The sequence below is a fragment of the Oncorhynchus tshawytscha genome, linkage group LG27, assembly GCF_018296145.1.
Source record: "Oncorhynchus tshawytscha isolate Ot180627B linkage group LG27, Otsh_v2.0, whole genome shotgun sequence".
Taxonomy (NCBI): domain Eukaryota; kingdom Metazoa; phylum Chordata; class Actinopteri; order Salmoniformes; family Salmonidae; genus Oncorhynchus; species Oncorhynchus tshawytscha.
The window spans coordinates 13,561,655-13,705,833 of record NC_056455.1 but is presented as its reverse complement, the minus strand read 5'-3'; the positions used below and the strand labels follow the sequence as shown (position 1 = coordinate 13,705,833).

General features: G+C 44.0%; 5 protein-coding genes across 16 annotated transcripts in view; 1 reads left to right on the top strand and 4 right to left on the bottom strand.

Annotated features, from left to right (window-relative positions):
* Positions 1-43,574, top strand: part of LOC112226144 (protein shisa-8) — an 85,245-nt gene extending 41,671 nt beyond the window's left edge. Inside the window, exons 3-5 of one of the 2 annotated variants that reach the window (XM_042307532.1) lie at positions 26,398-26,514; positions 37,515-37,592; positions 37,785-43,574. In XM_042307532.1, the coding sequence (XP_042163466.1) occupies positions 26,398-26,514; positions 37,515-37,592; positions 37,785-38,326 (737 nt within the window). In that variant the 3' untranslated portion in view covers positions 38,327-43,574. Of the gene's footprint in view, positions 1-26,397; positions 26,515-37,514; positions 37,593-37,781 lie in introns of both variants that reach the window. The other variant, XM_042307531.1, reaches the window with a different exon arrangement.
* Positions 43,575-48,502: 4,928 nt separating this feature from the next.
* On the bottom strand, positions 48,503-102,993 carry LOC112225755 (myocardin-related transcription factor B). 7 transcript variants are annotated; one of them, XM_042307144.1, is made up of 18 exons: positions 102,774-102,993; positions 100,051-100,104; positions 91,956-92,152; positions 80,647-80,712; positions 63,558-63,613; positions 63,333-63,408; positions 62,892-63,107; positions 59,339-59,616; positions 58,946-59,199; positions 58,670-58,835; positions 58,117-58,569; positions 57,166-57,999; positions 56,811-57,020; positions 56,588-56,704; positions 50,960-51,109; positions 50,764-50,853; positions 50,563-50,620; positions 48,503-50,462 (listed from the first exon to the last, which is right to left on the bottom strand). In XM_042307144.1, exons 3-18 carry the CDS (start codon positions 92,113-92,115, stop codon positions 49,867-49,869), a joined length of 3,780 nt encoding a protein of 1,259 aa, XP_042163078.1. In that variant the 5' UTR covers positions 92,116-92,152; positions 100,051-100,104; positions 102,774-102,993; the 3' UTR covers positions 48,503-49,866. The 7 variants fall into 7 exon arrangements, with proteins under 7 accessions (XP_042163078.1, XP_042163077.1, XP_042163081.1 ...); XM_042307143.1 differs by having other exon boundaries at positions 100,051-100,101; XM_042307147.1 differs by having other exon boundaries at positions 62,892-63,053; positions 100,051-100,101; positions 102,774-102,992.
* A 5,651-nt stretch (positions 102,994-108,644) lies between these two features.
* On the bottom strand, positions 108,645-111,518 carry LOC112226152 (slit homolog 2 protein-like). Of its 2 annotated transcripts, none has more exons than XM_024390446.2 (3): positions 111,151-111,518; positions 110,319-110,692; positions 108,645-110,091 (listed from the first exon to the last, which is right to left on the bottom strand). In XM_024390446.2, exons 2-3 carry the CDS (start codon positions 110,589-110,591, stop codon positions 109,312-109,314), a joined length of 1,053 nt encoding a protein of 350 aa, XP_024246214.1. In that variant the 5' UTR covers positions 110,592-110,692; positions 111,151-111,518; the 3' UTR covers positions 108,645-109,311. The 2 variants fall into 2 exon arrangements, with proteins under 2 accessions (XP_024246214.1, XP_024246213.1); XM_024390445.2 differs by having other exon boundaries at positions 111,155-111,518.
* A 3,391-nt stretch (positions 111,519-114,909) lies between these two features.
* On the bottom strand, positions 114,910-126,740 carry LOC112226157 (protein LSM12 homolog A). The gene is made up of 5 exons (XM_024390454.2): positions 126,581-126,740; positions 118,016-118,149; positions 117,352-117,461; positions 116,646-116,772; positions 114,910-116,540 (listed from the first exon to the last, which is right to left on the bottom strand). Exons 1-5 carry the CDS (start codon positions 126,705-126,707, stop codon positions 116,448-116,450), a joined length of 591 nt encoding a protein of 196 aa, XP_024246222.1. The 5' UTR covers positions 126,708-126,740; the 3' UTR covers positions 114,910-116,447.
* Positions 126,741-127,355: 615 nt separating this feature from the next.
* On the bottom strand, positions 127,356-142,775 carry LOC121841082 (histone deacetylase 5-like). Of its 4 annotated transcripts, XR_006080110.1 has the most exons (15): positions 141,633-142,775; positions 140,307-140,440; positions 138,364-138,484; positions 136,433-136,482; positions 136,085-136,192; positions 135,799-135,854; positions 135,491-135,578; positions 135,142-135,359; positions 134,858-134,976; positions 134,409-134,542; positions 134,146-134,230; positions 133,841-134,006; positions 133,423-133,625; positions 128,777-128,855; positions 127,356-128,704 (listed from the first exon to the last, which is right to left on the bottom strand). XR_006080110.1 is itself a non-coding variant. In XM_042307283.1 (13 exons), the coding sequence occupies exons 1-13, from the start codon at positions 141,733-141,735 to the stop codon at positions 133,586-133,588; spliced, it is 1,422 nt and encodes a 473-aa protein (XP_042163217.1). In that variant the 5' UTR covers positions 141,736-142,775; the 3' UTR covers positions 131,344-133,585. The 4 variants fall into 4 exon arrangements, 1 of the variants encoding a protein (XP_042163217.1); XR_006080109.1 differs by having other exon boundaries at positions 127,356-128,855; XR_006080111.1 differs by lacking the exons at positions 127,356-128,704; positions 128,777-128,855 and adding an exon at positions 131,344-132,744.
* Between the last annotated feature and the right edge of the window lie 1,404 nt (positions 142,776-144,179).

Here is a 144,179-nt window from a genome sequence, read left to right as displayed (position 1 = left end):
AGGTAGGTGATTTGAAGGTCAAAAGACTGGGCTGTCTGTTAATGCGTCTGCAGTACATCAATCACAGTTTGCAATGGTGCGTGGTCGTGCAAACAGAGTGCATACGCCTTGCACATGCTTGAGGGCTTTGCCTCAAATCAGACTGTGTGTGTGTGTGCGTGCATGTGTGTGCATGTGTGTCAGTGTCAGTGTGGTGCAATATAGAACAAAGAAAAGTCCCAATGTTGAATCTACTGGTTAACACAGGATGGGTTTGAACACCAACTCTCGTACCAGAGCTGATGTATACTGAACAAAAATACAAGCGCAACATAGAAAATGTTGGTCCCATGTTTCATGAGCTGAAATAAAAGATTCCAGAAATGTTTCAAAAGCACAAAAGCTTATTTTTCTCAAATTTTGTTCACTAATGTGTTCACAAATTTACAAAGCATTTCAACCTTGCCAAGATAATCGATCCAACTGACAAGTGTGGTATATCAAGAAGCTAATTAAACAAAGCTGATTAAACAGCATGATCATTACACAGGTTTACCTTGTGCTGGCCCCTCTAAAATGTGCAGTAACACAACACAGTGCCACAGATGTCTGAAATTTTGAGGGAGCGTGCAATTGGCATGCTGACTGCAGGAATGTCTACCTTAGTTGTTTCAAGGGAATAAGTCACCTTTTTTAGAGAATTTGGCAGTACATCCTACCAGCTTCCCAACCACAGATGACGTGAATGGCGTGGTCGAGTGGTTTTCTGATGTCAACATTGTGAACAGAGTGCCCCATTCCATGGTGGCGGTGGAGTTATGGTATGGGCAGTCATAAGCAACAGACAATGATAAAATGCAATTGTGTTCAATGGAAATTTGAATGCAGAGACACTGTGATGAGATCCTGAGGCCCATTGTCGTGCCATTCATCCGACGCCATCACCTCATGTTTCAGCATGATATTGCATGGCCCCATTTCCCAAGGATCTGTACACAATTCGTGGAAGCTGAAAATGTCCTAGTTCTTCCATGGCCTGCATGCTCACCAGAATTCACCCATTGAGCATGTTTGGGATGTGCTGGATCGATGTGTACGACAGCGGGTTCCAGTTTCTGCCAATATCAAGCAACTTCGCACAGCCATTGAAGAGGAGTGGGACAACATTCCACAGGCCACAATCAACAGCCTGATCAACTCTATGCAAAGGAGATGTGTCGCGCTGCATGAGGCTAATGGTGGTCACACCAGATACTGACAGGTTATCTAAGCCACGGCCCTACCTTTTTTTAAGATACAGCTGAAGTATCTACAGTTGAAGTCGGAAGTTTACATACACCTTAGCCAAATACATTTAAACTCAGTTTCACGATTCCTGACATTTAATCCTAGTAACAATTCCCTGTCTTAGGTCAGTTAGGATCACCACTTTATTTTAAGAATGTGAAATGTCAGAATAATAGTAGAGAGAATTATTTATTTCAGTTTTAATTTCTTTCATCACATTCCCAGTGTGTCAGAAGTTTACATACACTCAATTAGTATTTGGTAGCACTGCCTTTAAATTGTTTAACTTGGGTCAAACGTTTTGGGTAGTCTTCCACAAGCTTCCCACAATAAGTTGGGTACATTTTGGACCATTCCTCCTAACAGAGCTGGTGTAACTGAGTCAGGTTTGTAGGCCTCCTTGCTCCCACACGCTTTTTCAGTTCTGCCCACAAATATTCTATAGGTTTGAGGTTAGGGCTTTGTGATGGCCACTCCAATACCTTGACTGTGATGTCCTTAAGCCATTTTGCCAAACCTTTGGAAGTATGCTTGAGGTCATTGTCCATTTGGAAAACCCATTTGCGACCAAGCTTTAACTGATGTCTTGAGATGTTGCTTCAATATATCCCACATAATTTTCCTTCCTCATGTTGCCATCTATTTTGTGAAGTGCACCAATCCCTCCCACAGCAAAGCACCACCACAACATGATGCTGCCACCCCCATGCTTCACGGTTGGGATGGGGTTCTTTGACTTGCAAGCCTCCCCCTTTCTCCTCCAAACATAATGATAGTCATTATGGCCAAACAGTTCTATTTTTGTTTCATCAGACCAGAGGACATTTAATATAATCTTTGAAATTGTTGCATGTTGCGTTTATATTTTACTTAAGTGTAGTTAATGTATGAGGCGTCAGATTGAGCGAAAACGGATGACCTAATCCTCTGATGGGCTAATCCTCTGATGGGCTCTGGCGACACACACACACACATTCTGGGGATAGCATGATGTAGAGCTTGTGTCTTCCACTTCATGGAAAAAGCTGTAGCTTTAGCTCTGCACATTTGCCCATACACTCACATCAGGCCTACAATTATCCAGAACACGTCTGTGAAGCTCACAGCTCAAAGTACGGTAGCATGTTCCAGTCATGGCGACAGCATGAAAGGTTAACAACGGCACTATCAAACATCCATGACCTTACATAGACAGACGCACCCACACACAGTGACATGGATACACGGCATCATTTCACCAGGGACTGTATGAGAATTACAAGTCAAATCAAATAAATGTATTAGTCACATGCGCCGAATACAACAGGTGTAGACCTTACAGTGAAATGCTTACTTACGAGCCCCTAACTGAAAGTGCAGTTTAAAAAAATACAGATAAGAATAAGCGATAAAAGTAACAAGTAATTAAAGAGGAGCAATAAAAAATAACATATACAGGGGGGTGCCGATACAGAGTCAATGTGAGAGGGGCACCGGTTAGTTGAGGTAGTATGTACATGTAGGTAGAGTTAATTAAAGTGATTATGCATAGATTACAACAGAGAGTGGCAGTGGTGTGGAGAGGGGAGGGGGGGCAATGTGAATAGTCTGGGTAGCCATTTGACTAGATGTTCAGGAGTATTATGGCTTGGGGGTAGAAGCTGTTTAGAAGCCTCTTAGACCTAGACTTGGCTCTCTGGTACCGCTTTCCGTGTGGTAGCAGAGAGAACACTCTATGACTAGGGTGGCTGGAGTCTTTGACAATTTTCAGGGCCTTCCTCTGACACCGCCTGGTATAGAGTTCCTGGATGGCAGGAAGCTTGGCCCCAGTGACGTACTGGGCCATTCGCACTACCCTCTGTAGTGCCTTGCGGTCGGAGGCCGAGCAGTTGCCATACCAGGCAGTGATGCAACCAGTCAGAATGCTCTCGAAGGAGGACCCATGCCAAATCTTTGCAGTCTCCTGAGGGGGAAATAGGTTTTGTCGTGCCCACTTCACGACTGTCCTGGTGTGCTTGGACCATGTTAGTTTGTTGGTGATGTGGACACCAAGGAACTTGAAGCTCTCAACCTACACCACTGCAGCCCCGTCGATGAGTATGGGGGCATGCTCGGTCCTCTTTTTCTTGTAGTCCACAATTGTCTCCTTTGTCTTGATCACATTGAGTGAGAGGTTGTTGTCCTGGCACCACATGTCCAGGTTTCTGACCAACTCCCTATAGGCTGTCTCGTTGTTGTCGGTGATCAGGCCTACCACTGTCGTGTCATCGGCAAATTTAATGATGGTGTTGGAGTCGTGCCTGGCCGTGCAGTCATGAGTGAACAGGGAGTAGAGGAGGGGACTGAGCACGCACCCCTGAGGGGCCTCTGTGTTGAGGATCAGCATGGCAGATGTGTTGTGTTGTTACCTGCCCTTACCAACAGAATTACAAGTGGTAGTGGAATGACATTGTCAACAATTGTATTACTAAATGTAATATTAGGCTTATCTATTTTGTTCAGCAAACAAACATAGCTTCATCTATGACTGTCAAATTGTATTCTACATAAATGAGTTTGATTTGTGTACAGACTTTGTGAGATCTAGTGATCTTTCGGAAACCATGACACTGTCATTCTTTTTAGATGTGTGTGTTTGTGTGTGTGTTCTTTCTCTATGGTGTTGTGTGTGTGAATGTGGCTATGAGAGGCTGGATGTGTGTGACAGTGACATAATTGTTACTATGGAGAAGCAATTGCCAGCAGCGGGAAAGGCCCTCACTAACAAGCAGGGGGCAATAGGAGGAAACAAAAACTACTCGACTGAGGGTTACCCCACACACAGACACCACATATCACTGTCATCTACCATTAAGCATCAAATTACATCACAACAAAACCTTTCCAACTCACCGCCAATGAGACGAGCCAAAAGGCAAAGGAGAGCTGACAGCTCTTATATAATAATATACCACGTTCACAATTTACACTGTGACCACTAGACAGCCCATTTGAACAATTTGTGGAGTAGAAAACCACCATCACCACCAACAAGCTGTGTAGTAGGCCCTACATAGGGTACTGCAAAGCTCTCTCTAATCCACTTCACACCTCCCCACCCCGAGTACTTTCCTTTGCCTTCAACGATCTGGCTAGTAATATTTAATAGAAACATTAATATGCATACTGACTGCTCTTTCTTCTTGTGTGAAACCATGAATAATGAATTAACAGCTCAATGTTTCTTGCTTGTAGAACTTCTAGAAGATTAGGAGGAAGCATGTCCTCTGAGCCTTTTTGCCCTGAAATGACTCTCTCATTATCCTCAATTAAAATATCTGTCACCAAATGATGCTGGCATGACATCAAGTAGACATTTGACATTCATCTAAAATGATAGATTATTTCTGTCTGAAACGGACTGCATTACCCTTAGGACACTGTGCTCCTTTGGCTAGCTAGCCTACTTGTAGGTATAAACAGGGTTAGCCCAAGGGCGTAGGACTTTTGCACTCTAGTGCCTATGAAAAGTTGTGTTCTTCATCAATAATTGATTAATACCCTGCAGTTACCTACCTGCCTTGGCCTTGCGACATACATCCTGCGTAGACTAAACGGCCGGCAGATGGCGCTATTACGTCGTTTGTCATCTGCGTTCAACTGGAATGTGTGCAGCCGGCTATACACTCATGTCCCCTGGCGACCGGCTCGTACATAAAACATCCTCAATTCATGCTGCAAGGGCGTCAGTTATCTCCTTAACTATCTGGAAAAATATGCGTACTAAAAAAAATTAACTCTTTGCCACCATCATACTAACTTTAGAGTGGCTAATGATACTTGCACATGGCATTCAGCCGGTGGTAAACAACAGACTGCCTCTACCTGATTGGCTGAACATCAGGAAGTAGCATAAGACACTCTAGCATCGTGGTGGAAAATTGTGTTTTATTAAGACAGTACACATATTTTTCATTTTGTTTTTGAGAGTCTCCACTTTCCATAAAGAGGAATAATAATTTAGGCCAAACCGTTCGGACGCTACTGTAAGGGTTCTCGTCCTCCTCTTCTGAGGAGGAGTAGCGAGAAGGATCGGAGGACCAATGCGCAGCGTGGTAAGTGTCCATAATGTTTTTTAATAAAGGCAGTAGAACACTCGAACAAAACAACAAATGATGACGTGAATATACAATACCGAAAACAATACCGTATGGCACAAACACTCACTCGGAAAACAAACACCCACAACCCAAAAGTGAAACCCAGGCTACCTAAGTAGGATTCTCAATCAGGGACAACAATTGACAGCTGCCTCTGATTGAGAACCATACTAGGCCGAACTCAAAAACCAACATAGAAAAACTAACATAGACTGCCCACCCAACTCACGCCCTGACCATACTAAAACAAAGATATAATAACAGAACTAAGGTCAGAACGTGACAGCTACAGACGTTTTTGTGAGAAGACTGACTTTTGGGATGTCTCATGGTCTGACAAACACCACTGTAGCTCGGCCACCTTCCACCGCAGATGTGAACAGTCGACATAGATGGATGTGGCGGGATGAGACGCAACCCATACAAAAAAAAAATGTATCTCAAAATTAAACTGATGGATTTTGATGGGGATTTAAAAAATGTTTTTACTCAGATTGAAGCACAGGTGCGTCAATAGACTCTTAATTAAGGATCTTAAATATTGTAATGTATAGCCTGGGCTACTTCTGGCAATCGCTAAACTAAGTCCCTGTTGTTGTTGGAATAATTGTCAAAAAAAACATTGAAAGGCTAAAACATTAAAATAACAATACTAGGCCCTCTTTGGCATCTCTTGCCAATTAATCCCAAAATTAAAAGGTGTTTCTAAAATGTCCATAAAATATTTATCGGGCCAAAAGAAGGGAACCTAATACGAGGCTGTTGCTTAACTGGGGTTTTTAAGTTCTCCGTGGTATAAACTGTCTGTAAGGGAAGCTTGAGATGATTGTGCAATTCAATGACTTATTTTAAATGATTAAGTCCTTTGAACCTAGAAGGGAGCACCCGGAGGTTCTGTGTGTTGTTACTTTCAGGGTGAATTATCCATCTCGATCGATCGATCGTATTAGGTTCCCTTCCCGATCGATCGATCGATAGATGGCAGACTCACTTATTACAAAGGGAAATCTATCTGGGAGAGATTCCCTGGAAAATCTGGTTGAATCAACTGTGTTTCCATGTCATTTCAACAACAAATATCTATGTCTATGACATCTAATATCTATATCTATGTCTATATGTTTGTTTGTCTATTTGTTGTTTGTTTGTCTGTTTGTCTATGTCTATGTCTATATCTATGACGTTGAATAAACTTGAAAAACTGATTGGATTTGCAAAAAGTCATCAAAGTAAGGGAATTTAATATTTTTTCACCCAACTTTTAACCTAAATTCAATGTCGTAGAGAAATGTTTTGCTGATTTCATGTTGAATTCACATTAGTTGACAACTGACGTCTGTGCCCAGTGGGAAACCCTCAAACACGTCATGTATTCAGATAAGCACATTATCTTACTCACAGTGATAGGATCTTAGGAAGTTATTGATTAAACTCTGTGGCCAGTTTATTAGGTACACCCAAATAGTACCGGCCCCTTTGCCTCCAGAACAGCTTGAATTCGTCGGGGCATGGAAACGTTGCTCAGTTGGTATCAAGGGACCTAACTGGTGTCAGCAAAACATTCCCCAAACCATTACACCACTGCTACCAGCCTGTACCGTTGACACCATGCAGGATGGGGACAAGGACTCATGCTACTTATGCCAAAACCTGACACCGAGATGCCACTCTGAGTACCACTATTGTACTGTGCCGTTATTTGCCTGTTTGTGGCCCACCTGTTAGATAGGAGAATGGCAAGAATCGTCCTTTGATTTCTCATTTTTGCCCACAGGTCGCTTAGGTCGTTTTGCCCATTTTAACATTCAATCAAACAGTAACTGAATACCTGTATGCTTGTTTTTTATAGCAAACCATGTCCACGTGACTCACAGTCTTTAGAAGCGAACTATTTTCATGAACGGGGTGTTGTACATAATAAACTGAATGTATGTATCAGAGGTACCAATGTAAAATGAATTGGTTGATTTGTAGGCCTACACATGAGAATAGCTTTGCAACTATACATGTGTGTGTGTGTGTGTGTGTGTGTGTGTGTGTCTGTGTGTGTGTGTGTGTGTTGTGTATATTGATAACTGTAGCACAGAAAGATGTCTCAGCACAGCCCTGATGACTTTTGACTCGCGATAGTGCACTGAGGGGGAATTGACCTTAATGGGCTATAATTCAGCACGGCGTGTGTTTGTGTGTACAAGACAGAAGGTAGGTAGAGGGGCCTTTTAAATCACTAAGCTGGGCTGGACTGTGCTGACCGCAGCAAACCCATTGTCCTGGCTAAGCCTTCAATTCAGTCCTCCTCTCAGGTGGAGGGACAGAAAGGAACTGAGAGAAAGAAGAGATATAGAGTAAGCTAAAGAGAAGGAAGTGGCAAATATATGGCAAATAGAAATCCAAAATGGATGGTGTTAAGAGATAGATGGGAGGGGTTGACTAATAGCAACAAGATAACCAATGTAAAACAGGGTCTGTAAAATGTAGATAGGAACTTTCGTGAAATAGCACAGTTACAAATAGAAATCAAATTGGATGGACATCAAAAATAAATGAAGAACAGGACGAAAAACGAACAAAATATAACTATTGTAAAATTGATTGTGTCTGTAAAATGTGTATAAGCTGGAAGTAGAAGACTGAGTGTTATTATTTATTAGTTTACTCCAATTGGGGGAGGGTTTCTTTTTAACCTTTATTTAACTAGGTAAGTCAGTTAAGAACAAATTCTTATTTACAATGACGGCCTACCGGGAACAGCAGGTTAACTGCCTTGTTCAGGGGCAACATGACAGATTTTTACATTAGGGATTTGATCCAGTAACCTTTTGTTTACTGGCCCAATGCTCTAACCACCAGGCTACTTGCCGGGAATAATAAATGAAGGTATATAAAAAAAAGTGTGTATATGTACAGTTGAAGTCAGAAGTTTACATACACTTAGGTTGGAGTCATTAAAACTTGTTTTTCAACCACTCCACACATTTCTTGTTAACAAACTATAGATTTGGCAAGTCGATTAGAACATCTACTTTGTGCATGACACAAGTAATTGTTTCCAACAATTGTTTACAGACAGATTATTTCACAAAAATCCATTGTATCACAATTCCAGTGGGTCAGAAGTTTACATACACTAAGTTGAATGTGCCTTTAAACAGCTTGGAAAATTCCAGAAAATTATGTCATGACTTTAGAAGCTTCTGATAGGCTAATTGACATCATTTGAGTCAATTGGAGGTGTACCTGGGGATGTATTTCAAGGCCTACCTTCAAACTCAGTGCCTCTTTGCTTAACATCATAGGAAAATCAAAAGAAATCAGCCAAGATCTCAGAAAAAATTGTAGACCTGTCTGGTTCATCCTTGGGAGCAATTTCCAAACGGCTGAAGGTACCATGTTCATCTGTACAAACAATAGTACGCAAGTATAAACACCATGGGACCACGCAGCCATCATACCGCTCAGGAAGTAGACGCGCTCTGTCTCCTAGAGATGAACGTACTTTGGTGTGAAAAGTGCAAATCAATCCCAGAACAACAGGAAAGGACCTTGTGAAGATGCTGGAGGAAACAGGTACAAAGGTATCTATATCCACAGTAAAACGAGTCCTATATCGACATAACCTGAAACGCCGCTCAGCAAGGAAGAAGCCACTGCTCCAAAACCACCATAGAAAAGCCAGACTACGGTTTGCAACTGCACATGTGGGCAAAGATTGTACTTTTTGGAGAAATGTCCTCTGGTCTGATGAAACAAAAATAGAACTGTTTGTCCATAATGACCATTGTTATGTTTGGAGGAGAAAGGGGGAGGCTTGCAAGCCAAAGAACACCATCCCAGCCGTGAAGCATGGGGGTGGCAGCATCATGTGGGGGTGCTTTGCTGCAGGGGGGACTGGTGCACTTCACAAAATAGAGGGCAACATGAGGAAGGGAAATTATGTGGATATATTGAAGCAACATCTCAAGACATCAGTCATGAAGTTAAAGCTTGGTCGCAAATGGGTCTTCCAAATGAACAAAGACCTCAAGCATACTTCCAAAGTTGTGGCAAAATGGCATAAGGACAATAAAGTAAAGGTATTGGAGTGGCCATCACAAAGCCCTAACCTCAATTCTATAGAACATTTGTGGGCAGAACTGAAAAAGTGTGTGGGAGCAAGGAGGCCTACAAACCTGACTCAGTTACACCAGCTCTGTCAGGAGGAATGGGCCAAAATTCACCCAACTTATTGTGGGAAGCTTGTGGAAGGCTATGCAAATCATTTGACCCAAGTTAAACAATTTAAAGGCAGTGCTACCAAATACTAATTTAGTGTATGTAAACTTCTGACCCACTGGGAATGTGATGAATGAAATTAGAGCTGAAATAAATCGTTCTCTACTATTATTCTGACATTTCACATTCTTAAAATAAAGTGGTGATCCTAACTGACCTAAGACAGGGAATATTTACAGGATTAAATGTCAGGAATTTTCAAAATGTTTAGTTTAAATGTATTTGGCTAAGGTGTATGTAAACTTCCGACTTCAAGTCTAGATACTTTTGTACCGGTTTCCTCCAGCATCTTCACAAGGTCCTTTGCTGTTGTTATGGGATTGAGTTGCACTTTTCACACCAAAGTGCATTAATCTCTAGGAGACAGAACGCGTCTCCTTCCTGAGCGGTATGATGGCTGCGTGGTCCCATGGTGTTTATACTTGCATACTATTGTTTCTACTGATGAACGTGGTACCTTCAGGCATTTGGAAATTGCTCCCAAGGATGAACCAGACTTGTGGAGGTCTACAATTTTTTTTCTGAGGTCTTGGCTGATTTATTTTGATTTTCACATGATGTCAAGCAAAGAGGCACTGAGTTTGAAGGTAGGCCTTGAAATACATCCACAGGTACACCTCCAATTGACTCAAATGATGTCAATTAGCCTTTCAGAAGCATCTAAAGCCATAACATATTTTCTGGAATTTTCCAAGCTGTTTAAAGGCACAGTCAACTTAGTGTATGTAAACTTCTGACCCACTGGAATTGTGATACAGTGAATTACAAGTGAAATAATCTGTCTGTAAACAATTGTTGGAAAAATTACTTGTGTCATGCACAAAGTAGATGTCCTAACCGACTTGCCAAAACTATAGTTTGTTAACAAGAAATGTGTGGAGTGGTCGAAAAACGAGTTTTAATGACTACAACCTAAGTGTATGTAAACTTCCGACTTCAACTGTATATAGATATATTTACCACAAAAATATAGGAGATTGGAAATGATGCAGAAAATTACATCGATGGAAGCAACAATCTATCCACAATTTTAAAGCTGATCCACACCTTAAAAAAAAGAAAGAAAAAAGAAAGAGACAAAGAAAAAAAGAAAAAAAGAACAACAAAAAATATAGAAGAAAGTGGGGACTGGTAGAGAGAGTGATAAAGAGAGAGAGAGAGTGTGATGAGACAGTGTGATGTGGAAAGAGGATAGAGTGAGAAAGAGTGATAAAGAGAGAGAGAGAGAGTGGGATGAGACAGTGTGATGTGGAAAGAGGATAGAGTGAGAGAGAGTGATAAAGAGAGAGAGAGAGAGTGGGATGAGACAGTGTGATGTGGAAAGAGGATAGAGTGAGAGAGAGTGATAAAGAGAGAGAGAGAGTGGGATGAGACAGTGTGATGTGGAAAGAGGATAGAGTGAGAGAGAGTGATAAAGAGAGAGAGAGAGTGGGATGAGACAGTGTGATGTGGAAAGAGGATAGAGAGAGAGAGTGATAAAAGAGAGAGAGAGAGTGGGATGAGACAGTGTGATGTGGAAAGAGGATAGAGTGAGAGAGAGTGATAAAGAGAGAGAGAGAGAGTGGGATGAGACAGTGTGATGTGGAAAGAGGATAGAGTGAGAGAGAGTGATAAAGAGAGAGAGAGAGAGTGGGATGAGACAGTGTGATGTGGAAAGAGGATAGAGTGAGAGAGAGTGATAAAGAGAGAGAAAGAGAGTGGGATGAGACAGTGTGATGTGGAAAGAGGATAGAGTGAGAGAGTGATAAAGAGAGAGAGAGAGTGGGATGAGACAGTGTGATGTGGAAAGAGGATAGAGTGAGAGAGTGATAAAGAGAGAGAGAGAGTGGGATGAGACAGTGTGATGTGGAAAGAGGATAGAGTGAGAGAGTGATAAAGAGAGAGAGAGAGTGGGATGAGACAGTGTGATGTGGAAAGAGGATAGAGTGAGAGAGTGATAAAGAGAGAGAGAGAGAGTGGGATGAGACAGTGTGATGTGGAAAGAGGATAGAGTGAGAGAGTGATAAAGAGAGAGAGAGAGAGTGGGATGAGACAGTGTGATGTGGAAAGAGGATAGAGTGAGAGAGTGATAAAAGAGAGAGAGAGTGGGATGAGACAGTGTGATGTGGAAAGAGGATAGAGTGAGAGAGTGATAAAAGAGAGAGAGAGAGTGGGATGAGACAGTGTGATGTGGAAAGAGGATAGAGTGAGAGAGTGATAAAAAGAGAGAGAGAGAGTGGGATGAGACAGTGTGATGTGGAAAGAGCGAGAGAGTGAGAGAGTGAGAATGAGAGAGAGAGAGTGGGATGAGACAGTGTGATGTGGAAAGAGGATAGAGTGAGAGAGAGTGATAAAGAGAGAGAGAGAGTGGGATGAGACAGTGTGATGTGGAAAGAGGATAGAGTGAGAGAGGAGCGAGTTGGATGAGACAGTGTGATGTGAAAAGAGCTAGAGAGTGAGAGAGTGAGAATGAGAGAGAGAGAGAGAGTGGGATGAGACAGTGTGATGTGGAAAGAGCTAGAGAGCTAGAGAGTGAGAGAGTGAGAATGAGCAGCAGAAAGCTGATCTCCCAAACACATCCCTTTAAATCTTTTCACGTGAGCACAACAGATGGCCCAATGCACGCTCCATCACAAGTACAGGCAGGCAGGGTACTTAGCGCTCTGGAAATTAGAATCTTCTCATGTTTAAATAGGGAGGGCTTACTTCAGCTGCCAAACCCAAGCCACATTTGTGTGAGTTTAAATTGAGTAATTTCAGTATACAGAAAGGGAGAGTCTAATGATAGTAACATATGTCTGTGTGAGAAAGAGAGTGATTTCATTTCTTGAGTTTTAGTTGTTAGATTCGAGAACTAGGCACGTGTGTGTGCTTGAGAGAAAGAGAATGTGTCTGTGTGAGAGAGAGACAAAGTGTGTACAGTATGTATGTGAGTGTGCGCACACATGCGTGTGTGAGTGTGAGAAACTGTGATTTCAGTGCCCCAGTTGTAGTTGAGAGGAGAGGCAGGGTCATTTTGTCACAGCACAGGAGTTTATTGCTAGGTGTCTTAATCTGCAGTGTAAGGGCATGCGAACGCTTTTCAGGGCTAATCAGCTTACTGCACCAAACTGCACTAGACGGAGAGCTATAGGGGGAAAGAGATCTGTGAAGCTGAACAAGAGAGGCAGGGAGTGAGAGAGAGAGATGGAGAGCTATAGGGGGAAAGAGATCTGTGAAGCTGAACAAGAGAGGCAGGGAGTGAGAGAGAGAGATGGAGAGGTATAGAGGGAAAGAGATCTATGAAGCTGAACAAGAGAGGCAGGGAGTGAGAGAGAGAGATGGAGAGGTATAGAGGGAAAGAGATCTGTGAAGCTGAACAAGAGAGGCAGGGAGTGAGAGAGAGAGATGGAGAGCTATAGGGGGAAAGAGATCTGTGAAGCTGAACAAGAGAGGCAGGGAGTGAGAGAGAGAGATGGAGAGCTATAGAGGGAAAGAGATCTGTGAAGCTGAACAAGAGAGGCAGGGAGTGAGAGAGAGAGATGGAGAGGTATAGAGGGAAAGAGATCTGTGAAGCTGAACAAGAGAGGCAGGGAGTGAGAGAGAGAGAGATGGAGAGCTATAGGGGGAAAGAGATCTGTGAAGCTGAACAAGAGAGGCAGGGAGTGAGAGAGAGAGATGGAGAGGTATAGAGGGAAAGAGATCTGTGAAGCTGAACAAGAGAGGCAGGGAGTGAGAGACAGAGATGGAGAGGTATAGAGGGGGTAGATGAAAAGAAAGATAGGGAGAGGGAGAGATGGCGAGTGGGGTAGACTGAGGAAGAGAGATGGAGAGTGGGGTAGACTGAGGAAGAGAGATGGAGAGTGGGGTAGACTGAGGAAGAGAGATGGAGAGTGGGGTAGACTGAGGAAGAGAGATGGAGAGTGGGGTAGACTGAGGAAAAGAGATGGAGAGTGGGGTAGTGGAAGAGAGATGGAGAGTGGGGTAGACTGAGGAAGAGAGATGGAGAGTGGGGTAGAGGAAGAGAGATGGAGAGTGGGGTAGACTGAGGAAGAGAGATGGAGAGTGGGGTAGAGGAAGAGAGGGTAGACTGAGGAAGAGAGATGGAGAGTGGGGTAGAGGAAGAGAGATGGCGAGTGGGGTAGACTGAGGAAGAGAGATGGAGAGTGGGGTAGACTGAGGAAGAGAGATGGAGAGTGGGGTAGACTGAGGAAGAGAGATGGAGAGTGGGCTAGACTGAGGAAGAGAGATGGAGAGTGGGGTAGACTGAGGAAGAGAGATGGAGAGTGGGGTAGACTGAGGAAGAGAGATGGAGAGTGGGCTAGACTGAGGAAGAGAGATGGAGAGTGGGGTAGACTGAGGAAGAGAGATGGAGAGTGGGGTAGAGGAAGAGAGATGGAGAGTGGGGTAGACTGAGGAAAAGAGATAGAGAGTGGGGTAGTGGAAGAGAGATGGAGAGTGGGGTAGACTGAGGAAGAGAGATGGAGAGTGGGGTAGAGGAAGAGAGATGGAGAGTAGGGGTAGACTGAGGAAGAGAGATGGAGAGTGGGGTAGAGGAAGAGAGATGGAGAGTGGGGTAGACTGAGGAAGAGAGATGGAGAGTGGGGTAGTCTGAGGAAGAGAGATGGAGAGTGGGCTAGACTGAGGAAGAGAGATGGAGAGTGGGGTAGACTGAGGAAGAGAGATAGAGAGTGGGGTAGTGGAAAGAGATGGAGAGTGGGGTAGACTGAGGAAGAGAGATGGAGAGTGGGGTAGAGGAAGAGAGATGGAGAGTGGGGTAGACTGAGGAAGAGAGATGGAGAGTGGGGTAGAGGAAGAGAGATGGAGAGTGGGGTAGACTGAGGAAAAGAGATGGAGAGTGGGGTAGTGGAAGAGAGATGGAGAGTGGGGTAGACTGAGGAAGAGAGATTGAGAGTGGGGTAGAGGAAGAGAGATGGAGAGTGGGGTAGACTGAGGAAAAGAGATGGAGAGTGGGGTAGACTGAGGAAGAGAGATGGAGAGTGGGGTAGACTGAGGAAGAGAGATGGAGAGTGGGGTAGAGGAAGAGAGAGAGGGAGAGTGGGGTAGAGGAAGAGAGATGGAGAGTGGGGTAGAGGAAGAGAGAGGGAGAGTGGGGTAGAGGAAGAGAGAGGGAGAGTGGGGTAGTGTAAGAGAGGATGGAGAGTGGGGTAGAGGAAGAGAGGATGGAGAGGGGGTAGACTGAGGAAGAGAGATGGAGAGTGGGGTAGACTGAGGAAGAGAGATGGAGAGTGGGCTAGACTGAGGAAGAGAGATGGAGAGTGGGGTAGACTGAGGAAGAGAGATGGAGAGTGGGGTAGACTGAGGAAGAGAGATGGAGAGTGGGCTAGACTGAGGAAGAGAGATGGAGAGTGGGGTAGACTGAGGAAGAGAGATGGAGAGTGGGGTAGAGGAAGAGAGATGGAGAGTGGGGTAGACTGAGGAAAAGAGATAGAGAGTGGGGTAGTGGAAGAGAGATGGAGAGTGGGGTAGACTGAGGAAGAGAGATGGAGAGTGGGGTGAGGAAGAGAGATGGAGAGTGGGGTAGACTGAGGAAGAGAGATGGAGAGTGGGGTAGTAGAGGAAGAGAGATGGAGAGTGGGGTAGTCTGAGGAAGAGAGATGGAGAGTGGGCTAGACTGAGGAAGAGAGATGGAGAGTGGGGTAGACTGAGGAAGAGAGATAGAGAGTGGGGTAGTGGAAGAGAGATGGAGAGTGGGGTAGACTGAGGAAGAGAGATGGAGAGTGGGGTAGAGGAAGAGAGATGGAGAGTGGGGTAGACTGAGGAAGAGAGATGGAGAGTGGGGTAGAGGAAGAGAGATGGAGAGTGGGGTAGACTGAGGAAAAGAGATGGAGAGTGGGGTAGTGGAAGAGAGATGGAGAGTGGGGTAGACTGAGGAAGAGAGATTGAGAGTGGGGTAGAGGAAGAGAGATGGAGAGTGGGGTAGACTGAGGAAAAGAGATGGAGAGTGGGGTAGACTGAGGAAGAGAGATGGAGAGTGGGGTAGACTGAGGAAGAGAGATGGCGAGTGGGGTAGAGGAAGAGAGAGGGAGAGTGGGGTAGAGGAAGAGAGATGGAGAGTGGGGTAGAGGAAGAGAGAGGGAGAGTGGGGTAGAGGAAGAGAGAGGGAGAGTGGGGTAGTGGAAGAGAGGATGGAGAGTGGGGTAGAGGAAGAGAGGATGGAGAGTGGGGTAGACTGAGGAAGAGAGAGGGAGAGGGATGTGTTTAAATTAAGTGAAGCATATTTTCTGTTTATTGGGGGGGGGTGCAACATGGCAGAACAGATGTCTCTCTTACCCCCACTTTCTCTGTCTTTTTAACATCTCCCTGTGGAGTTCTCAATTCTCTCTCTCTCTCTCCCTCTCATGCTCTCCCTCTCATGCTCTCCCACTCATGCTCTCCCTTTCACTTGCTTGTCTGCTCAATCTCTCATATTTTCTCATGAAGTGTAAAACGCCTCTTGCTCTGCGCTATCAGTATTTAATCTATTGATGGTGTTGTGCACAGTCTCTCGCCCCCTACTCTGTCTCTGTGTTTCAGAGCCATGTCAGTGGCAGCTCTGCTGAAGCCCTTGCAGCACTAGAGTCCTTTGAAGTTCAGCCCTGCTGAATTAGGCCATCACCCAGCAGTGTACTGCACACCAGCTCCGACTCATTCACAATGTGTACACACACACACACACAAATCCAAATCTCTCCCTTGCACTCACTCTCTTTTACTCTCTGTCTTTTCTCTCTCCCCCTCTATCTCGCTCTCTGTCACACACACACACACACACACACACACACACACACACACACACACACACACACACACACACACACACAAACACACACAGAATTTGAAATTCATATCAACATACAAATCCTTATTTGCAGAGGCACTCGCACTCATACCCACTTCAAAACCGTACACTCTCTTTAAACCTTGTTGTGTGCGCACAGACTCAAGGAACCTACGCACAAACTTCGTTAAAAAAAAGACACTCATATCCGTGGATATTCAACCCCATCATTGCAGCACAGATGGCCATCACACACAGTGTGGACACAGTGTCCAGCCCCATCCACACCACGACTACCACCACCACCACCCACCACCCCATGTCACCAGCACATAACCCTGTGGTCAAACTGGACAGAAGCCAAGGCTTTTTTTTTTTTTAAATCAATTCAATTTGTTGATTTTTTTCTCTCTAGTTGTGTCTCCCTTCACCTCTCTCTCTTGGCCTCTCCTCTTTCCACTGATGATTAGTCAGTTAGAGTTGGATTATTTAACAGCATAACGGCAGAGTCATGTCTTAAGTGTAAAACTAAGAATGACTCGATAATTCATGCCTTCTGTGAATGAAGTCCTGAAGTTATGGGCGGAGTTAGAAAGTTAGTTGTCAGTAGGATTACAATGTAAATGTACTTTTAACCTGTCAAAAAACAAAAAAAGATACAAACAAAAGAATAATGAAAAAGAGTTGGATTTAACAAGCACCAAGCTGGGAAGACTCCAAGTGGGGCAGCCAGACAGTCGAAGTGCATTCCAGAGTTCTCAGTCAGAGGGGAAAGGGATTCCGAGGGAATCTTTGTGAGAGACAGAGCTCATTGGGGTGCCAGCTCAGATGACCGCTGGGATTGCAGCGAGACGGGCCCCTCTTCAGAGGGAGAACTGGTGGGAAATGTCCTGCTCGCCAGAATCAAACGCTTCACAGCTCATCAGCCAGGGAGCGAGTGAGCCTTGGTGGCCGGCGCCAGTCTCACTATTCTCCTTGGGGTGGAGTGGAGTGTAGAGCAGTGGTGCATTGGGGCACGAAACACAGTCAATTTTCCGCATGGCTCCCTCAGTGTGTGTCATAATCACATATCAATTGCACGGGGATGTGAAGATTAATTTCTAATTCAATCAGTCAATTTCAGTGTCATCCTTCCCTCGCCACTGTTTTCTACCGCTCCTTTAGTCTCCTTGCATGGTTTCCATTGATGCGATACGTAACATGGCTCGGACGATTCAGACCCCATCCAGGGCGACGGTATTGCTTTGTGTTTGGTAACTTTTCGTGCCACTAAGTGACCCAGACATAACAATGGCTTCCAAACATGTTGTACATTGTTACATAATGACCTGGAAGCTTACATAATGACCTGGAAGCACACATGGTCCACTTACAAAAAGTTATCATTCTATCTATTCACTAAAATGTGAAACATATTTAGTGACTATTTTAAAATGTCCTCACCAGGGACACACACAACAGCCATGTACAGTAACTATATAGCTTTATATAACTTAAATGAATATCCAATGACTAGTAACCTTTCAGAGAGTCTGACAATAATGTGTGAATCAATTATATTCTGAGTTGCAAAGATGCATCTAAAACGGCACACACATTTAACCTTTTGTCACCCTCTGGTGCTTACATTTGGGCAACTGTCAGTCATCTCCGGTCAGGTTGCTGTTGTTGTCACGCTAGCTAGCTTCCTCTCTTGTCATTGGCCTGAACACCAGCATCACCTCACTGGATTGGTGAGCCTGCTAGAACTTGAGGACTGCAGGGTTTCATTTGCTGTGAAAATAGGAGAGAACAAGCCTCTCTGCCTGTCACATTTGTTCAGTGTAAACTTTCGAGTCAAAAGGTTTAGAACATTCTTGGGTTTTTCTTTAGTTTTAGTGAAACTGTGAAGTAACACATATGGAATCATGTAGTATCCAAAAAAGTGTTAAACGATTCAAAATATATGTTATATTTGAGATCAACATCCACGGAAGTAGCTAGCAAGTTTACTAGATGCAGTTGAAGTCGGAAGATTACATACACATTTAAACTCAGTTTCACAATTCCTGACATTTAATCCTAGTAAAAAATTCCCTGTCTTAGGTCAGTTAGGATCACCACCATTTTTAAATTTTATTTTGTAAAACTTTTACCCCTTTTTATCCCCAATTTCGTGGAATCCAATTGTTGTAGTAGCTACTATCTTGTCTCATCGCTACAACTCCCGTATGGGCTCGGGAGAGACAAAGGTTGAAAGTCATGCGTCCTCCGATACACAACCCAACCAACCCGCACCAATGTGTCGGAGGAAACACCGTGCACCTGGCAACCTTGGTTAGTGCGCACTGAGCCCGGCCCGCCACAGGAGTCGCTGGTGCACGAGAGGACAAGGATATCCCTACCGGCCAACCCCTCCCTAACCCGGACGACGCTGGGCCAATTGTGTGTCGCCCCACGGACCTCCCGGTCGCAGCCTGTTACGACAGAGCCTGGGCGCGAACCCAGAGTCTCTGGTGGCACAGCTAGTGCTGCAGTACAGTGCCCTTAAATACTGCGCCACCTGGGAGGCCCCTCCACTTTATTTTAAGAATGTGAAATGTCAGAATAATAGTAGAGAGAATTATTTATTTAAGATTGATTCAGAATGTATCATCACATTCCCCATGGGTCAGAAGTTTACATACACTCAATTAATATTTGGTAGCATTGTCTTTAAATTGTTTAACTTGGGTCAAACGTTTCAGATAACCTTCCACAAGCTTCCCTCAATAAGTTGGGTGAATTTTGGCCCATTCCTCCCGACAGAGCTGGTGTAACTGAGTCAGGTTTGTAGGCCTCTTTGCTCGCACACACTTTCTATGTTCTATAGGATTGAGGTCAGGGCTTTGTGATGGCCACTCCAATACCTTAACTTCGTTAAGCCATTTTGCCACAACTTTGGAAGAATGCTTGGGGTCATTGTCCATTTGGAAGACCCATTTGCGACCAAGTTTTAACTTCCTGACTGATGTCTTGAGATGTTGCTTCAATTTATCCACATCATTTTCCTGCCTCATGTTGCCATCTATTTTGTGAAGGGCACCAGTCCCTCCTGCAGCAAAGCACCCCCACAACATGATGCTGCCACCCCCATGCTTCACGGCTTGCAAGCCTCCCCCTTTTTCCTCCAAATATAACGATGGTCATTATGGCCAAACAGTTCTATTTTTGTTTCATCAGACCAGAGGACATTTCTCCAAAAAGTATGATCTTTGTCCCCATGTGCAGTTGCAAACCGTAGTCTGGCTTTTTTATGGTGGTTTTGGAGCAGTGGTTTCTTCCTTCCTGAGCGGCCTATCAGGTTATGTCGATATTGGACTTGTTTAACTGTGGATATAGATACTTTGGTACCGGTTTCCTCCAGCATCTTCACAAGGTCCTTTGCTGTTGTTCTGGGATTGATTTGCACTTTTTGAACCAAAGTACGTTCATCTCTAGGAGACAGAACGCGTCTCCTTCCTGAGCGGTATGACGGCTGCGTCATTTGTTCAGATGAACGTGGTACCTTCAGGCATTTGGAAATTGCTCCCAAGTATGAACCAGACTTGTGGAGGTCTAAAAAAAAAATTCTGAGGTCTTGGCTGATTTCTTTTGATTTTCCCATGATGTCAAGCAAAGAGGCAGAGTTTGAAGGTAGGCCTTGAAATACATCCACAGGTACACCTCCAATTGACTCAAATGATGTCAATTAGCCTATCAGAAGCTTCATAAGCCATGACATAATTTTCTGGAATTTTCCAAGCTGTTTAAAGGCACAGTCAACTTAGTGTATGTAAACTTCTCACCCACTGGAATTGTGAATATTAAGTGAAATAATCTGTCTGTAAACATTTTTTGGAAAAATCACTTCGTTAACAAAACATTTGTGGAGTGGTTGAAAAACGAGTTTTAATGACTCCAACCTAAGTGTATGTAAACTTCTGACTTCAACTGTAACAACAGTACTATGGTAACCAAACAATACAGACTTGCAAGTTTAGCTAACAAAACCGTAAGTTCTAGCTTGTAATTATGAACATCGAATTCAACAATGCCAATAATGTTTTCAATTCGACTTTTGCTTTCATAAGCAGCTCAAACATAGAATGTAAGTATTAACTATTGAATTCTACCGTGCGTTATAGGGTATTATAAACTGGGTGGTTCGAGCCCTGAATGCTGATTGGCTGACAGCCATGGTATATGAGAACGTATACCATGGGTTTGACAAAAAGTTTATTTTTACTGCTCTAATTACATAGGTAACCAGTTTATAATAGCAATAAGGCACCTCTGGGGTTTGTGATATATGGACAATATATCACAGCCTCTGTCTATTTGTTAAAATGCCTATTTATTTACTGTTCCATCTGACTGCTCAATCCACTGTCTCATCAGCCCAGCCAGGCAATTTATAAACTTGATAAAAATACATTATCTCACATTTCTTTTGGACTAACATTTTGTTATCAACAGAGGAGATTTGTATAAACCTTGCTGTCTGTCTCTCTGACATTTGCAACATTGTTTCAATATTTAAATTTGATCTCCAGCTGTCCCATAGTAATGAACGTGTCAGGAGTCGGGATGAGACAGACAGGCATGCAGCTTTTCTCAGCAAGTCGAAATCATGAATCAGCATAATTTTTATTGATATATACAAAGAACTATCAATAAAAAACAGGTCAAACAAAATTAAGTGCAGCTACTTTGGTGTCTTTCCATCTTCAGTTTGAAGTTATTGCGTTAGTTGTGTTGTTGGCTAGCTCCTCTGAGCAACAGTGTACTGATGAAAGAGCACGTTTTCTATGCCAGACAAAATTGTGCATCATTAGCTCATTGTTGTGGATGTATCCAAAGAAATGTCACTAGAAAACTGCTTAAACAAACGCAAATGCAGCTAAATGGGCTCTCCTATCACCTCCACCTTACCGGCCACCCTAGATCCACTTCAATTTGCTTACTGCCCCAATAAGTCCACAGACGATGCAATCGCCATCACACTGCACACTGCACACTACCCTATCCCATCTGGACAAGAGGAATACCTATGTAAAAATGCTGTTAATTGACAATAGCTCCGCATTCAACACCATAGTACCCTCCAAGCTCATCATTTAGCTTGAGGCCCTGGGACTCAACCCCGCCCTTTGCAATTGGGTCCTGGACTTCCTGATGGGCCGCCCCCCAGGTGGTGAAGGTAGGAAACAACATCTCCACTTCGCTGATCCCCAACACTGTGGCCCCACAAGGGTGCGTGCTCAGCCCCTCCTGTACTCCCTGTTGACCCATGACTGCGTGGCCATGCATGCCTCCAACTCAGTCATCAAGTAGGCAGACAACCCAACAATAGTAGGCTTGACTTCCAACAACGACGAGACAGCCTACAGGGAGGAGTTGAGGGCCTTCAGCGTGTGGTGTCAGGAAAACAACCTCTCACTCAACACCAACAAAACAAAGGAGAGGATCGTGGACTTCAGGAAACAGCAAAGGGAGCACCCCCTCATCCACATTGACAGGACAGCAGTGGAGAAGGTGGAAAGTTTTAAGTTCTTCGGTGTACACATCACAGACAAACTGAAACGGTCCACCCACACAGACAGTGTGGTGAAGAAGGTGCAATAGTGTGTCGGGAGTCGGGAAGCTGAAGAAATTAGGCTTGTCACCTAAAACCCTCACAAACTTTTACAGATGCACAATTGAGAGCATCCTGTCGGGCTGTATCACCGCCTGGTATGGCAACTGCACCGCACACAACCACAACGCTCTCCAGAGGGCGATGCGGTCTGCACTACGCATCACTGGGAGCAAACTACCTGCCCTCCAGGACACCTACTGCACCCGATGTCACAGGAAGGCCAAAAAGATCATCAAGGACAACAACCACCCGAGCCACTGCCTGTTTACCCCACTATCATCCCGAAGGTGAGGTCAGTACAGGTGCGTCAAAGCTGGGACAAAGAGACTGAAAAACAGCTTATATCTCAAGGCAGTCAGACTGTTAAACAGCCATCACTAACACAGAGATGCTGCTGCCTACATACAGACTTGAAATCATTGGCCACTCATCTCTTATGTATATACTGTATTTTATACCATCTATTGCATCTTGCCTATTCCGCTCTGTCATTGCTCATCCATATATTTATATGTATATATTCTTATTCCATTCCTTTACTTAGATTTGTGTGTATTAGGTAGTTGTTGTGGAATTGTTAGATTACATGTAAGATATTGCTGCACTGTTGGAACTAGAAACACTAGCATTTTGCTACACTCGCAATAACATTTGCTTACCATGTGTACGTGACCAATGCAATTTGATTTGATTTGATTTCATGTCCTGTTATTCTGGCTGTACTTTTTGACGTGACTGTAAATTAGCCTTAGTTGGCTAGCTAGCAAGCAAGGAAAAATAGCATTGCCAGCCAATATTGCAATGGAACATTTAGAACGAACAACTGGGTCATGTCCATAGATACAGAACAAAAAGGCTGAACGACTGGGCCGATAGAATGAATGACCAGCTGGCTTGGGTAGCAACCCTAGATTTGTGTCGGGATTATGTCCTGTGGAAGGATGAAATAGTATGAATAAATTGATCAAAATAATGTTTTGAATGAAAATATGTCAATCATTATTTGAATATGTTGGTAACCCGTTGTATAAAAGTGATAATGCCCTCGAAGCTGGTGTTTGGAGGATACAGTGCCTTGCGAAAGTATTCGGCCCCCTTGAACTTTGCGACCTTTTGCCACATTTCAGGCTTCAAACATAAAGATATAAAACTGTATTTTTTTGTGAAGAATCAACAACAAGTGGGACACAATCATGAAGTGGAACGACATGTATTGGATATTTCAAACTTTTTTAACAAATCAAAAACTGAAAAATTGGGCGTGCAAAATTATTCAGCCCCTTTACTTTCAGTGCAGCAAACTCTCTCCAGAAGTTCAGTGAGGATCTCTGAATGATCCAATGTTGACCTAAATGACTAATGATGATAAATACAATCCACCTGTGTGTAATCAAGTCTCCGTATAAATGCACCTGCACTGTGATAGTCTCAGAGGTCCGTTAAAAGCGCAGAGAGCATCATGAAGAACAAGGAACACACCAGGCAGGTCCGAGATACTGTTGTGAAGAAGTTTAAAGCCGGATTTGGATACAAAAAGATTTCCCAAGCTTTAAACATCCCAAGGAGCACTGTGCAAGCGATACTATTGAAATGGAAGGAGTATCAGACCACTGCAAATCTACCAAGACCTGGCCGTCCCTCTAAACATTCAGCTCATACAAGGAGAAGACTGATAAGAGATGCAGCCAAGAGGCCCATGATCACTCTGGATGAACTGCAGAGATCTACAGCTGAGGTGGGAGACTCTGTCCATAGGACAACAATCAGTCGTATATTGCACAAATCTGGCCTTTATGGAAGAGTGGCAAGAAGAAAGCCATTTCTTAAAGATATCCATAAAAAGTGTCGTTTAAAGTTTGCCACAAGCCACCTGGGAGACACACCAAACATGTGGAAGAAGGTGCTCTGGTCAGATGAAACCAAAATTGAACTTTTTGGCAACAATGCAAAACGTTATGTTTGGCGTAAAAGCAACACAGCTCATCACCCTGAACCTTCTATCCCCACTGTCAAACATGGTGGTGGCAGCATCATGGTTTGGGCCTGCTTTTCTTCAGCAGGGACAGGGAAGATGGTTAAAATTGATGGGAAGATGGATGGAGCCAAATACAGGACCATTCTGGAAGAAAACCTGATGGAGTCTGCAAAAGACCTGAGACTGGGATGGAGATTTGTCTTCCAACAAGACAATGATCCAAAACATAAAGCAAAATCTACAATGGAATGGTTCAAAAATAAACATATCCAGGTGTTAGAATGGCCAAGTCAAAGTCCAGACCTGAATCCAATCGAGAATCTGTGGAAAGAACTGAAAACTGCTGTTCACAAATGCTCTCCATCCAACCTCACTGAGCTCGAGCTGTTTTGCAAGGAGGAATGGGAACAAATTTCAGTCTCTCGATGTGCAAAACTGATAGAGACATACCCCAAGCGACTTACAGCTGTAATCGTAGCAAAAGGTGGCGCTACAAAGTATTAACTTAAGGGGGCTGAATAATTTTGCACGCCCAATTTTTCAGTTTTTGATTTGTTAAAAAAGTTTGAAATATCCAATAAATGTCGTTCCACTTCATGATTGTGTCCCACTTGTTTCCAATTCTTCACAAAAAAATACAGTTTTATATCTTTATGTTTGAAGCCTGAAATGTGGCAAAAGGTCGCAAAGTTCAAGGGGGCCGAATACTTTCGCAAGGCACTGTATATTGGCATTGTTTACCTAACAACACCTGTGCCAATATATCCTCCAAACACTGGCTTTTCGGGCATTATCACTTAAATAATGCACACTCTAGAATGCCCTTCAAGCCAATCAGAAAGGAGTATTCAACAATGCCATGGTATTAATAATAATAATAATATTGATTTAATATAGGGTTTTTCATTCCAGGTAGAATCTCAAAGTTGCTTTAAAAACAACAAAAAATAAAAAAGATTTAACAAAACAAATGTAGGGATCTGGCAGTTCTTTAGTTTAGTTTTGTAGGATCTCCATTATCTACTGCACATGCAGCAGCTACTCTTCCTGGGGTCCACATAAAAAGGAAAAATACATGACAGTACAGAACAGTGATAGACAAGAACAACATAAGATATTACATTAAATAAACACAAATAAAATTGTCTTCCATAGCTTTAGATGAAAGGCAGTTTGGAAAAGGAAGTATCTTAAGAGGAGGGAGCATAGTTGGTACAGCCGGGCAGGGAGATAGAGACATCTGACAGACAGGCCACAGAGCTCTTCATCGGGAACCTAGTCGTCTTTGTTAGTCATAGCTTCTCCTCCGTAGATAGACTAGATCGTCCAATACTGAAATGTAGCACCCACCTGGGTGATGCTTCAGCGACTGTAAAAGCTCCAGTAAGACTGTGTTGATCTGGTGTTGCTGCATCAGTCAAATCATATGAGCAAGCTAGCTAGACGTGACATAATCAGTCCTGCAACTCCGTGGGTCACCACCAGATATTACAGTTAATCTATCAACAAGTTATTAAAAACAAAAAAATATGTACAATCTAAATATATCATAGGGAATATTTAAACAATGCTTTGTAACTGAATGTCTAGAATTATAACAATATTCTAAAATTCTAAAAGTTGGCATAACTCTCTGAAAGTATGGCTCCTGGCAGAGTTTCCATCTGTATGTCGATGCTCTGCATGTGTGTACCACAACAAACCATCCGGCCTCACACCGCCACGGGGCAGATAGAGAGGCGGTGCTCATGCACGCCAATGAGCGCCACATCCGGGACTGCAACCACTGGGCCACATTAGCGTCCTTAAACTGTTCTACCTGGAACCAAAAGTGGTTCTCCAAAGGGTTCTCCTATGGGAACAGCCGAAGAACCATTTAAGTTCTAGATAGCACATTTTTTTCTAGTGTAGGGGAGGATATTTGACCGCCTCAATATTACAAAGGACAGTGTGGTCACATGTTTTTCTCAGCATGCATCCTTATCTTCACCAGCCCCCTCTATGCACAGAGTAGATGCATAAATATACAGGTCATTAAGCATTACTCACACATGGTGGTACACATGAGGGTACACATGGTGGTACACATGATGGTACACATGATGGTACACATGATGGTACACATGATGGTACACATGATGGTACACATGGTGGTACACATGATGGTACACATGATGGTACACATGATGGTACACATGGTGGTACACATGGTGGTACACATGGTGGTACACATGATGGTACACATGATGGTACACATGGTGGTACACATGATGGTACACATGGTGGTACACATGGTGGTACACATAGACTAAGGGTGTAACAGCAGTTCATTCTCTCTTCTTCTCTTGCTTTCTTTATCTCTCTCACTCTCTCTCTCTCTGTCTTTCAGATCACAACCACCTGAATAACGCTGCCCTCTCACCCCTGGGTCCAGCGATGGCACTCTCCCACCCTCACAACAACCTTGGTCTGGGCTTTAACAAGTGCGCCTCCCTCAAGGCTGTGGGTAAGCAACTCACCACTCACTACAGACATCCTTTCACATGCACTGTCTATCAACAGACCAGTTCACATAGACATCAATGCACTAAAACCTATCCACTCACTTGAATAATATAAACATATTTTATGCATTTGAATATTTCTACACATGTGCATTTGAGAACTGCCGTCAGTATTACGTGAGACACAGTGCCTGTGATACTCCAGCACTGAACAGTGTTTGTTATATGTTATATAATGTTAATGTATGTTAATGTATATTATAAACTGTGTAGCTGGTGCCCTATATGCCTCTACAGTATTTCACTTATTATTTTCTCATAAATGGAGTAGACAGCCGTATGGTCCTGCGGACACACACATGTGTACGCACAAATACACACACACACACACACACACACACACACACACACACACACACACACACACACACACACACACACACACACACACACACACACACACACACACACACAAATACTTGGCTGATTGGCCACGGGTATGACAAAACATTTATTTTTACTCTCCTAATTACGTTGGTAACCTGTTTATAATAGCAGTCACGCACCTCATGGTTTTGTGGTATATGGCCAATATACCATGGCTGGCTGTATCAGGCCATATTGTATTGGCCATATACCACACCCCCTTGGGCGTTATTGCTTAATTATAACATGCCTATACTTTGCTCTCGAAAACATGGGTGACATGGGTGACGTGTGAAACGTGAGAAAAATATCTGTGACTGTGTGAAACGTGAGAAAAACATCTGTGACTGTGTGAAAGGTGTGAAAAACGTGACTGTGTGAAACGTGAGAAAAACACGTGTGAGTAATCAAGTAGAGCAGGGCTGCCCAACCCTCTTCCTGGAGATCTACCGTCCTGTGGGTCTTCAGCCCAACCCTCTTCCTGGAGATCTACCTTCCTGTGGGTCTTCAGTCCAACCTACAGGACAGTAGATATCCAGGAAGAGGGTTGGGCAGCCCTGAAGTAGAGGATGTATGTTGTATATGAACAACAATGACGTTACTCCCACACATCATCAACTGCCCTCCTCTATCATGACTAACTCATTAACACACAAACTGATGCTACTACATATCCCCCAAAACACATATGGAACACAGACACATGTGGAACACAAACACATGTGGAACACAGACACATGGTGCAGTAACCCTGCCTGTAGCTCAATCACAGGCAGTCAGGATAGTGAGTGACATGACTCCCTGTTGAGTGGCTGACAGTATGGGTCTGGATGGGTCAGAGCCGTACCCTTTGGCTGGCCCCATGGCCTCACACACATAAGCACACATTCACACATTCTTACAGTACACTGACCCCAACACACACACACACACACAAACACACACACATGCATTCTGACCCCAGCATACACACATGCATACTGACACCACACACTCATACACACACACACACACACACACACACACACACACACACACACACACACACACACACACACACACACACACACACACACACACACACACACACACACACACACACACACACACACACACACACACACACACACACACACACACACACACACACACACAACCATACGTGATTGTATCTGATCCCTCTGGAGATACAAGGACACACTGATGCTTATTTGGAAAGACAGCACGACACAGACATGCTTGCGCCATGAGATCATTGCATGTCATTAGAACTGCTCACTAGCCCTTCCTATTCTAAAACCACTAATGGCAGGGATGGAGGAGTCCACTTCATTATGCTGCTCACTGAGTGAATAAGTGTGATTGCACCAAAGGACCGTCAATAGAAAAGACAATAGATTCATATAACGTTGTCATTGACATTTGCAGTAAAATACTTAAATTAACATTTTCATCCGATTGTGATGCAACACACTTTTTCTCCATATTCCTTTCTGCTTGATGAAAGCACATTTTATAATCCCCAACCCTGTCACCAGGAGGACCCCAAACAGAATACGGTCCGCTCTTTAATGTAGTCACTTTTAAACTGCATTCATTTTTTTAGACACTGTGCACACCACACACACACTCACACACGCATAGCTGTATGTTGTACAGACAATGGCGTGGCTGCCATCCGTGGTGCCAGCCGGGGCACGGGTCCTGTGGCACAGCAGGTTGGCATGCCGGCTCATCGGGCCCTTGAGAAGGGCCCACCTCACGGCTGGTGCATTACCACGGGCAGTTGCTTCGTATTTACATCTCTGCATCTCATTTGAATCCATTGATTTTAAGAGAGGGGAGTCTCTCTACACCTTTAGGGTATTTCACTTGTTATTTCCTCATGAATGGAGCAGACAGCCGTATGGTCTTGCGGACACACACATGCGTACCCACAAATACACACTCACAAGCACACACACTCACAAGCACACACACTCACAAACACACACACACACACACACAAACGCGAGCTTGCAGATGGCCGGAAAAGCAGGTTGACACATGAGATTCTAAACAATGGTAATGACACATGGAAAGGCATTGAGGTACAGGGACACATACAAACGCACACACACAGACACACTCATAAGGGCACACACAGACACACTCATAAGGGCACACACAGACACACTCACAAGCGCACACACAGACACACTCACAAGAGCACACACAGACACACTCATAAGGGCACACACAGACACACTCATAAGGGCACACACAGACACACTCACAAGGGCACACACAGACACACTCATAAGGGCACACACAGACACACTCACAAGCGCACACACAGACACACTCACAAGAGCACACACAGACACACTCACAAGGGCACACACAGACACACTCACAAGGGCACACACAGACACACTCATAAGGGCACACACAGACACACTCACAAGGGCACACACAGACACACTCACAAGGGCACACACAGACACACTCATAAAGGCACACACAGACACACTCACAAGCGCACACACAGACACACTCACAAGGGCACACACAGACACACTCATAAGGGCACACACAGCACAAACACACCCATAAGGGCACACACAGACACACTCACAAGCACACACACAGACACACTCACAAGGCTACACACAGACACACTCATACGGGCACACACAGACACACTCATAAGGGCAGACACAGACACACTCACAAGGGCACACACAGACACACTCATAAGGGCACACACAGACACACTCACAAGGGCACACACAGACACACTCATAAGGGCACACACAGACACACTCACAAGGGCACACACAGACACACTCATAAGGGCACACACAGACACACTCATAAGGGCACACACAGACACACTCACAAGCGCACACACAGACACACTCATAAGGGCACACACAGACACTCATAAGGGCACACACAGACACTCATAAGGGCACACACAGACACACATAAGTGCACACACAGACACACTGATAGGGGCACACATAGACACTCACAAGGGCACACATAGACACTCATAAGGGCACACACAGACACACTCACAAGGGCACACACAGACACACTCACAAGGGCACATGCAGACACACTCATAAGGGCACACACAGACACACTCACAATGGCAGACACAGACACACTCACAAGGGCACACACAGACACACTCATAAGGGCACATACAGACACACTCACAAGGGCACACACAGACACACTCATAAGGGCACACACAGACACACTCACAAGTGCACACACAGACACACTCACAAGCGCACACACAGACACACTCATAAGGGCACACACAGACACTCATAAGGGCACACACAGACACACATAAGTGCACACACAGACACACTGATAGGGGCACACACAGACACACTCATAAGGGCACACACAGACACACTCACAAGGGCACACACAGACACACTCATAAGGGCACACACAGACACACTCATAAGGGCACACACAGCAGCTCATTTGAGATATAGGCTTAGCACTCTCATCTCTTCACACGTGATTGTAACCCCCAGCAAGCCAATAAACAACACGGCACGTCGTCACTCACTGTGTTGGCAAAGTCATTGAGAGGACAGAGTGTAGTTCAGGGGCTTTGGCTCAGGCGTCAGCCAACTTCTGCCAGGTGTACCAGCAGGTCCTTGGACCAGGATGTAGTTGTAGCCCTGTATCTTAATTAAACACTAACGACCTGAGAATTTCTGATAGGGCACAAAGGGATAGTGCGAAAAGTGATGGAGAAGGCGAGAAATGGACGGAGAGGGCAGCAAGGCCTCGTTGCTGGTCCCCCGCCTTCAGTGCATATGCTCTCTCACCGTGCACTTCCTGTGCAGTCTGCTGAGAACGTCAGTGATTCCCCGTGACAAAACGCATGCTGCTGCAACCCTGAGGTCACTTTCGTGCAAATCTTTCTTTGCAAGCATAGTAGTAGTTGGGTAGAACGGGTTTCGAGCATCACTAGTAAGAATAAAGAGTAGTAGTTGGGTAGCATTGGTTTCGAGCATCACTAGTAAGGATAAAGAGTAGTATTCGAGTAGAACGGGTTTCGAGCATCACTAGTAAGGATAAAGAGATAAAATGTCAGTCTAGTCTGGTGCAATATTGTTTGTTTTTTCCTTTGGCTAATTACAGCACACCCCTACTTGGCCTCAAAATGGCTGTGGTGTGGGGATCAATGGAAGTCTTCAGAATGAATGACTTGGCACCTGCTAGACTTCTATTCTTTAGAGAAGCCATGTGACAGTGTAAACCCTGTCACATGGTCTGCTGGAATCAAGGTGCTTATCCTTTAGAATATTTAGAATGTATAAACACATGCCTGTATACAGCTGCGTTGGCAACATAGCCATTTAATCCTCCCATGACTTGCCAAACGTGTCACATGCCACAACATGAAAGCAGGCCTTTTAAGAGCACTGTCATTATCAGCATAATAGCCGTTTAATGCCTTGCGTTAAAATAATTTCCTGAAATTGCAGTGATTAGGCCATTTAAAGCATCTGTAGTTTTTCTCCTTTGGAAGAAGTGAGAACTCTCCTTAACAACACAGAGTAAGTGTTATAATGTTCTGTATTGAAGAACAATTTCCACTTTTTGATCGTTTTTCAAGGTAATGAATGTTTTATCTTCAAGAAATCCAGCTTTTCTAGAAGACTGGTCTGTGGTTTGATGATATTGAGTTTCAGGAGCAATATACAGGTAACTGCCAAAATAAAGAACCTAATTGGGCTTTGGGCTCCCACCAGCTTCCAGAACAGCTTCAATATGCATAGATTCTAGAAGTGTCTGGAACTCTATTAGTGGGATGCAACACCGTTCATCCACGAGAAATTCCATCATTTTTTGTTTTTGATTTTAAGGGGTGGATCAGCTTAATATTGCGGAAAGATTGTTGCTTCCATCAATGCAATTGTCTGCATCATTTCCAATCCCCCATTTATTTTTGGGGTAAATACAGTGGGGCAAAAAAGTATTTAGTCAGCCACCAATTGTGCAAGTTCTCCCACTTAAAAAGATGAGAGAGGCCTGTAATTTTCATCATAGGTACACTTCAACTATGACAGACAAAATGAGAGAAAAAAATCCAGAAAATCACATGGTAGGATTTTTAATTAATTTATTTGCATATAATTTAAAAAGCAGGTCACTAGGTGTAGGCAAAACCATAATCAAATAGGTAAACTGTGATATGACTAAAGAGATAATCAGGGCTATTTTTCCACAAATAGACAGGTATTTTCCTTTCCATGGTAGCAAGATCTTATCTATTTTTGCTAACTTTCTATAAAAATGTATTGGAGTGAGATCATTTCTTTCTTTTGGGATTTGTATACCGAGTATGTCCACATCCCCGTCAGACCATTTAATTGGTAAACTACATGGTAATGTAAAATTGGCTTTTTTTAGTGATCCAATACGTATTATCATAATTTGGTTTTAATCCAGAGAGGATAGCAAAAGTATCTAGATCCTCTATGAGGCTCTGGAGAGACTCTAATTGTGGTTTTAAAAGAAACCATGAATCATCAGTGTACAATGACACCTTAGTTTTTAAGCCACGGATATCTAATCCCTTAATATTATTATTTGATCTAATTTTAATAGCTAACATTTCGATGGCAATAATAAATAGATATGCCGATAGTGGACAACCTTGTTTTGACTCCTCTAGATAGTTTTAAACTTTCTGAGATGTAGCCATTATTTACTATTTTACACCTAGGGTTACTATACATAACTTTAACTCATTTTATAAGAGATTAACCAACATTTAAATATTCTAAGCATTTATATATAAACTCCAGTCATACTTTATCAAAAGCCTTTTCAAAATCATCTATGAAAACCAGGCCTGGTGTCCCCGATATTTCATAATATTCTATTGTTTCCAGTACTTGTCTTATATTATCTCCAATGTATCGTCCATGTAAAAAACCTGTCTGATGAGGATGAATAATATCTGACAATACTTTTTAAATTCTATGCGCCAAGCATTTTGCTAGGATTTTTGCATCACAACACTGAAATGTAAGAGGTCTCCAATTTTTTAAATGGACTGGATCTTTATACACTGCTCAAAAAAATAAAGGGAACACTTAAACAACACAATGTAACTCCAAGTCAATCACACTTCTGTGAAATCAAACTGTCTACTTAGGAGGCAACACTGATTGACAATACATTTCACATGCTGTTGTGCAAATGGAATAGACAACAGGTGGAAATTATAGGCAATTAGCAAGACACCCCCAATAAAGGAGTGGTTCTGCAGGTGGGGACCACAGACCACTTCTCAGTTCCTATGCTTCCTGGCTGATGTTTTGGTCACTTTTGAATGCTGGCAGTGCTTTCACTCTAGTGGTAGCATGAGACGGAGTCTACAACCCACACAAGTGTCTCAGGTAGTGCAGCTCATCCAGGATGGCACATAAATGCGAGCTGTGGCAAGAAGGTTTGCTGTGTCTGTCAGCGTAGTGTCCAGAGCATGGAGGCGCTACCAGGAGACAGGCCAGTACATCAGGAGACGTGGAGGAGGCCGTAGGAGGGCAACAACCCAGCAGCAGGACCGCTACCTCCGCCTTTGTGCAAGGAGGAGCAGGATGAGCACTGCCAGAGCCCTGCAAAATGACCTCCAGCAGGCCACAAATGTGCATGTGTCTGCTCAAACGGTTAGAAACAGACGCCATGAGGGTGGTATGAGGGCCCGACGTCCACAGGTGGGGGTTGTGCTTACAGCTCAACACTGTGCAGGACATTTGGCATTTGCCAGAGAACACCAAGTTTGGCAAATTCGCCACTGGCGCCCTGTGCTCTTCACAGATGAAAGCAGGTTCACACTGAGCACATGTGACAGATGTGACAGAGTCTGGAGACGCCGCAGAGAACGTTCTGCTGCCTGCAACATCCTCCAGCATGACCGGTTTGGCGGTGGGTCAGTCATGGTGTGGGGTGGCATTTCTTTGGGGGGCCGCACAGCCCTCCATGTGCTCGCCAGAGGTAGCCTGACTGCCATTAGGTACCGAGATAAGATCCTCAGACCCCTTTTGAGACCATATGCTGGTGCGGTTGGCCCTAGTTCCTCCTAATGCAAGACAATGCTAGACCTCATGTGGCTAGAGTGTGTCAGCAGTTCCTGCAAGAGGAAGGCATTGATGCTATGGACTGGCCCGCCCGTTCCCCAGACCTGAATCCAATTGAGCACATCTGGGACATCATCGCTCCATCCACCAACTCCACGTTGCACCACAGACTGTCCAGGAGTTGGCGGATGCTTTAGTCCAGGTCTGGGAGGAGATCCCTCAGGAGACCATCTGCCAACTTATCAGGAGCATGCCCAGGCATTGTAGGGAGGTCATACAGGCACATGGAGGCCACACACACTACTGAGCCTCATTTTGACTTGTTTTAAGGACATTACATCAAAGTTGGATCAGACTGTAGTGTGGTTTTCCACTTTAATTTTGAGTGTGACTCCAAATCCAGACCTCCATGAATATTTCATTCATTCAGATCTAGGATGTGTTATTTTAGTGTTCTCTTTATTTTTTGAGCAGTGTATATACCACTTGGGTCCTGTTTCAATAATAATGATATCAGACCTTCTTGTTACATGTCTGATAATCTACCGTTTGTATAGGAGTGGTTAAAACATGCTAATAATGGTCCTCTGAGTATATCAAAAGAAGTGTGGTATACTACCACTGGTATGCCATCCAGCCCTGGAGTTTTCCCAGCCTTAAAGGCCCCAATGCATCAAGATGTTCATCCTCTGTAATTTGGCCTTCACATGAGTCTTACTGTACATATGTCAATTTTACATTATTATTAGGAAAAAATCCATACAATTAGTTTCAGTTAGTGGAGATGGAGGAGACTGAAACTAAAACATATTTTTCATGTACTTTACTTTCTCTTTCAAAATATCATTCTGTGTATCATGCATGACTCCATAATTTGTAACAAGTTTAAAAAAAAAAGTTTTTGGTACACACACAAACACGGGCCGTATCCAAATACTCATACTTGTGTCCGAAATAGTAGGCCGTTTGAGTATTTGAAAAAATCAGTTTTATAGTATCTCAAAGTGCATCAAAAGCAAATGAGTAGTCTATCTATAGCTGGCTAGATCAACCAATAGAGGCCAAGTCTTTGAGTGCATGCATCCTCTAAAGATGGAGAGTGAGGGCTACAGGCGATGCTTTCCGGTTCATATGTGAAGCCGTAACTGATGGTGCATTGAAGACAACAATTCCCCCAAAAACTCAGAATTTACAAGTCAGAAACTCTGGTGTCATCCTAGAGCTCTGACTTCAACATGAAGATCATAAAAGTCATGATTTTTCCCAGTGTGAGCTAATTTTGTTTCCGAATCACCAGTTGTCTTGAACGTAACAAAAGTAATATGTTTTGGCCATGGCATACTTCATTTTTACTATACAGTATGTGCTAAATAGTATGTAGTGCAATTAGTACACAACCTTCCCACAATAAGTTGGGTGAATTTTGGCCCATTCCTCCTGACAGAGCTGGTGTAACTGAGGCAGGTTTGTAAGCCTCCTTGCTCACACACACTTTTTCAGTTCTGCCCACAAATAGTCTATAAGGTTGAGGTCAGGGCTTTGTAATGGCCACTCCAATACCTTGACTTTGTTGTCCTTAAGCCATTCTGCCACAACTTTGGAAGTATGCTTGAGGTCATTGTCCATTTGGAAGACACTTTTGCGACCAAGCCGTAACTTCCTTACTGATGTCTTGAGATGTTGCTTCAATATATCCACATCATTTTCCTCTTCGTGATACCATCAATTTTGTGAAGTGCACCAGTCCCTCCTGCAGCAAAGCACGCCCACAACAGGATGCTGCCACTCCTGTGCTTCACGGTTGGGATGGTGTTCTCCAAAAAGTACGATCTTTGTCCCCCATGTGCAGATGCAAACCGTAGTCTGGCTTTTTTATGTTGGTTTTGGAGCAGTGGTTTCTTCCTTGCTGAGCGGCCTTTCAGGTTGTGCCAATATAGGACTCGTTTTACTGTGGATATAGATACTTTTCTACCGGTTTCCTCCAGCATCTTCACACGGTACTTTGCTGTTGTTCTGGGACTGATTTGCACTTTTCGCACCAAAGTACGTTCATCTCTAGGAGACAGAACGCATCTCCTTCTTAAGAGGTATGACAGCTGCGTGGTCCCATGGTGTTTACACTTGCATACTATTGTTTGTACAGATGAACGTGGTACCTTCAGGGGTTTGGCTCCCAAGGATGAACCAGACTTGTGGAGGTCTACAATTTTTTATATGAGGTCTTGGCTGATTTCTTTTGATTTTCCCATGATGTCAAGCAAAAAGGCACTGAGTTTGAAGGTAGGCATTGAAATACATCCACAGGTACACCTCTAATTGACTCAAATGATGTCAATTAGCCTATCAGAAGCTTCTAAAGCCATGATATAATTTTCGGGAATTTTCTAAGCTGTTTAAAGGCACAGTCAACTTAGTGTATGTCAACTTCTGACCCACTGAAATTGTGCTACAGTGAATTACGAGTGACACACACACACACACACACACACACACACACACACACACACACACACACACACACACACACACACACACACACACACACACACACACACACACACACACACACACACCCACACACACACACTCAGAGGCTGAGGGGGAAAAGAAACAACAACAACCAGGATCATTTTTTCCAAAAAAATAGGGGAAGAAAAAACCTAAATGACACAACAGTGAGGTGAACAAGGTTGTTAGTGTCTGAGGGCTGAGGGGTTTGCGGCTGTGACCTCATGAAGCAGCACTCAGGGCTCCCTCACTAATACGACACGACACACTAAACCCGCTCTATTTTTACTCCCCTCAAAACTCCAGCTTATCCGCCAGTTGCTGTTGCTTTTTTTTCTTATTTGTTTTCATTCAACGTTAACGTTACTGGGCTTCAGGCTTTTTAACCCCCCTCTCAAGCACACACTCATACACAGACACACACAGCACCAAGCCCCTGTGGGTGTAAGCCGCTGTACACTCTGTGCAGCTCTACCTCCATGTCATTGTAGGTTTACCTGACAGGTTGGCTGGTTTAGGGATGATGGTGTAAAGCTACTGGTTCCTTTCATGGTATATAATACACAGCCAACGGCACAGGGATTAACACAGGGGGAGAGGTGCCTCACCTTAATTCTTCCCTTGGCAGCAGAATAGCATACAAGTGACTCCAGAAAGGGACACAATGTCTTGTATAACTTGCCTAAATGTGTACATTTAATTAAAACAGAGAGGTTGGGCGAGGTTATTGAAGTGATATGAGTGGGGTAACTCAGCGCATTCTATTCATCTGTGCTCTTCTATTCCAGCATATTTTACAGCCACATTATGATGAGGTCTATTACACTGCTATTACAATGTGTACAATGTAATTACCTGGAATCACACTTGTCTTTACAGCATGATAAAGTAGGGAGGAGATGCTTGTGCAGCAGATCCTTACAGATTTTCATTGTTGTTTTGTTTGTTTTAACTTGGTTTAGGGGTTTGGCCACTGGATAACAGAGCTCTTACTGTATCTGAACAAAGGAGGACATTGTTGAGGTCTCTGGGGGTACCAGGTAGATATTCTGACCCATATAACTCATTGTGGACCTACAGGTTGAGTGGATACCATGTCAAAGGAAAAGATTAAAGGTATTTGTAAGGTATTTTGACCTCTATACCACTAACCGCATTCTTCTCTCTCTCTCTCTCTCTCTCTCTCTTTCTCTCTCTCTCCCACCTTTGTCTCCTCCCCCTTCTCGCAGCAGATACGGCAGCAAGAGACTACTACAAGGGCTACCCCATGGTGGACTACTCCCGCCATCACTCCTCGCCCCCCACCTTCCAGCCCATCGCCTTTCACAAGGACAAGCCCTTCCTGCCCCCTCCAGACATCCACGCCCCACTGGCCATAACCATCACCGCCGCCCAGCTCCCCAAGCCCAAGGTCTCCAAGACTAACACCCACCCGCTTACCTCCAGCTCAGCCTTCAAAGTCTGGGACCCTAGTAAGGGCCATGTCCAGCATCCAACGGCCTCCCACATCGGGCAGGCACAGCAGCAGCATCCGCAGCATTCGCAGCATCCTCAGCATCAGCAGCATCAGCAGCATCCGCAACATCAACAACATCAACAGCAGTTACACCAACAGCCCAACAGCCGCCGGCAGGCCTACTCCAACAAGCGGCAGTTCAGCATTGAGACACTCCCGGAACTCTTCTCCCAGCCCCTGGGCTATGGACAGTCGCCCCACATGCACCCCAAAAACAAAGGGCTGCCCACCAACAGCAAGACAGAGGTCACAGTCTGAGCATGAAACGTTTGGGGAGTAGGAAAGCAAGAAACGAGTCTATAGCACTGGGAGTAAGGCCTGGGAGCGAGAGCTTTTTGTACGAATCAATGTCGTGTTGATGGCTGGGGGGATGAACAGGGACAGGCAATCTTCTATTGCTATTTTAATTGCAGGTTTTCTTTGTTATTGATAATGTAACACCAAAAGGGAAGGTAATGATCGCATGAAGTGACTCGCTCTCTCTAAACCTGGTTCCTTTAAATTCCCTCTCTGTCCCAGCGTCCTCCCTGTTGTGTTTTGGTCAATCTCCTCTTTGCTCCTCCTGGCACCACTACTCTACAAATCCCTACCCCCCCACACACTTACACACTCTCCTACTGTTTGCAGCCTGTCAGAGTGGTACACATGGGTAAAGCACCTCAAGGACCCTGAACAACAGCAGTGACAATGCCATTGTCTTGTCAGCTCTCATCACCCTCTATCCAGAACAGAGTGAGATACCATTCTGGCAAATCTGTACCAGCGAGAGAGAGAGAGAGGGAGAGGAAGAGAGAGAAACAGCGGGAAAGGAGGGGCTTGTTTATTCATCCTGAAGCGTAAGGGATGAGGAACTAAGCCGGACAGAGGTTTGGTGCAGCAAGCACCTCCTGTTCGTCACCTGCTGGAGAAGAGCCCCGAAGCTTCAGGCCCCCTGGTTGTCAAAACTGGGGAATCTCACACAGTGGTTGTGTCTGGAGACTCCCTGGGGTTCGTCAGCGTCCACGTCTCTCAGCGTTGTGTTGTTTGCTGTTGTCTTAATCGGTGACGCATGCATCGGAAAGGGCAAACAGCACAGGTATCAGCAAGGTCACCACAGTCGTGTTGAATGGAACCGTCTGTGTTAGTGAAGCTTCAGCAGAGACCCGATGCAAATCGCAAGGGACAATAGGCGCCTGCAAGAGGGCAGGACAGGTCACCGTGTCTGTCCTGGGTAATATGGTGCCAAAGGCAATACAAGGGTGGGAAGTTGTAGTTGTGAAGTAAAGGTCATTGCTTTTTTATTTTATCTTAGCTTTGGCTTGCTGTTGAAGAATTTATCCAAACATGAATGCACGAAGGTCAGGAAGGAAGGAAAATCATACAGAGTATATTATTAAAGTATGTCTTCCAGACTGGCAGCAATTCATGTGATGCATGCATATATTATTGTAATATTAAAATAGGCTTTAATATGATAATTTTGTTGAATGCAGTTGTATGGTTCATCTATGTGTATAATGAGTCACTGTAAATGCAGCTGGGTTGAAGCTAGTGGCTAAACATAGACATTACAGTAAGTTTTTCCCAAACCACAAGGATTATTTCCAGCTACAGGAGAGCAAGCAACTCCTCTTGGCTCATTATCATTTTACACTTGACCGCAAGGTACAATATTTGCATGGAAATCTGATACGTCTAAGTTCACACAAGCGCCGTCCTTCACCGTACGTGTCAGTGGACTCTCCTGCAATTTAGCCCAAGCCTCAAGCTTCATTTATTATCATAAGTAAACAGGTTACGCCGCAGTGTATACCTACGCCCAGGGTATTCCAGACAGGTGGAACCGTATCAACGGATGGCAGCCAGTCAGTCGTGTTTACTAGAGTCATTCACCATATGCTGCTACTGTTGCTCCTCCCCACCAACCAGATTCCAGCCTGTTCCTGAGCTCCACCAGACCCCCTTTCCTCTGCTCTTCCTTTCCCCAGTGGGCTTGACTTATGGTGGGAGCCTCCAGCATCCAACCCCTGCATGGTCTTCCAAGCTGTTCCCAGCCAGGGGACACCATGCCTCCTCACGGGGGGTGCAGCCATAACTAATGATCCCTTATCGCCAGCATGGCAGGCCCTCACACACTCTCACACACTAGGCATGCATGGAGTGGAGCAGGGCTTTCACAGTGTTAAATGATTTGGAGATTCATTCGGCTGCTATTGTTGAGCCACTCTGTGTTATGGACAGACACCGAGTGGTTTCACTGTAGCCTATGCAGCAGCATGATATGGAATATAGGACATTTGAATTGATTTAAACTACGTGCAGCCGATGGAGTCATTCGTGTTGGAATTGGAGACAATTCTGGGTTAATGCTTATGTTACATTTCATTGGGGATTTGATTGATCTGTCCATGGTTCATACTTCAGGATTTCTAAAGCTGTTATGTAATCTACATAAGACCCATTTGGAGTTGTTGTTGTTTTTATGATATGGTTGAATAAAAGTAAATCAGAAATAGAGAAGTGTTGGGAAATGCACAGTACATGTATAAATATGCATCATGCACATCTGCACTCATAGCTGCCGTATGCAGCATGCACGGTTACCATTTAGCTTTCTCCAACTTCAATTCATAAAAGTGGGAGTTTAGACACAATGATTCTTAGCTTAACAGCCCAGCCATATAAAGCATTCTATGGAGTCTCTCCTTTATCGTTCAGGATGCATTAGTGGTTGTGAACAAGCAATGGATGTGTGCAAGTAACAAGCAATATGTTCTGTCTGCAAAGCAATACGTACCCATCTATCTGCAAACCCTCTCTCTGGAGTCTGACTTTGGACCATTCCGGAGTCCTTTGGGGAGCTGAGGTGGAAGCAGAGTTACATAGGCCAAGATTTTTCAGGCTCTTCTGAAAGGTATTTTGGACTATTTTCTCAGAAACCAGACCACAGAGCTTTTCACAGAGCTTATTTTAATTTTCTCTTCTCTCTCCTCGTGCGCTTCTCCGGCAGAGGAAGTTGCATTAGCGAATCAGAGCTCTGAGAACCCTTTCCACTCAGAAAAAAAAGCTTGATTAGCTCTCCATGACCTTTTACTATTGAACAGATTCAAATGTTATTTTACAGACACAATTCCAGCAAGGCCATACTAAAGAAAACACAAACCTACAAGCAGTTATCAGGGCTGGCCTGCAAGAGTGGACACCTCTGAAACCTCAGCTGAGCTCTACAGGCTGCAGGCACTAGGATAGTTTTGCTAATGCTAGCTGAACGATGCTGACGTTGTGACACATGGATCCTTCAGGCTCCAGGGAGTCTCCATGAGGAGGGTGAGTCTCTGTGAGGCCTCAAGGACAAACACAGCCTGGGGCCAAGCTGACAGCTAGCGAGGCACCAGGATGTCGCCAGGCTAGCGCCTTGGCTTGCCTCCTATAGTAGAACGAAGCACTGTAATTGGCTGAGATTCCACCTTAATGTCCCTCTTCTTCCCATCCTAGTGCTGAGCGAATGTTGACCCGCAGGTATATCTGACCCACGGGAGACAAACACTGCTGTTCTAAATAGTGACACCCTCGTGAGTATCATTTACCCGGTGAAGGGCCTTTTTGGCCCACAGGTATGCCAGAGTCTTTTTGCCGCAGGCCTCCGTACAGTGAATCCTACACCAATACTGTCACAGTAAGCCCGCTGGTTTTGGATTGCCTCAGTCTGTGTTGGACAGTCAAAAGTGAATTAAAGCTGTCGAAGGCTTACTGGCCCAAAGTTTTGCCTCAGTTTCTCAACACTGGACGAGGAGCAGGACAGAGGGGCCATGTATATCTCACAGTCGTCCATTCTGTGGTTCTAGGTGCTGGACCAAAATAATTCTTATCAGGAGAAATTGAGTACACGTAACTGATAGCACACAGTGGGAATGTCAGACTGTGGACCATCAGCTTAGTGTGCATACTCAATCTCTATGATTACACTGTATATACGGCAGCCTAAAAGAGCTGAATGACTGTTCTTTGTAAAACTTCCTTAAACGCAACTATTCTACAACAGGTTATCCGAATGCAACCTGGTAGACATACTTGGGTTTCATCCGTAGCAATATATTGTGTATGATTTTTTTGTACTGTATTTGGATTGGAAGTTCTTTCGAAAAAAGTAGCGTTTGACTGACGAGAGATGAAGTGCTTTCAGATTCAAAACTGGCCACGCACAGAAAACGTCCTGTGTTTGAAGCTTGTGCTTTTTCGGATACTATGTATGGTACATACACTCATGTATTCATGTCAAAAATGCATTGTATTCAAGTGCTTTGGCAACACATTAGTTAACAATGACGATTGAAGATTTGTGATTCCTGTGCAACTTATATCTGCAAATCATGTGTTCCATACTTTTGGTAGTCGACTACCTTTGATTGTTACGTACTTGTGTATATATATTGTACCACTTGTCTTCTGTAAAAATGGTTAATACTTGGTTTATATAAGGGCTTTTTATAGACTTAAACAAGAAAAACACATCTTTCTCTTGTTTTGCGTTGAGTGGAGAGCTACCAGTGTTTGGGTCACCCAGATTGCGGTGTCCAAATTAATTTGTTCTGACATCTCCGATTTGGCTGAATCTGTTTCTTTGGGTTGTTAGCTGGCAGAAGCATTTCAAACCCCTGGTGTATGTGAAGTTATCTGACAACATGCGAGGCTAAGGAGGGGAGTCCCCCCTTCCCCCTACTCCACTCTGTAAAGCAGGGCAAATACTGGTACTCTTTTTAATCTTAACCTTACGAGGGGGCCCAGTATCAGCATGATTTCTTTACCATTAAGCCGCCATACCCACCTCTTCCACAGCACCATGAAACAGTATCCGTGGGTGCGTAAACCCTAAGACAACAAGGAAGAAACCATAGGGAGGATTTTAATTGACGTCCTTAACCAAGCATCTATCAAGTACCTTTGCAATGCCTGTAGACTTGGTCAATAAAATAGCCCAATTATAAATGTACAATTGGATTGTTTTAAATGAAATTGTCATCTAATTTGATTTATATTCAAGGTCCATGGCTTTTAAATGAATCCCAAAATTGGTTTGGACACCTCTTAATATGCCCAGGCTGTCTAGATAGAATGGAGATACAAGGTAATTAAGGTATTGGACCATTGCATGTTTTGACCAGAAATTATATTAATTTAGCTGACGGGCCTGTACTAATTATACTGCCCTGACATCTAAAAATAATCTTTGTTGTTGCAGGTGTTCTTATGTTCTCTGTTTACATGTGGTTTTGATTATGCAGTTCTTTATTCATAGTTAAAGGCCACGAGAAATGGAGCTAAAAATGTATATTTAATGTTTAGAAAAATGTGTAGGCCTACATGATATGTGAATAAATGTGTACACACAAACACACATGCACTCAGTGCAGTACACACAGTACACAGTAAATACAATTCCAGAAGAACAGGCAAGACAAATGAAAAGCATATTTTATGTTCATTTGGAGGCTATCATTCACATTGTATAAGGAAGACAGGCACTGTCAACAGAAGAAAAAAAATTGAAGTCCAACCCTTTGGTCTGCTGGGCATGTTCTCCATGAGTTCAGCATTTATCTGGGCATCCCTTTCTCCTAGTGCCCTGCATTTGTTTTGTTCTGCCACCCCATCCCAAACGGAGACCCAGGCGAGCTGTCACTGATGTTTGACTTCATTTAAATGTCTCCAGGGTCTGGACTGACTCCATCAGAGAGAGCAAAGAGCCAAACGCCACAAACCACATCCTCCCACTCCAGTAGTGGACAACCTGAGGCAATGTCCTGAATTAGGAATGTTAAATGTTCAGGTTAAAAGACTCTGAAATACATAGCAGCACACTCCTATTATAGAGCGTTAATATAACTACACTAAAGGTTTACAGGATGTTGCATTTGGGCAGCAGATCAGTTGATTGGAACACTCCTATGAGCTCCTTCCACAAAGACAGAGGACATTGATATGAGGGGAATTAAAAAACCCTCCCACCCAACCTTAACACTTCAGTCCTATGCAGATTCAATCGGTCTCATAAAGACACCCTCATAGCCTCAATAGGGTCCTTTCATTCCCTAGCTGTTTACTTACATTTTAAAAGAGGTTATCATTGAGGATGATGATAATGACAACAATGATGAAGATTGTTTCCATTTTTACAGCACTAATTACAATAATGTTTGAGGAAGAGTCGAGGTCAAAGTTATTGTCTGGCTTTTTAACCATCTCTTTTTAGAGGAAACCTTACTAAGTGTTCTTTGTATGAACTTGATAAAAAATTAAAATGGTCAGAGAAACCTTGTGTCTTGGCATGTTTGTGTGAGTGTGTCAGATAGGGAGTAAAAAAAGAGAAAAAGGCTTTCTTATAGTTATTCCTAAACCAATACTGTGGTATAGTCCAAACGGTACAAAGTACATTTCTGCTTCCTGCTCTCAATAAATTTTACTAGCAGCTGACATGGTGTAGACCAACCTGGTCTCGGAGCATTTCATATTATTCTGTATGTTAATCCGAGACACTCCATTTAGTATAATCATACAATACATTTCGTATAGTATGTATTAATTTGTGGATGTCCATCATCCATTTCATATGAAATTTGACAAATTACAATATGTTCCGAATTTGCAAAACATATGATATGTTACCGATTCCACTTTGTTGTGGCTAACGTTAGCTAGCTAGCTAAAGTTCGCTAGATTAGGTGTTCAAATCAAACCAAATTTGATTTGCCATATGCACCGAATACAACACATATCTTACAGTGAAATGCTTACTTACAAGCTCTTCACCAACCATGCAGTTCAGAAAAATACATGTTAAGTAAAATAGATAAGTTAAAAAAATACTAAATAAAAGTAACAAATAATTAAAGAGCAGCAGTAAAATAACAATAGCGAGGCTATATACAGGGGGGTACCGGTACAGAGTCAATGTGCGGGGGCACCGGTTAGTCAGGGTAATTGAGGTAATATGTACATGTAGGTAGAGTTAAAGCGACTATGCATAGATAGTAAACAGAGAATAGCAGCAGTGTAACGGTGGGGGGCAACACAAATAGTCTGGGTTAGGGTTAAGGTTAGAAGTTAGGTTAAAGTTATGGGAAGGGTTAGCTAACATGCTAAATAGTGGCAAAGTATCTCAAAAGTAGTAAGTAGTTGCAAATGAGCTAAAATGCTAAAGTTGTCCATGATGAGATTCGAACACGTAACCTTTGGGTTGCTAGACGGTCGCATTATACTCCCACCCATCCACCTGGATTGACCATTCACCCTTCCTCCTTTTGTTTCTTGTCTTATGTAAACATAACAAACGCCACATATCATACTAATTTCAGTCTCCAGGCTTTACATTTACTATGTTACCCATAGCTGTGTAGATAAGGGAGACCATGAACACTAAAAGGGAAGGAAATGAATAAATCATAACGCTATGGGAGAGGAAAAGAAAAAGAACAAGACAGCATGGGACAATGAAAGAAGAAGCAGGACGAACGGAAGTGGGGAAAAAAGGAATGTGACATTTCCAGAAGGAAAGAGGGAAGCAGAACCGAGGGAATTGAACAGGAGAGACAAAGACAGACAGCACTAGATTAAGAAACAGAGACAAGAGCGACAGCAAAACCGGAGAGAGCTGACTGAGAGATAAGCCCACCACATGAGGAACCAGCATTGTGATTGTAATACTGCTGATTGATTGTTAACTGTGCGGCAAGAATGGGGGGCCTTGAGGGGCGGCTGGGCCTGAGGGGAGGGAGCAGAATAAGGGGTTTGAGACAGGCAACAGTCTGGCACAACAGTAAGGGGTGCTTGGACTGCAGTCGGAGGATATCGAGCCTTTCAAACCTCCCTCTCCACACATATGCTCTCGCACACACACACTCATGCCATACACTCTGGCACTCAAACACACACACACATGCCCAAACTCTGCAGGCTAGCGACAGCTCCATCAATCTCATTGGCTCAGTGTCTGCACACAGCAGCTGTCAGTGCACAGGCAGGAAGGTCCCAGGCTGCAACGACAGGCTTAAAAAAAGGGAGCGAGAGGGAAGTGTGTGGATGGAAAACATGGAGGACAAAGAGAAATAGATAAGAGCAGACACGGGTCAAGCAGCTGACATATGCAGGCGCCGTGCTCTGAGTGGTGTGGTGGTCCTGTAATGGTCAGTCACTCGGGCCGTAATAGTGTGTGGACGGCTGGACACCCTGTCTGTCTGCAGAGGGGCATCTACAGCGACCTCAGTATATTAGATGGATGGGCTCCATCGATCTTCCCATCCACCGTTTCATAAACTCAATTAAATTTGAGCACTCCTGAAGAGCTGCATAGACCCCCTGCATTGCTATTCTCCCATTTGGATGGAAATCAGGCACCCTTTACTTGAAGGTCACATCACACCCTGTTGACCAGAAGAGGTAACACAGGAAAGAAAAAAGGATTTTGTTCCTTTCCAAGTCTGTACTGTACTTCTGTCAATCAACTCAATTTGCAGCTCTACCTCTACAGGACTCCCCAATAATGTCATCCGGAGGATTGTCATTTGTCAAATTAATTCCAGAGAGAGATTGCTTCAATACCCCAACAATGGCAGGTAGGTACCCCCACCACTTCATAAAACACTAGTGACCCTAATCAATACGTATGGTTTAAGAGGGGTGATCTGTGATGGAGTAGTGGGTGGGGTTGGGCAGCCCATAAAACCTGATGGACTATTTCAGTGTAGAACATGAATTAAATGCGGAGGAATTCATTGCGATTGGATGCATCCGGAACGACTTAAGCGGGATGGAAGGGGGCATGTGGGTGGATGGGGCGGCGGGGGGTCTCGAGTGACGTTTTCAATTAGTTGGCAGAAATAAAGTACCCTGCTCAATACTCAGAGACCTGCACACAATTGTTTCAGCTTCAATTACAGTCAGGAATAAAGTAGCAAGAGGAATTGAACTGAAAAGACGGGACACTTTTTCACTGACAAAATAAAAGCTTAAAACTGAATAACTTTGCTAATTGGCTGGAAAATTAATTGGGGTTCCAGATTGGTTAATTAAATTAAAGGGACAATATGGGAGGGGCTAGAGGAGAGCTAGAGCTTTCAAATAATCCTTTAGGGGGGAGATATTAACCGCTTATTGAAAGAGTTCAGTTTTGACAAGTGTCCAGAAGCCCCTTGGATCTTCATTGAAGAGGTAAGGGAAGAGGACGATGGCTGCTGTGACTGAGTCCTGTAAGGTTTTTGAGAAAGCATTAAATAAAACAATGTATACAAAGATGTTACATGTGATCTACATAACATGTGGAAAACCAATACCAATAAATATACACCTTTGTGTTCCTCCTCATCAGTATACCTGCAGACACACAGACAAAAAAAAGTGAGCACATGAGTGGGCAGTTGCAAAGCAGGGTCTATATCTATTGGCCAGTTGTAATACAGTAGTTTGGTCATTCTAGGGCAGGGATCATCAACTAGATTCAGCTGCAGACCAATTTTTTTATTGAGTAGATGGTCAGGGGACTGGAACATATTTACAAATATATGACAAAACAGATGTAATCATTTCAAACCTTGCATACATTTGTATATGAACACATACTGGATATCTCTTATGCATGGGAATTCTTTGGAACAGACTTCCAAAATTAAAATAACGAAGCAGATTTGCTCATGTCTTTAGTTTTTTTATGTCCCAAAAAATATTGTATTTTATTTTGCTCAGAAAAGTTGGGGGGCCAAATAAAATCACCCACTAGCCACATTCGGGACACGGGCCACCAGTTGGAGAAAACTGCTCTAGGGGGATTCTGGTGCTAAATGATGACGTCACAGTATCCGCTTTTTCAAAATGTTCATCTCCAACCCTCATTCCATGCTGTGGCCCCCAAACATCCACGCTGTAAACCACAAGTTATCAAATTGAACCAGTTTCCCTCCCCAGAGCAATCCCCAAATCCCTCAAGTGTTGACAACTTAAAATTGAGCATTTCAGAATCCCTAATACAGCAGATCGGGGCTGACTGGTCTACAATCCCTCTACCATGGAGGGTTTTCCATTCAACAGCACCAGTCAGGCCACCATTAGGGCAAAAAGAGGAGGATATACTGGACAGGAACTGCCTGTCCGCCCCCACCACAAACACACAAACAGGAGAAGTGAGAGAGAAGCAAAACTTGAATGTATGTTTGTGGTGATATGCAACAAACCATGAAAAGGATAATACATTCAAACAAGCAAGCGATGCTCAAAATAGAGCATGTGCACATGTGTGGGTGCAGTGTTGTGCGAGTCTGAGGCCGTGCAAATGCAGACTATCACATCCAGCCGTGATTGGGAGTCCCATAGGGCGGCACACAATTGGCCCAGCGTCGTCCGGGTTTGGCCCGGGAAACAATTTGTTCTTAAATGACTTGCCTAGTTAAATAAGGTTCAATAAAATACAAAATGGGTTTTCTAACTCCGGATACAGAGTTCACACTGTTGACAGAATGTCACAGTAAACCATGTACTTCGTAGTGCTCCGTTGCCTAAAATGGAAAAACAGTCAAGTCAAAAAAATAACTGCATTACATTTTCAGTGTCTAAATTGGTATATTACAGCAAGAATTTATAGGCAGGACTTTATTAAAAAATTGTTTGGCAAAGGTACTGATACAGTACATATGAATAATAATACAGTCACGATGTTAAGGGGCACCCAAAATGATAACACAACATTCGTGATTCACCAATGCGGCTCCTGGTTCTGTAGGCATCACTATAATTGATGGAGTGGACTACAGTATACACGTCATCTCTGCATACTTAATTGCTTATATAGGTTCAAATGAAACAAACATTCCCATCTTTGCAATCTCTTAACCATAACTTACGTTAGCTACAGTACTGGCTGACATATAGTTTTGTGTGTCTATGAAAATGAACCTACGTCCAAGGGAGATCAAGTAGACTACGTAGCAGCAATACCTCTGTTAAAAAAAAGCAGGTTCTCATTTTTATCAAATATATCAAATCCTATCACGCCTGTCATAATGTTCTATAGCAATATCATTAAAGCTAAGAGGGTAAGACCACGTGTTCTAAAACATGAAATCATGTTTCCTGGCATTTTCAAATATATTCCAAAATACACCCCATATTATGGGAAAAAATATATCATAGTCAAATGTCACTGTCTGTGTGTCTCTCCTCTGTACCGGGCTCCTCCTGCAGTTCTCCTACTCAGTCAGAGCTGCGGTCACCAGACTGCTACACTGGAGCCACGGTCTGACTCCTGCATGCATTCATGCTAACAAATAGCTACTTGATTCTCCTTCACCTTGGCTTCCCTGATCATCTCCTCTAAAGTTCTCATGAAAATAAGTTGTGTTTTTTTTTTTTTAACCCTAAAGCTGCTAGACAGATGTGATTATTGTCTTGTTCTCACATTACTGGTTCAACATTGTTACAATATCGCCATACTATTACTAATACTACTAAGGGCAATAATAAACGTAGACAATAGTCTAGATCGGTAGCTACGGTAAGCTGTTGACTGGCTCAGATGAAGGAGCATCATCAACTACAGTCCGCAGGGTTTGTTAACAAAGGTATTACTGTATAAGCTACGCGTGTAAGAGGGCCTTGCCTTATAGAATGTAAGGGTTTGCACATAATAAATCTATCAAAGTGTTATTCAGTAAGAGGGACTGAGTTCAGAGTGCAGTAGAGCCCGTGTGTTTTTGAGTCGTTGAGAAAAGAGAGAAAGAGTTTGACAACGTAACATCCGCATCCAACCGTGTGGATGACACTAAGACTGTCCAGGGCTATAAGCAGGAGTCCCAGTGGAGCTGCAGGTCTGAACTGTCCAGAAAGTCTGCTGAGAAGACGCTGGGGGGAGTGTGGGGGCCCAGGGGACCCAGTGGGGCGAGCCCTGCAATCTCGTTGCTCGCCCCTCCCATGGTGATATCCAGCCAATCCATGCTGTCCAGGGCATGGTCTCCGAAGTCCAGGCCAGGGGGGTTGGCCGGGTAGCCTGACAGCTCATAGGTGTCCATGGGCGAGGATGTGTGGTCCAGGATGCTGGGGGTGCTTAGCATTTGATTGTGAAGGTCGTCAATCAGGGTCAGGGGCCCACCAGGCTCCACACCCAGGAGGGGTTTGCCCGTGGTGCTCTCCAAGAAGTCCTCCAGACGTCCACTTCCTGTGTTGCTTACGTCCTGATCATCGGTGGCCGGCGCCTGCAGCTCCTCCTCCTCCCCTTGGTCTGGCTGGTGGGTCTCGGGTTCGGGAGGGGTGGAGGGCGAGAAGTGGAGTTGCAGCTGGAGAGGGGAGGGGGCCTGAGAGTGGGAAGGGGAAGGGGTGTTGGGGCGCAATCGCGCCAGGGAAGGGTCAGGCGCCGGTTTGAAGGTGGCGGAGATTTCTGGGAGAGGAGGAGAGAGAAGAAATGTCAACCAGTAGGAGACAAATATTGAATCAGGAAACCAGGAGGAGCTCTTCTTCTATCGCCATTCAACACTCACCTCCTGTCTGAATCAGGATGTCGAAGAGGTCGTCCATATGCTGGGTGGATCCATTATCCTGGGAGCAAGACACAGGGAGAAGAGTAAGTCCTGACACAGCCACTGAGTTGAGAGGTGAATACAGAAGAGCAAGAGTCTTGGCATGGTTGTCCATAATGAGACACAAACATAGAAACAGAGAGACAACCAGGCGTGGGTTACCTTGTCATCCGGTGGGTTAGGGGAGGGCGTCTGTTTGGGAGAAGGAGGGCTGAACAGGGGTTCATGGTCAAGACCTGGACTCAAATCCTCCTGATGGAAATAGAACAATGTTCTCATGTCTTAAATATGTATACTATTAACTTGTCCCTTTAGAGAACCACAATAATAGTACAAGTTTTAACAAGGTCACAATTACCGTTTGAGCTGGAGGAGAGGGGGAGGTGTCTTTTTCCGAAGGGGAGGAGTCATCATTGGGGAAGAAAGGCTGGAGATTGGGCGGGGCAGAGAAGGAGAGCGCGACCCCTGGGGAGTGATTGGTTGACATCTGCAGCCCCGCCTTCTGTCCCTAAGCAAAATGGGAGATAAATCTTAATTAGCTGAGATGCAAATGAGCTGAAATCTTCATTCTGAGCTTAAAACATAAATCACAAAGATGAGGAATATCATTACAGCAATTACCAGAATAATAATCACTATTACATTGCATTAGTTATCAGCCAATCCATGCTGTCCAGGGCATGGCGCCGACAGAGATGGCCGCCTCGCTTCGCGTTCCTAGGAAACTATGCAGTTTTTTGTTTTTTTTACGTGTTATTTCTTACATTAGTTCCCCAGGTCATCTTAGGTTTCATTACATACAGTCGAGAAGAACTACTGAATATAAGAGCAGCGTCAACTCACCATCAGTACGACCAAGAATATGACTTTCGTGAAGCGGATCCTGTGTTCTGCCTTTCACCCAGGACAACGGAATGGATCCCAGGCGGCGACCCATAAAAACGACTTCGTAAAAGAGGGAAAACGTAGCGGTCTTCTGGTCAGACTCCGGAGACTGGCTCATCGTGCACCACTCCCCAGTATACTTCTCGCCAATGTCCAGTCTCTTGACAACAAGGTTGATGAAATCCGAGCAAGGGTAGCATTCCAGAGGGACATCAGAGACTAACGTTCTTTGCTTCACGGAAACATGGCTCACTGGAGAGACGCTATCGGAGTCGGTGCAGCCAGCTGGTTTCTCCACGCATCGCGCCGACAGAAACAAACATCTTTCTGGTAAGAAGAGGGGCGGGGGCGTATGCCTTATGGCTAATGAGACGTGGTGTGGTCACAAAAGCATACAGGAACTCAAGTCCTTCTGTTCACCTGATTTAGAATTCCTCACAATCAAATGTCGACCGCATTATCTACCAAGGGAATTCTCTTCGATTATAATCACAGCCGTATATATTCCCCCCAAAGCAGACACATCGATGGCTCTGAACGAACTTTATTTGACTCTTTGCAAACTGGAATCCATACATCCTGAGGCTGCATTCATTGTAGCTGGGGATTTTAACAAGGCTAATCTGAAAACAAGACTCCCTAAATTGTATCAGCATATCGATTGCGCAACCAGGGCTGGCAAAACCTTGGATCACTGCTATTCTAACTTCCGCGACGCATATAAGGCCCCGCCCCGCCCTCCTTTCGGAAAAGCTGACCACGACTCCATTTTGTTGATCCCTGCCTACAGACAGAAACTAAAACAAGAAGCTCCCATGCTGAGGTCTGTTCAACGCTGGTCCGACCAATCTGATTCCACACTCCAAGACTGCTTCCATCACGGGGACTGGGATATGTTTCGTATTGCGTCAGACAACAACATTGACGAATACGCTGATTCGGTGTGCGAGTTCATTAGAACGTGCGTTGAAGATGTCGTTCCCAAAGCAACGATTAAAACATTCCCAAACCAGAAAATGTGGATTGATGGCAGCATTCGCGTGAAACTGAAAGCACAAACCACTGCTTTTAATCAGGGCAAGGTGACTGGAAATATGACCAAATACAAACAGTGTAGCTATTCCCTCCGCAAGGCAATCAAACAAGCTAAGCGTCAGTATAGAGACAAAGTAGAATCTCAATTCAACGGCTCAGACACAAGAGGTACAGTGCCTTGCGAAAGTATTCGGCCCCCTTGAACTTTGCGACCTTTTGCCACATTTCAGGCTTCAAACATAAAGTTATAAAACTGTATTTTGTTGTGAAGAATCAACAACAAGTGGGACACAATCATGAAGTGGAACAACATTTATTGGATATTTCAAACTTTTTTAACAAATCAAAAACTGAAAAATTGGGCGTGCAAAATTATTCAGCCCCCTTAAGTTAATACTTTGTAGCGCCACCTTTTGCTGCGATTACAGCTGTAAGTCGCTTGGGGTATGTCTATCAGTTTTGCACATCGAGAGACTGACATTTTTTCCCATTCCTCCTTGCAAAACAGCTCGAGCTCAGTGAGGTTGGATGGAGAGCATTTGTGAACAGCAGTTTTCAGTTCTTTCCACAGATTCTCGATTGGATTCAGGTCTGGACTTTGACTTGGCCATTCTAACACCTGGATATGTTTATTTTTGAACCATTCCATTGTAGATTTTGCTTTATGTTTTGGATCATTGTCTTGTTGGAAGACAAATCTCTGTCCCAGTCTCAGGTCTTTTGCAGACTCCATCAGGTTTTCTTCCAGAATGGTCCTGTATTTGGCTCCATCCATCTTCCCATCAATTTTAACCATCTTCCCTGTCCCCGCTGAAGAAAAGCAGGCCCAAACCATGATGCTGCCACCACCATGTTTGACAGTGGGGATGGTGTGTTCAGGGTGATGAGCTGTGTTGCTTTTACGCCAAACATAACGTTTTGCATTGTTGCCAAAAAGTTCAATTTTGGTTTCATCTGACCAGAGCACCTTCTTCCACATGTTTGGTGTGTCTCCCAGGTGGCTTGTGGCAAACTTTAAACGACACTTTTTATGGATATCTTTAAGAAATGGCTTTCTTCTTGCCACTCGTCCATAAAAGGCCAGATTTGTGCAATATACGACTGATTGTTGTCCTATGGACAGAGTCTCCCACCTCAGCTGTAGATCTCTGCAGTTCATCCAGAGTGATCATGGGCCTCTTGGCTGCATCTCTGATCAGTCTTCTCCTTGTATGAGCTGAAAGTTTAGAGGGACGGCCAGGTCTTGGTAGATTTGCAGTGGTCTGATACTCCTTCCATTTCAATATTATCGCTTGCACAGTGCTCCTTGGGATGTTTAAAGCTTGGGAAATCTTTTTGTATCCAAATCCGGCTTTAAACTTCTTCACAACAGTATCTCGGACCTGCCTGGTGTGTTCCTTGTTCTTCATGATGCTCTCTGTGCTTTTAACGGACCTCTGAGACTATCACAGTGCAGGTGCATTTATACGGAGACTTGATTACACACAGGTGGATTGTATTTATCATCATTAGTCATTTAGGTCAACATTGGATCATTCAGAGATCCTCACTGAACTTCTGGAGAGAGTTTGCTGCACTGAAAGTAAAGGGACTGAATCATTTTGCACGCCCAATTTTTCAGTTTTTGATTTGTTAAAAAAGTTTGAAATATCCAATAAATGTCGTTCCACTTCATGACTGTGTCCCACTTGTTGTTGATTCTTCACAAAAAAATACATATATATATATGTTTTATATCTTTATGTTTGAAGCCTGAAATGTGGCAAAAGGTCGCAAAGTTCAAGGGGGCCGAATACTTTCGCAAGGCACTGTATGTGGCAGGGTCTACAGTCAATCACGGATTACAAAAAGAAAACCAGCCCGTCACGGACCCGGATGTCTTGCTCCCAGGCAGACTAAATAACTTTTTTGCCCGCTTTGAGGACAATACAGTGCCACTGACACGGCCTGCAACCAAAACATGCAGCCTCTCCTTCACTGCAGCCGAGGTGAGTAAAACATTTAAACGTGTTAACCCTCGCAAGGCTGCAGGCCCAGACGACATCTCCAGCCGCGCCCTCAGAGCATGCGCAGACCAGCTGGCTGGTGTGTTTACGGACATATTCAATCAATCCCTATCCTAGTCTGCTGTTCCCACATGCTTCAAGAGGGCCACCATTGTTCTTGTTCCCAAGAAAGCTAAGGTAACTGAGCTAAATGACTACCGCCCCGTAGCACTCACTTCCGTCATCATGAAGTGCTTTGAGAGACTAGTCAAGGACCATATCACCTCCACCCTACCTGACACCCTAGACCCACTCCAATTTGCTTACCGCCCAAATAGGTCCACAGACAATGCAATCTCAACCACACTGCACACTGCCCTAACCCACCTGGACAAGAGGAATACCTATGTGAGAATGCTGTTCATCGACTACAGCTCGGCATTTAACACCATAGTACCCTTCAAGCTCGTCATCAAGCTCGAGACCCTGGGTCTCGACCCCGCCCTGTGCAACTGGGTACTGGACTTCCTGACGGGCCGCCCCCAGGTGGTGAGGGTAGGCAACAACATCTCCACCCCGCTGATCCTCAACACTAGGGCCCCACAAGGGTGCGTTCTGAGCCCTCTCCTGTACTCCCTGTTCACCCACGACTGCGTGGCCACGCACGCCTCCAACTCAATCATCAAGTTTGCGGACGACACAACAGTGGTAGGCTTGATTACCAACAACGACGAGACGACCTACAGGGAGGAGGTGAGGGCCCTCGGAGTGTGGTGTCAGGAAAATAACCTCACACTCAACGTCAACAAAACTAAGGAGATGATTGTGGACTTCAGGAAACAGCAGAGGGAACACCCCCCTATCCACATCGATGGAACAGTAGTGGAGAGGGTAGCAAGTTTTAAGTTCCTCGGCATACACATCACAGACAAACTGAATTGGTCCACCCACACGGACAGCATCGTGAAGAAGGTGCAGCAGCGCCTCTTCAACCTCAGGAGGCTGAAGAAATTCGGCTTGTCACCAAAAGCACTCACAAACTTCTATAGATGCACAATCGAGAGCATCCTGGCAGGCTGTATCACCGCCTGGTACGGCAACTGCTCCGCCCACAACCGTAAGGCTCTCCAGAGGGTAGTGAGGTCTGCACAACGCATCACCGGGGGCAAACTACCTGCCCTCCAGGACACCTACACCACCCGATGTTACAGGAAGGCCATAAAGATCATCAAGGACAACAACCACCCGAGCCACTGCCTGTTCACCCCGCTATCATCCAGAAGGCGAGGTCAGTACAGGTGCATCAAAGCTGGGACCGAGAGACTGGAAAAACAGCTTCTATCTCAAGGCCATCAGACTGTTAAACAGCCACCACTAACATTGAGTGGCTGCTGCCAACACACTGACTCAACTCCAGCCACTTTAATAATGGGAATTGATGGGAAATGATGTAAAATATATCACTAGACACTTTAAACAATGCTACCTAATATAATGTTTACATACCCTACATTATTATTATTATTTACATACCCTCATATGTATACGTATATACTGTACTCTATATCATCTACTGCATCTTTATGTAATACATGTATCACTAGCCACTTTAACTATGCCACTTTGTTTACATAATCATCTCATATGTATATACTGTACTTGATACCATCTACTGTATCTTGCCTATGCCGCTCTGTACCATCACTCATTCATATATCTTTATGTACATATTCTTTATCCCCTTACACTTGTGTGTATAAGACAGTAGTTTTGGAATTGTTAGTTAGATTGGTTATTACTGCATTGTCGGAACTAGAAGCACAAGCATTTCACTACACTAGCATTAACATCTGCTAACCATGTGTATGTGACAAATAAAATTTGATTTGATATACATCAAGGATTCTGTCAGCATATTACAGGGTTTACATCATTAATTCACATAACACAGCCGATTATTGGAGTCACCGAGGCATTTCTGAATGACTCTCTCACTTAATGGGACATTAGCAACAAGCCAGTCAGTTGACTGCTGTTCAATGGACATCCTACATATCAGGCTTTTAGAAACTTTCCCTTACCTTTCTGGTTGGCTGTTTCACGAGGCCTGGTTGAGTTTTCGGTTTTGATTGGGTGTCACTGCTGGACAACTGAAGAGGGGATTGGCTGGGCAGCTTGGTGGGAGTTGACTGCAGTCTCTGGTTAGACCAAGGAGAGAAATAGCGTGAGAAGAAAAGTAAGCAGCACAAGGAGTCCTTAAACAAAAACATTAGGTTTGAGTGAAAGTGGGATTTAAATGTTTACCTGCAGTATGATGCGATTGGATGCTTTGCCCTGTGGAGTGCCTTGTGGCATATCACTCCCTTGGCTCTCGGCACAGTGATTGGTTAGTGCGATGAGGAAATGGTTGCCATTGCTGTCTGTCACCAGGGTAGGTGTGGAGTGTGTCTTGAGGAGATCCAAGGGGAAGGAAGTGGTGGAGCGCGACTGCTGATTGAGGAACATCTGAGACACCTGGAAGAGACCAAAGGCATTAGTCAGTGAGAGACTAACACAAGGTGACACACTGACTATTTTGACTGGGATCACAATTGTTTTGCTGTCACTGTCTGCAGCTCTTGTTGTGACAAGCCGTTGAGCTGTTTTGACTGCCACTGACCTGTTGTGACTTCAGCTGCTGTGGTTGTTGTTGTGCCTGGAATATCTGCTGCTGCTGTTGTTGTTGTGCCTGTAATATCTGCTGTTGTTGATGCTTTGACTGTAACAGCTGTTGGTTCTTTGATTGTATCTGCTGTTGTTGTTGGGACAGTAGCTGCTGCTGCTGCTTGAGCTGTTGCTTGTGGGACTTCTTCTTCCTCTGCTGTGAGCGGTGTTTCTGCAGATTCTGCTGGTTCTGCTGTAGGAGCAGCTGCTGCAGGGCCTGCTGCTGTGCCAGCTGCAGCGCGTTGATCTGCTGCGTCTGCTGCACCTTCAGCTGCTCCAGCTGCTGTGCCTGGATCTTCTCCAGCTGCACCTGCTGAGGTGGGGCTTCCAAGGACGGCTCCAAGGCCTCTTCCACATCCCTGACCTCCTGTTTGATGGTCATCTTGGTGACCTCCATGTGGCACTGGGAAGGAGTCGGAGAGCGGACAATGGGGCAAAATGTGGAGGGGATGCTGGGGATGTCTGGGGGCTCTTCCTTCACCCTGACAAGGCCCAGGGGTTCTGGGGGGGCGTCCCGGCCCCCTCTCTTGCCCTGTTCCAGCTGGACGCGCAGGGTCTCCACCAGCCGCTGTTTCTGTCTTAGCATGCACGTCAGCGCCTCGATCTGCTTGTCCTTCTCCTGCAGCATCTGGTCCTTGTTCACAGACGGGGGTGCTACTTGCAGGCGTTTCTGCAGAGCAGCCATGGAGAATTGGCAGGCTGTTGGGGCCGAGCCACTCAACTCCTCTTTGATAGTGCCACGGTGCTGTGGGGAGGGATGGAGGCTTAGCTGGGTGAGGGGAGAGCTTACCTATTTGGAAAGAGAAAAGTAGTCTCAAGATTCAAACCATACAACCTGATATCTGGGCACTATAAAAACATATTTTTTTAAAAGCAAGGACACATCTGATATAGAAAGGAGACCTACCATCTCCCCAAATGAGTCTCCATTACAGCTCGTCTCATCTGGACTCATCCCAGCTAGCGAGCGGTCCGAGGGGGCAGGAGAGACTGGTGGGGAGGAGCTAGTGCTGCCAAAGTGCATGATCTGCTGTGGAGCAGTGGTCATGAACGGGAAGGTTGCCAAGGTTACCACACCTGCATCTCCTGATTGGTGGACCACCGACGAAAGGGCCTGGTGTTGGGAAAGTTGTTGTTGCTGCTGTTTTAGTAGTTGTTTTTGTTGTTGTTGTGTTGGGTGGTTGGTTTTGGAAGCTCCGGCCCCTGACCCTGTGGCACCCCCTGCTGTTGTAGTTGTTGCACTACCACCACCCCGACTGTTCTGCTGAGCCTGGTAGTTCCTCAACCGCTCGATGAGGTCATTCTTGGTGCCTGATACAGGCAAGCTCCGCAGTTTGAGCTCATGCTTCAGTTCAGCCACCTGGAGGACAAAAGAAGGTGTCAGAATGTGAAATGTTTAGACACACAGTTGGTTTTGTCAACACAGTCAACTCTTGATAAATGCAACGGCTTTTACTGACCTTCAGGTCGTCCAGGTTAGGAGGCAAAGAACCTGGTGTGGCCCCTCCCACATGTGTGACATTCTGCCGGCTTGGTGCACTTTGACTGGAGGAGGATGTCGAGGGGGCGGGCACGGCCGGAGAAGGAGAGGGGCCATTGGTGGGAGGTGGTTGATCTGTTAGTGGTCTGGAGAAAAAAAAACGAGAGTCAAAACGATGATAGGATAAAGGCTGGAGTTGATGGGTATGTGAAGCAGTTGTATACACACACACGCAAACACACACACACACACTCACTTGGGTGGTGCAGGAAGGATGGTGTGGTAGTTGTAGTGTTGCTGCTGCTGGTTGAGGATCTGCAGCTGGAGGAAGAGCTGCTGCTGGTGGAGGATCTTGGCGTAGGTGGAGTCCAGCTGAGGGGGCGGCTCGTGGTCGGCCTTCTGGTCCGGGGGGATGTACTGGTGGTACTTCAGCTTCCTCACCTTGGGCTTGTTGTCCTTGGGCTTCTTGGATCGCTGAGGGGGGCGCTCTGAGGTGGGCTTTGGCTGGGACTGCAGGGGGAAGAATCATTGAAACGTAGTGGATTAAACACGGGACTAGTCTACTGTTAACAACAGAAGTAATGCTAAACTAATAATACAATGGACTTTGGGACAATACTCAGAATTAGCTGTGACAGCTGCCACTAACCTTGATCAGTGCAGGGCCGGTTCTCAGAACTGCTGTCCCATTGCTCAACTTCACTGGTTGGCAGGGCCCATAGAAGGGAGGAAGAGGAGGGGGTGGCGGAGGAACCTGAGTGAGAAACTGTGTGGGGGTGCTGTTGCAAGCTAGGACGTCGGGGGGAGAGGGCAGAGGGCCGTGGCCCAGCGGAGACTCCTGACCAATGGGCTGCTCAGGGGAGAGAGTATCACTACTGTCCTCATCAAAGGAGGATATCTCCCCAGCAACCTTGGGGAAGTCTGTCTCTGAGGGAGAGAAAGAGGGATGAAGAGAAGACGGAACAAAAGAGTGAAGAGAGAAGGGGGGGAAAGAGGGAGATAAACAGTGAGAGAAAGTAGAATAACGACAGTTCAGTCATCGTTGTTGTGATGTAGTGAGAGAGAGCCATGTAAAATTTTAAAAAGCCAGGCTTTGTGTCAAAATTAGCCCTGCCATCATTCCTCTCAGCAGCCAGTCAGTCAGTCAGCAAGCATCAACAGAGATTCCTGCAGTGGCAGCAGGCAGGCAGCAGGAGGAGATGGAGGCCTGCTGGGCCCAGGGTTTTATCATCACATTGTATATGGCTGGTACATCCCCACGCCTTTGATAAAGACCATTATGGATCTTTTATTTACAGGAGGCAGGCAGTTGGAGCGCTCAGCGAGCACCGTTGGCTATTCATTTCCCATCAGTGGGAGATGATGAATAACCAATATGGGGTTTGATTCATTCTCTTCCTGAACCATGTGATGGCTTCCCCTTTGCACCACCGCGTGTGTGTGTGTGTGTGTGGCTAAGCGTGTGGAAAGCAGCACAGGTTGAGGTCATGTCCCTGTTCTGGATGGTTGTGGATACGACTGCCTGTAATTTGATTGTTGTTATTAAGAACCACTGACAGCCGGGGTAATCCCCTGAGATTGAACCATGCTCATTCATCTCATTTATCTCACGGTTTAACAGCACAGTAGAGACTACCTGTTATGTGAAGTCTGGTGTGGCAATACATTTACTAATAATAATCCAACCAACTGTGCCAAGTCATGTCTTGATGCGTGCACACACACAGCCACACACCCACACAAACTGACACTCTCACATTTTATAGTGTCGTGTGAAACTGAAATCAACATGTTTCTGTGAAGCGTGAACACATAAATGCGAACAAACATTAGTTTAATAATATTAATATAATTTGCGCCCATGAGGGGCCCGCAGTAGGGAGGTGGGCAAAGAGGTTAGCCCCTGCTCATCAGAGTCATGAATGTACAGTATGTGTGTAAATACATATCTAAGGTTAAGAATGATATCTCCATGCTTGGCAGCAGCTTAGAAGCATCTGAAGACAGGCAATGCCCTTATAGATGGGCATGGTGGGAGAACACAAACTTGAACATCAATATGCTTATTTTGACTGGAGGAGGAGATGGCCAGGAGGGACGAGCAGAGGTTCTCACGTTTTAACACGCATACAGTGCATTCACAGTGTATTCGAGAAGTACTTTTCCCACATTTTGTTACGTTAACAGCCTTATACTAAAATGGATTCCATTTTTTTTTATCTCAGCAATGTACACACAATACCCCATAATGACAAAGCAAAAACAGTTTTTTTTAGAAATGTTTGCAAATGTATTAAACTTATGTAATAAGGTATTTTTGTTTAAGTATTCAGTGGACGGCTAGTCCACTGTTCATCCTTGAGATGTTTCTACAACTTGATTGTAGTCCACCTGTGGTATATTCAATTGATTGGACATGATTTGGAAAGGTACACACCTGTCTATATAAGGCCCCACAGTTGACAGTGCATGTCAGAGCAAAAACCAAGGCATGAGGTCGAAGGAATAGTCTGTAGAGCTCAGAGACAGAATTGTGTAGATCCACAGATCTGGGGAAGGGTACCAAAATATTTCTGGTCCCTAAAAACACAGTGGCCTCCATCACTCTTAAATGGAACATTTTTGGAATCACCAAGACTCTTCCTATAGCTGGCCGCCCAGCCAAATCAGGGGAGAGGGGCCTTGGTCAGGGAGGTGACCAAGTACCCAATAGTTACTCTGACAGAGCTCCAGAGTTCCTCTGTGGAGATGGGATAACTTTCCAGAAGGACAACCATGTTCGCAGCACTCCACCAAATCAGGTCTTTATGGTAGAGTGGACAGACTGAAGCCACTCCTCAGTAAAAGGCACATGACAGCCCGCTTGGAGTTTGCCAAAAGGTACCCAAAGACTCTCAGACCATGAAAAACAAGGTTCTCTGGTCTGATGAAACCAAGATTGAACTCTTTGGCCAGAATGCCAAGCGTTCTGTCTGGAAGAAACCTGGCACCATCCCTAAGGTGAAGCATGGTGGTGGCAGCATAATGCTGTAGGGATGTTTTTCAGCGGCAGGGGTTGGGAGACTAGTCAGGATTGAGGGAAAGATGAACGGAGCAAAGCACAAAGAGATCTTTGATGAAAACCTGCTCCAGGGCGCTCAGGATCTCAGATTGGGGCGAAGGTTCACCTTCCAACAGGACAACGACCTAAGCACACAGCCAAGACAAGGCAGGAGGGGCTTTGGGAAGTCTCTGAATGTCCTTGAGCGGCCCAGCAAGAGCCCAGATTGAACCCGATCGAACATCTATGGAGAAACCTGAAAATAGCTGTGCAGCGATGCTCCCCATCCAACCTGACAGCGCTTGAGAGGATCTGCAGAGAAGAATAGGAGAAACTCCCCAAATATAGGAGTGCCAAGTTTGTAGCATCATACCCAAGAAGACTTGAAGCTGTAATCACTGCCAAAGGTGCTTCAACAAAGTACTGAGCAAAGGGTCTGAATACTTATATAAATGTGATATTGCAGTTTATTTTTAATTAATTAGCAAACATTTCTAAAAACCTGTTTTTGCTGTCATTATGGGCCATTGTGTGTAGATTGAGGGGGGGGCGACTATTGAATCCATTTTAGAATAAGGCTGTAACGTAACAAAATGTCAAGGGGTCTGAATACGTTCCGAACGCACTGTACACTGAGACACACACAGATGCACAGTATTTATATGACGTGTGACTGGGTCCGGTGTGAGCAGAGTTCATATGAGATTTTATTCAGTACCGGTTCCTGATGACCTTCATATAGTGTGTCACTGGGTGAACTATTTTTGCTTATTCAGCAGATGTTCACGTCACACTAGTGAGCGAATTTGTGAATTGTGGCAATTGGAAACATTGGGCTTGTGGAATGGAGGACTTGTTACAATAACATGTTTGATGCTGTTGAAATTATAGAATAGTGTAGTGATCATGAGAGCTCATTTTCTAGTGTGGCTACATAATATGGAGTGGTACTGTGCCTGCTTGATACTGCTGCTTTAGTTACCTATGATGGTCTGTTTGATGCTGCTGCTTTAGTTACCTACGATGGCCTGTTTGATGCTGCTGCTTTAGTTACCTACGATGGCCTGTTTGATGCTGCTGCTTTAGTTACCTACGATGGCCTGTTTGATGCTGCTGCTTTAGTTACCTACGATGGCCTGTTTGATGCTGCTGCTTTAGTTACCTATGATGGCTTGTTTGATGCTGCTGTGCACAGGCAGGATGTTCTTGTGAATGAGCTCCATGGGGCCGGGCCGGTGGGAGATCTTGTCGTTGAGGTCGTCAGCCAGACGGGCCCTCTTCAGCTGCAGTTGTTTGGCCTGGAGGGAGGGTTCCACCGACGTCTCTGAACACACAGCACACAGCGGGTTAGCCAGCCAACAACCATCAGGCACGTGATCTTTATCAGGGAACCAGGAAATCAAAGCTGTGAGTTTCAACATCAATGCTTATGTAATGATGCAGATACGAAGGTACAAGCACACAGCACAGATACCAGTTATGGCACTCAATATCAGCTAATGGAATGGAAGAGCAAACAATTGAGGGAATTTATTTTGTAGCCTACATTTTTCAGGTGCAGCACCCTGTGGCTCAGGGAGGGGGCGCTGTCTGAGAAACTCACCCTCCAGAATGTGCATCCTGACCAGCTCCGACCTCTCCGGCCGACTTCGGATCTTCCTCTTTAGGTAGTCTTCAGTCTGGGAGAGGGGAGAAGAGGAAGAGAAAAGAGGAAGAGAGAAGGGGAGAAATGATTAACTTTTTAACCAGTTCACCGTTGAGGGTCAGTTTAAAAGTGTTCATCTGACAGACACCACAAAGAGTGAGAGGAGTATGAAGAGAAACTCACCCGCGCTCGCTCTAAACTTCGTCTCTGTTCGTGGAAGGCAGCTGGACTTTTCAGCGCTGGAGAGAGAGAGAGAAAGAGGACATTAACAGGGCAAAGTGTATGTTCATGCTGATGTTAAAAAAACAAGTGGCTAGAAACTTATGTACCAGACAATGACTTCATAATGTACTTTACATTTTACACTTGACTACTCAAAACCAATAGCACATCAGTATGCCTCTAGTCATGCATGAGTCAAATAGCAGGTTTCTATTTTCATGGTCTGACATCGTCACAAGGTGGGAATGGAATGGAGACATCAAAGAGTTCTCCCTGAATGTGATTTTCCACTGTTTGAGAATTACTCCAGCCAATAGAGGTTGCGTCCTGGTCTATAGAGTAATGCATGTATTGTATATTGAGCTATCATATAGGTACCTGCAGTACCTTGTTTCTGTGGGGAGAAGTGACATGTAACCTGCTTCTGCGGTCAGAGCAAACACGAGACAGCAATAAAGAGAGTGCTAGCTAGATTGTCAGTCACGCATTAGCCCCCCCCTCTCACTCCCTCCCTGCAATGCACAGTGTGTGTTCTGACCGGGCGGGTCAGGTCAGTTGGCCGCAGGTCAGCCTCATAGTACCGACACAAGCCTCAGTTCACCCCGTTGAGCATGGGCACATCACTGTTACCCCCACACCCCTAGGACTCGACCCCGTGCCCCCTAGCCTCCTGGACGAGTACATGACCTCCTCGGGCGGTGCAGTTCCAGCGCGCCTGTCTGTCAGTGAGGAGAGAGGAGCAGGAGGGCGATGAGGTCAGAGCCAAAAGCCCCATTTATCTGCGTGAGCGCCCGCATCACCGGCCTCCAACCCCCTCGCTGCTGACACACTGCCCTGCTGTTAGGGTACAAGAGGGACCGTTACGTAGCAGTTATAACATGTAACGGCCCTGCTACGCTACAGCCATCTCAAATGTTTGTTTATTCTTCCTCGGGGGTTGATTTGAAAATCCAACTATTGTAATGGAAGGGGGCGGCTCTCGGGGGCTGTGGGTGTTTAAGTGAGAAAGACACAGAGGAGAGCAAACCAGTAAAAAGCACAGCCCCCTTCATTATCGAGGCATTGTGCTGACAACATCAAAGAGCCATTCCAGGATCTGAAGTCAGGAGGCCTTTGAGAGTTAGGTGTTATCCTGAGTAGTTCACATCTGGTTGAAGTCTGCTGTTGTGTTTTTATAGTGGAGTTGAACGTGTTTAGCCTGATGCTGGGTGTTTGTCTGTGCAACTAACTGTACATGAACCCCACTTTCACTCTCTTTTTTCACTTCCTGTCTGGCTTCCTCCCTGGCTTCCTCCCCTTCCTTCTAGTCACAACACCCCATTATGTAACCAAGACGTATGGGCTGAACAAAATGACCCTCATTACACCTTCTAATTGAATTTATGAAAGATAATAAAACAATAATTGCTGTTGCTCTCACATTCTCATAGCATAGCACCCTAATCTTCTTCAATGCAATGTTAATTAGGTATTCATTGTTGAAAGTGTTTCCTGAACCTTCCTTCACCAAATAGTAAAGAAAAATATACCTGGCTATACCTGGATATCACCAGGTCTGCTTATTATAGCCCAGTTTCACACAGTGTGACACAAACACACCCTTACACCACAGCCGGCTAACCATGCAAGCAGTCGCACAAGTATTGTTATATGATTTCAACCATGAGAAACATGGTTGTTATTTAATTCAATACACAGTATGTGATTTCACTAGCTATAACAGCCATCTAATAAAAACAGCTCATGTCAAATCATATAAAACAATAATCAACTGTCATTAAACTGTCCAAAATGGACAATAAAGTATCTATTCTATTTTAAAGGTCATTTTGATTCCTGTAATTGAAGGCTTGACAAAGTTTCATTGTAATCTTGAAATAGACAAATGCTTCAAATTGCAAAAATCTAAATGTCTCTCCACAGAGACATGAGTGTGCGCGTCCTGATAATGCCTCACTGTTTTCTACTTTAGTGCGTACAGTATACACTATGGAAAATCCCATTACCTTGACTTAGTAATTAATTTACATACACTCGTAACAATGTGCGTAAGCAAACATATGACTGTTAGCCAATGTCCTAGAATGTTATGTTATCCACCCAACAGTGCACATTCAGGCTAATGTTGGTCTGGACAAAGAGCCATTTGGCTGACCACTATTTATACAAAAGTATGTGGACACTCCAAATTAGTGGACTATTTCAGCCACACCCGTTGCTGATAGGTGTATAAAATCTCCAAAGAGAAAAATTGGCAGCAGAATAGATTTACTGAAGAGCTCAATGACTTTCAACGTGGCGCCGTCATAGGCTTCCTGCCCCAATGCATAGTGCCAACTGTAAAGTTTGGTGGAGGGTGAATAATGGCCGGGGGCTGTTTTTCATGGTTCGGGCTAGGCCCCTTAGTTCCAGTGAAGGGAAATCTTACCGCTATAGTATACAATGACATTCCAGCCGATTCTGTGCTTCGAACTTTGTGGCCCTTTCCTGTTTCAGCAAGCCCACATGCACAAAGAGTTCCATACAGAAATGGTTTATCGAGCTTGGTGTGGAAGAACATGACTGGCCTGCACAGAGCCCTGACCTCAACCCCATTTAACACCTTTGGGATTAAATGGAACGCCGACTGCGAGCCAGGCCTAATTGCCCAACATCAGTGCCCGACATCACTAATGCTCGTGGCTGATTAGACGCAAGTCCCCACATTAATTGTCCAATTATTTGTGGAAAATCTTCCCAGAAGATTGGAGGCTGTTACAGCAGCAAAAGGTGGACCAACTCCATATTAATGCCCATGATTTTGGAAGGAGATGCTCAACAAGCAGGTGTCCACATACTTTTGGTCATATAGTGTACGCATCTCTGAGGCGGTGAGTAGAAAATATTGCAGGCCTCCAATTGAACCAGTCCTCCGGTCAGCAGTGATCACTAACACTCATTTAGCTCTTCTCTTTTTCTGTGGTTCAAACAAAAACATTGGTTTTACATGAGACCACTTCCTCACTGCTCTCTGATTGGATGGAGTGGTGCCACCCTGGGATTGCATAAGACAGAGAGTGTGTCCCAAATGGCACCCTATTCCATTCAAAGTACACTACACCAAAAATGTAAGAGGGAATGGGGGGAAAGAGAAGTGGCTGTCTGCACACTGACAGTACCAGCAAGGAGGACCTATTTTGCAGTATGGTCTGATACTCAGACCTAGGAGGTTAAATATGTATTCAGGAGGGAAGCGAGAGAACGAGGGGGAGCGAAGGAAGTAGTCAGGGGACATGATGACTCACCTGCCGTCAGTGGTCGTTTAGCAGACCAATGCCTTTCTTGTGACTGCTACTCTTTCCCTCTCCTATTCTCTACTCTCCTCACACCCTCTCCTCTGCCATCTCCTCACTCCCTCTCCTCTGCCCTCTCCTCAAACCCTCTGCTCTGCCATCTCCTCACACCCTCTCCACTCCTCTACTGTTCTCTGCCATCTCCTCACACCCTCTCCTCTCCTGTTCTCTGCCATCTCCTCTCACCCTCTCCTGCTCTCTACCATCTCATCTACTGTTCTCTACCATCTCATCTACTGTTCTCTGCCATCTCCTCACACCCTCTCCTCTACCATCTCCTCACACCCTCTCCTCTACTGTTCTCTGCCATCTCCTCAAACCCTCTCCTCTACTGTTCTCTGCCATCTCCTCAAACCCTCTCCTCTACTGTTCTCTGCCATCTCCTCACACCCTCTCCTCCACTGTTCTCTGCCATCTCCTCAAACCCTCTCCTCTACTGTTCTCTGCCATCTCCTCTCACCCTCTCCTGCTCTCCTGGTCTCAAATCAAAATCAAATCAAATGGTCTCTACCATCTCCTCACACATCTCCTCTCCTCTACTGTTCTCTGCCATCTCCTCTCACCCTCTCCTGCTCTCTACCATCTCCTCTACTGTTCTCTGCCATCTCCTCACACCCTATCCTCCACTGTTCTCTGCCATCTCCTCACTCTCTCCTCCCCTGTTCTCTGCCATCTCCTCACCCTCTCCTCTACTGTTCTCTGCCATCTCCTCACACCTTCTCCTCTACTGTTCTCTGCCACCTCCTCTACTGTTCTCTGACATCCCCTCTACTGTTCTCTGACATCCCCTCTACTGTTCTCTGCCATCCCCTCTACTGTTCTCTGCCATCCCCTCTACTGTTCTCTGCCATCCCCTCTACTGTTCTCTGCCATCCCTCTACTGTTCTCTGCCATCCCCTCTACTGTTCTCTGCCATCCCCTCTACTGTTCTCTGCCATCCCCTCTACTGTTCTCTGCCATCCCCTCTACTGTTCTCTGCCATCCCCTCTACTGTTCTCTGCCATCCCCTCTACTGTTCTCTGCCATCCCCTCTACTGTTCTCTGCCATCCCCTCTACTGTTCTCTGCCATCCCCTCTACTGTTCTCTGCCATCCCCTCTACTGTTCTCTACCATATCCTCTACTGTTCTCTACCATATCCTCTACTGTTCTCTACCATATCCTCTACTGTTCTCTGCCATATCCTCTACTGTTCTCTGCCATATCCTCTACTGTTCTCTGCCATATCCTCTACTGTTCTCTGCCATATCCTCTACTGTTCTCTGCCATATCCTCTACTGTTCTCTGCCACTATCCTCTACTGTTCTCTGCCATATCCTCTACTGTTCTCTACCATATCCTCTACTGTTCTCTACCATATCCTCTACTGTTCTCTACCATATCCTCTACTGTTCTCTACCATATCCTCTACTGTTCTCTGCCATATCCTCTACTGTTCTCTGCCATATCCTCTACTGTTCTCTGCCATATCCTCTACTGTTCTCTGCCATATCCTCTACTGTTCTCTGCCATATCCTCTACTGTTCTCTGCCATATCCTCTACTGTTCTCTACCATATCCTCTACTGTTCTCTGTATCCTCTACTGTTCTCTACCATGTCCTCTACTGTTCTCTACCATATCCTCTACTGTTCTCTACCATATCCTCTACTGTTCTCTGCCATCCCCTCTACTGTTCTCTGCCATCCCCTCTACTGTTCTCTACCGTTCTCTACCATATCCTCACCGTTCTCTACCATATCCTGTTCTCTACCATATCCTCTCCCGTTCTCTACCATATCCTCTACCGTTTCTACCATATCCTCTACTGTTCTCTACCATATCCTCTACTGTTCTCTACCATCTCCTCTACTGTTCTCTGCCATCCATATCCTCTACTGTTCTCTACCATCTCCTCTACTGTTCTCTACCATATCCTCTACTGTTCTCTACCATATCCTCTACTGTTCTCTACCATATCCTCTACTGTTCTCTACCATATCCTCTACTGTTCTCTACCATATCCTCTACTGTTCTCTACCATATCCTCTACTGTTCTCTACCATATCCTCTACTGTTCTCTACCATATCCTCTACTGTTCTCTACCATATCCTCTACTGTTCTCTACCATATCCTCTACTGTTCTCTACCATATCCTCTACTGTTCTCTACCATATCCTCTACTGTTCTCTACCATATCCTCTACTGTTCTCTGCCATCCCCTCTACTGTTCTCTGCCATCCCCTCACAGCCTCTCCTCACACCCTCTCCTATTCTCTGCCCTCTCCTCTACTGTTCTCTGCACTCTCCTCTACCATCTTCTCACAGTCTCCTCTCCTGTTCTCTGCCATCTCCTCTCACCCTCTCCTCTCCTGTTCTCTGCCATCTCCTCTCACACTCTCCTCTACCATCTCCTCACACAGTCTCCTCTCCTGTTCTCTGCCATCTCCTCTCACCCTCTCCTCTCCTGTTCTCTGCCATCTCCTCACACCCTCTCCTCTCCTGTTCTCTGCCATCTCCTCACACCCTCTCCTCTCCTGTTCTCTGCCATCTCCTCTCACCCTCTCCTCTCCTGTTCTCTGCCATCTCCTCTCACCCTCTCCTCTCCTGTTCTCTGCCATCTCCTCACACCCTCTCCTCTCCTGTTCTCTGCCATCTCCTCACACCCTCTCCTCTCCTGTTCTCTGCCATCTCCTCACACCCTCTCCTCTCCTGTTCTCTGCCATCTCCTCACACCCTCTCCTCTCCTCCACTGTTCTCTGCCATCTCCTCACACCCTCTCCTCTCCTGTTCTCTGCCATCTCCTCACACCCTCTCCTCTCCTCCACTGTTCTCTGCCATCTCCTCATACCCTCTGCACTCTCTCCAACATCCTCCCTCTCTTATGTTGAATGAGACCCTGGCCTTGTTGCTTAGTCTGGCCCCATGCAGACTGGGGTCTCTTCTGATCAACGTAAGAAAGGAGAAGTAAACATAACAGAGAAGCAGCAATAGCAGATATAATAAGGTTGAGCAATACAGCCCAACAAAGCTGCTACTGTGACTGTCTAACACTGTTGCATTTTAACCACTCAGAATATTTCTTTACTGTGCTTTCCAATGTATCAGGGCTGTTAGTAGTAGAAGGAAATGCAAGCCTTTTTTGTGTTGGCCGCACATAGAATTCAATCCCGCTGCACACAACACTGTGTGCCGTTTCACTTGTTACCAGCAAAGGTTAATGAAGAGTGCCCAGGGATGGAAGACATTGAAGATGACAACTCAAATGACTAAGTCTAATGGCCAAGTCTGACAGCCACTACACAGTCTGAACAGAGTGTGACTAAATTCAACAGCACCCTTTGTCTCCACATTACTAATAGGAGTCGATTTGAATTTGTTTCTTCTCTAATACTCCAAAAGCATGGACAATAGGCATTGTTAAATAATTGTCTAAACACTAAGGTGGTCTGTGTCAAACCATAAGACAATGAATGAAATGCCAAAGAAAAACATGTCTGCTACGGGTTTATTACTCATAAACCCAATCAGATTGAAACCATTCATGTCCATAACAGAAATGTACAATTTCCTTTGGTTCACTTGTTCTCTGAGCTTACTGATGGACATTTTTTACCGGCCAAAGCATTTATCTACAATATGAGGTTTTGATATTGTACTATATTTAGCCTTTGAACACATGGAGTTAATGTCTTGTTCAAATGATCAGATCTTAATTTTTGGTATTGTATATACAGTGCCCTCCGTAATTACTGGGACAGTGAAGCATGTTTTCTTATTTTGGCTCAATACTCCTGCACTTTGGATTTGAAATGATACAAATGACTATACGGTTAAAGTGCAGACTGTCAGCTTTCACTTGAGGATATTTTCATCCATATCGGGTGAACTGTTAAGAAATTACAGCACTTTTCGGACCTGAAAATAGCTGTGTAGCGATGCTCCCCATCCAACCTGACAGAGCTTGAGAGGCTCTGGAAAGAAGAAAGGGAGAAACTCCCCAAATACAGGTGTGCCAAGCTTGTAGCGTCATACCCACTACCAAAGGTGCTTCAAAGTACTGAGTAAAGGGTCTGAATACTTATGTAAATTAGATATTTCCATTTTTTAATTTTGAATAAATTGGGTGGTTGTGTAGATTGATGAGGGAAACAATTGTTTTAATCAATTTAAGAATAAGGCTGTAACGTAACAAAATGTGGAAAAAGTCAAGGGGTCTATATACTTTCTGAATGCACTGTATATGTGGACATCTGCTCGTCAAACATCTCCTTCCAAAATCATGGGCATTAATATGGAGTTGGTCCTCCCTTTGCTGCTATTACAGCCTCCACGCTCCTGGAAAGGTTTTCCACTAAATGTTGGAACATTGCTGTGGGGACTTGATTCCATTCAGCCACAAGAGCATTAGTGGGGTCTTGTGGCTGATAAGGAATGGCTCGCAGTCTGCATTCCAATTCATCCCAAAGGTGTTCAATGGGGTTGAGGTCAGGGCTCTGTGCAGACCAGTCAAGTTCTTCCACACCGATCTTGACAAACCATTTCTTTACGGACCTCGCTTTATGCACGGGGGCATTGTCATGCTGAAACAGGAAAGGGTCTTCCGCAAACTTTTGGCACAAAGTTGGAAGCACAGTTTTGTCTAGAATGTCATTGTATGGTGTAGCATTAAGATTTCTCTTCACTGCAACTAAGGGGCCAAGACCAAACCATGAAAATTATTCCTCCGCCACCAAACTTTACAGTTGGCACTATCCATTTGGGCAAGTAGCGTTCTTACCGAGGACAGATTATATTTACGTGCTGCGCACTTCAGCACTCGGCGGTCCCGTTCTGTGAGCTTGTGTGAACTACCACTTAGTGGCTCAGTCGTTGTTGCGCTTAGAATTTCCCATTTCACAATAACAGCATTTACAGTTGACCGAGGCAGCTCTAGCAAGGTAGAACTTTGACGAACTGATTTGTTGGAAAGGTGGCATCCTATGACGGTGCCACGTTGAAAGTCACTGAGCTCTTCAGTAAGGCCATTCTACTGACAATGTTTGTCTATGGAGATTGTATAGCTGTTCATGCTCGATGTTATACACCTGTCAGCACCGATGCACATACTTTTGAAGACAAACAATGTATACGAAATGCTTCAGTCTGGTTTTAGACCCCATCATAGCACTGAGACGGCACTTGTGAAGGTGGTAAATGAAATTTTAATGGCATCGGACCGAGGCTCTGCATCTGTCCTCGTGCTCCTAGACCTTAGTGCGGCTTTTGATACCATCGATCACCACATTCTTTTGGAGAGATTGGAAACCCAAATTGGTCTACACGGACAAGTTCTGGCCTGGTTTAGATCTTATCTGTCGGAAAGGTATCAGTTTGTCTCTGTGAATGGTTTGTCCTCTGACAAATCAACTGTAAATTTCGGTGTTCCTCAAGGTTCCGTTTTGGGACCACTATTGTTTTCACTATATATTTTACCTCTTGGGGATGTTATTCGAAAACATGATGTTAACTTTCTGCTATGCGGATGACACACAGCTGTACATTTCAATGAAACATGGTGAAGCCCCAAAATTGCCCTTGCTAGAAGCATGCGTTTCAGACATAAGGAAGTGGATGGCTGCAAACGTTCTACTTTTAAACTCGGACAAAACAGAGATGCTTGTTCTAGGTCCCAAGAAACAAAGAGATCTTCTGTTGAATCTGACAATTAATCTTAATGGTTGTACAGTCGTCTCAAATAAAACTGAAGGACCTCGGCGTTACTCTGGACCCTGATCTCTCTTTTGAAGAACATATCAAGACCATTTCAAGGACAGCTTTTTTCCATCTACGTAACATTGCAAAAATCAGAAACTTTCTGTCCAAAAATGATGCAGAAAAATTAATCCATGCTTTTGTCACTTCTAGGTTAGACTACTGCAATGCTCTACTTTCCGGCTACCCGGATATAGCACTAAATAAACTTCAGTTGGTGCTAAATACGGCTGCTAGAATCCTGACTAGAACCAAAGAATTTGATCATATTACTCCAGTGCTAGCATCTCTACACTGGCTTCCTGTCAAAGCAAGGGCTGATTTCAAGGTTTTACTGCTAACCTACAAAGCATTACATGGGCTTGCTCCTACCTATCTCTCTGATTTGGTCCTGCCGTACATACCTACACGTACGCTACGGTCACAAGACGCAGGCCTCCTAATTGTCCCTAGAATTTCTAAGCAAACAGCTGGAGGCAGGGCTTTCTCCTATAGAGCTCCATTTTTATGGAACGGTCTGCCTACCCATGTCAGAGACGCAAACTCGGTCTCAACCTTTAAGTCTTTACTGAAGACTCATCTCTTCAGTGGGTCATATGATTGAGTGTAGTCTGGCCCAGGAGTGGGAAGGTGAACGGAAAGGCTCTGGAGCAACGAACCGCCCTTGCTGTCTCTGCCTGGCCGGTTCCCCTCTTCCCACTGGGATTCTCTGCCTCTAACCCTATTACAGGGGCTGAGTCACTGGCTTACTGGGGCTCTCTCATGCCGTCCCTGGAAGGGGTGCGTCACCTGAGTGGGTTGATTCACTGATGTGGTCATCCTGTCTGGGTTTGGTGCCCCCCCCCCTTGGGTTGTGCCATGGCGGAGATCTTTGTGGGCTATACTCAGCCTTGTCTCAGGATGGTAAGTTGGTGGTTGAAGATATCCCTCTAGTGGTGTGGGGGCTGTGCTTTGGCGAAGTGGGTGGGGTTATATCCTTCCTGTTTGGCCCTGTCTGGGGGTGTCCTCGGATGGGGCCACAGTGTCTCCTGACCCCTCCTGTCTCAGCCTCCAGTATTTATCAAATCAAATCAAATTTTATTTGTCACATTCACATGGTTAGCAGATGTTAATGTGAGTGTAGCGAAATGCTTGTGCTTCTAGTTCCGACAATGCAGTAATAACCAACAAGTAATCTAACTAACAATTCCAAAACTACTGTCTTATACACAGTGTAAGGGGATAAAGAATATGTACATAAGGATATATTAATGAGTGATGGTACAGAGCAGCATAGGCAAGATACAGTAGATGATATCGAGTACAGTATATACATATGAGATGAGTATGTAAACAAAGTGGCATAGTTAAAGTGGCTAGTGATACATGTATTACATAAGGATGCAGTCGATGATATAGAGTACAGTGTATACGTATGCATATGAGATGAATAATGTAGGGTAAGTAACATTATATAAGGTAGCATTGTTTAAAGTGGCTAGTGATATATTTACATCATTTCCCATCAATTCCCATTATTAAAAAGTGGCTGGAGTTGAGTCAGTGTCATTGTCAGTGTGTTGGCAGCAGCCACTCAATGTTAGTGGTGGCTGTTTAACAGTCTGATGGCCTTGAGATAGAAGCTGTTTTTCAGTCTCTCGGTCCCAGCTTTGATGCACCTGTACTGACCTCGCCTTCTGGATGATAGCGGGGTGAACAGGCAGTGGCTCGGGTGGTTGATGTCCTTGATGATCTTTATGGCCTTCCTGTAACATCGGGTGGTGTAGGTTTCCTGGAGGGCAGGTAGTTTGCCCCCGGTGATGCGTTGTGCAGACCTCACTACCCTCTGGAGAGCCTTACGGTTGAGGGCGGAGCAGTTGCCGTACCAGGCGGTGATACAGCCCGCCAGGATGCTCTCGATTGTGCATCTGTAGAAGTTTGTGAGTGCTTTTGGTGACAAGCCAAATTTCTTCAGCCTCCTGAGGTTGAAGAGGCGCTGCTGCGCCTTCTTCACGATGCTGTCTGTGTGAGTGGACCAATTCAGTTTGTCTGTGATGTGTATGCCGAGGAACTTAAAACTTGCTACCCTCTCCACTACTGTTCCATCGATGTGGATAGGGGGGTGTTCCCTCTGCTGTTTCCTGAAGTCCACAATCATCTCCTTAGTTTTGTTGACGTTGAGTGTGAGGTTATTTTCCTGACACCACACTCCGAGGGCCCTCACCTCCTCCCTGTAGGCCGTCTCGTCGTTGTTGGTAATCAAGCCTACCACTGTTGTGTCGTCCGAAAACTTGATGATTGAGTTGGAGGCGTGCGTGGCCACGCAGTCGTGGGTGAACAGGGAGTACAGGAGAGGGCTCAGAACGCACCCTTGTGGGGCCCCAGTGTTGAGGATCAGCGGGGAGATGTTGTTGCCTACCCTCACCACCTGGGGGCGGCCCGTCAGGAAGTCCAGTACCCAGTTGCACAGGGCGGGTTCGAGACCCAGGGTCTCGAGCTTGTTGACGAGCTTGGAGGGTACTATGGTGTTGAATGCCGAGCTGTAGTCGATGAACAGCATTCTCACATAGGTATTCCTCTTGTCCAGATGGGTTAGGGCAGTGTGCAGTGTGGTTGAGATTGCATCGTCTGTGGACCTATTTGGGCGGTAAGCAAATTGGAGTGGGTCTAGGGTGTCAGGTAGGGTGGAGGTGATATGGTCCTTGACTAGTCTCTCAAAGCACTTCATGATGATGGATGTGAGTGCTACGGGGCGGTAGTCGTTTAGCTCAGTTACCTTAGCTTTCTTGGGAACAGGAACAATGGTGGCCCTCTTGAAGCATGTGGGAACAGCAGACTGGTATAGGGATTGATTGAATATGTCCGTAAACACACCGGCCAGCTGGTCTGCGCATGCTCTGAGGGCGCGGCTGGGGATGCCGTCTGGGCCTGCAGCCTTGCGAGGGTTAACACGTTTAAATGTCTTACTCACCTTGGCTGCAGTGAAGGAGAGACCGCATGTTTTCGTTGCAGGCCGTGTCAGTGGCACTGTATTGTCCTCAAAGCGGGCAAAAAAGTTATTTAGTCTGCCTGGGAGCAAGACATCCTGGTCCGTGACTGGGCTGGATTTCTTCCTGTAGTCCGTGATTGACTGTAGACCCTGCCACATGCCTCTTGTGTCTGAGCCGTTGAATTGAGATTCTACTTTGTCTCTGTACTGACGCTTAGCTTGTTTGATAGCCTTGCGGAGAGAATAGCTGCACTGTTTGTATTCGGTCATGTTACCAGACACCTTGCCCTGATTAAAAGCAGTGGTTCGCGCTTTCAGTTTCACACGAATGCTGCCATCAATCCACGGTTTCTGGTTAGGGAATGTTTTAATCATTGCTATGGGAACAACATCTTCAACGCACGTTCTAATGAACTCGCACACCGAATCAGCGTATTCGTCAATATGCTGTTATGCTGCAGTAGTTAATGTGTCGGGGGGCTAGGGTCAGTTTGTTATATCTGGAGTACCTCTCCTGTCCTATTCGGTGTCCTGTGTGAATCTAAGTGTGCATTCTCTAATTCTCTCTCTCTCTCTCTCTCTCTCTCTCTCTCTCGGAGGACCTGAGCCCTAGGACCATGCCCCAGGACTACCTGACATGATGACTCGTTGCTGTCCCCAGTCCACCTGACCGTGCTGCTGCTCCAGTTTCAACTGTTCTGCCTCATTATTATACGACCATGCTGGTCATTTATGAACATTTGAACATCTTGGCCATGTTCTGTTATAATCTCCACCCGGCACAGCCAGAAGAGGACTGGCCACCCCACATAGCCTGGTTCCTCTCTAGGTTTCTTCCTAGGTTTTGGCCTTTCTAGGGAGTTTTTCCTAGCCACCGTGCTTCTACACCTGCATTGCTTGCTGTTTGGGGTTTTAGGCTGGGTTTCTGTACAGCACTTTCAGATATCAGCTGATGTACGAAGGGCTATATAAATAAATTTGATTTGATTTGATTTTTGTATATATAGTGTATTTTTGTTCAGTGTGTATATAATACAGTGGGGCAAAAAAGTATTTAGTCAGCCACCAATTGTGCAAGTTCTCCCACTTAAAAAGATGAGAGAGGCCTGTAATTTTCATCATAGGTACACTTCAACTATGACAGACAAAATGAAAAAAAAAAAATCACATTGTAGGATTTTTAATTAATTTATTTGCAAATTATGGTGGAAAATAAGTATTTGGTCAATAACAAACAAGCAAGATTTCTGGCTCTCACAGACCTGAGATCTGCATGGAGGAATGGGCCAAAATACCAGCAACAGTGTGTGATTTCTTCTTTAAGAGGCTCCTCTGTCCTCCACTCGTTACCTGTATTAATGGCACCTGTTTGAACTTGTTATCAGTATAAAAGACACCTGTCCACAACCTCAAACAGTCACACTCCAAACTCCACTATGGCCAAGACCAAAGAGCTGTCAAAGGACACCATAAACAAAATTGTAGACCTGCACCAGGCTGGGAAGTCTGAATCTGCAATAGGTAAGCAGCTTGGTTTGAAGAAATCAACTGTGGGAGCAATTATTAGGAAATGGAAGACATACAAGACCAATGATAATCTCCCTCGATCTGGGGCTCCATGCAAGATCTCACCCCGTGGGGTCAAAATGATCACAAGAATGGTGAGCAAAAATCCCAGAACCACACGGGGGGACCTAGTGAAGGACCTGCAGAGAGCTGGGACCAAAGTAACAAAGCCTACCATCAGTAACACACTACGCCGCCAGGGACTCAAATCCTGCTGTGCCAGACGTGTCCCCCTGCTTAAGCCAGTACATGTCCAGGCCCGTCTGAAGTTTGCTAGAGAGCATTTGGATGATCCAGAAGAAGATTGGGAGGATGTCGTATGGTCAGATGAAACCAAAATATAACTTTTTGGTAAAAACTCAACTCGTTGTGTTTGGAGGACAAAGAATGCCGAGTTGCATCCAAAGAACACCATACCTACTGTGAAGCATGGGGGTGGAAACATCATGCTTTGGGGCTGTTTTTCTGCAAAGGGACCAGGACGACTGATCCGTGTAAAGGAAAGAATGAATGGGGCCGTGTATCATTAGATTTTGAGTGCAAACCTCCTTCCATCAGCAAGGGCATTGAAGATTAAACGTGGCTAGGTCTTTCAGCATGACAATGATCCCAAACACACCGCCCGGGCAACGAAGGAGTGGCTTCGTAAGAAGCATTTCAAGGTCCTGGAGTGGCCTAGCCAGTCTCCAGATCTCAACCCCATAGAAAATATTTGGAGGGAGTTGAAAGTCCAGGTTGCCAAGCAACAGCCCCAAAACATCACTGCTCTAGAGGAGATCTGCATGGAGGAATGGGCCAAAATACCAGCAACAGTGTGTGAAAACCTTGTGAAGACTTACAGAAAACATTTGACCTCTGTCATTGGCAACAAAGGGTATATAACAAAGTATTGAGAAACTTTTGTTATTGACCAAATACTTATTTTCCACCATAATTTGCAAATAAATTCATTAAAAATCCTACAATGTGATTTTCTGGATTTTGTTTTCTCATTTTGTCTGTCATAGTTGAAGTGTAGATATGATGAAAATTACAGGCCTCTCTCATCTTTTTAAGTGGGAGAACTTGCACAATTGGTGGCTGACTAAATACTTTTTTGCCCCACTGTATATATCAATATGTGATGCACCAATATTACATTTTTGGCCGATTCCGATATCCAATATTTTCCTTGCAAAAAAAAAAAAAAAAAAAAAAACGATATAGATTTAAATGTTTTTTGCTGCCTTTTAAGCATTTCAGTACAGTTAAATAGTTCACACACACACACATGGACACAGCTGTCTAAGGCACTGCATCTCAGTGCAAGAGGCGTCACTACAGTCCCTGGTTTGAATCCAGGCTGTATCACATCCGGCTGTGATTGGGATTCTATGGAACGCCGTTTGGGTCTATGCGTGTCAAAAAGATACATGTCAAATAACACAACAACCTGTTTCAGTAGCTATAGTTAGCTAACTAACTATATGTGTCATCATCTAAAATAACTAATTTATAAGACAGTTATTATTTGATTAATGGTCGTCGGACCCATCTATGTGAAGCTAGCCACATAAGGATTAGCCACAAAAGTGGACTTTGCGGTTAGCCTTCAAAATAAAAGGAATAATTCTACTACTTGTATTAATTTGCATCACTGTCAATGACATACTTTTATTTTGAAGGCAAACTGCAAATTCCACTATTATGCCTAGTCCTTATTGTGGCTAGCTTCACAACACATAACCCGGTCAGGTCAATCCTCACTAACCAGATGAAGCTAGCTGGCTGCTTATAACGTTAGCTTTGGGCAACAGGGTTAAGTAGCTGGCTAGCTATTTATTTATTTTCAAGAACTGAAGTTCAATTTCAATAGGTGAACAAGAAAGTGGCAACCTAGCTAAAACCTACTCACAAGGATTCCTAAATCATTGCTAAGAATAATGAAAATGATTGCAGTTTTTACTGGTCATTGTTTTCAGGCTGGTTGTATTGGTGCAAGCTATTTACCAAGCTAAAGCTAGCTACCCAAGAAGTTGCGGTCAAACAAATGATGCGTTATTACCAACGCGGTATTGTAAATACATAGTTCGTGGTCAGGTGTTTGCTGACTTTTTTGTGCAGCTTTGACGGTGCTACTATCTTTTTTGACATGCAAAGACCCAAATGGCGTTCCATAGTATGCATGTTGTGAAGCTAATAGCAGTGACGCTATTACGGTGTAACTCCGGTAGGGCAACATCTGAAAAATAGCGCACTTGGTCGTGTTAACCGGTGCTTGACTAGGCGGCGAAAGCCAAAAACACACCCACGACAGAGAACGATTGATTGTCAAGGGCAATGAATTCCATTGTCTTGGTTTGAATGGATTTCGCCTTCAATTTGTTACTCTTTCAAATGACTACTTGACTACTCGCTCCACACAGCAGACATTGTGGGCTAGTTTAGGAATGCTGTGTTGCATGTGTAGCGCCAAATTTCACATGGCGTCATTACTTCATGTTCCTTCGTTATATAGGTATGCACGTCAGCTTTGATATCGGTTTTGTACATCGGGCGTTAAACTAGACATCGGCCAATACCGGCATTCTTAGCTAATATCGGCCGATTGCGATATGTTCACCGATATATTGTGCATCCCTAATATAAGGTCTAGGCAATCTATACAACTTTTAAGATTTGATCATTTGAACATATTTACATGACTTTATTCATGAAATGTGTAAAAAAAAAACAGTAACCCCATGTGTCCATAGTACAATACAGAAAGGGCTGTAGTTCACAAACAATGAGTTGAATCATATATCTGGGCATAGAACAGGTCCTCTGTATTTACTATGTTGACACCAAATTTCATGCATTTTACAACAAACAGAATGTGTTCTGTGGGGCATTCTGATATTGTACTAAATATAGTTAGGGGATGTAAATTGGTTTTTAAAAAAAAAGGTTCCTGGAACTAACTCGTGTGAAACAGAGAGGAAGTCTATCTTAGCAATGTAAACATTCATCGACTGTGCAATGAACAGAACAAGTGTAACAGCTCAAAATTAAATGTGGCAATGAATTAAACATACAGACCCCAGTACACACTGAATGAGTTTAGAATTCAAAAGTCAGAAGCAGAGGAAGGAGCTCGACGCACTTTGCTTTGGAGACTGACAATGACATTTCTCAGAAAAAAAGACGATTTAACCACATGCATAATCATCAGTATCTCTAGAACCTTAGAACATGAAGCAAAGCATTGAAAGCCATGTAAGACACTATACTGTTGTATATTAAGTGCCTGTTATGAAACAAGTGAGGTGACTACAATGGAGTAGCTTTACTGATTCTTATGGGCGTGAGGTTAGGTCAACAAACTATCCATTCACTTTGAAAAGCAAGCTAATGAGGTGAGGTAGCAGCTAGAGGAAGGGGAGATTGGTTTGGGGATGAGGTAGTTTGACGGATGGGAGAGAGTTACTTACGTGGCATGATCCCCTGGCTGACCAGCTCCTCACGGGTCCGTCTCTGCTGGAGTTTGAGCTGGAGCACTGCATAAGAGGGACAGCAAGAGGTCAGGTGAGTACACTACAGACAGAACCAGCAAGGGCAACAACCAATAGTGAAAGCCCAAACGCCCTACAGTCAGTTTCCGTTCTCTTCTCCTTGAGAGGAAATACAAGGCCGGTTACAGCCGTGTTGTAAATTAATATAGTGCATCTTTCTGGGAGGTTGAAGCCAATAGTTGAAGAGTACCCTACTCACTGCTCTTCTGGCCCTCGCTCTCTCCTCTGTCCTCCCAGAGTCGTCTGACAGCCGATACAGAGGTTATCATCAGAGGCAGGGAGGAGAAATAGCGGGCAGATGGTCCCTGTCACACACACACGCTTCCTGTTTCTACACTCAAACAGCAGCCGGGTTGTCGCGTTTTGACAACTTCTACCACACAGAGAGAGATAGAGTGACACTTCCGCATGGCTTGAACAATGCTAATGCAGAGAGGAGGCCCACATTCACCACTCACAATTCAAAATAGAATGAGGTGTTATATTGAGAGGAGTATATGTACAGATAAATGGTAATACTTCTGTACTGACTAAATGTATATGACATGAATAAATGTGTCTTGCTAACAGCTGCCTAATCTCAGCTGGACCAAGCCTATAGAAGGAACACAGAAAGCTAGTGATGGAGACCATGTTCTCTGCATCACATCATCATTGCTATCCCGTGTTTACACTTCAGCCACAGCGAGCTGAGTGGACTCATGTAAGTGATTCCTGTCAGATGTGAGGTAAAGTAAAACGACATCTCAGTACACGCATAAGTGGTTTTCATGAAATTAGAGATGTGATACTGTACATGTGAGGGGAAGTTAAGCTGTTACAGTATACTACATAGCCATACAGTATGTGGTCTGGTGTTCATGTGTGAGAGTATGATTGTTGGACCAGTCCATTGTACTGTACACAAAGTGATGCTTGTGTGCACCTCCTGATGTAGTTGTGTTTGTAGCTGGTCTGCTGCCTGAACCACAGGGAAGCATACTGACTAATAGGTCAGAGTGAGATCAGTGTGGGTAATGTGGGACTTCTTTCTCATGGTCTCAGTCTCTCTGAGCTCAGCCTCCACGGTTTTTCACATCTCTGACCAGCGTCAACATTTCTGACAGTCCTGGCTGTCGCCGCCTGAGCCAAATCATCCTCTTCTCTCTTATATGGGCGCTTGACGTAGCACTCCCAATAGTCCCGGGGGGGGGGGGCACAATAACAGACACTCTTCCAGTGGCAGATGGTTTGTTGGTTGTGCCAAGGACCGACAGGGGTATGATGCCAGGTGCAGAATATTTTCTAGGCAAATGCTCACTCTGAAATGCCACAATTGGAATTCATTACCGTTCTCTGTACCTTACTTAATGTGATGTAAACGAGAACATTACATTTTCCTACCACCTGTCCCTCTCCATAACTCCCTTTGTGCTCAATTTATGTATTGTTACCGTTCTCTGTGCGTCACTTCAAAACTTCCTGTGCACTTTTTCTACAATCGCCTATTCAATCGTTTACTTGTTTGAGAATATTTCCAAAACCTTGCCATCCCTCCATCCCAACCCTGAGATGAAACCCATCCTCTCCCTGCTGGTTTCTATTTGTGTACCACACTGTAATATCTGGGAACTCTATCTCTCTGCCCGGCCCAGCCTGTTGAGTTACATGGAATATTACTGTAAATCACCCGACACTCAAACTGCTCCGAAGCAGAAATCTAAGGCCTGGGCTTGGGCCTGGCTGAATGAGGGGACACATGTGAACAGACACCCTCCTCAATCAGGGCCAAGGTATGCTGTCCACCTCTGAAACTCTGTGAAGTCAAACTGGCTGCCAAGGCAGGTGCCTTTGGGTTACTGCATCATACACTGTCTCTGAAAGACTGTACGTCTCGGTGCAAATAACCTCTCGGTAAATCACAGTCTGTCTCAATGGTTCCAAGTCCATCTCAGTGTCTCAAGCCTGTCCCCGTTTTCCCCCCAGCGTCCATCTATGTCTTAGTATCTAAACCAGTCTCTGTGTGTCACACTAAACACCACAGTATCTTCATCAGTCTCAGTATTCCTCACCTTAACTCAGTGGGCCAGCGTATCTGCCTCACAGCACATTTATGTTTCTCTAAAAGTCAGTAAGAGATTCTCAGTGTGTCACGACTAAGTCTCTTCAGGCTTCTCGCTCCAACTCAGTTGGTGTCATGGCCCTGGCAGCACCCACAGGTGCCTGAGCATTGTCCACTGGGCACAGAGTCCTGGCGCTGCCCCATCTGTACCGGGGCCAGACGGTCAACTTAGTACCTGACCAGCAGCCCAGAAGACACCAGACACCCACTCAGCCGGCCTGAGCAGCACAACTCAATGCACACGATTCACTGAGAAAAACTCAACTGTAAAGCTGGGTGTGTTTTGTGGAGAGCTATGAAACAAAAGCCAAGTAAGGAAGAGTAAGGATAATAATTCTCCATAATGATGCTATGTTTCAAAATATATACAAACAAAGATATCAACGAAACCATATCTTCCACATCTCTTATTATAAAGATTTTTGTGTGTATGTGTGCGTAATATGAATCCCACCTTCCCTCAGGCTCTGACAAGCCCGGCGTTCTAACTCCAATCGTATGCGTTGCTTATCCATGCTGTTGCTGATTGGAGGGTGCCCAAAAGAGGTGGGGTCTGTGTGAAGGGACGGGTTGGTGTCCAGCATGGTGATCAGGTTCAAAACAATAAATAGGTATTACTGAAAGACTGTGGTCCCATCAAATAATGTCCAAAAACATTCAAATGTAACAAAAATAGAATTCTCTGTTCAGTTCTGTCCAATACAGTCCAGTCAATATGTATTATCAGGTGTGTGATATCGCCTGGAAAAGTCACAGAGATTCTGCTAAATATATTAATGCAGGATGTCGCCCGACGGACCAAAATAAGAGCATTAGAATAGAAATGGTCCTTGTGCAAATGACTAAAATCATGAGAAGATTGAAGTTTTCCAAAAGTCCATATAAAGTGCTCTATACACAACTGTGTTCTCGCTGACTTCTCCTCTTTCTCTTGTTTTTTAGCAAACAAAGTTCCAAATAGTTCAGAAAAATGCCCAAATCTCATTGAAAAAACAAAACCAAATTAAAAAGATGGAAAAAAGAAATGTAGAACGTGGAAATGTACAGCTGCTATGAGTTTCAAGAGCCAGTATCTACTGCAGCCAGACGAGTGAGTGAGGTGAGTGTGTGGGTCTGTGAGTGTGTGTCAAATGCCTGTGAATCCTTGATCAAGCACCGTCACAGCTGTTGCTGCACCCACTCACTCCGCCATTGACAGACACCGACACACTTCAGCTAAACCTTTTCCTCCTAACCACAATCAAATACTTCCCCCTTGGCACCTGGGACCTCTGCTCATTAGTGCCAACATAAGAGTGCACACCTGTGAGCTTTGTGCACAATCTAGATGCCCCATATTCAACTGGTGGACTGCGGTCTGGATCCGGTCCCAGAACGGGGTCAATACAGGCCGTGGTCCAGCCTACAAAATAAATAAATATAAACTCAGCAAAAAACAGAAAAGAAACGTCCTCTCACTGTCAACTGCGTTTATTTTCAGCAAACTTAATGTGTAAATATTTGTTTGAACATAAGATTCAACAAGACATAAACTGAACAAGTTCCACAGACGTGACTAACAGAAATGGAATAATGTGTCCCTGAACAAAGGGGGGGGGGGCAAAATCAAAAGTAACAGTCAGTATCTGGTGTGGCCACCAGCTGCATTAAGTACTGCAGAGCATCTCCTCCTCATGGACTGCACCAGATTTGCAAGTTCTTGCTGTGAGATGTTACCCCACTATTCCACCTGCAAGTTCCAGGACATTTCTGGTGGGAAATGGCCCTAGTCCTCACCTTCCGATCCAACAGGTCCCAGACGTGCTCAATGGGATTGAGATCCGAGTTCTTCGCTAGCCATGGCAGAACACTGACATTCCTGTCTTGCAGGAAATCACTCACAGAACGAGCAGTATGGCTGGTGGCATTGTCATGCTGGAGGGTCATGTCAGGATGAGCCTGCAGGAAGGGTACCAGATGAGGGAGGAGGATGTCTTCCCTGTAACGCACATCATTGAAATTGCCTGCAATGACAACAAGCTCAAGCTCTGGTGAGGACCTGTCTTACAACAGGCCTACAAGCCCTCAGTCCAGCCTCTCTCAGCCTATTGCGGACAGTCTGAGCACTGATGGAGGGATTGTTCGTTCCTGGTGTATCTTGCCATCCTGTACCTGTCCCGCAGGTGTGATGCTCGGATGTACCGATCCTGTGCAGGTGTTGTTACACGTGGTCTGCCACTGAGAGGATGATCAGCTGTCCGTCCTGTCTCCCTGTCTTAGGCGTCTCACAGTACAGACATTGCAATTTATGGCCCTGGCCACATCTGCAGTCCTCATGCCTCCTTGCAGCATGCTTAAGGCACGTCACGCAGATGAGCAGGGACCCTGGGCATCTTTCTTTTGGTGTTTTTCAGAGTCAGTAGAAAGGCCTCTTTAGTGTCCTAAGTTTTCATAACTGTGACCTTAATTGCCTACCGTCTAAACTGTTAGTGTCTTAACGACCATTAAGGTGCTTGTTCATTAATTGTTTATGGTTCATTGATGGGAAACAGTGTTTAAACCCTTCACAATGAAGATCTGTGAAGTTATTTGGAGTTTTACTAATATCTTTGAAAGACAGGGTCCTGAAAAATGAACGTTTCTTTTTTTGCAGAGTTTATTTTTTGGAAGTAGGTCAAGCTTTGACCCCTGGTATCATATAAAACACACATAAGACATGGAAACATTTGTAGAATTGTAGAACATTTGCTTTAAACAGCAACAAAATAAAATGCTCTGCCCCATGCAAAATGTGTAGAATTGTGGGAAATTAGCTTTAAAACTGCAAGATTTTCTTTACGCCAACAAGAGGGTTGTGAACAAGAGGGTTTGGGGTCATGTGGGTTGAGAGGTGGGGGTTTGTTACAACGCCGATAAATGACAATATCCATCCGGACCTTTGCCCCCTAGGAGATTACCATTTCTCAAGTACCCCTGATGTAGGCAGACAACATAATGGCCCCACACAGTACCCTGATGTAGGAGGACAGCATAATGGCCCCACACAGTACCCTGATGTAGGAGGACAGCATAATGGCCCCACACAGTACCCTGATGTAGGCAAACAGCATAATGGCCCCAGAGAAGAAACTGCCACCACACAGATCCCCAAACAGAAACATGTGTTGTCCCAAAGCCAAGACTGGGTCTTTAACGGTTTCGGTCTTCACCGTTCGACTTTCGTAAGCAAAACATTTGCTAGACAGTGACAGAGAGTTAGAACATTAAAATGTGAAACACGTTTTGGTCTGCCACTTCTCATTAAAACATCAATGCTAATCAAAGCCTTAAAATCATTTTCTAAAGATGAAGTACAAACACCTGCCAAAACAGACATTTAAAAACAGAAATGTATCCTACAGCTGTGTGTACTGCCAAAGTTACCATTTGTATTCAATTAAATGGTGGATCAGGTGAGCTAAAATAAAGTTGGGAAGTAGCCTGGGGGTCATAACAAAGAACTATGTGAGGTAGAGGAAATCCCTAGGGAAGCGCTTGTTGATTATTATTGGCATTCACTTTGTGTTTTAGAACAGATTTGTGTAATGGCCTAGCTTTAGAGAGCCGGCCACAATAAAGGTGAACATAAGAGACTATTTACAGATGCCCACAAACTGTGTGTGTGTGTGTGTGTGTGTGTGTGTGTGTGTGTGTGTGTGTGTGTGTGTGACACTGGAATCAGGGTGCACAATCCTCAGGCAAAGCTCACTTTGACAAGGAAGGGGAAAATGAATCAAGACTGATCCCCCTTGCTGCAGATAAGGCACCAACCATATGCTTGCAGGGATAATCCTTCTTTCGTGTGTGTGTGTGTGTGTTTATGTGTGTTTATGTCAGCCATAAATACTGTTGATAGGAAAAGTTAATAACTCACAGGGGCTCTAAGCATATCCAAAATACCTAAAGTTGCATTCTGCTGTTTCAGTGAAATTGGTAATAATCCATGTTAATCAGACTGAAAGAGAGCTCCCTGTGGGCATCCTCTGACTACTAGATCAGTGATGTTTATGTTCGGAAATATACATGGTCAAGGTCAAATGAACTGTAAGTTAAGAATCTAGGGTCAAAATCAGCCCATAGCCCGGTACTAAATGCAAACCAATTCCCACTATTGCCAAACAATCCAATCAATTCCTTGCTGATATAGCTAGAGAAAAACACGAAATAGCTAGAGAAAAAAAACTCTTCTGTGAGGCTACTTGCCGATCCTACTGTACATGGTTATAAAGTACTGAAGCCTTATGACTTCTGAAAGGAGGAAACTGTATATAGAGTTGACCTCTGGTAGTCCCAGCAGGGTTAGTTCACCTACCAGCTGTTTCATATCCAGCCCCAGAAGATGCATTTAGCCTGCAGGTTTGGTGTGACCAAGCACCCTCAGACAGGGAGGTAAAATAATCACATCTCCTAGAAGCGGTCTTGGGGGGGGGGGTCTTTAAATGGAAGTGCTAGGACATCGCTGAGGAGAAATTATGATCTTCAGAGCCAGAGGTAACAGACACGGATAATTGTCATCATTCACTGCGTGTAATCAGGGTACCTCCTATTCCAAGACCAAGAGGAAACCACTAGGGTATCTGATACCGGCTTGGGTCCGGTTTCCCGATAGCGATGGAAATTAGACTAATGAGTGTTTTAACGATGAATCTCTACAACGGCAGAAGATCTAACATGAGTTTCCCAAAACACCACAGAGATAGAACATTCGCTAAGTGTGTCGTTGGAGCATGTGGCAATACTGATAGGATTGAAAGAACGGCAGCGCTGCTCTCAGATCAGCTTTCTCCATTCAAATCTTACCATAACATTCGAATTATTTCACAATACTGACGATGGGTCAGCTCCTAGAGAGATTTATTACCACATTATGGCTGCAAATAATGAGGCGGCTTATTCTAATGCTAACCCGATAACAATGCACTAAATCAGTTTGGGCATATAATCGCGCACATTGTTACACATCAAAATATGTTGAGTCAAAAATGACAAAAAGTAGCCTACAATTAGCTACTGTAAATAGAACTCGATACGATTTCAATATATAGCCCTAGAGCCTATACTGTATGCATCTCAGTGTTCATTTGAAGCATCATTTTATCCTTCACTTGTTTGTAACAATTACAAAAACACTGGCAACTTTGTATTTGTAGTCAACTTTGTTCCGATGTTATCTGCGGTCACAGAGACAGATAAACATATTGTTTCTATGTTTAGCGGAGATCTGTGTATAAAGTGAAGCAGAAGGGCAACAAATGCATCTAACGACGCAATTAGCTGTTAAGAGTGGTATGAGGCCGTCGATAAATAAAGAGGTGCAACTTTAGTAACAAGGCTTTTGGGAAACAGCTTGGAAATCTAACCATGCTACTACGAAGGTTCTAACCATGAACTTAATATGCTTTTGGGAAACTGGGCTATGGCGTCTCAGTATCTGGTGGGCCTTCTGTGCTTGAAACAAGATTGAGTCCCCATTCAAACAGTTACTGCTGCTGCCTTCACACCTCTTCATCGAGGTCTTACTCAGGAGGAAGGGTGTGGGGTAAACAAGTCTCAAATTAAATCCTTCTCTCTGGGCCTGGGCTCCAGAATGTGAGCACCCCCCCACCAAGCCTTCCCCTCGGGCTGACTGTTTTAAATAGTAGGCCAGCTGGCTATGGGGGCTATATCCAGCTACCCTTCACTGGTGCAGACGGCGGCTAGGGTTACTCACAGATATCCCTGCACACACACAACCTGACTCCACACATATCTTGTGTTAAAGATCTAGAACCTGTTCAATATCCTCAGTGCATTTGAACACATAAAAACCCAAGTTAACACTGAAAAATACATTTTGATTACATTAAGAGAACTTCCAAGCTTTGAAAATGAACCTCATCTCCTGATACATAGGACATGTTGCATACATGCAAATGTCCATGTAATGTGCCACAGTACTTCAGTTCCCTGTCCTTCCTCCAATGCTGTATGGCCAGTTAAAGTGTTTCTGTCAGCCACAAGATGGCAGCGTGTATCATCCCAAACACTGATAGTTTTAGTGGTCCACAATGTTCAATCCAGCTGCTGTGTACATCTGGCAGCATGTGTTCAGGGCCAGAGATGAAAGAACAAGTAGGGGACATAGGACTTCAGGTTGATTAAACTCTTATGAACTCTTCGTGCAGTCATCCTTACTGTCACGTGCACCACGTCCCCTATTCCTGGTCAATCACATTCACGGTACATGAGGTCAGCTATATGGTTCAGGTGTCAAGTTTTTCCACTAATGTTTCACAGTTGGGAAAAAACACACATTTAGACTCATAGCAGTGGACAGTGGACTTTAAATAGCAGTGGACTTTAAATGCCTCTTGATCTCATCTCTCTTTGCTGCCCCTCGTTCCCCTCGTTTCCTCCCTTCCAGTCATCCCCTTCAATTAATCTCTGTTCCTCCTTCTCTCGTTTGACAGCCTTGATATGTGTCAACATATCAAAATATGAACAGATAAGGAATTGAGGATACATCTACGTCGAGAACATAACTGTCGGCTGCAATTATCCCACTCATACAATTATAGAAAAACACACATCAATCAATCGCTTAATTATTCTCTGCTACGTAAGGCTCCTCGAGCATGTTTCAGATAAACACCAGGAAGACATTTCTGTTTCCAAGGAAACAGACGTCTTGGAGGGTTCGGGTTCACGTTTTCTTTTGGCCTAGTGGGAGATCTATCAACGTGCCTGTGAGCAGGGCATTGACCCTGGATACTTCTATGTGTCGCTCTGAATGGGAGTCTGTTGGATGACTGGTATGATGTAGTTGTTGAGCGGCTTCACTGCAAGTATATTGTAGGTTTCGGGTAATCAATAAAAAAAATCAAAAACAACAGACGTCCAGTGTCTATGCTGAGAATCAACTCCGTGCTCTGTGTGGAACAGTGTCAGGAGGAGACAAACCATTTTTAAACGTGGAAGAACTAGCTGAACTAGTTCATTAAGAGCACAGATGTCTGCCTCCCATTAGGAAAGGTTTATCTGTGGTGTGCCGTGACCTATTAAACACGACCCTGACTCCCTACAGACACTTCACACTCCTCACCTGTCAGAACACCAGACTATACGTGCAGAGCATGCTCACTCATAATGGAGCCTATGTGTGCTTGCTTATCGGCAAACGTACACTGACACCCATATTAGCATGCGATCCATTGGTGAACATTCAGTCACAGAGCAAGATGGAGATCAGAGTGGAGTAGAGCACAGTGTCAGGGCAGCAGTGTCGAGCCCTGCTGTGTTTTGAATTACAACTGCGGTCTGGGTGTGAGTGCAGTACCTCGACAACCACTACACACTTGATCTCTAAGGCCTATTCCTTAGCAAAGTGGTTGGACCCGGGCCAACTTTGTCAATAAACAGTCATGTTGAGCTGCCTGCACTTCAGTGAAATATTGGGACAAGTATGTAACCTCTAAAATCCTAAAATAACTGAGCATGTGCAGTGTTGGGGAAGCTACTCTGAAAATATAGTTTACCAAGCTACCAATTACTTCACACTGGAAGAAGATAAGCTACATTAAAGCTACCCCTAAGAAAAATATAGTTTACTGAACTAAAGTTACGTTGAACAAGAGGTTAATTTCATCCAAAGTACTTTGTGATAAATAATAATATCTAAATCTGAAATATCAGACGACAAATTGCAAGAAGTTAACAATGTTTTTAGCCTATTAAACACACAAACTGTGTTTCAAGTGAGAATTAGACTGATGCCAAAAAATAAAAAGGAAATTGCCAGGTGGTTAGAGCATTGGACTAGTAACCGAAAGATTGCAAGTTCAAATCCCTGAGCTGACAAGGTACAAATCTGTCATTCTGCCCCTGAACAGGCAGTTAACCCACTGAAAATAAGAATTTGTTCTTAACTGACTTGCCTAGTTAAATAAAAGGTTAAAAAAATAATATTATCTTTTAGCTAAAAAAGTAAAGTAGCTAGCCTCAAGGCCAAAAAAAAGTTAGGAATTGCATTCAACTACCACCAAGCTACTGCAAAATGGCGTTAAATGACTAGTTGAACTACATGCAGTTCACTACTACAACACTGAGCATGGGCATGTACGCTCGGGGATAACACAAAGTTAGAGCTGCAGTTTGCTGCTTTGGCTGCGGTAATAAAATGTTAACTATGTAAACTCACACAGCATCTGATGATCGCATGAGTGGAAAGGGTGAGATGAGTGGAAAAAGTGAACACGATTAACTCAGACTTGTATTGCTCATGAGAGCATGCTGCTCTTTTTAACATTTGCTTGTCTCACAGCTCCCCTTCGCTGAGATGCTTGTGGTTTAGGATGCTAGTGTGATTTGGTGGAATAAAGTGCTTTTCAATGATTCCAGTTCTGCTGACTGTGTTGCTCAGAATTGTAATCCGTGAACCAAAAGGCTTCTCAACAACTTTTACCCCCAATTCATAAGACTTCTGAACAGGTAATCAAATGGCACCCCCCAAACCCTCTTTTACGCTGCGCTACTCTCTGTTTATCAAATATGCATAGTCACTTTAACTATACATTAATGTACTGTACCTCAATTAGCCCGACTAATCGGTACCCCCGCACATTGGCTACCCGGACTATCTGCATTGTGTCCCACCACCCGATCTTTTACGCTACTGCTACTCTGTTTATCATATATTAATAGCCACTTTAACCATGCCTACATGTACATACTACCTCAATTAGCCCGACAAACCGGTGCCTGTATATAGCCTCTCTACTGTATATAGCCTCGCTACTGTATATAGCCTCGCTACTGTATATAGCCTCTCTACTGTTATTATTCACTGTCTTTATACTGTTGTTTTTTATTTCCTTATCTATTGTACACCTAATACTTATTTTTTACTTAAAAATTGCACTGTTGGTTAAGGGCCTGTAAGTAAGCACTTCACTGTCAGGTCTACACCTGTTGTATTCTGCGCACGTGACAAATAAACTTTGATTTGATTTGAAAAGGAGAGAGTAGCCCCCATGTTTAAACTTTATTGCCTACACACACACACTCCTATTTTCCTCATGTCTGTAAAAATATGGCTTGATAGCAGTTGCCTGGAATCAGAACGGGCACTCACCGTTTTTCCTGTCTCTCAGGGGCAGCTGGTTGGGGGCAGGCTGCAGCGACAACTCTTGCAGCTCATTGGTCACTGCCTCGCTATGTGGGCTGGGGGCGGAGTCAGGCGATGCAGGAGCCAAACCACTTGGGCCTGGCTCCTCCCCTGCTTGGGCCTCCATGATCGCAGGGGGGACAGAGGGTGGCTGATGGACAGACCTGAGGAATAAACAAAATAACACATTCATCAAAAATGCCTAGATCTCTCTCGCCATCTTACTAAACTGGCTAGAACATCACTCCTCTACTTGTATCCCCAACTGCTTCCTGCCTTACATCACCTGCCTGACACATTCCCAGGGCTCCCCTCCAGTTCACTAGCCTGACAGAGTGTATGAGCCAAATCCAATAGGTTAATGGCTCTAGCTGCAGAACGACCAGCCCATCCCCATGGCAACCGACCATAACAGGCAGGACCGCAGATGAAACACTGGGCCCAGCCAATACTGCGGAGGACCAGCTCCTTGCCATGGCAACGCCTTACATAAACACCACCCAATGCAGAGAAATGTACAAAATCACACGCTAACGGATTCAGAGGAACAGCCTAAAACAGACATAGCCTTGGAATGAGCGCTCAACTTGCTACTGATGGGCCACAAAGGTGCTCTTGCAAACCTCCAGCTAATCTGTCACTTAGCAGTGTGTACCAATATGGTCTCCTACACTAAATAGCAATGTGACTTGATGGAATGCAGTCTATATCCACATGCCATTTTTGCATTAGTCATGTGGTGAGCTCTACTCATAATGCATTCATTGTCAAACTTATTTGCAGTTTTCTCAGCAGGTAAAACAGCAGCATAGCTAAATAGCTGTGTTTAACAGAATGTGGTGCAGCAGTTAATTTTGCTGCTGTGCAATCTACTGTAATATAACGCTTTGCATAGTGTTACACTGCCATCCATTGTCTTCTTGTTTAGTGCCTCACCCCATGGTTAAAGGCCCAGTGCAGTCAAAAAGGTGATATCCCTGTGTTTTATATATACACAAAAATATAAAACGCAACATGTAAAGTGTTGGTCCCATGTTTCATGAGTTGAAATAAAAGATCCCAGAAATGTTCCATATGTACAAAGGGTTTATTCCTCTCAAATCCCTGTTAGTGAGCATTTCTCCTTTGCCAAGATAATTCATCCACCTGACAGGTGTGGCATATCAAGAAGTTGATTAAACAGCATAATCATTACACAGGTGCACCTTGTGCTGGGGACAATAAAAGGCCACAAAAAATGTGCAATTGTCACAACACAATGCCACAGATGTCTCAAGTTGAGGGAGCATGCAATTGGCATGCTGACTGCAGGAATGTCAACCAGAGCTGTTGCCAGAGAATTGAATGGTCATTTCTCTGCAAAAAGCCACCTCCAATGTGGTTTTAGAGAATTTGACAGTACGTCCAACAGGCCTCACAACCGCATACCATGTGTAACCACGTCCGTCCAGGACCTCCACATACAGCTTCTTCTCCTGCGGGATTGTCTGAGACCAGCCACCCGGACAGCTGATGAAACGGTGGGTTTGCACACCCGAATAATGTCGGCACAAACGGTCAGAAACTGTCTCATGGAAGCTCATCTGCATGCTCGTCGTCCTCACCAGGGTCTTAATCTGACTGCAGTTTGGTGTCGTAAACCCACTTCAATGGGGAAATGCTCACCTTCGATATCCACTGGCACGCTGGAGAAGTATGCTCTTCACAGATGAATCCGGGTTTCAACTATACCGGGCCGCATGGCGTGTGGGTGAGCGGTTTGCTGATGTCAACATTGTGAACATGGTGACGGTGGGGTTATGGTACGGGCAGGCATAAGCTAAGGACACAATTGCATTTTATCAATGGCTGTTTGAATGCAATTTAAACGGTTGCGAACAGTGAAAATGCGCTGATATTTGGATTAAACCAGTTAATAGTAGGTTGACCCAATGATGAAAAATGACGAGCTGGTACGTTGACAAAGTTGAACATAAAGTTACTGCCCCCCACCATGTAAAACACGTGGATCCAGGAGGCAGGATTTACTACCAGCTTTATACAACATCACGTAAAGCTGGAAATGTCAAACACCTATGGTAGTCTTATAATCTTAACTCATTTAAATATGTAAAACCTGAAAAGTCATCACATGAGCGCATCATATGGCTTTGTTTACAAACTGTAAAATAGCTGAAGCAGAATGATACATAATCCTTGTCAACTGTGACTTTTAGCAAGCAAGCTACTTACCAGCATGCTGGAAAAAGCACACTGTGTTGTGGCTGGATGCCAGTGTTAATTTACCGTTACACTATTCTCAGAAGAATGAAGACAGCTGACAGCAGTGGTTGCTTTTCATTTCAGGGGGACAGGCTGCCCCGAAAATTACAATCAAGTTGCTTTATCAATTGGGGAGAACATTGGATGGGTCTTGCCAGGAAGCTAATCCTGAAGACGGCTGCTGTACCATCATGGACAGTGGATCAGTGGATGTTACAAGCTCTGACAATAATGTACGTAACAGAGGTTGAGGAGTCTGACACGGTGGCTGTAACTGTGGCTGTTTTGACTGTATATTTTCTGTAACACACCTGATAGTCACTATATGGTTTTTGTTCTTCCATCCCTAAACCACCCTAAGGTATGTATAGTAGTTGTAATTGACCTCTGAAAATCATATTTTTAACATTCCATTGTGTGGGTTGTTGTCTTACAGTTAATGTAGCTTGTGTCATTGGGGCTAATCGTGATGATTAAGGGGGGTATTATTTCCATCTCCTTTTATCTTTCCACTCATCGAGCTGTAATAAGACACTGGAGAAACTCCAACATCTACTCTGTCTGCACTGCTTCCCAGGCAACCACCGCAGCAGGAATGCTGGAATACTAAATCGGCTTTAGCAAGAAAAAGGGGATGTGCCGTAGGAAGGGGGATGTGCCGTAGGAAGGGGGATGTGCCGTAGGTAGGGGGAAGGTAGGGGGGGGTAGGTAGGGGGATGTGCCGTAGGTAGGGGGATGTGCCGTAGGGGGAAGGGGGGATGTGCCGTAGGAAGGGGGATGTGCCATAGGAAGGGGGATATGCTGTGAAGCCAGAGCCAACATACTGTAAGTCACAGTTGTTCATTTCAAATATAGAGCATTTCAGGCACACAAAAATTCCAAATACAAACATTGAAAAGTTTCACTACAAAGTGCACTGCCAAACCGGTCTGCCCGGTCAAATGACTTCTAACCATTTATTTCTCATGAGTATTCATGTTGATCAATATTTCAGCTATGCTGGCCTATTGTAAATAATCAAATAAACATCTGATCAATACTTACAATTCTGAACATATTATCCTTTATAATGCTAATGCAAGGGCACCAATAAATTGTACAGTATACTTATTGTATGCTGTTTTCATGTACATTCCCCTTATGTCTAATGTGACTCAGGCTTTACTAATTCTGGTGAAGAAGCGTATCAGTGAACTGTAATCTGTAATTAGTTACAAAACATGTGGTCCATTGTTTACCTGGTCATCAATAACTTGTGGCCCATTGTTTACCTTGTTACCTGGCAATGTACACAAGGATGTTTGAAAGAGCTGTCAGTCAAGGAGAACACATGAATGTAAACTCCCCGCCCACTCAGCCAGTTCTTTCGGGCTTACTGATCGTTATAGATGAGAGAAGGTAAAATGTATTAAATTCTGAGCATGTTTTAGTCATTAAAAGGCTATTTTTACTTTGGAAATAGGATGACTGTGCGGGACCTTTAAGTCAACATGGCAGTAACCTGAGCCCGATGGGCGGATTAACACAGCTGCCCTCTGTGAACCAAAATCACAACAATAGCTTCCTGCCACTCGAGCCATGTTCCAGAGGCTTCCACCCTTACAATCTAGCTACAACTGTTGGAACACATACAAAAACATATTATGCGGTCAGGACAAGCGAACGCCACCACTCCACACTTTTCAAGCTGAAGGAGAGGTCACCAGAGAAGCATTGCATGGGAAGCCTGAGTTCACACAACCTTTGAACTCCACTGGTCTTGACTGGTGACCTTCCCCAAGGCTTTTCAATCCTCCAAGAAAACAGGTTATTTTCAAACCGGGCTCTTTTTAAAAACAGGTTCATAATATACTATGTCATTTTCCATGGCAACCCATCCCCTTTCGTCAAACCTGTTCCGCTGCCCTCATCCACCTCTGGCCGTAGATAGATGTAGGCCTGGGCTGTGCGCTGAAAGTGTGCTGCTTATTAGTAGCGAGCAGAAAATGAGTTGTCCATCTTTAACAAACTGTCACAGTTTTGGTTCAAATTAAACAGAGTGCTTTAATCAAATACACTTATGATAATTCAGTTCTACCAAAACCATCAACCCAGTACATAATTAAATGGAAATAGTTTCGCTAATATTTAACTAAGCCAAAAGATGCCGCAGGGACTGTCCAGGAAGCTCTAGTGAAAGTGACATGGTAACCTGAAGGGTCGTTGTGAACTTGTGATAGATACAATGATACCCGATAACAGAAGACAACAGAACGATAGCTAGAAGAGTCATAAGAATGATAAGACACTGGACTGTTGTCCAGGTAAACCATGTTGACTTGACAACCAGTTGGGAAACAGTCAGTCATCCCAGAGAGGAAGTCCTGAGACAAAACAGCTGACAGAAATGTTTAAACAAACCCAGATTTATTCAAAACAACATACCCAGAAATCCTATAGACACACTTTAATCCTGTACTTTCAGAGACCCGTTTTACTTATTATAAATGATCTTGATCATGTGCAGTTGGAGAGTTTTTTACTTTCCCTTAGAATGACAGCATGCCACACCTGTAGCATGTACTGAGCACTAACAGAATGTATCACCATGTTGCACAATGAGTTACAGCATCCCTCAACGGGACCACATGTGACTTATTTCATCATTTCAAGATATTAGGCTAGCTATGTGTTATTGTGCTTCTGTATCTTGTTCATATAATTTCTCCCAATATTTACCCAACTTTGGAATCTTTCACCTGGAACCCAGGTAAATCCCTTCATTTGATAGACACTGATCTCAAGACCCAGAGCTTACACTGTAATGCTCTCCTGTTATCTCTCGCCATCTGAACACTTTTTAATACCTGGGATTCTGGCTTTGGTCTTAATGGTATAGACCTACAGTAGTATATCCCCTGCCAGGTTAATACTCAGTAGCCTAATGTTCATTCTAGCATTAAGAACTCTAGAAGGATCATCCTAGATCTTTAGATTGTTTCTTGAGTTGTAAAGCAACTGCAACAGACAGAGCTTATCTTTCAAGACCTTTATTACCAATACAACTTTTGGAGATAAAGGCCATCATGTCAGGAGACCGAAACCAACTCCACACGGGCATCTACCTGCCTACCTATGAAATACAAATAAACACTGTCGTGACGTTGGCCTAAGGGTAGGTTTATGATACCTCTTCACCCCCTTTTCCTCTCTCTCTACCCTACTGATGTTACATTTGCAAACCCCTTGGTTAACAGAGATTCTGGGAACATCAGAAGGTGGGGGGAAATTAACTATATACTGGTAATCTGACCAATTGAGCATATGCAGTGGTACTTAATGAATATGATGTCAGTTCGGTTGTCATCTGAGACATTCTCATCAATGATAAGATGACAAACTCTACAGTGTAAAGTCTACACATCAGAGTTATCGGATTCACATGGAATTGTTGATCAATTTAAATGTTTGAATATGAAATTATTCGTGATTGGAAGAAATGTGATTTTAGCTTCTAAAATGTGAGAATTGGGTTTTCATGAGTGAATTAGGCCCGACTCAGTGGCCCGCCCACGTGAAGAGACAAAGGTTGTAAACTATGAAACACACCACTTTTCTCCCTTCCTATAGAAAGCCTTGACGAAAATATAACCTCCTGTTCCGAGGATGTGAGGATGACGGTCCGATGTCAGAATGGTTCAGATAATAACTACAGAACGAAGCCAACATCAGCGTGAGCTTTGGTTGCGAATGGTATGAACTTTGAACTCTTATTCATTACAGACGTGATACCTCCTAGCCGTTGAGTTAGCAACAGCAGCTGCAAACGCAGGTTAGGAAGGAACCGACAGAGTATCCCGTCTACCACACAACGACGTTACTACAACATATCATCAATTAACCAGCAGAGACATTCTTCAAAGGACAAAGGACTCGGTTGGGCAACACGGCCTTCCATCTACCACCAACCTACCGAAGCACAGCTCAGAGTAAATATATATTGCATTTTCCTTTTCCAAATGGGCGGTAACTTAGAATGCATAAGATACTGTATTTACGATAGCACAGCTTCTCCCTGTGTTCCTCAAGTCTTCCCGCTCTTTCACTCAAACCCAGACCCTTTTCTTTTGTGTAACAAGCGGTCATATCTGTTCTGCCCGCCAGGGACGTTTTCCTTTATGACATAATTTGTAATTTTCCTTTGATGTAATTTGTAATCAAGTTATGATTAATTATGTGTATGTGTAATTCTGTGTGATTAGTTAGGTATTTAGTAAATAAATAATTAAACCCAATTTTGTATTGCTGATTCAACTTGTTAGCCAGGGTTTGTGAAGATAACCAAGAATTTCCAACTTTCAGATGAGACTGAATTAAGGTGACAATTAATATTGACTGCTTTTGATGTAAAATATTACTAGGTCTTTAAGAGTTTATTCGGAAGATAACAGCTCTACAAATATTATTTTGTGGTGCCCCGACTCTCTAGTTAATTACATTTACATGATTAGCTCAATCAGGTAATATTAATTACGGATAAATTATTTTATAGAATAGCATGTCATATCACTTAATCCAGCATAGCCAAAGACACAACAACACCCAGGCTCTCACTTTCTATTTCAAACCAGCTTCATATTCTGTGAGGAAGTGTAGGGTCAGATTTTTGGTGTGAGACAAAAAACTGATGTTAAAAGCTGTGCGAATCTGACTGGCACAAAAAGACTAACCTAACAACACCCAAAGCCTCCATGTCCCCTACTTTACACAACACTGCCTAACTGTGAATCCTCCTATCCCAATTCCTCACCATGGACAGTTTTTTCAACGATTCATTACAGTCGGCACCTAGAACAAGCTGGACTGAATTTGAAGTGCACGGTCCGAGATTCAATGCCTTAATCATTTCCCCTGCCAAAGCAATGACATCAGAGCCCGGGCCTCTCTGCATCCCTCATGTTCAGACAGAAAAAGTCCTGCGTCACAACCACGTGGTCCGCACTTATTTTCCTTCACAGTCGAGAAATAATTCAAATCAGGTTTAAAGGTTCACCATTTGTTGTGATGCATGGGACCATTGGGGCAGCATGTAGACAGCATGGCAGTCTAAAGCCCTTCCTCCTAGGCCCCTGTTGGGAGTAGCCGGAGGACTTGCTGTCTCTGATGATGTCACTGGGTCACAATGCCACGGAGTCTGCCCAACATCTTAATTACACGTGTGTAATCCCTGCCTGATGGTCCAGTTCCACTACTGACAGAACTGTCAATCATATCTACAACCAACACACTGATCATTGACATGGCATTAGCAAACCAAAACTAGCCCAGTACATGCTGTGTTTACGTACCAAGTTGTACATAACAGTGTGTGTGGAACAGTTACTAATTCAGAAAGTGGGTTCTTATTATTAGCATTAATGTTATTATGGTGCAAACACAGTACAAGGTGTACAGTGCAATATATCAATCAAACTGTTACAAGTTTCAGCCCCAGTAATGAAACATTAGGATTCAAAGAGATTGACACTTCTATGCCAAGATTCAGATTGTATTTCAACTACCTATAATCTTGTTTACTTTGAAGTGAGATATGAACAGAACATGGATGATCTAAATGAACTCAAGCCATGATTCAAAGAAAGTGGAGATGAAAGATGAAAAACTAGAGGAAAACAAAATAACAAGACCTTCATGGTTGAAGAAAAGGGATTCACAGCACAAGTACAGCAACATGATGATGACAGCAGTAACAGAGCATAACACTTCAACCAATAGGAGTGTGTAATCGTGAGATTACGAGAGGTGTTTGAGCATAGCATACCTGGTCTATTTCCTGTTTAACAAGGTCCTGGGTGTTTCCATTTCAGTGGGGCTGCTCTCATTGTGAAAAAGTGAAAGGAGAAGGGAGGGGTAATGAGGGTAAAAGAGAGAAAGAGATACATTTGTTACAACATGTAAACAGATTACATAAGTATCTTAATCTCTAAACCTTAGATAAGATTTATTTTATATCCTAATTCATGTCCAAGGAGCAGGCCAACTGTTTCCAGGTCTCCTATTTACTCAAAGCTCAAGCTTGATAGAGATCAGATGCTAGGTAGACCCTCCCCACGTAAGTATAATACAGCATTTAGATAATCCACCTGTTCATAGGCACTGACAATAGAAAAAGTAGGCCAAGTGCAGAAGATCCGCCTGAATAGGGTTCTGTGTGCCAAATAAATATGAAGCACTTATGTCATGGCAGGCAAATCAAATCTAGAGATATGATGCAAGGATATGTTTATATTTTTAGCGAAATCGATACAAATCTAAGCCTTGAGAAAGATAAGAGGCAAGATGCGAATCCACAACACTAGCCCGCTCCACTTTTTACAGGCAGTATTAATGCTAATTTATAAACTGGGTGGTTCAAGCCCTGAATGCTGACTGGATGACAGCCGTGGTATATCAGACCGTATACCACAGGTATGACAAAACATGTATTTTTACTTCTCAAATTACATTGGTAACCAGTTTATAATAGCAATAAGGCACCTCAGGGGTTTGTGGTACATGGACAATATACCACGGCTAAGGGCTGTATCCAGGCACTCTGCAATGTGTTGTGCATAAGAACAGCCCTTAGCTGTGGTATATAGACCATATACCACACCCCCTCGTGCCTTATTACTTAACTAACCCAGTTCAGTTGAGAAGGGTGAAATTGCATTCTGCAATTCCTGCATATGGGCATTCCTGCATCTGCAGGAGGCGGCAGCGCTCCAGTACAGTAGTTGGCGTTAATGCACAATAACGTTGGATGCTCGCCTCCGTCCTCCCAACGAAGGGGCTGGGGCGACAACAGTAATAATACTGGTAAACAGTGTAAACAGTGCATCAAACTGGTCGACTCTGATCTTCAGTGCGTAAAAAAAAAAAAACGTTTTGCAGGCCATCTAATAATTTAGGTAAAAATTTATTGGATGTGCATTTCACATTATGGTAGCCTACCCTTTTGGCTTTACATTGAAGATTCACTTTTTTTCATGGTTCTAGGTCAATTTAACTACTTTGAACGAAGAGCCATTTGGGGGCCAAATGAGCCGGCTCTTTAACATGAACCGAGCTCAATGCCCATCACTACTCCACACAGAATATGTGATTAGCTAGAAGGAGCTGTGCGGCCACATACAAGTTCAAATCAGACATTCACACTTGCCATAGAGTTGAAATATTTATACTTAGCTAGCTACACATCTACCTCTAGTGCACCTGCTGTCTCGACCTCTGAATGCTCGACTATGAAAAACCAACTCCCCTTTACTTGTTGCATCCTCTATAACCACTGTGATCATTTGACCGTGCTGGTCATATAGCTATGCAAATCTTGAAAAACGATAAGGCCAGATGTCAAAGTGTCTTACCTAGCAAGTCACGTTAGCAGTGGTGAGTGTTTAGGCTACCATTGTGATTGACAACTAGATAGATAGTGTGCAGTTTGACGGCTAACGTAAACTCACCCCATCCCGTACAAATGTGCGCAACCGCAACATTCAAACGAGGCTACAAAGAAAACAAATGGGACTGTAGCGACTGTGTTGACTTCAAAATCAGGGGTGTGAACTAGGTTTTTATTCAAGCGTTGATCGACATGGTAATGGCTCTATAGTATTGGAGAAAAGTTGACAAAAACGGACCCTCTGTTAGACCTAGACGTGTCATGTCGTAACGTACAGCACGCATAATGCAACTATTTATGTCTTACAATCTCTCTCCACCAGGTGTAGCACTTCTCTCATCCTTTAAAAACAAGAAATGGACAGTGACGGGGTAAGGGGGATACCTAGTCATTTTTTTCGTCATCATTGCATGCGATCATCATTCTCAAACCTGCTGTTTACTTCTAAGATCACTTTAGCACCGCCCTAAAAACCAGATTCAAATTCGACACAAACCTTCAAATAGGTATGTAATGACACATTATATAAACTCTTTATAGTGTTTTATTTACATTTTAGAGGCGATAAGGTGATAAATTGGACAGATCGAGTGAAAAAAATGCTATTCTCCTTCTCACTATCACGCATTAGTTACGCTTACCCACCCGCCATTTTTTTTTTTAAAGACCCGACTTGTCTTCTTAAATTATGCAGAAACGGGCAGCGTTCAGGTCATGTCATTGATTCTGTTGGAAAGGGGAGAAATTGTGCTTTACAATGGTATTGACATTACAGTTGATCTGGAAGTATTACGTTTTGGGGGGCTAAAATAAGGCCAATTGTACGGACCAAGGCGATGTACGAGTTTACCTTAGTTCCCTAAAGTTAGCTATCTAACCATTGTGGTTAATTGTGCTGTAACTATTACGTAATGCGCTCGCTAGATGCTAGCTACATAGACTCATGGCTCGTGCAAGTGCAGCAGTCATAAACCAGATTTTAGCCCCGTGTAGCCAGATGTGGGTGCACTGTTTCTAAACTGACTAATCACTAACCAGCTCCCTAGTCTGATTGCGATTATCTGATAGCTAACCTAGTTGCTAACATTAGCGGTTCAACTCACCTCGCAAGAGGCACACGCTGCTGCAGTGCTGGTGGTATGGAACCGAGACCGCAAGCATTCGAGTGGTGACGGCAGAAAAGTTATGGTCGACATGTTCGTCGCATTTCCATTGGTCTTCAATCAAATCGATACTTTACTGACCGTTGTTAAAGCTAGCTAGCTAATAACATTCCCTCACAAACTGCTCACGCAAACGAATGTCAAACCAGCAAGAATAACAATCCTTCAGAATAAAAGTTCTGTCCTGTAGTCTTAAAGTGTAAATGATTAAATAAGCAAAACAATTATGGACAATACCTTAATCATCGATATATCTATAAGCAGTTAAATACAATTAATTATATATTTGTTTGCATTCAATTGTTTTGCTCTTATATGAACTATTTCGAATGCGTGTCAAAATAAAAGTCCTATACATATTACACATCCCATTCCAGGTCCACAATATCAATTGTCTCTACACCAACATCAGTACAGAATTAGGGTTGAAAGCAGTTAAAATACCTCCTAAATCCCGATGTCTTCTGCTCAAGCAAAGATCATACAGCTCTAACCAATGATTCTAGCTTTAATGGCCAGATGTTTGGGGAAACCATATTTAATAAGTGTTCCAACCTGCACTTGATCTACTTCCATTATTAGAATGACACCTGTGGTGTTTGGCACCACAGTAAAAATACTACGTTTATTCACATTTTTAACACAAACCATCCCCACATAAATACACCATACACTGATTCTATTGATTTTCTGGACATTACGGTTTTTATTTTTCCCCCACTAGATGGAGACAATCTTCAAAACCAAAGTAACCTTAAATCAACAGATACACACTTGGAGAAGTATGCCTTCTCCTCGACTCTTCCAGAGATACTTTTGAGGAGATGGGAAACTCCATTGGAATCGGATTAACGGCCATAGTTTGCGTAGTCCCCGTGTCGTCAGTGGGAAGCGCATTCTGGGCGATTCGGGGACAAGGAAAGCTCTTCAAGGAATCGGAGTTAATTGGGAGCTAGCCCAGATGACTGTGTGGAGTTGTCCTACTAAGTACTAAGCTAACATATGGAATTGTTTTAAGATGGTCATTCCACGGATCATTTAGCTCTTTGATTTGGAATTTTCGGACCCCTGAGGTATAAAACAAATTATAAAAAATGATTTGACAAAAAATAGAATTTGGACTACTACTATAGCCTATAGAAACACAGAATAACACATTCATAAATGGCAACAAAAAAAAGAGTCATAAAATGTATCATAAGGAACAAGGCTTTGAAGTGTCTGTCCTACATCTAGGAGATACTGTATAAGAAAGCTCAGAAGATATGTTTTTTTTGGAGACATTTAACCACTTATTTTTGTTGCCACAAAACTACCTCCATACTTCCATTTGTTTTTATGTGTAACCTTCAAACAAGTCCCGTGACACTTGTGTGGGTGTTAGAGCAAAACAGGAGAACACCCATGTTTGTGAGTCTCTCCCCTTTCCATAGAGTGTAGGATGTCTCAGGGTCTGACAAACACTGCTGTAGCTCATCCACCTTCCAATGCAGATATGGAAGGCTGACAGGCGGATGCAGTGATATCTGTAGATAAAAACTGACAGATTTTTATGCAGATTTTTTATTATGTTACTTAGATTGACGCATGGGTTAACTACTGGGGGGCAAGGAGAACCCCAGCTCCGCTAAAACCATTGATAACTATGTGCCGTTTTCAAGGGATTGTGAAATAAATGTTAAATAACCATTTGGTATGTAGTTAGCTAGCTAAACATCAGCTATCTGAGCAGCTAACCGATCGCTGCAGCTGTACATAGTCCAATTGTAAATAGTGCACCCAATCACCTACCACATCCCCATATTGTTTATTTACTTTGCTTCTCTTTTGCACGCCAGTATCACTACTTACACACCATCATCTGCTCATCTATCACTCCAGTGTTAATCTGCTAAATTGTAATTACTTTGCTACTATGGCCTATTTATTGCCTTAACTCCTCCTCATAGAATATAACACAATAGATCTGGTAAAAGATAATACAAAGAAAAAAAGACCTATCATTGGTTAGACTTCAAATTCAGTCTGGTCCATTTGCAGTTCCTCTGACAGATTCATATTTCTCTAGGACAAAATGGTCCCACTAAAATAAATACAACTTATAAAGGCTTCATAAGCACTACATAAAGCATTAACAAATCTGTACACATTTGTCATACTCTATAAATGGTGTATAAACATACATAGTGCATTATGTAACAATTGTAAATTAACCCTACAGAGGAAATGGCTGTCACCCTTAATACACCATTTATAGAGTATGACATAGTTAGATTATTTGTGAAGCATTTATGTAGTCCTTATGAAGCCTTTATGTATGCTCAGTGGTGTAAAGTACTTAAGTCAAAATACTTTAAATGTACTACTTAAGTAGTTTGGGGTATCTGTACTTTACTATTAATATTTTTGACAACTTTTACTTCACTACATTTCTAAATAAGATATTGTACTTTTTACTCCATACATTTCCCCTGACAACCCAAAGTACTCCTTACATTTTGAATGCTTAGCAGGACAGGGAAATCATGAAATTTAAACACTTATGAAAAGAACACGTGGTCATCCCTACTGCCTATGGTCTGGCGGACTCACTTGCTGTGCCCCTGACTATCCATACATTTTCAAAACCAGAAAATGGTGCCGTCTGCTTTGCTTAATACAATTAATTTGAAATGACATATACTTTTACTTCTACTTGATACTTAAGTATATTTTAGCAATTACATTTACTTTTGATAATTAAGCATATTTAAAACCAAATACTTTTACTCAAGTCTGGGGCGGCAGGGTATCCTAGTGGTTAGAGCGGTTAGAGTGTTGGACGAGTAACCGGAAGGCTGCAAGTGCAAACCCCCGAGGTGACAAGGTACAAATCTGTCGTTCTGCCCCTGAACAGGCAGTTAACCCACTGTTCCTAGGCCGTCATTGAAAATAAGAATTGGTTCTTAACTGACTTGCCTAGTTAAATTAAGGTAAAATATATATATTTTTTTTAAAGTACTATTTTCCTGGGTGACTTTCACTTTCACTAGTAGCTTTCTATTAAAAGGTATCTATACTTTTACTCAAGTATGACAATTCTGTACTTATTCTACCACTGTGTATGCTCTACCTAGTACATTTGGGACCGACAAAATCATCTCAAATGGTGGATTTGGCGCCCCTATCTGTCAACAGTTTCCACAAAATGTCATTTAAATAGTTTCATGCAACATGTGCCAGAATTGGGGAAACCAGAAATGCCCTCCTGGCTAATCTTCAACAGCACATTAGATTAATTACCAAGAATGACAAAGACAACATTACTAATACATTTAAAAAAATAGGACAACGCATTAGAAAGCTTGAAGGAATAGTTCACCAAAATTGGTTTCCTTACCCTTTAAGCAGTCTATGGACAAGGTACGACAAGCATCCATGCTTTGGTTTTACTGGCCACTGATTCAAATGCTAATTTTAATAGTATTTGTGGCACAAATCCAATGCAAGTCAATGGTTCCTATATTAGCATTTCCACACTTTATGTCCAAATCATCCTATAGTATCTGAAAATGTATTGTGTAACTCAAGTCACTTACAGATTATTTGGGTTGTGGACCAGGATGTGGACATGAAGCTACAGTTATGATTCGGTTTAGGGTTGTGGGTTAGGATTGAACTGGGATGTGGACACGAATCTAGGGTTAGGGTTGTGGGTTAGGGTTAAACTGGGATGTGGACACGAATCTAGGGTTAGGATTGAACTGGGATGTGGACACGAATCTAGGGTTAGGGTTAGGGTTGAACTGGGATGTGGACACGAATCTAGGGTTAGGGTTGTGGGTTAGGGTTGAACTGGGATGTGGACACGAATCTAGGGTTAGGGTTGGGGTTGAACTGGGATGTGGACACAAATCTAGGGTTGGGGTTGAACTGGGATGTGGACACAAATCTAGGGTTAGGGTTGAACTGGGATGTGGACATGAATCTAGGGTTAGGGTTGTGGGTTAGGGTTGAACTGGGATGTGGACACAAATCTAGGGTTAGGGTTGTGGGTTAGGGTTAAACTGGGATGTGGACACGAATCTAGGGTTAGGATTGAACTGGGATGTGGACACGAATCTAGGGTTAGGGTTGTGGGTTAGGGTTGAACTGGGACGTGGACACGAATCTAGGGTTAGGGTTGTGGGTTAGGGTTGAACTGGGATGTGGACACAAATCTAGGGTTGGGGTTGAACTGGGATGTGGACACAAATCTAGGGTTAGGGTTGAACTGGGATGTGGACACGAATCTAGAGTTAGGGTTGAACTGGGATGTGGACACGAATCTAGGGTTAGGGTTGAACTGGGACATGGACACGAATCTAGGGTTAGGGTTGAACTGGGACGTGGACACAAATCTAGGGTTAGGGTTGAACTGGGATGTGGACATGAATCTAGGGTTAGGGTTGGGTTGGGATGTGGACATGAATCTAGGGTTGGGTTCTAGGGTTAGGGTTGAACTGGGATGTGGACACAAATCTAGGGTTAGGGTTGAACTGGGATGTGGACATGAATCTAGGGTTAGGGTTGAACTGGGATGTGGACATGAATCTAGGGTTAGGGTTGAACTGGGATGTGGACATGAATCTAGGGTTAGGGTTGAACTGGGATGTGGACATGAATCTAGGGTTAGGGTTGTGGTTGAGGCTAGGTTAAGTTTGAACTGGGGTGTTGAAGGTATGAAGCTAAGGAAATCCTCTGGGTTGATTATGAATACTTTGTCATAAAATCCCATACTATTTTCTCTTGGCTAAATTAGAGAGGTTTCTTCAGAGACAATGGCATCTGGTTTCTGTTGTGCAATATGAGCGAATGGAATTTATTCATGTAATTTATAATACCTTCTTCTGTCCTGTGTTTAAGTAAAAGATGAGCTAGTTTGTATTAACACGCCCTACGTCAATCTCATCTGTTTGCACTCGGTTCTGACAACTAAAACATTGTAATACTGGTGGTAGTAGACGGTTATTATGCCACTGTTATATATCATTGATATCTGATAATAGCTTTGGTCACATGGGTGGCTGGCCCATATCGCCACTGCTGAATCGCTTCTCATTATCCAGATCCATTTATAAGGCTCCTGAGCAGAAACAGCATCAGTACTGATACAGGTTCCATTTCTGGACATTATCCTCCTCTTAGATAAGGTCTGCCCAGGGGATTTGAGCTGAGTGGCTGTCTGTTTTCTACCCGTGGCAGTCGGTTTCCTCCTCTAGTTTTTAATCATAGCCGTAATCTGTTGCTGTTACTCTGGAGGCCAGGCCCATATGCCACATTCTCCCTGTGACCTGGATTCAAGCCTTTTAAACCCTGCAGCAATTTGTTTCTGGGCAAAGACCGGTGTCAGAATATGAAATCCTTTATGTCCTTTATTGGAGTCTAATGCAAAACTGCGCACTTCCTAAAATGAAGTACTTCAAAGTGTTTCATCTGTGCTCTATTTCAATATCACCAAACCCACAGGAATATGATGTGGTTGTGGCAGAGGTCCGGCTTCTCCAGGCTGGAGGCCAAACCCACAAGCAAAACGTATGTTACCAAACGCACATTGTCATCTAAAAGGGGAAAACATTGTCACATCATGGCAGACCAAGATAGATTGAAATCGTCTTTAATCTGTGTGTGAGCTGGAATAGAGGTGATTAATTGGTGAATAATCTGACATTGACTCAAGCAGATGTTGATCATCTAAGGGAGTGTTTAGCACTAGTGCAGTGCATGGAACAGGGAAAGTGGAGACCCCTGTACTCAAATCTGGCAAAGATTTAATCCAGGTACATCAGAAGGTAGAGTCAAAAAAAATAATCATACTTTATTACCATCTGTATACAATACATTCACTATCAAACCTATGCATGTGTTAGAAGATAATCATTCATGAGACAAAAATAACTACTGTACTTTGAGTATAGGCCTACATTTGAAACATGACACCCATGTTCTCAACAGCGTGCAGAAATGGAATAGACATTGAAGAGAAAATGTTGAACAGAAAAAGAAACACTGTACTGTACTTTTAAGAAAGAAATTAACAGGATAAATTGTAGGCAGTCAAACACTTCGGGTAGTTAAATGATACACCGAAAAATAATGATGTCCCTTCCTCAAGTTCCACAAGTCACAGACTTCTAGATATATCATACAAAACTGCTCATACTCTAAAATATTGTTTCTCAGGCTTGGAACCAGAATAGGCCATACGTTATGACCATGATGAAGTAGAAGAGAGAAGGAGTGCCACAAGTTCAACTGAATGTTAAGGAGCAGTCTGAGCCTGAGGTGTGTTATGAACTCTCACAGTCAGTTTGCTGCAGATGGGAAATGGCCCTGTTCTTTTTTTCTTCTTCAAACATAAAATGACTAGGGAGCATGGTGTAAAATGTGATCCTAGATCGGTGAGGGAAAATGCATCTATGGAACTTATTACTCACTCAGTGTCCCTCCCTCATGACAGTCACCTCTCCTGGGTCTGCGACTCAGCATCCCAGCTCTTGCCGCCATGTTGGTTCTTCTTGCGGGTGTGCTCGGCCATGACCACAGCTGCCAACACGGTCACCAGCACCGTTACGGTGATGACCAGCACGGTGGCCGTCTCTGCCATGCACAACTGATTGTCCACCCACGCCAGCGAGGCGCCCGCCAGCTGCAGAGGCTCGTGGCACGTCACGTTGTGGTAGTCGTCAACGTGAAGGTGACGCACACTCAGCAGCTTGCTGAAGACCCGGTGCAGGTCGCAGTCGCAGTTCCACGGGTTGCCAGCTAGCTGCAGGTGGGTGCCGGCCGTGTGGAGGCTCAGGAAGGTCTTGAACTTAAGGTGCTGCAGCTGGTTTCCCTCCAGGCCCAGAAGGGTGAGACTGTGCAGGGGAGCCAGAGCCTCCGTGTCGATGTGAGTGATGTTGTTCTGGCCCAGCTGCAGGGCCTCCAGGACGGGCAGCATGGACAGGGAACCATGGCGCACAGCTCCCAGCTGGTTGGCATGGAGGTAGAGGTGGCGTAGGCGAGACAGGCCCCGGAAGGCTCCTGGCTGCAGGAAGGTGATGAGGTTGTGGCTGAGGTCCAGCTTCTCCAGGCTCTCCAGGTGCTCCAGGCTGGAGACTTCTAGCCACTCAAGGGTGTTGTGGTCCAGCCGGAGCTCCCGGACCGAGGACAGACTGTGGGAGAAGTCCAACGGCAGCCGGCGCAGTTTGTTACGGCTCATGTCCAGCTTCTCCAGAAAGGAGAGGGAGTAGAAGGCCTGGGAGAGGAGGAGGGTACAATAAATTATGAACATGAAAAAGTAAATCGGTATCAAACCCTCATATCCACCATGAAATCCTTATGCTAAACTATGCCACTAATGTTATCTAATGCACAGGCTATTGCAGTGTTTCTCAATCCATTACTAGCGCTGGGCTAGACCAAACATATAAACAGTAGGTCCTCTATGGGTATATGACATTATATGGGTTTCGCATGTGTTACCTCGGGCTGCAGCAGCTGGATTCCACTGTCAGACAGCACCAGGACCCGCAGTGACCAAAGTCCGGCAAAGGCACGGCTCCGCACTTCCATCAGCAAGTTGCCACCCAGGTCCAGCAGCCAGGTGCCATGGGACAGGCCATGGGGCACTTGGAGGAACCCGCGGGCTCGGCAGTCCACCAAATCCGAGTGTTCGTAGCAGAGGCAGTGGTGAGGGCACTCTTTTGAACCTAACACCGAAGACAGCGCCAGCAGCAGCAGAGCAGGAAATAACATATTACTTGCAAAAATGTGCACCTAAAGTGCTTTATCACGACAAGGCTTGAGGACGTTTGGAGTGGAGTATCAGAATCCAGATAGGAATATCTGAGGAATATCTGAAAAATAAGACACACAACCATTAGATTTATGGTTTGGAGATACAGTATCAAACGCTGTCGCTGAGTAGTGAGTATTCGGTACGATTACTCACTACTCAGCGACAGCGTACATTTAATAGCTCTGTAAACTGTAGGCTTTTAATAGCTTGAACTAGTCGACATCTCTAAAAGACAAGATGGAAAACACTCAGAATCCGTTACTGTACACAATACCAACAGTGAGACGGTTGCACGTAATGTTTTACGCATAGCCTACTTTAGCGAGCTGTGGGTATATTTAAATTATACGAGCTGTGGGTATTGTTGGTAATTGCAGAAACACAATTACCTTTTTAAATACGTTACAATGTAAATAAAGGTTACTTTTTTAAACCGACAAAACAGCAAGCCTATTCAATGAACGATAACAGCAACGGCAAACAACTCGTAAGTAATTAAATTAAACAATACGTTACCTACAATATTTATATCCAATCAACAATGAAAAGCGCTGGTGCCGCATCAGTAAACTAACTCCTGTGTCCTCATCACGCTCCCTCCCGCTTTTCCCGTAGAGATTAAATCCACAAATCATCTGCCCTACAGATGTTCCCATCTAATAAAGGATTTTTTTTTTAGTACTCCTTAGTCCCCCCTTTCATTTCACCAAAATGTATCCAGCGTCCCCTTATTAGCCAGAGTAGAATAAACATCCCAGTTACCAATTGAAGAGCCCTCGTGTATCGAATATGAAAAACTGACGATGGAACATCTGCCCTGCAATCCCCCAACAAATGTCAATGCGTTGTATAAAATCACATTTACGCAGAGGTTACATGGTGCATCCATCAAACTGTCCAATAGTTATATACAGTGAATTCAGGAAAGTATTCGGACCACTCCACATTGTTACGTTAGTCTTATTCTAAAATTGATTTAATACGTCTTCAATCTACACACAATACTCCACAATGACAAAATAAAATACATTTTTGCAAATGTATTTTAAAAAAAAACTTTATTTACACAAGACCCTTTGCTATGAGACTCGAAATTGAACTCAGGTGCATCCTGTTTCCATTGATCATCCTTGAGATGTTTCTACAACTTGATTGAAATCTACCTGTGGTAAATTCAATTGATTGGACATGATTTGGAAAGGCACATACCTGTCTATATAATGTCCCACAGTTGATAGTGCATGTCAGATCAAAAACCTAGCCATGAGGTCAAAGGAATTGTCTGAGAGCTCCAAGACAGGATGGTATCAATATCAGATCTGGGTAAGTGTACCAGAAAATGTCTGCAGCATTGAAGGTCCAAACAGTGGCCTCAATCATTCTTAAATAGAAGAAGTTTGGAACCACCAAGACTCTTCCTAGATGGCCGCCCGGCCAAACTGAGCAATCGGGGAATTAGGGCCTTGGTCAGGGAGGTAACCAAATACCCGATGGGCACTCTGACAGAGCTCCAGAGTTCCTCTGTGGAGATGGGAGAAACTTCCAGAAGGACAAAAATCTCTGCAGAACTCCAACAAAAGCAGGCCTTTATGGTGGAGTGGCCTCAGTGAAAGGCACATGACAGCCCGCTTGGAGTTTGCCAAAAGGCACCTAAAGATTCTCTGGTCTGATTAAACTAAGATTGAACTCTGGCCTGAATTCCAAGCTTCACTTCTGGAGGAATCCTGGCACCATCCCTACGGTGAAGCATGGTGTGGGTGTTTTTCAGCGGCAGGGACTGGGAGACTTATCAGGATCAAAGGAAAGATGAACAGCGCAAAGCACAGAGATCCTTGATGAAAACCTGTTCCAGAGCACTCAGGACCTCAGACTGGGGCGAAGGTTCACCAACAGGACAACAATCCTCAGAGCCCGGACTTCAACCCAATCGAACATCTCTGGAGACCTGACAGTAGCTGTGCAGTGACACTCCACATCCAACCTGACAGAGCTTGAGAGGATCTGCAGAGAAGAATGGGAGAAACGCACCAAATACAGGTGTAAAGCTTGTAGCATCATACCCAAGAAGACTCGAGGCAGGAATTGCTGCCAAAGCTGCTTAAAAAAGTACTGAGTAAAGGATCTGAATACTTATGGAAATTTAAATATATATACACACACACATTTGCTCAAAAAAATAAAGGGAACACTTAAACAACACAATGTAACTCCAAGTCAATCCCACTTCTGTGAAATCAAACTGTCCACTTAGGAAGCAACACTGATTGACAATAAATTTCACATGCTGTTGTGCAAATGGAATGGATAACAGGTGGAAATTATAGGCAATTAGCAAGACACCCCCAATAAAGGAGTGGTTCTGCAGGTGGGGACCACAGACCACTTCTCAGTTCCAGATGAAAGCAGGTTCACACTGAACACGTGACAGACTCTGGAGACGCTGTGGAGAACGTTCTGCTGCCTGCAACATCCTCCAGCCTGACCGGTTTGGCGGTGGGTCAGTCATGGTGTGGGGTGGCATTTCTTTGGGGGGCCGCACAGCCCTCCACGTGCTCGCCAGAGGTAGCCTGACTGCCATTAGGTACCGAGATTAGATCCTCAGACCCCTTGTGAGACCATATGCTGGTGCGGTTGGCCCTGGGTTCCTCCTAATGCAAGACAATGCTAGATCTCATGTGGCTGGAGTGTGTCAGCAGTTCCTGCAAGAGGAAGGCATTGATGCTATGGACTGGCCCGCCCGCCCATTCCCCAGACCTGAATCCAATTGAGCACATCTGGGACATCATGTCTCGCTCCATCCACCACAGACTGTCCAGGAGTTGGCGGATGCTTTAGTCCAGGTCTGGGAGGAGATCCCTCAGGAGACCATCTGCCACCTCATCAGGAGCATGCCCAGGCATTGTAGGGAGGTCATACACACTACTGAGCCTCATTTTGACTTGTTTTAAGGACATTACATCAAAGTTGGATCAGCCTGTAGTGTGGTTTTCCACTTTAATTTTGAGTGACTCCAAATCCAAACCTCCATGGGTTGATAAATGTGATTTCCATTGATAATGTGTGATTTTGTTGTCAGCACATTCAACTATGTAAAGAAAGTATTTATTAATATTTCTTTCATTCAGATCTAGGATGTGTTAGTGTTCCCTTTATTTCTTTGAGCAGTATATATATATTATATATATTTATATACACACACACATTTTGCAAACTTGCCACACCACAGCATTTTCTTTATCTTAAAGGCATCCATTGAAACAATATTCTTAACAAGATTATCATGCCACCAGTTGCTACAACAAAAATTAATAGATGGGACAATTATTTGCACCTGGAGGGGTTCTAGGTGATGATAAATGGGAAACTTGCTGTGAATAATAGATTTATACACTGTCCAGCTGACGGTTTCAGATCTGTTTCGCCTCTTTCCTTGGAGTTCTGGAAAAAGGAAAACTATTCTCAGCCTGAATTAATGATTTAATTGAGGTAAAAAATAAAAAAGTCAATGAGTGGCTAAGCATGCCATTCTAGAGGGAAGAATAGGCTCCTTTAATTGGTTGAGTGAATCGCCCTTGTATTTTTGATTATGTGGAGTAGCCCACAAATGCCCCTAGAAGCACTCAATTTCTCATGACAGGTAGACAGGCCTACTCTAATTCATTAAGTGAGTGAATAGGGAACATACAGTATTTCAACACCCTTTGTGGCATTTACCAAATAGATTGGAGATGTCATTATGTACAATTCTAACAATGTGCCATGGTTCTTTGTTATGTGGCTACAATGTTTATTGAATGGACATGGTCATTGCTTGTTTACCACATACATCTCATGTCCCGCCTTCATTTACATCTTACCCATACATCTCATGTCCCGCCTTCATTTACATCTTACCCATACATCTCATGTCCCGCCTTCATTTACATCTTACCCATACATCTCATGTCCCGCCTTCATTTACATCTTACCCATACATCTCATGTCCCGCCTTCATTTACATCTACATTTCTATGATGCCCTCTGCTGACAATTTGAAGGCATAGCAAAGAACAAAAATGGTTTGGATAACAACTGCAATTCATCCATCCCAGATGATCCTGCTCAATAAAACGTTGAAATAATACATTTAACAAAACAATAATGAGTTGAAGATTAATTCCTTTTCCATGAGAAAGGAATATTGATACGAGTGTGAACAAAAGACTGATTGCTACATCAACTACTAGAAAACCATGAACACCAAATGCCAAAAAATAAACGTGACAAACTGCAAACTTAGTTTTTTTATCTTTTTTTATTTCCATGTTACTAGTTATTTAAAAATAAAATACTGGAAAGGAAACCTTGGCAACGGCAGCCTCGTTGGCACACGGTGGACGGGTAAACAACGCGGATGCCTGTCACAACTTAACCCCACTGGCCGAGCCTCCAATCAGGCTACATTGTTATAAACACGAGGCTGGGATAGGGGCCTTTGTTCCATTTGGGAACCCTGCTCCCCATCCCAGTCTCAAACATGGCAAGGTATCTTTAAGTACATTTTTTCCAAAAATGAATACAAAGCATCCCATACAGAACTGAGATCGATCTCATCGCACACGGTTCAGTGGCACGCCATACGATATTGGCCAACGTGGTTAATTAATTTGTTTTTTCTTGTTCGAACATGGGAGGAATGCATTGAGTCGGGCGGAAGAGCAGATTTCACCTGCCAAAGTGTGTCAATGGTCGGTAGACAATAGGAGTGGGAGATGGAGAGTAAGAAAAGAGCTGGATTTCAATGTGGTCCCATCGTGGAAGAGGTACTGTATTGTAGAATCAAAGACCATGAGGGACAAGGATGAAAGGGAAGAGGAAAACAGCCCAGCCTCTACTCTAAAATAACACATCTTTAGCTTCCAGACTTAAAACTATAGACAGAAAAACAGAGCAAATTTAGTTCAGGTGGGACCATGCAGCAAGAGCTTATGGGTAAAAGTGGACAGTAATGTCTTTGGAAAAAAGGAAAGCATTTCATGAAAATATGTCAAGCTACTAGAACCAAATGGGTGTTCACAACTTGTATTTTTTTTAATGAAAGGACAATTTGGGGGAGCTATTTCAACTATTTTTATGTCAGATTAATAATGTTAACACAATTTGAGTGTTTCCCCAGTTGAGGGAAAACGGCAATTTCAATAACCTACTGGGTGCATGTTTGTAAGATTGAGAGTTCCCATTCATCCCATTCACACGGCGTCACGATTGGCATCCTTTAAGTCAGCTGTTAAAAAAATAACCATGTGCTTTCAAGAAAGCTATTAAAATTTGTTTTCTTGTCAAAACAGTATTTCAATATTAGAAAAGGTCCTTTATCTCTTACCATAAATTTCTACTCTTGAAATTTACGAAAAATGACTAGAAAATAGATCAACCAATGAACAGAAATCAAGTAACTTTTCTCTGTGAAATGGAAGTGAGGAGCAGGCTTGATGGCAGGAGGAGAGAAGAAACAGAAGGGAAGGTAAGAGGTCAAGAAGAGGAGTGTGGGTGGGGAATGGTGGCAAATTGAGATTACTTTTGTTAGATTATCTTTAAAAATGAACTGGATATTTCCCTCTCGGTTGGGACCCCCTTTTGTTCTGTTCAAAATGTTGGACACCTATGATGGAGGTGTGTGTGGGGGGCGGGGGAACACTGGCGGGGAACACTGGCCTTGGTCTGATGTTGAAGAGAGGGGAAGACAAAAGAACAAACCAAAACTTCCTTTGTCGTTGTGACCTCCCCCAACCAATTCCCCCTCCCACACACCCTATCCGGACTGAACCTCCGGCTCAAGATGATAAAGTGGAGTCTTTCTGTGTTTGCTGTGCTTGTGGCCGTTGCACTGACTTCTGGCTCTCCACATCTCTAAAATGTTTCTCCACCTGCAGGGGACAAGACCAGTAAAGTTTTATCCTCAATCAACTTTCTGGTACTGCCATTCCTGTATTCCCTTCAATAGTGAATGAATGGTGGGAAGACATACTCACTATTTTGCGTACGTGACTTAAAGCACTACCCTCTTTGCCTTTGCAGTTCTCCACCTGGTAAGGTGGGGATATGACCACGTCGTCCATCACCATGATGTTTTTCTCCTGCCATTTGCAGTCTTTGATGCTACAGAGAGATTGAGAATGTTTTAGAAAAAAGCACCCAGTAGCTGCCTTCAGTCAGGATACTGAGGTTAAAGGTTTCAGGTCACACATTTAGACAGATGACTCCATGCAGCAGGTATTGGATGGTGGACAGGTGCATATCGAACAGCAACAACACTGAAGAAAATGTACAAATAAATTAAACAAAAGAACATTACAGAATGAACAGCTTATATCAGAAATTGGTCAATCAGTGTTGGTACTGTAAGACTTACGGTCATAGGTCACTCACTGTAGTCTAGGCCAAATCAGGGATCAACACTACAATCGCATTACAACCAAGAGGTATAATGGAATGCATACGATTTGATATGGTTTAAAACAAAACATTACTGAATCAAAGACTGGCATTCAAACTGGTCAATTAATCAGTGAAGGCAATTTCAACATCCAACGAGACTATTTAAATGCATTGGGTAGCACATTTTCTTTAAAACAGCCTTTCCTGGCCACTGGGGACCGTCATAGTAAGTAAATAACAGATGTTTCTATAGATGGAGGCAGCAGAGCCCCAGTATTAGAGACAGGAGACGATACTCACGTTTTATGTATAGTCTGGAATAGCTGTTGGCCCTCCACAGAGACTCCAGCACTAATTGCATATGCTTGGGATAACTTGTCTTCCTTTTCCGACCGTGCTCTGTTGGCAAGCTGCAGGCGTGTTGGAAAAGGAGAACCAAAACGTTAGAGCTGTTTACAACTGAGAACCCCAAAAGCCCTTGGAAGTTAAAGTATGTAAAAGGAAAAAGTTATGTTTGGCATTGAAAGGAACTAAGGAATTTCCGTCCGTTAGCAATACAAATAATTAGAAACTGCTCACTGATAATTTTAGTCAAATGTGGAACAGGTGGGTTTTGTTTGATGCCGACCAACGTTGAATGATATGGTGATGGAACATCTCAGGATTTTTTGGGGCAAGACAATTGCCATTCATTCTTTAAATATGCAAACAATACATTCAGGTTAACCATATGGTTCCAATCAACATGTGAAAGCACCCAAAATTATACAATTCGTTGACTCTGTTGGGACAAAACAAATGAGTCTTTAGTCTGACTGAACCACAATTAGCTGAATCAAGTGAGTTAGTGCAGGACTTATTGCTAAAGCTAATGACAAAATGACCAGATGTCTGATGATTCGTCACTACTTGGTATGAGAAGGTGTCAAGGAGGGTGTGAGGAGTGGTGATTGGCTGGTCTTACCTTGCTGACATTCAGAGATGCTAGTGGAGGAGGAGTTTCAGTGCGGTCATTAATGATGTCCACCTCAGACACGTAGGCTAAGTTAATCAGAACCACGTCGCTGACGTTTGCCTTTCCACTGGAGGGGGCGCATTCTGAAAGGTCAGTGGGTCAAGGCAAATAGACTGTACGACACATTCAGAATGGAGGTCAAATTAGCAGCAGTTAGCATTAGACTAAATATACATGCAGGACTTGTATGTGAGGGAAACAATGGATCAGCTGGAATCATAATTCTATCACTTCTTCCACAAAACATTAGGCTATGCCAGACCTGAGGTAAATCACCAACATTATGTTATTGAGCTTAAGGAGAAGTCAGAACACACATTCTAAATGGCATACTGCAGCTAGTCACAATAGTGCAATTTAGTCGCTCAATAGTGAACCGCTGACAAAATAGGCCTAATAAGTGAGCACAACATATGCTGCTCTAGTAGAACACAAAATCAAAGCACAGCACCAATCCAACTTCGCCAGGTGCTGGAGATCCCCTGATGGAACATCTTCCTCTTTTTCACCCCCCACCCCTCTATTCTGCCATTCAAGTTCAACAGCCTCCTCACAACAGAACATCCTGGGATCATGCTTCCCCATAACCTAGGAAACAGGTCCAGGGTTCACCACGGCACTCCAGGAACAGCCTCTTGCCCAAGAAACCATGCAGACGGTTACAACCTAGAACAGCGGTCCTAAACATAGGCTAAGCTCAGGACTTAGCAGTCAAACAAACCACCAGCAACTAAACAAAATGAATAGCCCACTGAGAACTTCTCAAAGGAGATGTTAAGAAGCAAGCATTTCACAGTATATACCCGTTTGCGAAGCATGTGACAAATACAACATTTGATTTGAAGACGGCATGAGGTGTATGCACTCCACCAGCAGGTCCCCTTTCAACTCCACTAACTTAAGTGAGGGGACAAAGAGTCCAATGCATTGTTTGTAAGGGAGGTTGGGTAGAAACGAGCCACAATTCATAATGTGGATATCAGAAATACTGTGGAGCGAAAGATGGCAAATAGCCTACTAGATGGATACAAAATTGGCATACAAAGCACAACTGCCAAGAGTAGCCTTCACGAACACCCAACTGTGTTAAGAAAGCTCAAAGAATACTATCTAGTAGCAGCCTGCTCACTGCCCTTGAGACACAGTTTATCGTCTGGTGACAGACAATTCACAGAATCAGTCTGTGACCTCATGCAACAACAGAAGGAAGCACAGAACTTACCCTTCAACTGATTTCCCAAAAACACCCTCAAACCTGAGCCAAGCTAATTATTTTCAGAATAAAAGCAGGTTGGATATGAGTAAAAGTTAGGGAAGTAGGCCTGTGTCTTTACTATGGTTAGACACATAATCCCATTACAAGGCAGACAGAGGTAAAGTGGTCAGAGCTGAACTCATTCAGGTTCCTTCATTTTATGGCTGCTGCACTTCCTCCATAACAGTAGAGGGCTGTGGATTTCCTGTCTGACATCATGACCTTTCAGTGACTCACCAACCTCAAGGGAAACAACCTAACATGCCATGAGGGTATGACTGGATCTAGAAGCTTTATTTACCCCTGCACTATACTATGCTCCTGTGTCACCCTGAAAACACGTCACACTGTGTGCTTCCATAAGCAAAATACCTCAAGTGAATAGGCCTACATGATACACATCTTGAAGAGTGACTTGTCCCCTTTGACCTGGGCCTTAGCATTGGGAAAACACCCTCTATGCACCTCACAACATCACAAAAAGTAGACTAGATTTAACAACCGTAACATTGTAGATCTGTACTCCAGGCTAGTCATCAACTGACATTGATAAAATGCCTCTAATTTAATAAGATCAAATGAGCAAAGTCTGAGGATTCTGAGGCAGTACTACCTTTCAGCCAAGTAATGGAGACCTGTTTGACATCCACCGGAACGTGAAGGTATGGAATGCACACTGTTGAAATCCACAATGCTGATGCAGTGTGATAACAGCTGACTGACAGACACATACATCACATTCTTTTCCCTGGCTGTGGCTGCAGTTGTTCCACTACCACAGAGTTGTCTGACTCTGGGCCTTTCTGTCCTATTGTTTTCACTATATATTTTACCTCTTGGGGATGTTATTCGAAAACATAATGTTAACTTTCTGCTATGCGGATGACACACAGCTGTACATTTCAATGAAACATGGTGAAGCCCCAAAATTGCCCTTGCTAGAAGCATGCGTTTCAGACATAAGGAAGTGGATGGCTGCAAACTTTCTACTTTTAAACTCGGACAAAACAGAGATGCTTGTTCTAGGTCCCAAGAAACAAAGAGATCTTCTGTTGAATCTGACAATTAATCTTAATGGTTGTACAGTCGTCTCAAATAAAACTGAAGGACCTCGGCGTTACTCTGGACCCTGATCTCTCTTTTGAAGAACATATTAAGACCATTTCAAGGACAGCTTTTTTTCCATCTACGTAACATTGCAAAAATCAGAAACTTTCTGTCCAAAAATGATGCAGAAAAATTAATCCATGCTTTTGTCACTTCTAGGTTAGACTACTGCAATGCTCTTCTTTCCGGCTACCCGGATAAAGCACTAAATAAACTTCAGTTGGTGCTAAATACGGCTGCTAGAATCCTGACTAGAACCAAAGAATTTGATCATATTACTCCAGTGCTAGCCCTCTACACTGGCTTCCTGTCAAAGCAAGGGCTGATTTCAAGGTTTTACTGCTAACCTACAAAGCATTACATGGGCTTGCTCCTACCTATCTCTCTGATTTGGTCCTGCCGTACATACCTACACGTACGCTACGGTCACAAGACGCAGGCCTCCTAATTGTCCCTAGAATATCTAAGCAAATAGCTGGAGGCAGGGCTTTCTCCTATAGAGCTCCATTTTTAATGGAACGGTCTGCCTACCCATGTCAGAGATGCAAACTCGGAAAGAACGGAAAGGCTCTGGAGCAACGAACCGCCCTTGCTGTCTCTGCCTGGCCGGTTCCCCTCTTTCCACTGGGATTCTCTGCCTCTAACCCTATTGCAGGGGCTGAGTCACTGGCTTACTGGGGCTCTCTCATGCTGTCCCTGGAAGGGGTGCGTCACCTGAGTGGGTTGGATTCACTGATGTGGTCATCCTGTCTGGGTTGGCGCCCCCCCTTGAGTTGTGCCATGGCGGAGATCTTTGGGGGCTATACTCAGCCTGGTCTCAGGATGGTAAGTTGGTGGTTGAAGATATCCCTCTAGTGGTGTGGGGGCTGTGCTTTGGCAAAGTGGGTGGGGTTATATCCTTCCTGTTTGGCCCTGTCCGGGGGTGTCCTCGGATGGGGCCACAGTGTCTCCTGACCCCTCCTGTCTCAGCCTCCAATATTTATGCTGCAGTAGTTTATGTGTCGGGGGGCTAGGGTCAGTTTGTTATATCTGGAGTACTTCTCCTGTCCTATTCGGTGTCCTGTGTGAATTTAAGTGTGCTTTCTCTAATTCTCTCTTTCTCTCTCTCGGAGGACCTGAGCCCTAGGACCATGCCCCAGGACTACCTGACATGATGACTCCTTGCTGTCCCCAGTCCACCTGGCCGTGCTGCTGCTCCAGTTTCAACTGTTCTGCCTTATTATTATTCAACCATGCTGGTCATTTATGAACATTTGAACATCTTGGCCATGTTCTGTTATAATCTCCATCCAGCACAGCCAGAAGAGGACTGGCCACCCCACATAGCCTGGTTCCTCTCTAGGTTTCTTCCTAGGTTTTGGCCTTTCTAGGGAGTTTTTTCCTAGCCACCGTGCTTCTACACCTGCACTGCTTGCTGTTTGGGGTTTTAGGCTGGGTTTCTGTACAGCACTTTGAGATATCAGCTGATGTACGAAGGGCTATATAAATACATTTGATTTGACTATACCAGGCAGAGGTGAAAGATTGGACCGCACAACCAGGCAAACAGAATTCTTAGTGCTCTGCAATGTATGTCTGTGTGAGCAAATAGTCCAAATCAAATGGCTGAGTTCTGCAGCACTTTTCATGACTGTCTAATTCTCTAAGCAGTGCTCCGTGCAGGCCTGAAAAGGAATTTAGCTGGGCTAAAGGGCTAAAAGCACAAGTTAGTGTGCAAGAGATGAGGTATTATACACAACTTCACCCAACCTATATTGTATGAGGTATTCTCCAAATGTTGCCTGTAAAACATCGACATCCCTCATGACTAAGTTTGTTTTACTCACTGCTTTAGCACACTCCTCCAACCCTGATGTCCTTGCTGTGTCTGAATCCTGGCTTAGGAAGGCCACCAACATTTGAGATTTCCATCCCCAACATCTTCCATCAAGACAGAACTGCCAAAGGAGGAGTTGCAATCTACTGCCTCATTGCCTGCATCCGCTATGGGTCCGCTGTCAAATGACCACCCCTCATCACTGTCAAATGCTCCCTTAAACACTTCTGTGAACAGGCCTTTCTAATCGACCTGGCCCGGGTATCCTTGAAGGATATTGACACCCCGGTCGTTCTTTAAAAGTAATTTCTTCACAATCTTAAATAAGCATACCCAACAAGCATACCCCTTTCAAAACATGTAGAACTAAGAACAGATATAGCCCTGACTGCCCTCGACCAGCACAAAAACATCCTGAGGTGGACTGCACTAGCATCGAATAGTCCCCGCGATATGCAACTTTTCAGGGAAGTCAGGAACCAATACACGCAGTCAGTCAGGAAAGCAAAGGCTAGCTTATTCAAACAGAAATTTGCATTCTGTAACTAACTCCAAAAAGTTTTGGGAAACTAAAGTCAATGGAGAATAAGAGCACCTCCTCCCAGCTGCCCACTGCACTGAAGCTAGGAAACACTGATAAATCCACACTAATCGATCATTTCAATAAGCATCCCTACGGCTACCCCAACCCCGGCCAATAGCTCTGCACCCCCCGCAGCTACATGCCCAAGCCTCTCCAGCTTCTCTTTCACCCAAACCCTGATAGCAGATGTTCTGTAAGAGTTGCAAAACCTGGACCCTTACAAATCAGCTGGGCTCGACAATCTGGACCCTCTAAAATTATCTGACGCCATTGTTGCAATCCCTATTACCAGTCTGTTTAACCTCTTTCGTATCGTCCGAGATCCCTAAAATTGAAAGCTGCCGCGGTCATCACCCTCTTCAAAGGGGGTGACACTCTGACCCAAACTGTTAGACCCTGCCTTTCTAAAGTCTTTGAAAGCCTAGTTAATAAAAAGATCACTGACCATTTCGAATCCCACCGTACCTTCTCCGCTGTGCAATCCGGTTTCCGAGCTGGTCACGGGTGCACCTCAGCCATGCTCAAGGTATTAAACGATATAACCGGAATTGATAATAGATAGTACTGTGCAGCCGTTTTCATCGACCCGGCCAAGGCTTTCAACTCTGTCAATCACCACATTCTTATTGGCAGACTCAACAGCCTTGTTTTCTCAAATGACTGCCTCGCCTGGTTCACCAACTACTTCTCAGACAGAGTTCACTGTGTCAAATCGGAGGGCCTGTTGTCCGGACCTCTGGCAGTCTACGGGGGTGCTACAGAGTTCAATTCTCAAACCGACTCTTCTCTGTATACATCAATTTCGTCGCTCTTGCTGCTGGTGATTCTTTGATTCACCTCTACGCAGACGACACCATTCTGTGTACTTCTGGCCCTTCTTTGACACTTAACTCTCTAGGATAGGGGGCAGCATTTGGAATTTTGGATGAAAAGCATGCCCAAATTCAACTGCCTGCTACTCATCCCCAGAAGATAAGATATGAATATTATTAGTAGATTTGGATAGAAAACACTGAAGTTTCTAAAACTGTTTGAATCATGTCTGAGCATAACGGAACTTATGTAGCAGGCGAAACCCAGAGGACAAACCATTCCCTCTTTTCAATGGGTTCATTGGGAATCCAGATTTCTAAGGGACTTGCTTGCAGTTAAATTGGTTGAGGTTATTCCTTTGTGTAATGAAGTACGGCCATCTTGAACGGGGGTCACTTCTTGTGTACTGTTTGATAGAGGCACATGACCAGAAAGCATGCTTCAGTTTGTTTTCTTCCTGTATTTAACACAGATCATCCCATCTTCAATTTGATCAATTATTTACTTTAAAAAATACCTATAGTTGTATGAAATGTTTTGGCAAAGTTTACAGGTAACTTTTGCGCAAGTTGGAACCGGTGTTTTTCTGGCTCAAACGCGCCAAATAAATGGACATTTTGGATATATATGGACGGAATTAAATGGAACCAAAAGGACCATTTGTGATGTTTGAGTGCCAACAGAAGAAGCTCATCAAAGGTAAGGCATGATTTATATTTGTATTTCTGCGTGTTGTGTCGCGCCTGCAGGGTTGAAATATGTTTTCTCCCTTTTGTTTATGGAGGTGCTATCCTCAGATAATAGCATCGTTTGCTTTCGCGGAAAAGCCTTTTTGAAATTTGCCATGTTGGCTGGATTCACAACCCATGTAGCTTTAATTTGGTATCTTACATGTGTGATTTCATGAAAGTTAGATTTTTATAGAAATTTGAATTTGGCACTCTGCATTTTCTCTGGCTATTGGCCAAGTGGGATGCTACTGTCCCACATATCCCAGAGAGGTTTTAACAAACCTCCAGACGAGTTTCAATGCCATACAACTCTCCTTCTGTAAGGAAGTAAAACTAAATGCATGCTCTTCAACCAATCACTGCCTGCCTGTCCAGCATCACTACTCTGGACTGTTCTGACTTAGAATATGTCGACAACTACAAATACCTAGGTGTCTGGCTAGACTGTAAACTCTCCTTCTAGACTCACATTAAGCATCTCCAATCCAAAATTAAATCTAAAATTGGCTTCCTATTTCTCAACAAAGCATCCTTCACTCATGCTGCCAAACATACCCTCGTAAAACTGACCATCCTACCGATCCTTGACTTCGGCGATGTAATTTATAAAATAGCCTCCAACACTACTAAAAAAATTGGATGCAGTCGATCACGGTGCCATCCGTTTTGTCAGCAAAGCCCCATATACCACCCACAACACCGCGACCTGTATGCTCTCGTCGGCTGGCCCTTGCTACATATTCGTCGCCAGACCCACTGGCTCCAGGTCATCTAAGTCTTTGCTAGGTAAAGCCCAGCCTTACCTCAGCTCACTGGTCACCATAGCAGCACCCACCCGTAGCACGAGCTCCAGCAGGTATATCTCACTGGTCATCCCCAAAGCCAACACCTCCTTTGGCTGCCTTTCCATCCAGTTCTCTGCTGCCAATGACTGGAACGAATTGCAAAAATAACTGAAGTTGGAGACTCATATCTCCCCCACTAACTTTAAACATGAGCTTTCTGAGCAGCTAACCGATCGCTGTAGCTGTACACAGCCCATCTGTAAATAGCCCAGCCAATCTACCTACCTCATCCCCATATTGTTTTTATTTACTTTTCTGCTCTTTTACACACCAGTACTTCTACATCATCTACACATCTATCACTCCAGTGTTAATTTGCTCAATTGTAATTACTTTGCCACTATGACCTATTTATTGCCTTACCTCCTCACGCCATTTGCCCACTGTATATAGACTTTTTCTATTGTGTTACTGACTGTACATTTGTTTATTCCATGTGTAACTCTGTGTCATACTGCTTTGCTTTATCTTGGCCAGGTCGCAGTTGTAAATGAGAACTTAATGAAATAAAAGGTGAAATTATATATATATATATATATATATATTTTTTTATATTCACATACCATATTTCACATCTTCCAATATAGCTACAGCTATGAACATGCATATAGCTAACGTTAATGTATTTCTCAAGTCCGCTACAAAACACTTGACATGGGTCAAGGTACTTGGGTAGGCAGTTACTACCTCAATACTAGCTAACGTTAGCTTGAGTAGTTAACCCAATAACTGGACAGTCACTCCTTTCTAAACTGTCACCGGTGAATCCTTGCGTGTCAGTTTCGACAATGTAAGCTAACTTGGGGTGGGTAGCTAGCTACATCATTACATGACTAGCCATCAATAATGTTCTTTAAATAAACATTGTTTTAGAGCATAAGACAATTCTAAGCGTGATCTGCTAGTTAGCATGCAACTAGAAAAAGAGCTAACTGTTACTAAGAATTTGCCAGGCATAACGCCCCTTGAGCTGCCAGATAGTGATCCATACAAGGACCGACTGTGCTATCGCTGACCACAATAGCTTGTGTTAGCAAGTTAGCTAGCATTATGGCACAATACCATGCCAACTTCGATAGCTAGCTGGCTAACAACAAACATTAACTCAATATCATACAGATTCTAAACTTACCATACCTGACATGAAATAGAGAGTAACACGGTTTAAAGTAACTGAACGGAACAGTATTAAATCGTGTGGTTAGCTACGTTTTGATCAAGAGTAAGCTAGTAAGCTCCCTAGCTAGTATCTTGACTACGCTTGCGCGGATCTCAATTTGGCAAGAGCGACCCGTTACCCCCAGGCCCCTTGCAGCCTGGAAGACCACCGATTTAGTGACAACGGAAAATTGTAGAAAGGATACTCAAAGTCAACATCTTGGACTGATAGTCAAAGGCAACGACCTCTCCTTGCAATTGCTGCCCCAAGCAGGTGAGGCAGGAGACATGGCTCCCGACACTGAAATACTCCCCCGGTCCAGGAGCCGCCATCTTCTCCGCCAGGAAACTGGAGCGCTTGATTTACGTAAATATACGCCGTGGCGTCACTGACTATCGATAGTGAATGTTGATGTACGTGTCATAGATCATTAATCAGTCATGAGGTGAAGAATTGACCGCCCAGGGAAGTGTGATCAGGGTTGAACCGATCTGGACCTTTAATTGTCCTGATCTCGTAATATTTTATTAGAAGTCCTTCTCGCCACAATTAAAGTCATACGTTTTTTCCTTGTCAAATAAATTAATGTCAGACTTGCTAACTGGTTGAACCCGGCACGTGTATAACTGCAACCAGTTAACAAGTCCGACTACTAGCACATGAACAGTGGCAATAGTACTTCTCAAGATGTTGCAATATTAGTGGGTAAACCTATGCATAAAAACATTTCGTTAATTCACTCACACTTTTTGGAGACTGAATTTGAGTGTTGCTTGACCATACACATCCCTCATCACTAGCACAAGAGTAAACCATCCAAGCAGTTGGCATTTCACATTCATCTTAATTTCCACCATAAATGGATATGTGGAGTGGACAGTCCTAAAGATATGCTTTTGACTTGCCTGTTACAAGCCCGATTACCGACTGGGCACTTTCCCTGCAGCCCCCCCATCCCACAACCGACACTGTACATGAAATATGTTTACTCCTCTTTGTATTGGAGCAGTGAATCGCTTTATTGAGTTTCAGACAATTAACAGGCCCACTTTAAAAAATATTTACTCAAATAGGATGTCACAACATTACAATGAGTAATAAAAAAAGGGCTTTAAAATTTACACAAAACCTGAAATAAAACAGTAATCAGACTCAACATTCCCTTTAAGATCCTTGCTAACCCACAAGGTGGCGTTGTGCACAATGCAACTCATGAAAAAAATTCTTAGGGACAGCGATTTTCATCCATAATAGTCACAGTAATAGATTGTTCAAATAGCGTGTATTGCACATGTGTACACATATATGCACTTATACACGTGAGTAGCAATTAGTATAAACACATTTGTATTGTCGCAACAGGAAAGCATTTGAAAGAACACATGACATTAAGGAATGTGCTTTGATCAATTCAAAACGTCTGCATTAGTTATGACCAGAAGAGAGAAAGAATATATTTAAAATATAAAGGTAAAAGACAGTCACATATTTAAACATCCAACCACAGAAAGTGGAGATTGAAACACCAGCGCAGTGGAAGGACAATGTAAGAGACACACTTCTCTTTCCAAAGTCAAAAAATATACAATTACTCTTTGAACCTTGACGATCATAGGTCACTACATACACAACGTATGAAATATCAATAAATATACATTATTTACTGAATAGCAAAATAGTGTGGCAGCAACAATAAAGCTATCTTCAATGGTGGATAAGTCGATATAATTTACAAACTTGGATGTCTTCCAGTATCTGTTTAGACAGAACATATTTGCATGGTTGCCACTTGTAGTAGTTGTTTTGTCTAAGGCAACACACAAAAACATTACTTTATTCAGAGTAGACTTTCTTGATTTGAGTGTTGTTTTTTGCTGCCCCTCCAATATACCCCCAGGAAAAAAGCTCTGACCTCCAAAACACACAGTTCAATTAAAGAAAAAGGGTAATTCTGTCATGCCATCTCACCCACAGGACAGCCCAATAACCCTTATATATGCCATACAAGGTGGAGGTACAAAACTATGCACCAAATCTCAAATGGTCAATGATCTACATCAAAACAGAACAAAACAAGGTCACAGTAGTCACATGTACTGCAAGCACCCCCCACACCATAGCCACATGTAAAAGGAAGTAGGAACTACTGTGTACATTACATATGTGAGTACAGTGGCATCCACCAACAATTTTGCAAGTGTAGAGTGTTTCAATTCCTACCCTGGTGACATGATTGTGACAACACCGTGATTAGAGTTCGTTCAAATGGCGAATGCCTGTTTTTTCTGTGACATCAGGTCACATGTGCTCCGTCTGGAAAGTAGTACCACTGGAGAACAAAGAGCAAACCATGGTCGGTATGACAATGGGGGCTATGACGTTAAAGGGGTAGTTAACTCACCATTCAAAGTTTCAGACCTCGAAGGTGCTCCAATGTCAACATGATTCCAAGTCCCACACCATTGGTTAAGTAGCTCCAGCTGTAACGTGCATTTGGAAAGTAATTAGACGGCATCACCTTTTCCATATTTTGTTACATTACAGCCTTATTATAAAATGGATTAAATAGTCCCCCCCCCCTCAATCTACACACAATACCCCATAATGACAAAGCAAAAACAGGTTCTTAGATTATACATTTTAAAAAACGTAAATCACATTTACATAAGTATTCAGTCCCTTTACTCAGTACTTTATTGAAGCAACTTTGGCAGCAATTACAGTCTTGAGTATTATTGGGTATGACGGTACAAGCTTGGCACACCTGTATTTGGGGAGTTTCTCCCATTCTTCTCTGCAGAGCCTCAAGCTCTGACAGGTTGGATGGGGAGCGTCGCTACACAGCTATTTTCAAGTCTCTCCAGATGTTCGATCGGGTTCAAGTCTAGGCTCTGGCTGGGCCACTCAAGGACATCCATGGACTTGTCCCGAAGCCCCTCCTGCATTGTCTTGGCTGTGTGCTTGGAAGGTGAACCTTCACTCCAGCCTGAGGTCCAGCGCACTCTGGAGCAGGTTTTCATCAAGGATCTCTGTACTTTGTTCTGTTCATCTTTCCCTCGATCCTGACTAGTCTCCCAGTCCCTGCCACTAAAAAACATCCCCCATAGCATGATGCTGCTACCACCACGCTTCACCGTAGGGATGGTGCCAGGTTTCCTCCAGATGTGACGCTTGGCATTCAAGCCAAAGAGTTCAATCTTGGTTTCATCAGACCAGAGAACCTTGTTTGTCATGGTCAGAGTCTTTAGGTGCCTTTGGCAAACTCAAGCGGGCTGTCATTTGCCTTTTACTGAGGAGTGGCTTCCATCTGACCACTACCATAAAGGTCTGATTGGTGGAGTGCTGCAGATATGGTTGTCCTTCTGGAAGGTTCTTCCATCTCCACAGAGGAACTCTGGAACCATCGGTTTCTTGGTCACCTCCCTGACCACGGCCCTTCTCCCCCAATTGCTCAGTCTGGCTGTGCGGCAAGCTCTAGAAAGAGTCTTGGTGGTTCCAAACTTATTCCACTTAAGAATGATGCAGGCCACTGTGTTCTTGGGGACCTTCAAAGCTGAAGAAATTTGTGGGTACCCTTCCCCAGATCTGTGCCTCGACACAATCCGGTCTCAGAGCTCTACGGATAATTCCTTTGATCTCATGGCTTGGTTTTGCTCTGATATACACTGTCAACTGTGGGACCTTATATACACAGGTGTGTGCCTTTCCAAATCATGTCCAATCAATTGAATTTACCACAGGTGGACTCCAATCAAGATGTAGAAACATCAAGGATGATCAATGGAATCAATTTCAAGTCTCATAGCAAAAGGTCTGAATACTTATGTAAATAAGGTGCTGCTGTTTTTATTTGAGATACATTTGCAAAAATTCTAAAAAGACAAGTTTTTGCTTGGTCATCATGTGGTATTGTGTGTAGATTGGTGGGATTTTTTTTTTTTAAATACATTTTTAGAAGGCTGTAACATAAAAAAAAAATCAAGGGGTCTGAATACATCCCGATAGCACTGTATGCTTGAATCCCAAATAAAATGGAAAAGATGATCTGATTTCAACATTTTAGACAGTGCCAGTGTCCAACCTTCCCATTCATTTGGGATTGGAGCATAAAGCTTGATCTACTTGAGATGGACATGGAGTCATATAGACTTCAAATGACAGGGCTGAAAACCTCTAATAAAACTTACATTTTGTATTTAACTAGGCTAGCCCTTTGTGTTTCATATGAAAAAGGGTAACTAGTGAGAGAGTTAGGCGTTGACACCCATTTAACGTTCATGAAACGTCGGCACTGTATAGTTATTACAGTATGTAGATAAGTTCAATATACAGTTGTGTGACAAAGGGACAAAAGTACCTTACGATGGTGAGTGGACAGGTAGAGAATTAAATATATATCATTACAGGGAAAAACTAGAAATAACCTATTCCTTAATGATAGTTTACCTCAATAAAGAGGACAGATGCAGAAGACTTGGTCAGTGTTATGTTACATTGTTTGAAATAAAACAAAATGATCAATGTAGACAAGCTCTGCACCACACATTATCTCCTGAGAGTATGCTGGTTAAAAGAGATTCTCCGGTACTTTTGGATACTTTTTAACCGGTAGTTCTGAAAGTTGTGCCAACGAGCAAAAAGTGTCCCCCAACAATTGTGTATTACGTCACATATGTGCAGATATGTGCACCATGTCATTGATCGCTCTTTCTCCGCTGTAGGTGTACCATGTACATTTCGTAGCTGACGAGGGGCAGAAGCTCATTGGTTTTACTCAAATTGCTAGGGGGCTGGCCCAAGTGGGGGAAAATAAGGAAAATGCCGCAGCACAGCATCCCCCCCAAAAAAGTGGCTTTTAAACTAGGGATTGCGTAGCTAATTGAGGTAAGACAGTAATTCTGCTCATAGATTATGCATGCATGAACTATACATTGACACATCCAGCCCAAAGCCGGAGGTTTAAAAAATACTTAGTAGTCGCCAAAGTTCCGGAGCATGTCTTTAAGGGAGGTGTCGGTTACCATTCTCTAGTAGATATACTTGATTTGTATGAATTCCTCAAGCATGATGATAGATTGGAAAATATATTTTTCAGTGGGACAAAGACATCTTAGTATTTAATTTGTTTGATCATGTGTGTCAAGTACAAACACTTTTCATTTGATTGAGAAATATAAATATTGTTGACAACAACGGAGACCAGATAACACAGCACCTGGACACTAAGTCAAACAAAGGGTTTATGACAGCTGACAAGTGGGCAACAGTTGAGGGATTGGGGTATTGCAGAGTAAACATCTAAAGTGGTGCTTGCTCATGGTTATTTGCCAAATGAGATCAATCCACATGTCACCAAATCACAATTTCTGTTGTCTTTTTTTTGTGTGGAAAAAACAAATGGCACTTAGAAAAAAGGATAAAACATTGATAGCAAATCTAACACGATGTGTGCTTAGGTGGCTTTAACATTGAATGTTTTTTTGTTTTTTTACCCTTCTCAAATGTAATATTCATATCCAATTTGATTAACACTTATTGTCATTATTCGTATACATCTTAGATTAGATTTTTTACAAAATAAAACATTTGTTTACAAAAAAAAAGTGACCAAGTTCAGTCCTTCCCCTCTAAATTAATTGGAAAAACAATGAGTTCGTTATTGAACCGTCTCAAGTTGAGGGGTTTGCTAGAGCAGAACAGGATGCAGTATTTACAAGTGACAGGAAGTGACATAGCAAAGAAAGTTGGTCGTTGTAGCATTCAAATTTCCTCACAATCATACCGTCAGCCGCATATGTACGGGTCGGGATTGATAAAGGACGCAAAAAAAACCTCAGTTGTTAAGGCCACACTGACCTTTGACCTAGAGTATTACACAAACCCAGAAAGAGAGAGGACATAGGATTCTACTCCCATCTCTGCGGAGATAGCTAAAATGGTGCATTCTCTGGAGGAAATTAAGGCATTTTGAAAGAAACAAACAAGCAAACAAATATACAAAACAGACATGAGTGTAACAAGTGTGTGGATTTGTCTTTCTGTCCTGTGTTCTGCTAAGTGGGTGTAGTTGGTGTTAACAGGGATATTTAATATAAAGGCACCAAGTTCTTCTAAAAACGTCTTTCTCCAGTCTCATGACCACCACAAGTCTCCCAGTCGCAGCAGCAAGCGTGAGACAAAAAGTTTATAATCTAAGCATTATTCCACAAAATCCTTCCTTGTCCAATCCATAGCCTTCCATTGCACCAAGCGGTAAATTTGATTCTGGGTATGCATGTGTCCTTTTTTGATAGTCCAAACAAAGTAGAATGGTAAAAACCACCTCAAAATGCATTCTGTCCCATACAAAGTGGAGGGAGCTGAGGCTTCCTGAAAAAGAAAAGAAAAGGCTGTATTGGAGAGATATGTTGTCTCCTTCAGCCAGTAAGTCTCCCTTGGCAGGATCCACAGCTCGACCTCCACAACCACAGCTGATATCGGATACAGTGAAAGGAATATACAGTGTGTAATATATATTATATGTATATATACACACACACACACACACAAATATACATATCATATGTTTGTGTGCTTCTTTGAACAGATTATTGAATAGACGCACGAGAATACCAAACGACAGACAAAATAGGAACAGAGGTACGCATGCTCTGAAAGGAAGAGCATTATTCATTGATACAACCCCATTGTTGTTCCGCTGTTGGGAACTTAGTGTATATAATATAATGCGGGTGTGTTTGAGTGTATTTGTGACTGTTGAAATATTTTTGCTGCTTGTTGGCTTTTTCAGTTCTAATGTTCCTGAAAAGTATAAAGTATGACAAGAAATGTACAAAGCTTCTCGGGCCTCATAGCCGAGGTACCCTCCTGGATCCACTGCCTTCTGCTTACAAAAAAAGATTCAAAGAAAAAAGCAAGACACACAGGCTCCTCAAAAGGTCCTGCCTCTTCCTGCTTTTCCACCAATCACAGATATCCGCCGCTGCCCTCTTTAGGTCTGTGTGTTCCCGCCTCTCCTCTCCCACACACACACTTTAACAAACTCACCTCAGTGAGTTGGAAAGGGAGGCTAGCACAAGTCCATCATTCCTCAGGAAATGGAAAGAGGTGAGGCGAGAGCTGGAAAGAGGAGAGGATGACAGGAGAAGGCTAGTGCCGAAGGACGTGGAGACAAAGGTGTTGCGCTGTCGTGACAACTCCCCATTTCCTCCTACAAGACAGGCTCCTCTTCCATTGGCTCTTCTGTAGACCTGCAGGTACACCAAATAGGAAACGGCATGACAGACATTAGCCTCTTAGTCATGCCAAAATAAAAGCCCTTACCAAAGAAGGTCGTGCAAAGCGTATATGATAAGTCTCAGTGGAACTTCAGGCCCACGGCCTTGTGAATGAATCTGATATCTTAAAAACAGCCATTCCAAAACCACATAAAATCACCAAAAGAGTGAATGGTGCAGGTGTTTACCTGCTGGTCTCCGTGGAGACGGTGGAAGCGGCGGCCTGCTCCGTATCCACGGTAAGCGATGCCATGGCGGTGACCGTGTCGGCCTCGTCCTTCTCTCTCCGCTGGGCATCCATTAAGGACTGGCCCACCGTGGGAGCCAACCTTTGGAGAGAGCTCCAGTGTTTACCTGCAGGGAGAGAAAGATAAGGTAGAGAGAGAGTCGTGTCAGTTTTAAGGGTGACGTGATACACATGACGCGAACACAACTAAGTGCATATGTGCAGGAAAAACACAATGATAAATTTGATTTTAGGGAACTAACTCACTCTGTATCTCGATGACCCTCTCCAGAGAGGCAGCAGCTTTTGGACAGGGCTTCTGTTGCAGGACAGCCTGTGGCAGGGGGTCCAACTGACAGAGAGCGTGAGACAGAGTGTGCAAGAGAGAGTGTAGAGGGAGGGAGAGAGAGAGAGATTGACAGATTGGGATGTAAAAACAAAGAATTTCCTCTGAACAATTACATCCATCTCTACATATAGTGTATGTGACATCACGCCACTCTCCCCTCCTATAGCAGATGATGTCATACCTCATCGCCGAGCAGGGCCGCCACGCAGGACTCTGAGGCATCACAGATGGCCGTGAGGTCGTGACCTCCTTCTAGCGCCAGGACCACACGTCCCCCTGCCAGCTTCATCAGCTGCTTGGTGAGGTGGCTGAAACCTGAGGATGGTTCAACACTGTATTGACCCTGTACTGAGTATAATCGGACTAAATCATGAATTGATGTAAATAGGAGAGGTCTGCACGGGAATTTTAGTTTTGTGCAGGTTTATTAAGTAAAGGCCCCTTATGATAGGAAATAATTGACATACTTCAATATTCCTATGGAGTCTGGCTTTTCTTCTAGTGGTTAAGTACTATTCTACCAGCAGGGTGTAGTAGTGTATATACAATTAGCTGGAGGACCCTCCTATAAAAGCACAAACTATGGAAAAGGCTTGGCAGAAAAATGTTCAAGAGTAATGTTCAACTTACATTTAGCAGTGACGTTGTATCCTCCCAGAGGGGACTGGTGGCCCTCCACGGCATCAAACCCAGCGGACACTAGGACCACGTCAGGGGAGAACTCGTTGGCTATGGGCATCACCACCGTCCTGTTTAACAGACAAGATGGAGAACGACATTTTCATTTCTTACGTTTCCAGACCATCTGCAAGAACTAAGCAGTGTGCTAAATAAGCAGAGCCTGTTCATATGAATGAAAGATCAGTGCCAATGTTGCTGCTCGTTCAGCTAATGACCAACAACCGTCTGTTCACCTGAAGGCAGTCAGGTACTCCACGTCACCCATGGGCGGTTCTACGCCCCCTGTCCAAGCGATGTTTGTGTTGAAGCCAACACCAGGTCCAACCCCCACCTCTTCAGGAGCCCCACTGCCGGGGAAGAAGTTTCCATCGTCGTAGCGATGCATGGAAATGTAAAGTACATTGGGGTCGTTGTAAAAAGCCTGCTGTGTCCCGTTACCATGGTGAATGTCCTGGACACAGAGAATGGATATGTGAATAATAATACATGACCTGCATTGATCACATAACGTATGGTATATATTTTGGTATCATGACAACACTAGCACATAAAGGGCATCGCTAACATATGACCCCAACTCACCCAGTCCACGATGAGGATCTTGCTCACTCCTAGTTTCTGCTGTAGCAGCTTGGCTGTGATGGCCACTGAGTTGAAGAAGCAGAAGCCCCTGCAGACAGACACAAAAGATGTCCATTTTTCTTTTATCAGCAGAAACAGGGAGATTGTTGAAGGGCACTGCCCAGTAGCTACTCAAAAGAGACGTTTGTACCAATTATTGTATCAACCATCACACAGGCCACGTCTCTATGGAACTGAAACCAACTCCCTTGAAGCCCCTAGCCACTCCCCTGCCCTGGCTCTACCCATGATTCCCTGGGTGTACTCACATGGCAGTGGATTCCTCAGCGTGATGGCCTGGTGGACGCACCACGGCAAAACCGTTCTGAAACGGAGAGGAGAGAGAGAAACAGTTTGTGAGAATGTTGAGTAGGCCTATCCATCATCAAAATCAAGTGCTTATTGATCAGGGTACTACAGTGTCCACCCATGAACAAACCCACAGGGTATAGTACATAATTATTACATATTGTTTGTTTTAAATTAAGGTGAAAGGTTGCCCCTTACAACTTTCAATCAAACAGTAGTGGAACGGAGAGAGGCTGGTAATGTTACCTTCAGTTCCCCGGCGGCCACTTTGAAAGCCAGCTCGATGACGCAGCCAACAGCCATTCTGACAGCGCCTGAGGAGTGCATCTCGTTCCACACAGTGTCACTGTCCACCTGCAGAGGGCAATAGAGAACACACTCATCCCCACCCTGCTACTGTTCTTTTAAACACTGATAACATGATGACACTTCTGTAGGTGATGTAATGCTCAGCTTTGTGCTGCTTATGTTGAATGAATATCCTACAATTAAACTGCATGACTTTCTGATACTGTATTATTGAATCTCTACCTCTAAATAAAATGCAAATGTAACTCCATTATAAATGGATAGATGGATAGATCGAACACTCACCCCAATGCCTCCACAGGGCAACACAGCATACATCTTCTGACTGATTGGACCTTAAGGAGCCAATCAGGGAACAAATATTAGGTTGTAGTTTAAACAAGTTAAACACTATTTAGCTATATTTCAACATTTTATCACACACCTTTTAGCCTTCCAAGCAGGGAGTTCTTTTCCCAAGATGCTCGGGATACAGTGCATTTGGAAAGTATTCAGACACCGACTTTTTCAACATTTTGTTAAAGCCTAATTCTAAAATGGATTAAAATCTTTTTTTTCCTTTATCAAGCTACACAGAATACCCCCAATGACATTTTTGAAAATGTATTTTAAAAAACCATCACGTTTACATAAGTATTCAAACCCTTTACTTAGTTGAAGCACCTTTGTCAACGATTACAGTATGACGCTACAAGCTTGGCACACCTGTATTTGGGGAGTTTCTCCCATTCTTCTCTTCAGATCCTCAAGCTCTGTCAAGCTCTGTCAGGTCGGATGGGGAATGTCGCTGCACAGCTATTGTCAGGTCTCTCCAGAGATGTTCGATCGGGTTCAAGTTCGGGCTCTGGCTGGGCCACTCAAGGACATTCAGAGACTTGTCCCAAAGTCACTGCGGCGTTATCTTGGTGGTGTGCTTAGGGTCGTTGTCCTGTTGGAAGGTGAACCATCACCCCAGTCTGAGATCCTGAGCAGGTTTTCATCAAATGATCTCTCTGTACTTCACTCCATTCATCCTTCATCATGTGCCTTTTACTGAAGAGGCGCTTCAGTCTGGCCTCTCTACCATAAAGGCCTGATTGGTGGAGTGCTGATTGGACATGTGGGGTGCTGCAGAGATGGTTGTCCTTCTGGAAGTTTCTCCCATCTCCACAGAAGAACTCTGGAGCTCTGTCAGAGTGACCATCGGGTTCTTGGTCACCTCCCTGACCAAGGCCCTTCTTCGCCGATTGCTCAGTTTGGCCGGCTCTAGAAGAGTCTTGGTGGTTCCAAACTTCTTCCATTTAAGAATGATGCAGGCCACTGTTCTCTTGGGGACCTTCAATGCTGCAGACATTTTTTGGTACCCTTCCCCAGATGTGTGCCTCGACACAATCCTCTTGGAGCTTCCTTCGACCTCATGGCTTGGCTTTTGCTGACATACACTGTCAAATATGGGACCTTATATAGACAGGTGTGTGCCTTTCCAAATTATGTCCAATCAATTGAATTTACCACAGGTGGACTCTGTCCAAGTTGTAGAAACATCAAGGATGATCAATGGAAACAGGATGCACCTGAGCTCAATTGAGAATTCATAGCAAAGGCTCTGAATACTTATGTAAACAAGGTATCTTTTTTTATACATTTGCAAACATTTCCTTATGGAGTATTGTGTGTAGATTGATGAAAAGCTTTTAAAATCCATTTTAGAATATGGCTGTAACATAGCATATTGTGGAATAAGTCAAGGGGTCTGAATACTTTCCGAATGCACTGTATAATTGTTTTTTTTACCATCGATGTCTGCAAGTCCTGTTCTGCTCAGCACCGCACAGAGTGAACTCACTTTGAAGTGTGTGTGTGTGTGTAGTCGACGGCTCAGTCACTGCAGTGCTGTTTTGCAGCTGATCCAGTCATCCCCCCCCTCCCTCCTCTTCTATGAGACCCAGCCTAGCTATGAGTCACCCAGACGGGGGTGGACGGGCGTCTGGGGCCCTTTCCCCTCGACCAGCAGGTCTAAAAATACACCCCCTGCGCCTGTCAGGGGAGCTAAGCCTTCAAACAATCCACCTGACTGCGTGTGAGTGTGTGGGTGGATGGAGGGGAGGGGCAGTCACTACTTTCAAGGATGCTTGGGGCAAATCTTGTTTCCACCATTCGAGCAAAATGGCTAGGGAAACACACACACACACAAATATATTTGAGGAGCAAAGACATGAAGAGATGAGGTTAGGCACCTAAGAGCTTCTTGCTGTCTAGTTTCTGTCTGTTGAGGGGACTGGTGCCATACAGCAGGGTGTGGTATTCTGAATGCACAGTCTGGATCTCATCCAACGTGGCCTTCCTCCCCCGAATCCTCTGTACACGGTAAAGGAAAACGCACGTAGCACACAATACATCAATTTCATTCAGTGTTGTGTTGTATTGCTAATTGGGACGTGATTTTTAAAATTAACTTGAACTAATAATGGACAAAGCTCATTCTCATTTCCACAAAAACAGTGGGGAGAACAAGTATTTGATAAAAGGAAACACTGCCGATTTTGCAGGTTATCATAGGTACACTTCAACTGTGAGAGACAGAATCTAAAACAAAACTCCAGAAAACCACATTGTATGCTTTTAAGAAATTAATTTGCATTTTATTGCATGACATAAGTATTTGATACATCAGAAAAGCAGAACTTAATATTTGGTACAGAAACCTTTGTGTGCAATTACAGAGATCATACGTTTCCTGTAGTTCTTGACCAGGTTTGCACACACTGCAACAGGGATTTTGGCCAACTCCTCCATACAGACCTTCTCCAGATCCTTCAGGTTTCGGGGCTGTCGCTGGGCAATACGGACTTTCACCTCCCTCCAAAGATTTTCTATTGGGTTCAGGTCTGAGACTGGCTAGGCCACTCCAGGACCTTGAGATGCTTCTTACGGAGCCACTCCTTAGTTGCCCTGGCTGTGTGTTTCAGGTCGTTGTCATGCTGGAAGACCCAGCCACGACCCATCTTCAATGCTCTTCCTGAGGGAAGGAGGTTGTTGGCCAAGATCTCGCATTACATGGCTCCATCCATCCTCTCCTCAATACGGTGCAGTCGTCCTGTCCCCTTTGCAGAAAAGCATCCCTAAAGAATGATGTTTCCACCTCCATGCTTCACGGTTGGGATGGTGTTCTTGGGGTTGTACTCATCCTTCTTCCTCCAAACACAGCGAGTGGAGTTTAGACCAAAATGCTCTATTTTTGTCTCATCAGACCACATGACCTTCTCCCATTCCTCCTCTGGATCATCCAGATGGTCATTGGCAAACGTCAGACGGGCCTGAACATGCGCTGGCTTGAGCAGGGGGACCTTGTGTGCACTGCAGGATTTTAATCCATGACGGCGTAGTGTGTTACTAATGGTTTTCTTTGAGACTGTGGTCCCAGCTCTCTTCAGGTCATTGACCAGGTCCTGCCGTGTAGTTCCGGGCTGATCCCTCACCTTCCTCATGATCATTGATGCCCCACGAGGTGAGATCTTGCATGGAGCCCCAAACAGAGTGTGATTAACCGTCATCTTGAACTTCTTCCATTTTCTAATAATTGCGCCAACAGTTGTTGCCTTCTCACCAAGCTGCTTGCCTATTGTCCTGTAGCCCATCCCAGCCTTGTGCAGGTCTACAATTTTATCCCTGATGTCTTTACACAGCCTTCTGGTATTGGCCATTGTGGAGAGGTTGGAGTCTGTTTGACTGAGTGTGTGGACAGGTGTCTTTTATACAGGTAACGAGTTCAAACAGGTGCAGTTAATACAGGTAATGAGTGGAGAACAGGCGGACTTCTTAAAGAAAACCTAACAGGTCTGTGAGAGCTGGAATTCTTACTGGTTGCTAGGTGATCAAATACTTATGCAATAAGTCATGCAATATAATGCTAATTAATTACTTAAAAATCATACAAATGTGATTTTCTGGATTTTTGTTTTAGATTCCATCTCTCAGAGTTGAAGTGTACCTAAGATAAAAAATGACAGACATCTACATGCTTTGTAAGTAGGAAAACCTGCAAAATCGGCAGTGTATCAAATACTTGTTCTCCCCACTGTAGCTACCACTCTTGTTTAAGTTACTGAGAGAAATTCTCTTTGGAAATATGGAACGGAGCTGGTCGCCATTCTAGCTGTAGTGTGCAGGGAGCCCTCACCTCACAGCGGCCCAGAAGCCCAGTCTCCTGCAACCGGGACCACACACTCTGGATGCGGCCGGCGTGCTCTGGGTGGATGTGGGTGTTCCCACACATACACTGGTGCTTCAGCATAAAGGTGTCGTACACCAACCCTGAGATGATGGGAGAGAAAGAGTGCAAGAGAAAGATGGAAAAAAGGGATGGCGTGAGTGAGATGGAGAGAGAGAAAGATAAGGGAAAGAAATAGAGAGATAGATGGAAAGGAGAAAATGTAGCTTTTCAAGGCAGGAAGAAGACCAACCACAGGGCAACCTCTTCAACTTCTCTCTCAGAACAAATGGTGACCACACTGCTCATAACCCCATTACCCAGCAGGTCAGAGCATAATAAGACCATCTCTAATGGCTTTTTCATGTTAGGACTGTTGGAGATGTTAATGATTCCATGGTGGAGGATGGCTCAATGTCATCCTGCCATCCTGGTTTCATCAGATCCAACCCTGCAGGCTCTCGCTATTATTATTTTCTCTGCTGAAATAATTACACCCAGGCAGGCTGCTTGCCTCAGCCCTTATTGAACTCACTTAGTACACAGGTTCCTAAACTTTTCACTCAGGGGGGCCTTCCAGCATTGGGGAACATACCGTGCCCCCCTGCATGTGCACACAACCATGTCTATTTAAAGCTTATTTCCTGCAATTCTACACATTCTGCTATTGGTTGCAAAGACAATTTCAGTTTTAAAGCTATTTTTTTGGGCAATTGTATTCAATTTTCCATGTCTAATGAGTATTCGTGATATTTGAGTGACTAAAACAATTAAAATAATATGGCCTAAAAAAACATTAGCCGACATGGGCTAGTTGATCTGGACATTTCTGACAAGTTATACATAGCTCTAAGGTATGCATTGACTGACATGACAAGAGGAACTAATGATACACCACCCAATTTCCAAATTGCACCTTGTGCATTGTACTATTACAACTTTCAAGAGTAAGTTGAAAGCCGGACTGAGTACCTGCCGACCCCTCGCCACGCCCCACAGTTTGGGAACCACTGACTTAGTCAACACATCCCATCCTGCAAGGCCATTTGATCATGGACTGGCTAGGGGAGTGTTTGTTTTCTGAAAGTGTATTTTCTAAGGCCAATGGCTTTCGTTAGAGTTTAATGGGGATTCATTGCCACATTCATTGCTACATAAGCTCTACTATCTATCACTATAACAAAAAAAAATAGAGATTCAGATCGCTAAGTTGAGTCAGTTTCCTTCATATTGTTCAATGGGTCCTGATCATCTCACTTTTTATGTCATCTGTTCCAAAAACCAAAAGAAGCGTACCTGTAGTGAAGAGGTGCTTGATGGGGACCTCACCCATGGGAGCCCCCTTGATGCTGGCAGTGGCAGGGGAGGACTGGGCCCTCCCCAGAGGTCTGTGGGGCATGCCCGAAATGGACAGGGACGCCTGGAACACATTGAGCTGTTGCAGGTGATGCTGGTCGGAAAATCAGGGACAAAATAACACATTTTTAATACCAACTAAAGCTTTGAATGTCTTTCATCATGAGACACTGCCTGGACTTCAGTGTGAGGGGATGGACTTAGTAAATAAAATCAGCTCTGTGGCTTTCATCATTTACATCAGATAGAAATACTGCAACCTTGAGAAGTGACATTTCACAATAGCTGCAAACTGAATCTGCCACCTCAGGCCAATGGATCGAGGGGAAAATGGGAGGGAGGTGGAGCTAAATTAAGCCAGTTATAGACTAAATATGGGCCCTGGGTAGAAACCCAAAAGGCAAACATATCCCCATACGAGCCTCAAAAGGCAGGGCAGGACAAGGACCAAGCCTTCCCAACAGCCAAAAGACTACTCTGACAATTCCCCAGCTGTAAACAGTGGCTGAGCTAACGGGGCTCTGCTTTCTGTCAATGGGAGAAGCACTACACATCCAGACAGGAGCTGTGTGAGCTCTAGGAAAAAACTAATGCGACAGATGCTCCTAACAGAGATCAAATGACAAGGTTCATGGTTCTTACGCATCTTTTTTTTTTTTAAACTGCGGATGGTTTGTTTCAAGACCTTGAGATGGGAGCTGAGTTTACACTCGCAGACACACACAGGTCCGGCAGGCCCACACCTTGCTAACCTCTTTTTAAACGAGAGATCCTAAGGCAATGCGGGCTCTCTTATGCGTCTCTCTCAATGTCTTTTCTCTTTCCATTGCACAGGGCGGCTCAGATCCATTTGTATTCAAGGCACCACAGCAGACAAGTAGAGCAGAGTCAGAGGGAAAAAAGTTCAGCGGGGAGGCAGGGTGTGTGTGTGCAGGGAGGGGGGGGGGCCCTTCCGTGTCACTGACTCGAATGCCAAAATAGTTTGAGGTTGTTGTCTCTACAGAATGACTGCATACACCCCTGCTCCCTCCCTCCCTATGCCCCCCATACCCTAAAAACTCCTCTATCCCCCTAGCCCGTCACAACAGAAATAGTACTGCAGCAGCATAGCTCCCTGGTGAGAGGTGAATTGGTGTAAAGTGCAGGGGGAAAAGGGGGAGAAAATGGCTGGTATGGTGAAGAGAGGGGGGGAGAAGAGAAGAGTGAGGGTGGGAGGGAGGGAGGGAGGGAGGGAGGGAGGGAGGGAGGGAGAGGGGAATGATTCACCAAGGAGAGATGAGTCACAGATGAGTCCATTCACTGAAATGAAGAAAAAAAAAGCAGCAAGGGCAGGGGAGGGAGGGTGTGTGAGCGCGCGTTGTGGGGAGAAGACGCAGCCTGAATTCTGATGCTTTTCTCTCCTCTGATATTTTTTCTCAATGGTGTGTGGGAGTAGGAGAGAGAGGTTTATTTTATAATCTCCCTCTCTGCATTGGATCTTCCTCCCTCCAACGCACAAACAGCATTTCTTAGAGGACCGTGACTACAAAACATGTCCATTCTTTCCCCCCCTCTTTTTAACATTACGTATTAATTGCTGTTAATGACCATAATTTAAAGCCAAATATGGTAACCAACAGCAACATAGCCAACTGTGGCCAATTACTGTATTATATTATAATGTTTAGGTCCTCAAAAGAGTATGAGGTGATGATGAGGATCCAAATGCATGTCATCAACTACTGAGTAGAGTAGCTCTGTCTCGGGCAATGACAGCTAAACCCAAATTCAATCCATCTTGGTGATATATATATATATATATATATATATATATATATATATTTTTTAAAATAGGCCACTTGCCCTTTTGCAACTTTTGCTTCACAACTTTTAACTGGAGCTGCTTATCCTCTTGGTAATTTGTGAAAGAACTGCAGGCGCATTCATTCTCGAGAGCTTGTTCCTTTATTTCCTGCTAAGTGCAATGGATGACTCACAGGTGGGTGGGAATTAAGGCTCTCGCTCTTCTGTAGGGAGCTATGACGACGATGCCTCGCACAGCGCAGCCACTCTGCCCTCCGAGAGGGGACACCCTTTTCTAAATCACCAGGCCCCCGTAAAATTCAACCCATCACTCGAACTCGGTGTGAACCACAATCTATGTAGCCACATCGCTAATGATGACGTTCCTACCGTTTCAACTGCATAGCCTTTGCTACTGATCTTTTGGTAGGTCATTTCTGCAATCTACAACCCTCCCTGGAGTGATTAGTCATTCTAGACAGTTTCAAGTCATAAATGGCCCATTATAAGAGGTACAATGACGAATCAAGTCACAAGGTTAGTAATCACAGACAGACGTCACCGGAACAGATTTGGGAAGTTCAACAACGAAAGGGGTCTGAATATTTTTACTGCACTGTTTGGATCAAGTAGCAAACATTTCGTTGCACCGCTATAACACCAATACACTTTGATTTGATTTCAGCAGAATTAATCATATTACAG

Excerpts from the sequence above, each read along its gene's own strand:
- LOC112225755 (XM_042307144.1), bottom strand. The coding sequence starts at position 92,115 with ATGGAGGCCCAAGCAGGGGAGGAGCCAGGCCCAAGTGGTTTGGCTCCT. Across the intron at positions 63,108-63,332 it reads CAGGATGCACATTCTGGAGG|ATCACGTGCCTGATGGTTGT; the intron begins GTGAGTTTCTCA and ends TCCCTGATAAAG. Across the intron at positions 51,110-56,587 it reads TGAAACAGCCAACCAGAAAG|GGACAGAAGGCGGGGCTGCA; the intron begins GTAAGGGAAAGT and ends CATTTTGCTTAG.
- LOC112226152 (XM_024390446.2), bottom strand. The coding sequence starts at position 110,591 with ATGTTATTTCCTGCTCTGCTGCTGCTGGCGCTGTCTTCGGTGTTAGGT. Across the intron at positions 110,092-110,318 it reads TCCAGCTGCTGCAGCCCGAG|GCCTTCTACTCCCTCTCCTT; the intron begins GTAACACATGCG and ends CTCCTCTCCCAG.
- LOC112226157 (XM_024390454.2), bottom strand. The coding sequence starts at position 126,707 with ATGGCGGCTCCTGGACCGGGGGAGTATTTCAGTGTCGGGAGCCATGTC. Across the intron at positions 117,462-118,015 it reads CATCTCTGAATGTCAGCAAG|CTTGCCAACAGAGCACGGTC; the intron begins GTAAGACCAGCC and ends ACACGCCTGCAG. Across the intron at positions 116,773-117,351 it reads TTCCAGACTATACATAAAAC|CATCAAAGACTGCAAATGGC; the intron begins GTGAGTATCGTC and ends ATCTCTCTGTAG.
- LOC121841082 (XM_042307283.1), bottom strand. The coding sequence starts at position 141,735 with ATGCCCCACAGACCTCTGGGGAGGGCCCAGTCCTCCCCTGCCACTGCC. Across the intron at positions 138,485-140,306 it reads GGCTTCTGGGCCGCTGTGAG|AGGATTCGGGGGAGGAAGGC; the intron begins GTGAGGGCTCCC and ends TACCGTGTACAG. Across the intron at positions 134,007-134,145 it reads GAGGGTCATCGAGATACAGA|GTAAACACTGGAGCTCTCTC; the intron begins GTGAGTTAGTTC and ends CTCTCCCTGCAG.